We start from the raw sequence: 144,179 nt of genomic DNA, 5'->3' as shown, positions 1-144,179 counted from the left end.
TAAAACAAATTATTTCTCTTTTGAAAGCTTTTTTTGAGTGTTTTTAAAGTATGAATTGCATGTGAGTGAAGCACTCACTTATTTGTAATTTGATTAAAAGAAGATGCAAGCAAATTGCACGATGAAATGACGAGATGAGACTTCTATCACATAGAAATTGGTGCACGTATGAAGAGAATAATACATCATTTAGAGTATTTGCATTTGTCATTATACCTTTGAGTTGATCAAGAGTATGTTTGTATATTAACTTATTTAAATTTTAAGTACTTAGAAAGTCAATCCAAATATCAAATAGATATATTGTATTCATCTTTTCCTGGTTATTAAAATGAAAATGCTTGTTATTAGATGTTTGAAGAGATGCTTGTTAAGATTAAGCAATGTACCACTCATTTATGAAAAAATGGCCGAGAGATGAGGAATGTGAGAAAAAGTAGAGGCATGCTTACATTAAGAATTCTAGTTAGACTAGCCATATATTAGGTAAAGATACTTGATATTAGATTTTGGAAAATTATATCAGATAACAAAAACATTTAGAAAGAAAAATAGCTCATGACACCTCCTTGTTGTAGCAAATATGAAAAATATGACAAGTAATTAGTAATACTGTACAACTATCATACTGGTATCAGATGGTTATCAAAGAACTATCGATTTTTAAACTTTCTACTTTTGCAATTTTAAAAATACAGTGACATGGATCTTATTATCATTTTTTGTTTTTGTTAATTTTGCAAATGTCCGGTATGGATGTGAATAAGAGCATAATATCAATTTTTCCATTGTCCAATCCTACACAATAACTATTTAGTTTTGTTTTCCTCAAAATTATGTTGTTCTCTCTCAATTATCCTCGTTTTTATTTTAGTTCGTAATTCAAATTAAAAGAAAACAAAAAACAAAACTGAAATTTTGAAAATTACAAATATTTTCAAACTAACTAATTTTGATTTTGGAAACAACCACAAGAATTTGGTTTCAAAATTAAAGAAATTCTTAATTAGATCTCAGGTGGTTCACAGGCTTCCAATAAAAATTAAGATCTTGTTTCATAAAGTTTTCACTTCTTTTATGGCACTTTAACATTTTATTAGCTTTTTTATTTTGTTTCTTTTAAGTTTCTAATTGTTTTTAAGGAAGTTTTTAAATTTTTAGTCCAAATTGTATATATAAGAAGTTTATACCATTTTAAAAAGTGAAACGAAAACATTCATAAAAGCAAGAATGCTTCCACATATCGTCATTCAAAGTTGTTTAATTGACATTTATTTATATATAGTCAAGAACAAGAGGTTTTAGATTTAAAATTCTTACCTTCAATTTATACTAAAACTATGTTTAAACCAAACAATAACTAATTAAATTGTGTTAGATAGTATTCTATAACATCTAACTAATACAGAAGAAACCCATGATGTGTATGGAAAATACATAAATTTAAAATTCAATTTATTTTTTAGATGCACATAAAACATAATGAAAAAAGAAAGTGGTGGACTAAATTAGTAATTGAACTATTTATATTATTTAACAGTACATATGATATTTCTCTCAAATTAAAAGTAATGATCTCTCTCTCTCTCATCTCTTTCTCATATACTTTTATTAGATGACATAATTCCCCAAAGAGTGGAAAGTAAGTTAAACAAAAAACAACACAATTAGAAGAAAAAAGACATCAAATTTTGGTGAAGCAGTAAGAAGCTTATAAATGAAAATGGGAATATTATTTTAGGAGGTGGCAATGCACCGTGGCTCCCAAAACACCACCGTCCGCCGCACTTCCTTACAACTCCCATTTGAACACATCACTACCAATTTCTCTTCTTCATTTGCTGTTCTGTTCTTGGATATCATAACTTTTCTGCTGCTGCTTTTGAACGTTGCCTGCTGCTGCCCGACCGGTGTTCCCGCTTTCCCCGTCGGCTTTGACCTCCAGTAGTACTCATAGGCGTTCAACGATGCAGCCACTGGCGGTGCCACACAGCTTATTATCGGTTGAGCCGCTTTCGGCCGTGGTGGGAGTGATGGGTTTCTGTTGGCTAAAGCTATTGTCTTGCTGCTCATCATTGATGCTAATCTGTGTGTGGTCAGTAACCCTCGTGGAAATTCTGATAATTTTGTCGTTTTTTGTTCGTTTTCTTTTCCCTCTTCTTCCATTTTCCAGTCGTCGATTTTCTCGACCTGATTGAGAAAATGAATCAAATGGTTAAATTTAGAGTGACCCTTCAAGTTAAATTTTATATATATAGACAGAAAGTCGGATTTTATAGGCAAATTGTTAGTGTTTTTATAATTAACGTGAATAAGCAACCATCACTGTTAACTTTTGAGTTTTGTGGTCATTTTATTACCTGATTAATTAGATGACGACTGACGAGTGTGAGAACAAGGCGACCATCTTGACGTTGAGCATGAAAATTGTTTTGTGAAGGTACGGACATGGCCTCAAGGACCAACCGTCCATTGTCACGGCGAGGCTGCATCCTCAAGGTCTCGCCGTCCGGCCCAGATAGAGTAGGCAACGGTGGAGGAAGCGACCGACGGGGTGGCGATTTCTTATAGCTAATCTTCACAGGCTTCCATTGATTCTCCACCTCAAATGTTTGAGTACCTTCAATCATATTTTCCTCGTTCTCATCATCGGTATCTCCATTCTCCGACGATGGATACGACGAGAATCCATCAGAGCCCGTCTCAGAACCAAGACTCTCAGTACAAATCTCAAGGCTCTTTTCACTCAAACACTTCCCAGATCTCTTAAGAAGAGGATGAACATAAGGATCCGAAATATTTTTCGACTCTTGCCGAGATTCTTTAACGATAGAGCTCCAAACACCAACACCCTCTGTTTCATCCTCTGTTTTGGGGTTGTGAAAATCTTGGAAGGAAGAAACCTTTTTCATGTGAGAGATCCATTTATGGGAAGACATATCAGCAGATAAAGTTCTTCGAAGAGAAGAAGGTTGAATTTGAGAGTGATCAGAGTCAGATGAAAGAGCAGCAACGATGCCCTGCTTTTTGTCGTTAGAATAAGAAGCTTGAAAGATCTTCAATGGAGACATGGTTGTTGGTGATCAACAGCAACCAGCAGCGGTCTAAAGAGAAAGACCACTGAAGGTGCAGAAGAGTGAAGAAGAAGAAGAAGTAGTGATGCTAAGGAAGATGAAGAGGAAAGTTGGTATTTATAGTTGGAGCATGGGAATCCAACAAATGGGGGCCCCCCATTAACGCCACCATGAAAATGACTCTGTTTCAAATCTTTTTCTTTTGCAATGCTTTTACAATCGCAAATATTTAGGCTATGGATTTCCAACGGACAGTCACAACTCCGACTAATTATTATTATTCTCTTCCCACCACCAAAGGATTAAAATATCTTTGTCATATCCACATTGGTATCCGTATTTTAATTTTACCCATATATCTATATCTATACACCGTTCTAAATCAATCCTCATAAACTCACATCCATCTAAAAGGAGAAAAGAAAATATAACTATTTTCTTAAATGAATGAAAACCAAGTTTTGATAATTTTCAGTTGGACAACAGATATAGACAAGGGAATAAATTTTATTTTTGATCTCTTGATAGATTATACATGTCGTAACTCCCTAAGTGAGATGTGAAGTTGGGAAAGACAAATTAGAGTTGAAAAGATATGGCCGACTAATCGACGACAGCAACAAAACTCACCTCTGTCTTCATGTTGTTGGTTGTAGAGGAATTATAACCCATCAATCCAATTTGATTCAGCAGATTTTTGGAATATTTTCATGTTCTGAAAGTTTCAAAGATTTTGGTCCTCTCTGCTACTTTCTTTACTGTTCTCAACCCTTCCTACAATATTTTCCTTCAGGTACTATGATTTTTATTTACTTTCTATTATATTGAAATGATTCTTTTTGGTTTAATAACCATGTATTGTTGGTGGACGTCCATACAACAACTTGTATGTGGTTTTCAGAAAAGTACATTGTGTTTTATCCCGCTATTATAATATGCTAGTTTCAAAATTAAAATTTTCCTTTACTTTTATAATTTTATGTATTTGTGTAACGTGTTTCGAGTTTAAGAGGAGACGTGAATGAATTGATATCATATCAAAACGAGAAAACGAGAAAGGTTGTTGATGATATAAAATTATAGTTAAAAAGGACTTCAAAGATTATATATATACGTACTAACAATGGTGTACATATATTCTTTTTGTGTCTCAACTATAGAAACTTGAAAATTAAGCGTGGTTAAGTTGGAGTAAATTTATGTTGAGAATTCTAACGCAACTTATATCAATTTGTGGAGACATTTTTCACTCTTAGAAAACAGTTCAAAACAAGCAAGGTTGACATAACCAAATCTTAGGAGAATACATTAACCATCCGGGTTAGAATCTAAATTTCATTTTACTCGAATGTTTTAATTTGTTTTTACAATGTACATTCTTAACCAACAAGAAGTCTAGTTCATATCTTTATAATTAAGATGTAATCACTAGTAAAATAGGTTTAGAATTCAAAATATTAATCAGCTTTAGTTAATTCTGATCATCTCGGTATCTTAAAGCAATTTTTATCATGTTTTTACCATCTGAATTAGGGAATACCTTTAATTTATTTCTTTTTCCCTTTTATTCAATTCATATTATTCCTCTGATGATAAAAGGAAACGATTATGTAATATGTATTATTATTATTATTATTAATTTGTTTAGTGTGTGTTTTGGAAATATTCTCATGAAGAAATACACAACTTTTAAGTTACAATGAATTAAAGCACAAAAAATAAAGGTGGATTATGAGCCACTCATCCTAGTGCATGACTTGTCAATTCATTTCATTTTTAGATATCTAAAATTGAAAAGATAATGTATACTATTGGTAAAAATGCAATAACAACTATAAACATTATGTTTCTACATGTGTAACTACACATCATGTAGTTATAAGGTTCTCCTCATTTTCCTATGCTAATATGACTTAATTAGAAAAATCCAACAATAAAAATAAATAGAAAACACAAAGAATAAAAAGCAATTCATGAATTCACGTAGCTTACTAATAATATATAATGTGTTAGTAATATGATATCACATGTAGGAGGAGGAAGTAGTTTAGCTTTTGAAATTAGGAAATATCATATTAAAGACTCATAAAATGTGATCGATATGAGGTGCTAGCTTCATTGAGTACTTTGTTAGACGGACGAACCTTATCAACTTTTGTTAATTTATTAGTAGCTTCTTCGTAGAACTTTTTCAATACTAGTTTATTGCGAAATCGATAATTTCTCATGTCGTCTTCCTCTAAAAATAGTGTAGTGCTCTTGAGAATCATAAAATAAACCACCTTTTGTTTCTTTGGGATAATCTACAGATAGACATAATTTTGATCAAATTTTAATTTCTTAGGATTTTACACCAACACAAGTACATGGCATCCTCAAGTTCTAAAATGACGTAACCTAACCTAGGCTTGCGTAGGTGAGGGCAACTCAACACTTTGTTGGACTAGACGTCTCATTTAAGGGTAAAATCAAGTGGATTGTTAAGGACATAGAATGTAAAATGGAATTCACTTTTATCCATTTCTAAGGATGGTAGGAGATGTTGTTTCCTTGAGTATTAACTTCAGAACTTGAACAAGGGATCCCGCCCCTTATTAGCCAGAGAGAGATTCAGTTTAATGGCTAGACCATAAACCAAATGTTTATTAAAGGATCGATAGGATTTAAGGAACAAGATGTAATCTTGGCAAAAAAATGATATTTTGACCTATCTGAGATTGTGAACAACCTGTTAAAGGTCAACTTACTAATCATGGTGATATCAAGTTAACATAACTATAGCTATATAGTGAGGAGAGTGTAGCTACAAGTTACAGTAGATAGTCTCGTTAGTTAACGAATGTTGGTTATCTAGGTTTAAAATGTTTAGCGAATTAATCTTGAATCATTGGAGGTCATGATCTATACTTCGTTCATTAGATTCATCTACTAATTCACTATGGAATTTAACTTATAACAATGTGATCGAGAAATTTGAATCGTTCAAATTGGTTCAATATAATTGATTACTACAAATTGAGCAAGAAATGATATTTAAATTATTTAAATTTTAAAATTTTGAATCGGATTTGAATTAGGTCAACCAGATTGCTCGGGGATTTGTGATTAAAATAATTAATAAAATAGTGTAATTAACTATTATTATATGTTGTAAATATTCGTAGCATTTTTAAAAATAACAAAATAAATTAAAATATTTACAAGCTATAGCAAAATTTTGGATTCTATCAATAATAGTCTTCTATCTCTATAATATATGAATGACTATCAGTGACATAATTTGTTACAAGTTGTAAATATTTTGTAAAATTTGCTATATTTAAAATTTTCCATAATGTCAAATTTTCTAGTTTTGACAATTTCATTTGATTAAATTGATTTATCATTTTTCTATTGAAAACCAATTTGAAAAATAGAAAAATCGGTAATTATCACCACCATTTCTATTGAACAAGGGAGAGATTTATCACCACCATTTCTCCCTCACAAATGGGTAAAAATCAGTGCCAAAGAGTATGGAAAATTACACTCTAAGGCATAACATTTCTATTGTATTCCATTTATAAATTTTTATTGTGTTGTTTTGTAAGATGAACACCATGGCCGACAGGCCTAAGGTTTTTTTTTTTAATTAAAAAAATGCATTTCTTCTTCCACTCTCCCATCTTTCTAATTTTTTCCATGTCAATCTGTTTAGTTAGATAGCTAGTCATAAATTGTGTTTTTGATACTTGGAGAATCAAAATGGATGTTTTATGAGTTTTGCTAAGTTAAACATGAATATATTAATATTGCATATGCGAGAGAAGAACAATGACTTAGATCGTAATCACCCAACAAGTGAAAACTAAATTTACTGAGCGAATGGCGAGAAGATTGTAGCAATGCAATATTATCGCCAAACCCATCCTTTGCATACATTACCGAGAGGAGATCATGTGTCCGACCAACGCATTGAGAGGTTGCTCGCCTTAAATAAGGATAAGTCATTAATATTCAAAATAATCAGATATTAATCATAGACTAATTGTGTGTATTTACATCTCGAGAGGCGAGAAAGTATGGCACAAGCATCCAGAGACTGCTCACCTGAATACTTGGTTAATACATGCTTTCCATTGTCTCGAAGTATTAAAATACAAATTGTTGCAATTAGATAATTAAACTTTCCTTCATCGCCCCAGCCTATGATGATTTCACTTTCTACGCTTCCACTCGTCATGCTCACCTTGCACTGCCAAGCATTGTAGTGTAAATATCTATGTTAATTAGTACATTATTCATAAATATGTTGTATATATTATATGGCATAATTTAGTGAGTGATAAGGTTACTTAAGAGTTTACATTTCTCGTGTTCGACCTTGGATCACCCAGATAAACCTATTGTTTCGCTTATACTTGGATAAGCAATAGGAAAAATTATACTTAACAAGGACTTAGTAGTTACGCGATAAAGAGGTACATAGTGAGTACTTCAAATACAGTGATCATCACCAATGACTTATCGCATAGAATAATTATGTCTTTCAATAACTCTAAGTTCGAAGGAAAGTGAATATACACTCAAATAATTCAACAGTATGCATAATATCTTGTTAATTAATCAATTAATTACATATTATTAAGGAATTTTTTCAAAACAATATCAAACACAAAAAAATGTTCCCACTGTATAGAACAATTTCAAAAATGAAAAAAATCTACAGGTCCCGAATGAAAAATACCAAAAATGCCCTAGTCAACACGCGATTAATTGACCACTCACGCTTGTAATATGTTTGGTACACGATCTTTTATATTTGACTACAAGATTTGGCTATACGATTGTTTAGATTTGGCTATCCAAATTTAAACAATTTTTTTCAAGGTTCTTTGGTACACAATCATTTAGATTTGACTAGACAATTGTTTAGATTTGGCTATACAATTGTTTAGATTTAGCTACCCTAATCTAAACGATTTTTTTTCAAGATTCTTTATACATGATAGTTTAGATTTGGCTACCCAAATCTAAACAATCACGTATCAATATTCCAACAATTTTTTTCAAGATCTTTTATAGTACATGAGCTTGAACCAAATAACACTCTGGGAAAAAAATAATACAAGATTTATGATTGATTGAAAAGTCAGATAATGATTTTTTAAAAAAATATAAAACAAAAATTGCAAAACAAGAGAAAAAAGACAATGGAAAGGAAAAGAAAAGTTACAGAAGATGGAAAGAAAGGCAAACCTAGAATATTTTTTTTAAAATGCCGAATTTATATGCTTTTTGATTTTGTTACACGAGTCATAAATATTTTTATTTTTGTTATATTTATGAAAATTAACCTATTATTCAATATAATATTAATAACTCCACACTTCAGGTGGGGAGTTATGCAACTTCTTCTCTTGTTTTCATTAACTCTAGATTGTGAATATATAAATTTAATGACATGAATATTTTCAAGAAAGTTTCTCACACTCTCTCGGCATGCCTTTCCTTTCTCCTAAAAACTATAAATAGCCACACATTATTTTCCCATACAAGAGAATACCAAAGTTATTATGTAAGACTCATACCTAAGTTAAGAAGTAAATTGTTGACTAAGTGTTTAAGATAAGACATTTTGAACTAAGTACACGGTAAGAGGTTAGCGATTTAAAGTATTACGTGATGAAACAAGGTTATGTGATGAGACTTTTAGTGATCAAGTGTTATTATGCGATTAAGGATATTCGAAAGATGAGAAACTAGGCGAGAAGAAATAAGGAAACTTTCGAGAAATTTGCATTACTAAGAGTAGGAGCTGACAAGCTGATAAGAGTTTAAGGGTAACTAAGATTGCTTAAGAAGTAGTATAAATAGAGAATGAAGCCAAATTATTAGTTACTGTTATTCTGCAAAAATTGAAGAGAAAGCTAAAGGACTAAAGTGTTGTCAAAGTGTTTACGCGAGAAGATGAAGAAGAGAAGCATTTCGAGTTTAGTTCGTAAATATTTGTGAGTATTTACATCAAAGTATTTTCATAATTTTAAGCCTTCTTAGTAATGTGTTTACTAATTTTGAAATGATGATTTCAATATCCACGTTTCTAAAGAGATTTTCAAGTAAAGTCTATACCATGTTAAAAGCATGTTTTATTATGTTTCAAAGTATGTTCTTTATATATGTTTATGAAATGGGGTTTCAAACAGTTAGTTTACTTCCTAATATTGAGCTGATTATTATGTGTACATAAGGAGTAAAGGTAGCCATGTATAAAAAATGTGCATGGTGAGATGAGGCGGGACAATGTATAAAGGATGTGCATTGCACTTCGCCCTGAGCAAAAATGATGAATTTATATATTCTTGGATGTTGTTGTTACATTAGTCTAAACGTGAACTAATGAGACCTAGCGTAGAGAATAATTCGAGATCTTTGGCAAAATGATCGATTGTTGACTAATGTGTATATGCTAAATGATGTGTTTATGTGAAATGTTGAACTTATGTGATTATTAAGTCAAATGATGTTTACAAAAGGTATTTTGCATAAAGGTATTTCTTAAAACATCACTAAACCGATTCGGTTCGGTTCATGTTGGATTGGGCTTCAACAACAATATCACCGAACGGAACCGAATTGAATTGGGTCGGGTTGGCTCAAAAGTAAATCAGGTTAAAGTTCACCGTCCCTCTTCGTTCATCTTCCTCCGTTCGACTTTTTCGTTTTCTATTTAGTTTCCTTCTTCTGTTCACGTGGGTCTGGAAAAAGAGGAAGAAAAGTTTTCATCAAATCGTTCATCTACCAAACTGAGTCCAATTAGGGAACTGGGGTTCGTTCCTTTCAAGTCCAATCGTCGATCCTCTTTCTTCCTTCTTCCTCTCACCTTTCGTTGCAAAATTTTTAGGCCAGGCCATCTCAATTCGGTGTCGACGACTCTCTGTTCATACTTTTATGTTTCGTGGGTTTGTTTTTAATTTTTTTGTTGAATTATATAGGTAATTGACTTATTAAAATGTCCAAATTTTATTCAAACCCTAGATCTGAGAAACTTCAACGGTTGAAACCCTAGTATAATGTTATGATAAATCAATAGTTGTGGTTGAGGATATTGATTAGGCAAAGAAGAAGAAAATAGAGGACAAGGGGGAAGAAACGGGGAAAAAGATGAAAAAATGAATGAAAGAAGAAAGGAAGGAAGAAAGAAAGAAGGAAAGAAGGAAGGAAAGAAGAAAGAAGGAAGGAAAAAAGGAAGGAAGGAATGAACGAAAGATAGAAAGAAAGAAAGAAAAAAAGACCTGACCCGACCTGGTCCGTTTTTACATGACCCGAATTCAGGTTGGGTCATAACAATGTGAAAAACGTGTATTTTGGGTCGGGTCGGGTTTGAAGAAAAACCGACCCGACCCACCCCAATTACACGCCTAGAAAATACATGCAAGCTCTTAATTTTTAGTTCGAAGGTCTAGTAGTAGAAACTCTAACGTGAAAGATTAGCCAAACAAAATACTCTCTGGCTAACCGTAAAAATTCTCCAATTAAATTTATCCTAATCATAAAATGAAATTTCAGTATCTTAATTAATAAAATTAACAATTGACTATCATTAAAAAATTCTTTTAAATTAACTTACCCAAAATTGAGGTTGAAACTAATTTAACCTTGATCGGAAAAAATCAATCATTTAAATCTTCAATATATGTCAAATGGATTTTCAAAAGGCATACAACATAGGGTTATTTCAATGCAGAACATGAAGAAATTGTTCTTTTTCCTTTTATTTTCAATTTAAGTATGCTATTTACAAACACAAATAAAAATAATTTATTATTATTATTTTCTTTTCCTTTTAAGATATATATATATAATACCAATATATACATATATTTTTATTTCCATTATTTTTCTACCATAAATTTTTTTAAATGCACAAAATCTTAGTCATTCATAACCAATAATAATAATAGTAATATTGTTTTATTATTATTATCGTTCTCCTACCAGAATATATAATAAACATTTTCATCTATTTAAGAGGAATTTTTAAAAGCAGTAGAGTTTACAAGCGGTAGCAAATTCTATCACGGATAGTTATTAATATGTTATAGTGATAGAAGACTATCAGTGATAGAATCTGCTATAGGTTGTAGATATTTTATAAAATCTACTATATTTAAAAATTTCCCTATTAATTATGTATACAAAACTAAATTATTAATATTTTAGATTATATTTTTAAAAAAATCCAAATTCTTAATTATATATATACATATACTTAATTAATTCTAATTCCACTCAAACTCAATTTTCCTTTCAAAATTCCAAATTATCTCAAATCCTCCATTCCTTTAATTAACAAAATCATCTCCAATAAAGAAGTCATTCTAAAATATCATAAATTCCTACATAAATTATCTTAACCCAATAATTAAATTTTAGCTTCAATCTTTAATATAACACCTAAATAATTTAAAAATAGTTAAAAACTTGTGATGTTACATTTCTTTTCCTATTAATTATATTCTACTATATAATTGTCAAATTTTAAATAAATCTAATTTCTTCTCTTTCCTTATTTACCAAATCATATCAACTTCTCTCTACAAATATCCCTTCTCCAAATAATTATCCTTCAACAATAATTTGTTTTTTATTTTCTTTCCAAAATACAATATCTTTTGTTAAATAATTATACTTAAAAAATATAACTATCTTTTTCCTTTTCCATAATAATTATATATATCAATATAATTATCAAATCTACGACAAAATTTTCAATTAGATAACACCCAAATTATTTCATTAATTTCAATTTCCACAAAACAAAATAATCATCAAAGTAAACGTCCAATAAATAAAGAAAACTAAGATAATTAACTCAAAAAATTATCTTAATTTGTGGGGCGTTACACTCATCTTCACTGTGTTAAAAGAATTTTGAAATACATTCTTGGTACTATAGACTATGGTCTTTGGTATTCTTTTGATACAACCTCAATGCTCGTTGATTACAATTATCCCTATTGGGCATGATGCTCTAAGGACCACAAAAGCACTTTTGGTGGATGTTTTTTATTTTTTTTGGAAAATAACCTAATTGCTTGGTTCAACAAGAAACAAAATTGTGTCTCCCTCTCTACGATGGAAGCTGAATATGATAATTATATGGATATATATATATAATTATTATGAGAAAAGAAAAGATAATTAAAATTGTTGAAGTATAATTATTTAAAGAAAAGATAATTGTATTTTGGGAGGAAATATTGAAGCGATAAATGCTCATGGTAGCGGAAGATTTTACAGAACCATTCATCAAATTAATATATGAATCTCAAAATACAAATACATTAGCAAAAATAATTAAGAAATTAATTTTCTTATTAAAACTTAAAGCCTAAGTATGCTTTGTAATTATAGATTAGAGAAAGAAAACTTACTTGTTTATGTCTCTGAATCTACAGAGTAAATCTCCAAATTGAGAAACCACCCGTCGAAGATCATCCTATCTTCTAGAATGAGATTGGTTTGTGGAAACTAATTTAGATGAGAAAAATGTTTAGAGAGAAACTATTTTCTTTTTGTAGATAGCAAAAACATGAGCTTTTTTTTCTTGATTAATTTATTAAAAAAAACTGTTTTCTTCTAAATATTTATAACTCTCTTTCCTTTTTGAAGTAGGAGAGAATCATGAGATTCTATTAATTTAGAAACCATTAAGTTAATAGAAAATTCAAATCTACTAATTAATTAACCATTAATCAAGTAGGTAATAGTTAATTAAATCATATTTAATTAATATTTCATTTAAATTTCATATATGTAAAATATCGACATACTTTAAATAACTCATGAAATTCAAAAATCATCATTGATAGCATATACTATAACATTTATACTATATAAAAATGCATGAACATATTTAGAAAATCCTACAACTAGAATATAACACTTATATTTAAAAATGATGTAGGATAATTATAATCCTAAGGTGAGATTTTAAACTATATGACATACATTATGCATATAATTAAGTTATTAAAACATCACATGTGCATATAATTAAGTTATTAAAACATCACATGTAATAATTGATTAAATAACATAATAGACCGAATTTGACACTCCCAAAAAAATAGTCAAATTAACATAATCATATTATATTAATTTAATTAATTAAAACAAAAGAAAAAAAACAATATATATCCAAATATGGAATTCAAACACACAACCCCTATTTCAAAGGAGGTTGAAAAGCCACCCACTACATTAGAAACCCAAACTTCATACTTGAAACACACACAAAAAAAAAAAAAATATAGATTTGTTTTCGATTTTCCTTCTTTTTTTCTGGTTTTTTTTAACGCATCATGACTGCAACTCTTGCCATCGAACAACATGAACTTACAAACTCGATTACAAAATTAAAATACCTAAAACAACAGGCCCTCACATCAATCAAATTAATGAAAAATGGTAATCTAAGGTGTCAAAATCGAAAACATCTGTTTTGCAAACCACATTCATAATGAAAAAAAAAACTCACCTAACCAATGCAAATTTCAAAATTCTCAATTAAAATTTGAGATGATTCTGATACCCCAATTAAAGGCATAAAAGCCCATGACAGCGGATGATTTTACAAAATCATTCCTCAAATTAATTTGGAAATCCCAAAATCCCTGTGCATTGGCAAAAATATTAAGAAATTGGTTTTCTTATTAAGATTTAAAGCCTAAGCATGCTTTCTAATTATAGATTAAAGAAAGAAAAAATTACTTGTTTACGTCTTTGAATCTACAAAGTAAATATCCAAATTGAAACACCATCCGTCGGAGACCTTTCTATCCTCTGATGAGATTGGTTCGTGGGAACCAATTAGAATGTGAAAAATATTTAGAGAGAAACTATTTTCTTTTGCATAGAGCAAAAACATTTGATTTTTTTTTCTTTGATTAATTGATTAAAGAATTTTCTTTTCTTCTAAATATTTATAACTCTCTTTCCTTTTTGGCATTTTGGAGCCGGATAGGGAGTTGGAGAGAATAATGAGATTATATTAATATAAAAATATTAAATTAATAGAAATTTCAAATATACTAATTAATTAATCATTAATCAATTAGTTAATAATTAATTAAATTATATTTAATTAATGTTTCATTTAAATCTTATTCAATAAATATATTTTCAATATCGTGTAGTTTTATATTAATTAAATAAAATAAAATAAAACTAAACTATTAATTAACTCTCCCTAAATTAAATATATTATATTTAACTTAAATTAAATTTGAATCTATTCGAATATAAATTTCTCTCCTAACCAATAACATTGATATAAATCTAATTCACATTAAATTAATATTTGAACTTATTCAAATATCTTATCTCTCGTAAATTAATTTGAATCATATCCAAAATGAAACTTATATAATAAAGTTTGATAAACTTTGTATTATAAAATATCACTATACATTAAACTAAAATGCCACACTTTTCCATTGGAGTAGGTTGTGTTGAAGGACATGAGTTCTGTCCTTTGATCTTAGCATTGTTTTGATGTTTCAGAAGACAATAAAGATGATGATGTGTCTATTTCATAGTTTGAAAAAAGTCAATTAATGTTAGTAGCAGATGGTAATACTTCTCCCGAAACACCTGAGAAGATCTCCAACAGTACCAACATTGAAGTAATAGGTGTTTTTGTCTTGATTATGAAGACAAAGTTGTAGAAAATGCTCGAGTTACTTGAGCTACAATTAAAGGTAAAGGAAAATGATCGGTTAGTTCTAATGTTCCATTTGTCCCTTTGAACGGTATCTCTTTTCATACAGAGGAATCTATCAGTTTGTTGAAGTATATGGTGAAATTGAGGATTCTTGATGGAAAAGAACTATCTAATTGGACTCACAAGTACATTGAATTCACGCAACTCTCTCTTGATGTGAACAAAGAAATAACTATTTTAGCCAAAGTGGGAGCTTGTTCGAAATTTCAAAAGTTGACTTTACATATTTATTTTTCTATATCATTTAGCTCTCACAAAGTTTAAGAATCTAATTTTACACAACGAAAGATTTTCATGTATTTGTTTTATTTTAAAATTTGCGACTAAATTATTTTATCTGATATCTCCTCTATATTAAGAGAGCAACTTACCTTTTCGTATTGGGTGTTATTTCTCTTTATGGATTAGATTATATGAAGTAAATTACAAAACCCACTTAGGGTTACCAAATGTGATTATTGTAAATGTGATTATTGTGCAAGCAAACTGTATTTTTCATTCAAGTTGCATTTGTTCTTTGAGTAAGAGTTGTCCTGTTCTATGACCGTTGTGTACTTTTTTTTTTTATCTCGTTCCTCAATGTTTTTCTATGCAAGTTTCTTCATCCATTGCTTTCAACATATTAAAGTTATTTATTAATGACTAGGAGAGCCTAAACAGCTTCTGTTGAGAAGGAATTCGGGAGCCTAAGACACAACCACAAAAAGTGATTTTCTATCCTAGGAGCCTAAGATTAATGAATGATCTTTTATGATTCATAGGAAATATATATTACTGTAAGAGGGAGTTATTTTACAGTCTAGTCTCAAGTTTGCTGTCAAAAACTAAAGTGAAGACACTAATATTGTCACTCTTAGAGAGAGCCCGAACACGGGGAGAGTAGACTTAGAGGGAGCCTAAGTTTGCTTGAGAGGGAGTCTCACATCTAGGTAATTAGTCAAGGTGATCATTAAGTTGAACTCTAGATAAGATACTATAGTAGGAGTATTGCAACTAAGTACTATGATTTGTTGTTTGTGCTTTTTGTAAGACATTAGTGAGTGTGTGATAAGCCACCCATATACTTTTTCATTGCATATCCTCCTTCTAAAACCATGAAGAAAACTAAAATAAGTTAAGATCGAATATTAAGTCCATTGTTACCTAGTCGACAAGTAACTAACTATGTCCATTACCAAAATTAGTTTAACTTAACGATAATTGACATGACTTTTCTTCATACAAGTGGAAATTGGTTGGAACTCAACCCTACAATTGTTATGATTAAAAAATATAATTTGAAACGTTAATGCAATATATATTTGTAATTATTTAATGGCCCCAACCCAACAAAAGAAATCTTCCCTTTTGGGTTGATTGATTAGTGGGAGTGAGTAGAATGAGAAGGAAGTTTAAAAGTAAGAAAAGGAGAGAGGAGCCAATGGAGATGATGAAAGGGCTAAAGAAATTCAACTATATTGAGAGACCATGTCCTTATGTGAATAAAGTATGTATGTACATGTTACTTTGATCAAAGTCCTCATCTTATAGTAATAATTTTATTTCTTAATTTATTACTTACACATTGCCTTGCGTGGATGCCATTATACAAATATGTTACTTTTTCATGTTTTTGAGAGTGTGGACATAAAAGATTTGCGTCACTCTACTTTCTTTTTTTTTTTTCTTTTTCCCACTCTCCATGATAATTAACTTTAGATTTTGACGTCAAAAAGTCTTATTATTATTAAGAAAGTTTAAAAGTTTATCGTAAATAATAAAACTAACGGATTTTTAAAAAAAATATAAAAAAGTAAACATTCTATACAACAATTTTAAAAATGAAAAGACTCACAAGCCTACAATAGAAAATATCAAAAATGTTCTCGTCAACACAATTAATCGGTCACATGCGCATGTGTAATTCTTCTTTTAAACGCTCATGATACGCGATTGTGTAGAAAATGATAAACGGTTGTGTAGATAGTATCAACACGATCGTGTAGTTTTTCTAATGAAGGAAAAAATGCTTCAATTCTAAACGACCGTGTTGACATCGCTAAATGATCGTGTTGATTATGGTAAGGGATCATTTAGATTGTATCCACTCAATCGTTTAGATCATATACACATGATCACGGAGTTCTTTTTAATCGGTGAAAAATAGCTTCAAATATAAACAATCATGTTGACCATGCTAAACGATTCTCTTAACTATGGGAAATTATCGTGTTGACTAGGTAAGCGATCATTTAGATTATATTAAAGTTATATTTAAACAATCTTAATATTCTGAAAGAAGAGCTAGAAGAAAGAATGAGAAGATGAAGAAGAAAGAAAATCAAAATAGAAGAAAGAAAATATGTAAGAGAAAATGAACAAGTCACCAAGGAAAAAAAGAAAGAGAAGTGATGAATTGTCCGCAATATCAATGACAAATTTAAAATTTATGAAAAATTTTAACCGATTTCATGGATTTTTTATTTTTGTTAGATGAATCGGAAAAATTTTAAAATTTCGTTAAATTTATGAAAATTAACATAAAACTAATGTAAAAGTTGTTTTTGTTTTGTTCACTTAAAAGTGTGTTTTCCAAACTTAATGTTATTTTTTAAAAAAATTAATATCTATATCTATATCATATTTTTTTACGCCTTGTTGTTTTTTTCCCATTGCACCTAATTGCACGCATCCTTTTTCACACAATAAATTGTAGAAAATACGAATCTTTTAAAAAATATAATAAAGTGGCAAAATATTTACATGTCATATGATAATTTTGAATACAAAAAAGTTCACATGCCCACAATGAGAGGTACCAAAAATGTCTGCGATTCATTGGCATCTAGCACGTGTAATTCTTTGTACATAATCGTTTAGATTTAATCGTTTAAATTTGAATAGTCAAATCTAAACGATTTTTTTTCTAAATTTTTTGGTACACGATCGTTTAAATTTGGATAGTCAAATCTAAATGATTTTTTTAAAACAAAATTTTTGGTAGATGATCGTTTATATTTAGTACACGATCATTTAAATTTGGGTAACCAAATCTTAAACGATATTTGGTACACGATCGTTTAGATTTGGTAATATAAAAGATCGTGAAAAAAAATCATGGGGATATTGGACAATATTCATACAATTTTTTTTCACGATCTTAAACAATTAAATAACAGCTTGAAAAAAATAGATCTATTATCTTTGGTACACGATCTTAAACCAAATAACAGTTTGAAAAAAATAAAAAAAAAGTTGGAGAAGAAAAGAAAAAGACGATGAAAAAGAAAAAAACAATTGCACGAGAAAGAAGATAAAAATGAATAACAAAGAGAAATATTTTTAAAAAATTGAGAAGAAGAGCAAGACGATGAAAAGAAAAAAAAATCACTGAAGAGGAAGATAAGAAAGACGGTGTAAAGAAAGAACAAATTTGGAATATTTTAAAAAAATGGTCAATTTAATGGACTTTTAAGTTTTATTACCCGAGCAGTAAATATTTTCTCAGTTTGTTATATTTATAAAAATTAACCTAAAAATTAATAGTAAAAAAAAGGTTTCAAAATGAAAATATTTTATTGGACAGTTTTCAAGTATGGTTTTTCACATTTATTAAAAAAAAAAACACTTCCATTTTTAGTCCAATTCTTTGAAAACATAAGTTTTTTTTTTTTCAAATAGTAAACTGCTAAAATATTTATAAATATAGCAAAAATTTTCTTTTGAAGATTGACTTGTTTGGTATTTATGTTATTTTTGTTTTTGAGTTTTGAAAATTCTAACATATATAAATACTATTAGTTTTTTATTATTTTTGACAAACCCCTAAATATTATTTTTACAATAAATTTGTATGTTTTGTTATCCATTTTTCTACTAATATTTTGAAAAAAAAATCAAGGAAGTTGTAACTATTTTTAAAAAAATTAGTTATAAATATATGTAATTCAAGTGGGTAATATATTTAAAGATAATAACCATATATATATCAAATGTTTTAAAGAATTGTAAATATATAATCAAACCAATTGGTGATAGACGATCTCTATCACTGGCAACGTTCACCAATGAATCTTGTTCACCCATACATTCCTACCAATGATAAGATAAACTTTAAGAATTAGATATAAATTTTACTATACACTCCAACAAAAGTATAAATTGGTTTCAAAAATTATAAATATAAATTGGTTTTTCAAAAACTATAAATGAGAGGTTGAGAGAAAAACCAAAGTTCATTTGAAAAAGTTGAAACTAAAACAAAGTTAACCAATAGCCTAAAATATCATGGAAATATAGATTATTTATCGTCCAAGCTTTTAATTCTATACTATAATCAAGAAAGAGAAAAAAAAAAAAAAGATAGGTGTGGCGTCAAAATTGTAGAAAGGTTTCTTTGAGAAACAAAGGGTAAAAGTCCTCTTTTTAGACACTTTATCTATTGCTTTATTTACTTTTCTTCTTAACTTTTTTCCTAACTTTCAAAATGATTTTCATCACCTAAACAAACTTCTTTTCTTTTCTTTTATTTTGATATTTGGATATACCATATATTCATCAATATTCTATATTACTGCAATAAAATTCATAATCTTTACAAATTTAAATAAACCACTACTATAATTCACATTAAAATTTCTAAAATTAGGATTATTGTCACCTACTTTAGGATGCTCGAACTCCTCTTAACTTTAACGTCTTTATATAATATATAGAAAAAAAATATTAAATTTTTAATACTCGTAGATAACCTAACGGTTAGTCTATCTTACAAGTTCGAATCCTACTTATACATCATTACAACCAACTTCATTTATTATTTTATTTTTCTAAAATTTCAACTTAATTTGTTTTAGCTTTTTAAGTTTGTTCGACTTCTAGTTTTTTAATTTTTTCAACTTGCTTCTTCTTCAACATTTTCACACCATTTATTTATTATTTTATTTTTATCCATTTGATTTTCATATTTCAAATCATTCTTATTTAATTTGTTTTATGTCTATTTTATTTAATTGATGAAATAACTTAGGGATCTTAAGTAAACTTGTTGGGTTGTGTAAGTTATGATATTGTTGTTATATGTCAATATCTTCTTGATTTATTCTCGTTACAATTTTATATAATTATTATAAACTTAATTTAAAATATAAATAGAGAAATATTTTATAAAAAAATTAACAGAGTCATCACGAAAAATAATAATAATTATGAGAGGTACGTTACTAAAATAAAATTAGAAGATTTACCACAAACCATGGCCTAAAAATTAAAATTCTTGATTACAATTGTAATATTAAAGACGAAGTACATAAATTTATTAATTTTTAGAACCATTCACTTATAAATTATTTTGACTAAACTCCAAACCCTCCTATCAATAAATTTTCTCGATCAACCATTAATTATTATTCTTTTCAATGATTAATGTCTAAAAGTGAATTTGGGAGACTTCAATTGTAATTCTACGTTGTTTTTGAAGTTTTATTATCCATTAATTAATAGAGTTTAGATGAAGTTATATTTCTACGTGGATCATTTTAGAGTACATTACATATTTTAGAGTCACTAAACTATGTCCATTATTTTGTCTCCTTTTAATTGTTATGATTTCAAAAGTGAGATTATGAGTTATTTTAGTCTCGGTTTAGTAGTTTACTCATTTTAGAGTTGTTAGAGCAAGCTTATGAGAGATTGAAACAAGTTCTGATCGATCTTTGTACATTTTCACAATAAAAGATTAAGTTCTATCTTCCAACTATTATGTTTCTTTAGTTTGTACAAATTTTTTATTTACAAAACATAACAAAATTTTAGAATCTAACAATAATAGACACGGACGATACACTTTTATGAATGTACCTACACATAAATTAATTACTAAAATAATTCTAAGAAAAAGTAGAAAAAAAAAAGTGACTTTATTTATTTATTTATATTTCTTTTGGAGGGGTTGGTAAAGGAAAGGGTTAAAGAAAGTATATGTTTGCAATGAGGTGAGGTCCTCATGTAAAGTAGAATATGAGTTTTAAACATTACTAAATATTTGTATTAAGAGAGACAAGAAGTGACAAAGATTGAAACACACAATGGCTTAAGAAGGAAGCAAACCCATCATTTCACTTCTAAAATACACCAAGAGGATTCCCCCAAAATATATAATTGAATAAATTAAATATATCTAAGAGGAATATTCTAATTTATGAGAAACAATTAATCAAAGCTCTCATTTAATTTCTATATATATTTTCTTTTCTTTTTCTAGGGGATAACTTATTATTTTGTCTTCTACAATAATACAACTCTGCAGATTCAATCTTCCCTATATGTTTTTAAACTATGCTTCAATGAAATAATTAAGTTTATACTATATTCTATCATCAATTTCTTCTTCTATAAGAACCTAATTACGTACCTTCTTTTTTTTTTCCCTTAAAAAAGTGGGTATTTCATTACATGATAACCTTACAATGGCAATGCAACCTTAGACATTTTTCTTAGAAATTATATATAGTCCCATTTGATTAGGGGTTTTTGAGTTGGGAGTGTGTTTGGACATGTGAAATCCATATTTAATTTGTTCGATGGGTGTTGTTCATTTTGCTAGAAATATCATTTGTCCACACATCGTCATTACTTTCCACCGTTGAATTTGCTTTACACTCAACTTCTTCCCATCTATTCTCTCATGCAAACTTGCATCATTTCATTATTATTATTTAACTTTTTCTTACTTGTAATTTTATTATTTAACTTTTTTTAATAATATAACTTTACAAAATATATATATATATATATATATATATACTTTCTTATATCATTTAATTTAATTAAAATTAAAATTAAAATATAATTAATTTAATAGGAAGAATTTTTAAAAATAGTAAATTTTATAAAATATTTACAACATATAGTAAATTATATCGCGGATAGTAATTGATATGCTACAATGATAGGAGACTATTAGTGATAAAATCTAAAATTTTGCTATAACTTGTAAATATTTTAATTTATTTTGTTATTTTTAAAAATGAACCATAAATATATTAGATAGTTAGTTTTAATTATTAATTATAAATGAGACAATTACTTTCAAATATTTAACATTAAAATTATAAGCGATTTTACTAGTTGATAAAAAATATGATTTGATTTTTCTTCATCCTTAACTTAATTTTGTTGTGACTTGTGAACCTGAATTGAAATTAAAGATTGAAGGAGATAAAATTAACTATAAGGGAAAAAAGGTAAGGAAAAGTTAATTTTGTTTCATCTCACCAAGTGTGGAGTACAACAAGCTTTATATTCATGTGTAATGTAACGACTAAAAATAACTACATGTAACAACTCAACAAATCAACATATTTTGTGTATAAAAAGACAAAATCTTCAAATAACGTAATACTACCAGTGAAGTTGCACAATGAATATTGCGAATTCCCCAAGCTCGACAATAAAGAAAGAAAAAATTAGGAGAAGCCAAGACCTTTTAAATTTGTAAAGAAATTAGGCAACAGCAGCTAATGACCAACTGTCACCTAATTTATTTTTGTTTAGTATCCTAATCATAAAAAGTTGGACTAGGAACCGTATGCACAACTAGATTATCACGAGAAACAAGCACAAGTGAAGGAAAATATACTTGCAAATTTGTAATGATACTCTACAAAAGCTATAGGACAAGAAATATATAGTGATAATCACCAAGAAGTATGCGATAAGCGGTAGCTAAACAACCAAAGGACAACCTCAATCAACATCGGTAAGAGTATGAATTTGAAAAAAAATGGTGAATGTTAAAAAATATACTTTTCCCTAGTGTTCATTTGATACAATGTTGAAGATGGTGAATTGCTATCAAGTCATTCTTATTAGTGAGACGCGTAGAACATATTGGTATATAATGTCCATATAGTCCATGCAATGCATGCACTTCTAACAAAGAAGAAAAAACATAAAAATTTTGTTGTTTAAAATCAACCATCACAAGTGACTTTGACTAAGTAACATTTTAACTCTCAAAACAAGTTAAAATTACTACATAAATGTGACTTTGAAATAAAATTCATTTAGAAAGTGTTTTAACTCTCAAAACAACTTATAAATGTCTAAGTGTGCCATCAAAACATTAAACCTAACACAATCTCTGCAAAGTGTCAAGGTGGCACTATAACTCTTAAAACAAGTTAAAGTTATATATCTAAGTGTGACTTTCAAACTAAAAATCACCTAAAAAGTGTCTTAACTCTCAAAACAAGTTCTGAATGTCTAAGTGTGACTTTAAAACTCAAAATTAACTACAAAAACTCTTAAAAGTGTCTAAATGACAATTCAACTCTCAAAACAAGTTAAAACTACTTAAGTGTGACTTCAAAACTCAACCAACCTACAAAGTTTACTAAAAGTTTGAAAGTGTGGATCAAATCTCAAGATAACTTTAAAATGTATAAGTGAAACATTTTACTCTTAAACTAACCTAAAGAGTACCCAAGGAAGTTATTAATTTTAACTTTTAAACTCAAAACCAACTACAATTTACGAACAAAAACTCTAAAGGTGACATTTTAACTATTGAAACAACTTACAAATCGGTAATAGAAACTTTCAAATTTACAACAAACCTAAAACTGTTCTATTAATATAATAGTAAAATTTGAAATTTGAAAACCATGTATACATATCGTTCCTTTAATCCTCAAATGTAAGAATCTCATAATAAAACAAAATTTCAAAAAAGTTCTCTCATTCTTGTTGAAGCATATACCACGAAATGATTTTTTATTTTTTAAACTTCTCAACCTCACAACTCATTTTAGATTTCTCCTCCACACCCACACAAACTCTTTCCACCATCTTACACAGAATTCAAAACCATTTAATTAACACTTCCACAACCAAACTACAAAAGTACGAAAGAGAAATCTTCGCAATCATTAAAGATGATACAATTTAAACAACAAAATCAAGGCAACAATTGTAATGAAACAAATGAGTTATTAGCAAAATTTTACCTTTGAGTTTTAAGAGAAAGAGATGCTTGGTATCTGAGCCAGTGATGAGGAAGCTGGGTGGCGAAGAGAAGCTACACGGCCGACGTGGAGGAACGTAGGTTGGCGACAAAGAGAACGTTTGGGCGACGACGACGACGACGACGGTGGACTGCAAGTTGGGAGTGATGTTGGTTTTTGTGTGAGGGAGGAGAGGTAAGGAATTCTAAAAAATGGGTGAAAAATGAATGAAGTTGGTATTTTTAGAAAATGTGGGGAAAATAGTGATTAGGAATAGGGTTAGTAAAAATTGTGGGCAACAGTCAAATGTGAGTTTGAAAGCTTTATGGTAAAGTAACTTAGGTTGGCACAATCCTTGGGCAAAAAAACGATAGTCATAAACAAAACCTCTATAATAAATGTAAAAATAAATAATAAATAAGTCACTTAATTATCATAATGAATCGTCAAATGTAACGATGTTATTTTTCTCTAAAAGGCCCTAAAATAATATAACATATATATTACTATCCACTTTTCCAAACTTAGGTAGAACTAAGGATAAGTTTTGAAAACATAATCTTAAGTGCATCACCCCAAAGAACAACTATTACTTAAGAGAAAGAAGAAAAGAGATTCTTGTAGAACAGACACATGTGAGACAGAAAGGTAATGATGTTGACTATGATCTTGACACGTGTGCCAGTAATATTGTAAAAAAAAACTTTTGGGAAAAATAAAATTATAGGAGATGCTGTTTGTCAACCAACAAGGCAATGACACTTCATCCTACAAAAATGCTTATCAAGACTTTCATTAGCCTTTTTCTTCACCTAATGTCACACTAGCCTCCAACTCCCCCACTTCTCTTTGTTTTGTTCTTTTTTAGATGGTTCTCTTATTTCCACATTTAGCAAACTTCTTTGTCCACTTCCCATTTGCCCACCTATATTCATCATCCCCTTTATGCATCAACTCAATTGCATATAAATGGAGAGTATATGTGTATATGCTTCAAAATGGGAAAGTATAATGCACAAATTTTAAATGATGAATAAAAGAACTATAGGGATAGAGGAAAAGTTTAATATAATAGTATGAAACAATTGGCATAAGAGAATTTTGAAAATTCAAATTTATAGATAATGTTAGTTTAATGCTTTGATTATCAAGCAAAACTTTTAGGGTCATGGACATCTGACATGTGTTAATCGTCCAACGTGTGTGCATGGAGGAAATACATCAATATCTGACCTAATCCTATTTCTAGCCTTTTTCTTCCGCATTATTTCTCTTAATTATGGATGTTGGGCCCTAAACATAACTACTTAGTATTGTGAAGCTTGAACTTTATCTTTCATTTATTTATAAGAAGAAAGTGAAAGCAAATACCTTAATAGCTTTAATAAAGTATTTACGGTAAACATCTCAAAGATGTAAGGAGATAAAAGTACATACGTATTTGGTGTAATGCTTTGAGTTTTGAAGTGGCATGAATGAGTTCATATAATACATGAATGAGATCATGAGAATATTAAAGTATGGTTAAAAATGATTAATAGAATTGAAAGTAACTACTTATACCAATAATAAGATACACCTTTCTTTTCGGTAGCTTAATCAGAAGAGCTTCAAAGTTAAGCATGCTTAACTTGGAACAATCCTATATCGGACTAGTTTTTATGATTTTTTTCTAGAATGCATATGTGAGTGAAGACAAAGTAAGCAGAAAGGATTTGTGTTTGTATGTGAGGACAACTTTTCCTCTTAGACAACCAATGATGACGTTGTTAGACTGTAAGAAATGTATGGAAATGCAAAACCATCCGGTGTCGAATTCGGATACCGAATCCTAATATGAATCCAAGGTTTGATGCATTACGTACAAAATGATATTTTACTTATAAAAACTTTTATATGAGAAAAATAGTTTTAATTAGTATTTAGAAACTCGTTATAAAATTGATCTAAAGTTTCTAATTCAAGAATATAGGGTACGTAAAATATATCTTTTTAATAGTTAAAAGGACATCGTTCTTATTAATAGTGGATACCTATCTCTCTCTTTTCAACACATTTTTCTTGTCTAGTTTCCCTCCTCATCGTTGTCACTTAGCATTTTTTTGTATGATTTTACAACATCAAGACTTGTCAGTTTAAAAACTATACTTTCGACTTTACTGTCATTTCAAGAGAATAAAGTGTTGTCTTTTTATGTATTATTCTATGTGTGTTATAGAAGTTGTTAAAGACACACTGAATCATATTCAGTTTCCCTATCACATATGAAGTCTCTTAATTTCTTATTTAATTGATTTTCTATTTCAATTACAAACAACTTAAACATGTCAAAATCGTCAAAAAAAAAATTCAAAAGATAAACATAAGTGTAATCTTAACGATCATCAATAAAAGTAATAAAATATATATTACTGTTTTTCTAGTCAAGACACCATCAAATTCATATAAGTCTAAATGTATTAAATCTAGAAGCTCATATTTCCTAATTACAAATCTACGTGAAGTCTTAGTTATTTTAGCTTAAATATAATATTGACATTTATCAAAATGAATCAAAGATAGCTTAGGAATTACATCCAACTTACTAATATTGTTATTTATTCGTTTACTAACACGAAAAAATCTAGCATGCCAAGTATTAAAAAAACAAGACAACATCTAAACAGAAGACAAAATTTTGTTTATTTCAAGATTAAGCTTAAACATTTCATTAGTTGCATAATCTATTGGGATTTATGTCCTAAAACCCGTAGACTGTAAATATAATTCATTGCTCGTTATTAATAAAGTGTTATTATTATAATTTCAATAGATGATATTGATTATATTATTAGTTTTGTCTTAATAACCCAAATCCAATAAAATAACATCCTAAGTTGTTTGGTGAGTCTTTAAAGGTATGTAGAGACATACAGGGATCAACGCGAGATCAGCTTAAAGGGTCTATAGTATATGGATAAGGCTGGGTAGCTTATCTAGGGAACACTATGGATACGACTTACTTTGTATTTGATAAAACACAATGATCCAACACATTCGTGTAGGTGACATGCGAGTGAGAGAGTATCTTATGCAATGAGTTTGCATAAGATCGAATCACGAAATAGTAACCACTAGATGTAACTCCGTTAACTAGTTAAGTTTCTATTGAATTGGGATTACCAAGGTAACTTAGTCTTAATCCTAAGTGTATTGTGAACTCTTGTTTGGGAGGGGTTTTCGTTTGATTTATACGACCTACGGGTGAGAGTTGTCAGATTGTCGACTCAATACACTTATCATTTTGGAGACAAGACCGAGTGAGGAGCTGAGAACAAAATTACACAAGATGAAATTCACTCATTTCCTAATTTAGGGCAAGTAGATGAGTGTTTCCTTAAATGGTATCTCTAGGACTTAAACAAAGAGTCCTCTCATTCTGTGACACAAGAGGAGTTTCTATTTATTGGTTGGACCTTAAATAGGACGTTGCTCATTAGAAGACCACTGGTATTTAAGGACTAGAGGTAACATAGGGGTAAAATGGTAATTTTACTCATCTGGTGTTACGAACACTCGTAAGGACTAACTTACTATTATTGGTCTATATCCGTGGATACAAATATATCTACAGTGAGAAGAGTTCAGCTGTGAGTCTTTAATAGAGTGTACACACAGTTAACGAATATTTATTAATATGGTTAATCAGTTTAGCCAATTAATCTCATATCGTTGCAGCTTCTCATCTATAGGTCCATTAAGTTCCCTTCCTTGCTTGTAAAGGGTTATAATTTGAAATGTTCAAATTTGCTTTGGGAATTAATATAATGTATGGTGATACATTATCATATAAAATTTATATTTTAGTTAAAATGTATTATATAAATTTAATTTTGGATATGATTCAAAATTAATTTATGACAGATAAAATATTTAAATGAGTTCAAATATTAATTTAATGTGAATTGGATTCATATTAAAGTTATTGGTTAGGAGAGAAATTTATATTTAAATTATTCAAATATTAATTTAATGTAAATTTGATTCATAGTAAAATTATTGGTTACGAGAGAAATTTATATTTGAATATAATTGAAATTTAATTTATGTTAAATTTAAGATATTTAATTTAGCTATTAATTAATAGTTTAATTTTATTATTTTAATTAAATTAATTTAAAATTATAAGATATTGGAGAGATATTAATTAGATATGATGTAAATGAAATATTAATTAAAGAATATTTAATTAATTATTAATTGGTTAATTAATTAATTGAATGAAGTTTCTGTTAATTTAATATTTTTTAAATTAATAAAATTTCATGATTCTGTCCTATACCTTCATGGAAAGGGGTTATAGATATGCAGAAAAAAGAAATAGTTTTTCTTAAAAGTAGTGTCTTTCTAAACCTTTCCCCTCATATGGTTTCCACAAATCAATCTCATAGCAATGGACAAAAAGGTCTCTGATGGGTGGTGTCTCTATTTAGAGTTTTAGTAGATTCAGGGGCGTCGAACTTTTTAAGTTTTTCATTCATTGTATCTTTTAATTTAAAAGCATGATTAACCTTTTAGAATTTTGTTTCTAAATATTGTCAATGTATTAGTATTTTGGGATTCCAAAAAATTAAATTGAGAAATAGTTCTATAGCACGAGATATTCTTTGTGATTTACTTCTTTCTTCTTATCCATTTATCCTACATTTAAACATGACAATCACGTAAAACGCGCATGATACTTATGTAAGATGTATTTCTAAATATTTATGTATTAACAACGTAAGTCACACGATTTGATTATATTCTTATATGTTTTGACCTCATTATTCTAATAAAAGAGGTTATAATAACGAGTATTTATACATGTTATCAATGACAAGGTGAAAGAACTGTTAGGGAGAAGAAAAGTCTAAATATAGAGAAAGAAGGGATTGACATTGAGTGTATATATGTTGTTAGGTGTTGAGACCATGTGAAGTATTGTTCTAACAATGTATAGTCAAGCTAAAGAGGAAAGACAAAGTTTTTCTGTAGGATCTTACATGGTGCGTTAACTATGGAAGTTTTTATTACGCCTAAGAAGTCAGTTGGTAAAGGCATCACTCCACAAAGAGCATGACTCAGTTTAGAAGGGAAGTAAGTGCAAGACCCAGGCAGATAAAGCTACCCGAGAAGCCAGAGAGCAGAGTCAGGGAACAAGTAACCCCAAATGCTGGCTGCTAAGAGAGGCAGTTAGGTAATCGAGACGAGAGGCTAAGGTGCGCCTCTACACCTTTAGGTACCTACCACAACAAGTAGTGTTTAGTGGAGCAAAGAGAAGAGAGTTATGTAGAACTGCCCTCGAGTTAAGATATTCATGACTCGAGGAGAAGAGGTGGAAGAAAGGGGGTCTTAAACCCCGTAAGACCTCAATGCAAAAAGTTGCACCTCGGCAGAAAAAAAGAATCAGTCACATTGATACACGATGGCGTTGTTAGGCGTTGAGACCATGCGAAGACTAGTCTTGAGTCAACATAACCCCGTTAAGATAGGAAGATAGATCTTGCGCCTAAGGAGCCATTTTCAAGGCAGGTTGCTCCTAAATGCAGAATGCTTAGTTCTAAGGGAAGGCGAGTACCACAATTCGAATGGAAAAACCCAACCTAGGAGGTAAGAGAGCTAGAGGACTGAGTCAGAAAAAAAAAAACTTTACACGCTATCTTCAAGGTGGGTCATTTTATTTCTGAGGTAATATAAGAAGGCCTCAAAGTACCCTACCTCAAGAAGCAGTGTCTGGCAAGATGGAAATGAGTAACATGCATTGCTACACAGTGAGGTGAGTAAGCTAGATGTCAAGGTCAGAAAAAAAAAGGGGTAATTGTTGAGCGTGGATAGCCCTAATGCAATCCGCTAAAGAATGGTAGTTGGTCAACCTAGGTAGAGGAGGAGGTGCTACCCTTACACCTCTAGGTACCCCCTATAGATAACAACATTTGTGGCGAAAATCAAGAAGAAAGAGGATGATAAGAAGTCGACTCTAATCTTAGACAGCAAAAGAGTTGAAGAGTCGAGCCAAAGAAAATAAGGTCTCACGCATTGAAGTAACAATCTCAAGAAGTAGCACCAGGCGGTAGACGAGAAAGGACATACGTATTAGGCAAGTGATAGTCAAGTATCAGTGCCAAGAGATTTCACATGTCATTGTAATGTCCAAACTTGTAAAAGTGTTTAGTTAATAAAGAGAAGTTCTACTCATTCCGCTGTATTACTTTGTGTTTGTCGCATAAGTAGTTGAAAGGATTTGTTAAGCTAAGTATTAAAGGCTATGCGATAAAGTTAAGCCAATGAGAATTAAAGTTTTTGTACTTTGTTGCTTTAAGGAAGCCTGACATTAAATCTGGTGTTTAAGTAACTGTTGAGCACTTGTTCCACTTACTAACCATTCGACATTATCACGAGGTGTGATATGTGTTGAGGGCTTAGGCGGCATGCCTCCCTTTAGTCACAGAGAGTGATTTTGGAACGGGGCATGACATGGAGTTTCGACGTTGATTAGATAAGTTAAATTGGATTGTAATTGATAGTTCTAATGTTTCAGCTGAATTTGGAAATTTAATTGCAACCAAAGAATTAAGCTCTAAGTTCAAGGTAGGGGCTTACTAGCAAGCAAACCTTTGACCAAAGTTAGAATGAATAAGTATTGAGTGTAACTGAGATGGATTAAATTGCATTGACCAGAATATGTAATGAGTTGAACTAAATTGGGCTAAAGCTCAACAACATCAAATTGATTAAATTGTAATTTATTACATAATTAAAATCAGAGAGCATGATGATTATGTTTATTTTAATTTTACTTGAGATGGTTATGATTGAGTTGAACTGAGATTGACTACATTAGAATGTTTTAGAATGATGGTAATTGTTAGCTTTGGCTATTTGCCTAGTGTACCATGTATGTACAGTGTCTTACGGAATTACCACTTATAGATTGTTGATTGTATTAACTGATAAGTATACCACCAGTTACATTTTATCACTGATGTGTGCTCCTACGGAACCACAAGAGTGATATAACTTAGGGTGTATGCATGATAGGAAGTTAACACAGTTCACCTAGTGGGCCCTGTACATAGTTCCTTACAAAGTATTTTATATAATCACCATTTCCATGTTTAATTTCTTAGACAAAGACAGAGATGAATAAAAGTTGGCGAGAGACAAGAAGGATCCTTGACTGTGAAACTTGGAACTATTACGACAATGCTTCCACTGTTGCTTATTTTAATTTCCTTTTATGATTTAGAATGACCTGACTTTGATGATGATTTCTTCTTCTTTGTTTGTTTTTTTTTTTTTTTTTTGTATTTTACTTAAGGTCGAATAATTTATTTATTGGGTACTTTTATTTAATTTATTTTGCTAAATTTTTGGATTTATACATAGCTTATTTATTTAAATAAAATGAGTTAGACTGTGTATTGGTTTGATTCTTAAAATATTTGTTTGAATAATTAAGGTTGGATCATTACAGCAGCGACGTTTACTTTAGATTTTGATTGCACAAGTGTTCTGCATAGCACTGTGGCGTCATCAGAAAGTTATAAATATGTGCTTCAATCGCCTAGGTTAGAGTGACCACCTTATCCAGCCAACCAAAGCCTACTTTCTCTCTAGTTTTCCATATTTTTAGTTCTATTAATTATATGTCCATTTTCTTCTCTCCATTAATTATATGCCCATTTTCTTCTCTCCATCATCCGAAATGTTCAAGATGGGGTAAGGTATAACTTTCTACCTTGGATTCTTAGGATTATTTTCCATATTTTAATGTACTATTCGTGAATTTCGTATTAGGTTATCTTGCATGTGTACACTCAAATTTTGTTTAACGGAAGGATTATCATATTGTTGAAAACTTTTGGGCTCTATGATCTATGCTCTTGATTGATGTACACTTGTAATAGTTGTTATGTTGTATGTGGGTCAAAAGAAGCAATAAGGGTAGGATAGTTTGCATGGCACTTTTAATTTAAATGAGGGTTGTTCTATTCAACATAGAATTTTGAACCATGTGAATATTTAATTGGGTACTTGAAATTTAGATAATCACCTTGATTTGCTCAAGAATTTAATGCAATTTACACAAAAATTGAGTTTCAATGCTTTTCATTTAATTGGTTAGAAAAAATCAAATAGAAAAGGTAACTGATTTTTCTAACTAATTAATTAATTAGAAAAATCAATTAGTTTTTCTAATTGAATTAGGTATGGGTAGCAATCACTACTCTTTAAAGATAAAAGTATTGTATGATCAAATACATTATATACGTAATCCGATTAACACAAGTTAGACTCTTTAAAATAATCAAATCCAATTTCGTACAGTTTTGTTCCATTGCACCAGAACTATTACAAACCCCTTCCTCTTGCTTACCTTGAATTGTTACCTGTGAAATTACACATGCTTTCCATGTTCAACTTTGTTTGTTACTATGCTTGTGGTAGATTAGAATGAAGTATTTGGTGTGTGAATTTAGGCGACGAAATTTGTCCGACCAATTCTCCTTAATTCATTTTTAACATAATTGAAAGACAAAGAATGGATAGTTTGACTAAGTTTAATATTAACGAAATATATAATTCATATATCTTTAACATATGTTCTATTCCTATCCTTGTTAATATTTCTATTATCAACAATGTGTGGTGACAATCATTCTCGATACCAAAAAACAAAAAAAACAAAAAAATAGTACAAAAACACATACTTAAAAGTATTTTAAACTTCCAATCCTTGGGGTTTTCTTTTTAATCTTTAATTAAACGTTTGTAAGGATATTATTGTTTTATATCAAAGAAGAACAAAAAGTTGATTATTTTGATGCAAAGAACAAGGGATAAAGTGATAAAAAATATATATATATTTTATTAAATTATTCACATAATTTAGAGAAAAGTAGTTAAAGTAAGGTCAAAAGAGATTTCAAAAAGTTATAGTTCTTCTGACTAATGAATAAACTAGCAATTAAAATGAATTGGAAATTGCACCCACGTCTATTGTTTTGATTAAAGTGTGATATTAATCAATTCAAATGCTATGTACTCCAAATATAAAATGAAAGCTAGCCTTTTTTTTCTTTTCCTTTTATATTGAATTTATTACATTAATTAGAACATGCCTTTTAATTAGTTTTTAAGTTCTTATTATTTCCTCCCCTTTGTAATTTTCACATTCTTAATAAAAGAAGTCATTTGTTCGAAAATCGATAACGAAACATAAATTAGAAATTGTGCTAATAAGTTTCGTTTTCAAAAACCTAAAATCAAATATCTATTCGTGGATTTAAGTTTCTTTCCATTATATTTTTATTGGTTGATTTAAATCTCTACTAATTCAATTCAATAAAAAAGAAGGAAGAACTTTTGTTTGAAATAATAAGATGATAGTTGAAGTTTGTTTGACATACCTCTTCTCTTGACTATAAAGAAATATTTTGTTGTAATGCTAATTTAATCTAACTAATTAATAAACTCATCTACCAAGAACTTTATTAATAATTATTGATAATGAAATCATAAAAAAGTTAGAAGTATCATATAAAAGTTGATAATAAAACATGGGAATGAATCAATTCGAAATTGACTTGTCTATAAATTAAGCTAAGAAATAGAATATTTTGAAGCCGTAATTAGAAGCAATTATAATACATTTTTCTAGTTTTTTGTTCTTGTTAAGAACACGCCTCATGATCATTGGCTATAAATAAACTAAGCCTTCTTCCTTTTCAAAACTAATTGTAATAGCCCACCAGTTGTAATAAACTGTGGATCATTAATTTACAATTAAATAAGTAATTATTTCTTTAATTAATCAAATTATATATGCTATGAAACTTTATATTAATTAACATAAAGTAGGATGTAAATTGGAATAATTAAATATTTATCATTCAATGCACTAAAGATGGAAATCATTAGGCCTATATAGAAGGTCGGTGCATGATTCTTATTCTATTTGGAAATTAAATATTTCGATTGACTTTGTAAGTTATAGGGTTCTAAGAAAAAACCTATAATTATTGTTAAGAAGTTTCAGCTAGCATTTTACATTTTAAACTATACATTTATTTATAACATAAAATTATGTGGTTGAAGTGTAGACTTGTTACTCACAATTAGAAAATTTATTTATTAAATACGAGTATTTATATATAGTATTATCTAAGCTTATTTTTTATTAAACGTAACGAAACATCAAAATATATACGGTTCATCTAACAAAATCAAAAAGTCAATGAAGACCTTTATTTTTTAAAATTTTATAGATTTTTCCTTTCTTTCCATCTTCTTTCTTCTTTTCTTCTTTTACAATTTGTTTTAATATTTTTTGAAATCATAATTTTTATTTTCAATTAATCATAAATCTTGTATTGTTTTTTTAGAGTGTTATTTGGTTCGAGATCGTGTACTAAATATAAAAGATCTTGGTACACGATCTTGAACAAAAACCGTTGATATTGGTACAAAATCGTGTACCAAATATAAAATATCTTTAAAAAAACGTTAGATATTGGTACATGATCGTTTAGATTTGGTATACGATCGTGTTGCCAAATCTAAATGATCGTGTACCAAATATAAAAGAATCTACAAGATCGTGTACCAAATATTGATCTTTTATATTTCGTACATGATCTTGGAAAAAAATTGTTGATATTCGTATACGATTATTTATATTTTGGTACACAATCATTTAGATTTTGGTATAAGATCGTGTACCAAATGTATTACTCGTGCGGGTAGCTAATTAATCGCGCATGTTGATTGGAGTATTTTTTGTATTTTTCATTGAAGATCTGTGGGTTTTTTTCGTTTTTTAAATTGTTCTATACATTATAAATATTCGATTGATTTGTTATATTTTTTAAGTAATGTAAATAACTAAAAAGTGTAGTTTTTGCTAGATAATTTTGTTTATATAACCTTTTGTTTCAGTCATTCAATTAAATATCTATCTTATATAGTATTGAAGTGTTAGGGTGATCATATTCAAATTTTATATTTTAGAACCTCAATAAAAAAAATAAAAAAAATAAAATGATCACGGTACATTCCTACATGTTCCAAGGTGATTTCCAACATTTTTAACTTTTACGTGTTGTCATATCACAGGACGTGGATATCACTTTCTATCTTAATGATGAAAGAATATCATTCTTATAAAATAAATGTTTCTTCTGCAGGTTGTCGAGTAAAAAATTGGAAGTTATGATGTGAAAGTATATTCTTTGAGGCATGAAATAAAAGAGCTAAAGGAGAGGTTGGAAACCTACAAATGGAAGGGCTCAATCGTTTGAGAAATATGCAAGAATTTTGCAACAAGAAAATGTTCATATTGTAGCTTAGACATGTATATTTTGTTGATATGGTACACTTTTGGGCTGCACGTATATTTTGTTTAAATTAGACATAAATGGAAAGTTTGGGTTATTGTTAGAAATTTGGGCTATTGTAATTAAGTATGTAATGACCAACTATATGTATGGTTCATTGATATATACAATTTATTGAAATATAATTGTCCAATTAATGTGTGGTTTAGCACATTTGTGTACTCTCTTGCTTTACTTGTGTTTGTTATTGTTGGACTTCAAGACAGGTACAAGATAAATTATATTGATATTTTAAATTTTATAATTTTTCATTTGAAAAAAAAAACCTTGACATTCAAAGCGTGTCAAGAATAAACAAAATCTTGAAGCGTAAAAAATGTCAACTAATCTTATATACTTGACACTTAAAAGCGATAAAAAAAAAAACTCTTTATTCTTGACACTGGATTACTTGACGTGTAAAAAATGTCAAGTAATCTCACATACTTAACAATTATAAACTGTCAAGTATAATTTTACTTGACGCTTAAAAATTGTCAAGTAAAACTCTCTTATTCTTGACACTAGATTACTTGACACATTGAAAAACGTCAAGTAAACAAATAGTTGACAGTTTTCAAGCGTCAAAGTAAAGTCACTATTTTCCATTCTCCATTTCTTTTGTTTTCCAAATCTAAGGCAAATGAACCTCTGCCCCCCTTCCTGCTTGTCATCGCCATTTCTTCTCCTTCTCTACATATTTTCCATCATTTATGTGCTAAAACCCTTATTGGAAATGTCACCCTACCTAAAATTTCTTTCTATGGAAACCATATCCTGTCGTTGGTTGATGACAACTATTGCAATTCAATCGCCTCCAACCTCCATTTCTGACACACCCTTGTTCATTCATTCCATTCCCAAATCCTCTTAAGCAAACCCTTCTAACCATTTCAACAAAAACCAACATTATTCATCTCTCCCTCTCATTTTCTTCTTTTATCTCTCTTCCTTCCCTTTCATGGCACCCTTATTTTCACCAATCCATCATCATTATGAATGATGTCTCTATCTCTTTTTTCTCTCCTTCATTTATTGCCTGCATGCTTTTCTTTTTTTATTGTAGGATTCAACTGCTTAAATTTCTCAAATGGAGTTTGATTGATTTACATTTTTGTTCAATTGCATATTTCTTTTCGTATTTCCCCTTGACTGAAATACTTTTGCCCTTGTGTATGAAATTATATACCACTTATGCATGCAATTGTCAAAGCCAATTCTTTAAAAATTTGAGTACTGCATATGACTTGGGTTGCCTTTTCAGCTTGTTCCCTTTGTTAGTTACGTTAGTTTTGATTTGTTATAGATAATTATTATTTTGCCGTATTATTCTCACTTTTTGTATGAGAGAAAGAAACAATTAAATTAGTTGAGGATTAAGGCAGAGAAGGTTGTTGAGGAGAAGCTTGATCCCTAACTTGAAGTTATTGCTCCTATCAAATACTAATTTGTGATTTTGATCGCAAAAATAGGGATACTAGAGATTTGAGTTGCAGTTGAATTTAATTTTTTTAATTTTGATAACCTTTTATCTCTGTTCTAGTAGACCATGATACATCTATGTTTGCTTCTAGAATTCATCTGTTTAGTCAGGTTTTTTACACTTTTTTGCTATGCATATTTAGTAGATTCACAATGCCTGTTTAATCCAAGAAAAAATGGTTTTGATTACTTTGTTGTTATACATATTTCAGCTGTTTATGACATTTTTTTTAGAAATGATAAAAAGATATAACAATGTTTTTTATTTACGAAATTATTTGTTAAATATATAGAAGTGTTTGTTTTTTCTTTGGTTGTTTTCCAAATGTCTTTCCATAGATTCCTTATTTGATTAACTATATTATATTTTACCTTGCACGTCAGGTTGCCAAAATAGAAACTAAAAAAAAATGCTTACTTAAATGGTTGAAATTAAGTTAGAAAATAGAAGGCAACAAGGCGCATATAATGGTGGCCAACTCATGCGTGAACTTTAACTTTGTTGTTTAACTAAATGCTCCTGATTAATAACTTATGACCTACTTGGAAAGACATGGTGGTAGTTAGGTTTAGGGTAGGCATTACACGAATTGAAGTTGCTTTTTTATATCTCTTTGAACGTATGACAAGTCATTTAATTGTATTCTTGAAGTTGATCATATATGTGATATAGAGTCTTTAATCATTGTGAGTGAGAAGATTTTTGTTCTTTCACTATCTTCAATGTATTATTCCAACCCTTGCTAGCAAGTATCTGTCATCTGTGAAACCCCAAAATTTCTTAAACCTTTGGAACTTAATAAAATTTATAGGAAAATGGAGTAAAAGTACTTGGAAAGATTAAGATTTTTAAGGTATAGGTTTAAGAGAAAGAGAAAAGTTGGAAATTTTGGCTAATTGTCAAAGGAAGGGCATTAGGTGTTTAGCGGGTTATGTAGGCAACAAAAGAAACCAAATAACTTCTAAATGAGGTTGGTTGAGCGGTAACGTGAGGCTTGAAAACCTCTAAGCGTAAAAATAACCTCCAAACGATTGCAATTAGGTGACGAAGGTTGTCACTTGAGTGGGCAAGATAATCTCCAAAGAAGTTATCTATGTGGTTAGATAAAGGGCTTGGCGGCAAGCTTGATGGTTAGTTGTTGGGATTTATGTCCTAAAACTCGTAGATTGTAAATATAATACATTAATCGTTGTTAATAAAGTGTTATTATTATAATAATTGTTATTAATTATATTATTAGTTTTTTCTTAATAACCAAAATTCAATAAACTAATATTCTAAGCTGTTTAATGAGTCTTGAACAGTATGTAGAGACATACATTGATCAATGTTCAAGATCAGTTTAAAGGGTCTATAGTATAGGGATAAGGTTGGGTACCTTATCCTAGTCAAACTATGGATACGACACACTTTGTATTTGATACAAATACAATGATCCAACATGTTCGTGTAATTGACATGTGAGTGAGGGTATCATATGCAATGAGTTTGCATAAGACCGGACCGTGAAATAGTAATAACTAGATGTACTACGTTAACTAGTTAGGTTTCTATTTCATTAGAATAACCTAGGTAACTTAGTTTAATCCTGAGTGTATTATGACCTCCTGTATTCAAGAGATTGTCCTTTGATTTGTATGAGTGAAAGTGGTCATATCTCCGACTTAATAAGCTTATCATTTTGGGGACAAGACCGAGTGGAGAGCTGAGAATATAATTACACAAGATGGAATTTACTATTTTCCTACTTTAGCGTAAGTAAATGAGTGTTTCCTTAAATGATGTCTCCATAACTTGAATAATGAGTCTTAACCTCTTTGTGGCACGAGAGAGGTTTCTACTTATTGGTAGGAGCATAAATAAGTTGTTCATTAGAGGAGCACTAGTATTTAAGGATTAGAGATAACCTATGGGTAAAACGGTAAATTGACCCGACTGGTGCTACGAACACTTGTGAAGGACTAACTTACTATTTTTGGTCTATATCTAGACACAGAAATATATTTAAAGTGAGAAGAGTTCAGCTATGAGTTTTTACTGGAGTGTACACACAGTTAACGAATATTGATTAATGTGGTTAATGAGTTTAGCCCATTAATCTCAAATCGTTGCAGCTTATGATCTGTACGTCCATTAGGTCCCTTTCCTAGCTCGTGAAGGATAATGCAATTTATTTATATTTGCTGTAATTTGAAATGTTCAAATTTACATTGAGAATTAGTACAATGTATACTGATACATTATAATATAAAGTTTCTCAAACTTTATTATATAAATTTAATTTTGGATATGATTCAAAATTAATTTATGAGAGATAAAGTATTTGAATGAGTTCAAATATTAATTTAATATGAATTGGATTCGTATTAAAATTATTGGTTATGAGATAAACTTATATGATTCAAATTTAATTTAAGTTAAATATAAGATATTTAATTTAACTATTAATTAATTGAAGAGTTAATTATTAGTTTAGTTTTATTTTATTTAATTAAATTTGATTTAATTAAATTGATATAAAACTACAAGATATTGGAGAGATATTCATTGAAAAAGATTTAAATGAACTATAATTAAGTATGATTTAATTAATTATTAACTAATTGATTAATGGTTAATTAATTAGTAGATTTGAAATTTCTATTAATTTAATGTTTTTTTAAATTAATAGAATTCTATGATTCTCTTATTCACTTTCCTATTGGAAGAAGAAAAAAGAATTATAAATATCTAGAAGAAAATAGTTTTCTTTAAACGAATCAAGAAAAAAAAATCCTATTTGAAGAAGAAAAGAGAGTTATAAATATCTAGAAGAAAATAGTTTTCTTTAAACGAATCAAGAAAAAAATGTCAACGTTTTTGCTCTCTGCAAAAAGAAAAAAGAGTTTCTCTAAAATATCTCTAAACTTTTTCTCATCCCAATTGGTTCCACAAACCAATCTGATCTCTAAAATATCCTCTGTCATCGGCTTTTATCACTTCAAATGTGGCGAAGGAGAGTCTTAGGTATTGATGCTTGATGAGGAAGGTTGCATGCGAGGAAGCTAGGGGCCAAGGCTATGCGTTTAGAGGTTGGTTAGACAAGAGGCTTCGCCTGGCGAGAAGAAGTAGAGGATATCCTTATTATTAGGACATAACGTGACAACCCTAGGGCATTTAATTTAAGGACTAATCCAGGTGTCTTAACCACATTATCATGCATTTTGATGTGAAAGAGAAGTTTGAGGCTTAATTAATAACTTAAGAGGTGAGTCTAATCAAGGATTAGGTGTTACCTTAATTTCATGTAAAGACTTCTATAAATAGGTAACTTCAGCAAGGAGTTACTCACAACTCACTAAAGAAAATTACTCAAATTGGTTTTAAAAGTTCAGAAATTGTGTCAAGTATGTGAGTGAGGGTTGCTACATCTTCAAGGTTTTGTTTGTCGATCACAGCCTTCATAGCTTCATGGATTTTGATCAGATTATGACTTTCTCCACCGCAAGAATTTTGAACAAATGGACAGTGAAAAATTTCACGACTTCATGAATTTCAATAAGAGGATTTTGTTTTTCTCCACTGCGAGGATTTCTAATGGACAGACATTATTGTAGAGCTTCACATCTTCACAAATTTTCGACTGGAGAGCTTCATGTATGATGATTTTTTTTAGATGGAATAAGTTGAAAGTGGAGAGAAGCTAAAGTGACAAAAAAAGAAAGATATGGTTTCTTTTTAGTTCGCGCGGGAAGAAGGAGAGAGAATCTTGAGTTGTGTATTCGGATCCTAATCTATCAATTAGGATTGATTTGAGGGTTGACAGATACATTAGTTACTAATTACTTTCATATTTGTTTTATTACACTGTATTTGGGTGAGTTTTTAGTTTTCGTGAAGTTTTATTTTAACATTGGATTTTTTGTTTAAGTGGGGTTAGCTTTGTCGATTCATATTAAACGTTTTTTTAATTAATTTTTGGATTTTGCAGTTTGTATAAATATTTATTTACTTTTCTATTTATCTAGCTCTCTTGTTTTTCTGTCTTGTCAACCCTTCAAGGAATTTCGTGCAACAATTTTCAATTTTGGGCAATTTAATAGAAAATGATTTATTTAATGGCAAATTGTAAAATTGGAGAATTGTTGAAAATATAGGTAACTTTTACGGAAATTGCATTAGATGACAAAATTTTTTTTAAAAAAACAACTCATAACACCTCCTTTTTGCATATTACAAATTTGACAAATATGACAATAATCAGACGGCAATATGATGATAATTTACTTTTAAATTTGCTATTTTTATAATTTTGAAAATGTAAGTGACATAGGTTCTATTATCATTAATTTTTTTTGCTATTTTTGCAAACTCCCCTAACTTTTATAGTTTACCAGTAGAGCATAATTTACTAGTGTCTATCAACATCTATCAACAATCTTTTGGTATATTCTAAAAGTATTTTATCTCAAATTGCTATATTTGAAAACATCTCTTATTCTATACTAATACAAGGGTGTGTATAAATTGCTATTTTCAAGTGATTAAATAAAAAAAAACAATTTTTTTGGAAAAGAAAATCTGTAAGTTTGGCCAAAAACATTTTTAAAAAGTAACAAAATAAATTAAAATATTTGCAAGCTATAACAAAATTTTTAGATTATATCAATGATAGCCAGTAATAGATTTCTATCACTAGCTATCAATGTCACTTATAGAAAGATAACACTTATTATTAAATATTTGTTATTGATAGAATCTAAAATTTTGAAAGAGACCCTAAATTGTGTTGGTTGAGAACGGAGCTCGGTGTGGGGAAGAGAATATCATTTATCATTTCACGGGTACGCATGTTTTTATTATTATTTGGGATTCAGTCTCTCGCATTTCTATGTTTTTTATTTCTATTTTTTAATTATCCTTTGTTCCTTTTTTTTTCTCACATTTTTCAAAAAGGACTTTGCAATGGTTTATGTCACACTCTTTCTTCTTCTGTCCTTACGTTATGTTTTTAATTTTATAAATTATTTCAAGAACATGAATAAGCTTGAGTGAGTGATCATACCATAATTAAACTTTTGTTTTAGATTTATTTTAATTTGTGGTAGCTTTTTAAAATAATTACTTAATATTGTGTCTACATATTTTCCTTTACCAAATTAGCTGTAATATATAGTGTATTAGTGGACTGAATAAGTTGAGTATGGATGTTTGGTATAAACCTTAACTCATTATTCTGTGAGGGAAATTGCATTAGATGACAAATTTTAAAAAAAGAACTCCTCGTAATACCTCTTTTTTACATATTACAAATTTGGCAAATATGACTAGAAATTGATGGTAATAAGACGGTAATCAAATAGTAATCTGCTTTTAAATTTATTATTTTTGCAATTTAAAAAATATAGATGACATGGTCTTTATTATCATAATTTTTTTTGCTAATTTTGTAGACTCCCCTATTTCTAAATATTATTATTAAAATTGACTTAATATTATTTGGAAGAAACATCGAAAGTAGAAAATTTGATAAAATATTTATAACATACACCAAAATTTCAAATTATATTAATAATGAACATTGATGGACAGTAAGAGAAGTCTATCCGTTTCTATCATTGATAGAATTCAAAATTTTGTTATAACTCGTAGATATTTTAATTTTTTTTGCTATTTTTAAAATTTCTTATTAATAAATTTAATTTTGCAAGATAAAATTAAAACTTAAATTTGGTTAAGAATTACATATGATTTTAGGAGAATCTAGAAGTTAGTAAAATAATTGGTTTTAAAATGGTGTGTCATATATTTTTACAATAAACTTTATTTAATTTTTCTTAAAAATAATTATTTTTTAAAAGTATATTAATCCAAACTTTTAGGAATTTTATTGATCTTGTAGTCGTTTGTTTTCTCTCTCCCAAGAAGATATTTTATTTCCTTCCTAGAAAAGTTTCCTCGAGATCTTAGACCAAAAATTTAGAAGCTGAATCTTCAAATCTCCTATGGATATCTTTAACCAAAATCTTCCTAGATGTTTCTCCAATTCTCTTTTGAAGAACAAAAAACTCTACCTATAAATAGATGTTTCACTTTATTATGAATTTATCGAAGAGGACGCACTGTAGAAGAAATTGTAGCAAAACCTTGATTAGAAGGTATGTCTTTACCTTCAAACTAACCAAATACTTTCTTGAATAATATATTACCCTCTATACGATCGATCCATAAAAAATGGAAAGAAGAGATTAAAGAAGACTTTAATAATTTCAAGCCTCAATTATATAAATCAGAAGAGCCTGATATGCTCATTAGATTAAAATATAGAAGTAAAATAAGCCTGATATTAAGTAATAACAACTATTACTGGAAGTACCAGTGTCGTATGGATATCTAGATTAATATAGTGTTATATAGCATTTTTACAATATTGTACTCATTTGAATCTTAATAAATAAACCTTCTCATCTAAGCGTAAAAACTCTCCAAAAGTAGGCACTACAACAAAACTGGGCTTTAATGTCGGTTTAAAATCGACATTATAGAGGTATGATGTTGGTTGGCAACTGACATCTATGATCGTGTTATTAAAGCCCTTTAATGTTGATTGTGCTTTGATGTCGATTTCAAATCGACATTAAAGAAACCAACAATGTTGGTTTAAACCTACATTTTATATGTCAATGCAAATTTACCTTTACAGGTTTCCATTTTGAAGTAGTCTGATGTTTAGCTTTCCATGTTTTTAATCCTCTAAATTATATTTGGAAACATTAGAAGATAATAATAAAGTGAAATAAGAAGTAATAAAGTCAATACACATTTATAACTCCATAAATGTTTTCTTGCACTTTACTTAGAAGAGAGTCCAAACACAAACATAATTTTCTCGAAGATTGATTACATACAATATCCAATGAAAACTACAATAAACATCTTCAACATAGTATACATTTAACCTCAAATTAAAAATAATTAATGTGTCCCTCTTCTTTATTTACTCGGTATTATATGGAATGAGAACTAATTGTTCTAAGCTAGCTGTCTCTAACTAGTTGGCTAGATTTCTAGATCAAAGATCAAGATCTTTAACATGTGACAATATTTTTTATTGGTCAATAACAACAATATTTTTTATTGGTCAATAACAAAAAACTTTCTTGTTATCACATGGTTACATTCATTCCAAAGATATCTTAATAAAAGAAACCTTAGTTAAAACATAAACAAAATAAATATAGCAATAGTATTGGAGATAAAAATGAGTAAAAGATGTCAAAATAAATATAGTGATAGTATCAGATTCAGGCTCCCCTGAATTTCTGAATTTGACTCCTCACACACATTTTGGCAGTTTGCGAAAATATGGCGTCATCGAATTTGTTCTTCTTTTTCTTTTCATACACTGCCATAGAAGAAGACGATCACTTATATATATACTTCAAGATTTATAAAGTCTTCTAGATATTATTTTTTCTTCAAGATAGGCCTAATTTCTTAAAAGATATATCAAGATTCCTAAATTATAGGAAAAGAATCCTTTGGCAAAATATTGTAACATATATGTGAGCATACACATGTAACCAATTTCAACTATACCACAATAATGCAACAAGTCTTCACGATCTAAATAAACAATTTTGTCTCTTCCAAATATACGCTTGTTCATTTGAATGTGAATCATGTCTACATCCTTCATGTTGTTTATGATGTGTTCCATTAATGTACCTGTAATTTGAAGAAATACACAATATTCTTGATTGTTGAATGCTCCTACCACAACCAAGGTTCTAAATTCAAAGTACGAAAGCAAGACCCTAAACCCTAAACTCTAAACATAAATAGTGAAAAAAAGACTTACTTGTTTGTCATCAATTATACAAACAAGTTTACGAGGTCATGAAATGATGTTCCCATTGCTTGATTTAAAGTCTCTATTTTGCCCTTCACTGGAATTGGTATAGTCAAATCTTCTCTCATGACCATGTTTATCAAAACTTTAAAATTTGGACATTCAAATTTTTTTTTCGTCAAATATTGTGATTACTACGACGATATTATCAATTGATCCTATAGCCATGTGGCATGATGTTCCCTTCACAAGTATTAAAAGCATCGTTACGAACAACATATCGTTAAAATTTTAAAATTGACAACAAATTCAATCACCTCCAATCCTTTGCGAGGTGTATTCCTCATATCCTCATCGTTATTAAGATCTATGATAACACTTCCAATGGACGATCTCCATTGATTACTTTTTTTGTTGTAAGTTTTGCTTTTTGAGACTTTGTCACTTTGGCATACTTCAACTTTAGGAGTCATTTTCGTCTTCCATTTTACTATGTTGAAATATTGAGGTTGAGAAACAAAATCACCCACTCCTCTTACACATCCTCCATGCTCCCTACCATCCAAGGCTTTGATCAAGATATTCTCACCTTGATGTGTTGCAACTAATTCATCCTATAAAACAATACAAGTGAAATCATCATGTACCAAAATATTATATTTTGTATATAAGTAAATCATAAGTAAACATACAATTCCTTTAGCACATTCTCAAGTAACATTATCAAAATAAATCTAAAATCTTTGCATTTACGAACATTAATTTAAATAAGGACAAGTCATGACATTTGATGTCTTCGAATGTTTTAACCCGTTTTTAATAAACATTTAAACCCCGAAAGAATAATTAGTTGACGTTCTATTCTTTTTCATCCATGACTTATCCATATTATATAAGATGCAACTTAATCTACAAAAAAAAAAAAAAAAAGTAAAAAAACAACAAGAAATAATTAAGTAATATTAAACTTGTGAATCAAGGATAATACCCAAAAAGTTGAAGCCTAAATATAATCAATAAAAAAGTTCTATATACACCCAAATAATCAAACAATTAAAACAAAGCATGACTATCAAAGAAGCAATATGAAAAAAAAAAAAAAATTTACCCACGTTCCAAAAACTATCAAGTTTATAATTTTTTTTTTTTTTTAATTTTCAAAATTTGAGTTGAATTTTAAGAAGATTGATGAAATTCTAGACAACAAAGCACACTAGTTAAGGTAAAAGGGAAGCTTATATAACCATAGTTTTGAGAAACTAAAAACCAAATCTAATTAAAATGATATCAAATATCACTTGTATGGAGAATTTTTTAGAAATAAGGACACTTTTTTTCAAAGATTTCAACACTATAAACAAAACAATAAAATTACAACAAAACTTCACTGCGAGCATCAGATGGTTGCTGCCAATTCAACAATATTTTATATCTAAGGCTTCACCAAATAAATTGATTACTACCAAAATAAATAAATCAAATAAACAAGAACAAAAGAAAAACAATAACTCAAACAACAATTTGTAGACAAACCTAGTGTCACAAAATAATCAAAAGCGACCAATATTACAAACATTGTAACATATATATATATATATAAACATCATATTCTATAATAGAGAAAAAGAAGACAAATTGGTGTCTAGGCAATACATCTCTACTGAAGGAAGAGAATCCAACTAAGTAAAATATTATCAAGTGAATAATTATTAGAATTGTTGATGGAGCATAAACAAATCATACTAGAACAGAACTCAAACATGGACATATCTGGGCACGAACCAACCTACACAGATCAACAACGAAACTGGGCTACTTGCATGAACGCAACGATCTGAGTAGAGCGGATCCACCACAAATTTAGGCACAAAAACAACAAATCAAGCACAAACACAATAGATCTGGTCACGAGCACAACATATTTGGGCATGATTTGGGCACCAAACGACAAATCTAGGCACACAACGACAACACAATGAATATGTGCAAGAAACAACGACGACAATTTGGGCATAAACACAATGCGACGACAGCTATCTGAATGAAACGACGGTGTGACGAACTGCTGTCCGAACGAAACGATGGTTGCTCAATTGTTTCGACAGATATGGTTTGAGGATGGAAGAGTGAGTGATTGAAAATGGAGGATTTGGGGAGTTTAGCGTGAGAAGATATGGTTTGACGGTGGAAGAGCAAATAAGTAAATAAATGATAACGTGATGTCAGTTTAAAACCGACATTAAACATTCGCATTTTAAACATTGACATCAAATATCCATTTTTATTTTTTTCTAACCAACATCATAGGCCTTATTTTTTCTAGTGAGGTGATATTCACCAAACTGGATTATCAAAGTTAGAGTGTTCATTTTTTTTATTGTTCTCTTAGTTAAAAACCTAACCTTTAATTAAAGTATAAAATTAATTTATTTTATCAAAAACACATTAAACAGTTAGGATTCTTATATAATCCCTTCTACTTGTTCCATGATAATCACTTGAATTCCATGAAAACTTCATAGTTAAGTGTGTTTGATAAGAACAATATTAGGTTTGGATGTATTTGATAGTACAATGTTCCATCTTCAAATCAATTGACAATTGGACGAGTAGCTCATATATCTTATAAGGAGTGTAAGTCATTTTAGTTTTTTGAACGTGGGATTCTCAATATCTAAACCGGATGATCATTTGAAAAATTTTCGTGATGCAATTCATTAAATAATACGTTAGGAGGCGGAATTGAGTGTAGGGTCTATATAACGTAAACTTGTGTAGACTCACAAAATACAGCACATGAAAATTTAGAAGATAAATACACCCCATGTCCACTTGTTTAAGAATCACTTTTTTCTCCACTGATTTTAGCTAAAAGAAAATAAAGGTGGATAATGATATCATACGTAGCAGAAAAACACTTTTTTTTTTTTTTTTGAAAAGAGGAAAGGACTTCATAGAAAACAAAAGTTACAATGAAAATTATTAATTATTCCTTTTTCTTTTTATAAAAAAGGCAGTTTCACTCAATCACTTGTAGTGGTCTTTAAGATTCATTGCTTGATGACATCTGTAATTCTTTTTTTATGCCACATAAGGCATCTAATTCATAACCCTAAAACTTTCCAAAATAATTATTTATAAATCATTGGATAGTATTTTACTATTGTTTCCTCGAACAATTTTGCATTGGAATCTCTATGTGATTCATGAATCAACACAAAATTTTATATCGAGAGATAAATATATATATAGTTTCCATGTCTTCTTTTTATGTGAATAGATCTTAAGTTTAAATTTTCTCTCACAGTTGTATCTCATATTCTAGAGATAATAGTGTATAACCAAATAAACTAAAATAAAGTAAAATTTAACACTAATAGATATTGATAAACTTTTTTTAGAGTTGAGGTCAAGTTGTCCTCTCCGATCATGATGTTGAATTTCTCCTTTTTGTAGTTGAATGAACAAACGGACTAATTTTTCATGGTTGTTTAAAGTGTTTTGCACGTAGAACGACATGAGATTGATAGAAACTAATAGAAATCTATTAGTAATAGAATTTAAAATTTTGTTATATTTTGTAAATATTTTCATCAACTTAAGTCCTTACAATAAGTTTTCTAATGTGTACGGTGAAAATGGTTATTGAAAATTTTGGACGAAAAAGATGGAGTATCGACGTTTGGCAATGATCAAAAGTAATCAAGCCACAGTTTGAAACCTAGTTGGGTGGGGGAGGGGAAGATAATTTGTGCCAAAGAGTTTTCTTTTTGAGCTCTACCAAATTTTTCTTTGGTAAATTGGGAATGCCCTATATATGTCCTAACCTTCATGGATTCCATCTTCAATCTAATCCTATTTTGAAACTATAATTATTTGGTTGTTCTAAGTCAAACTTTATCTAATAAATGCATCATTATTACTTAAAAAGAGATGAGTCCAAAGAGATTTTGCGTGTGCAACCCAACGATATTATCTCTTCTCGATTTTATAAAGTTTAGGCTACACATAGATCAAAAGTTTAGGATGTTGTTAGAAAAGTTAGGCTAACTACATTTATATGTATAAATATGGTCCATTGATATGTTAAAATATTATTAGTTCTTTGATGAAAAAAGTTTAGTTCATTCAATTGTTTTAATGTGTACTTTAGCACATTTGTACATGTACTCTCTTGCTTTACTTATATACGTTCGACTTCAAAACAGGCGCACCCAAGATTATGAAGATGTTTTAAAATATATAATCTTTTAAAGAAAAACACTTGACATGCAAAACGTGTCAAGAGTAACACACATTCTTGACAGGTAAAAAATGTCAAAAAATCTCATATACTTGACGTTTATAAAAAGTCAAGTATTATTCTACTTGCCGCTTTTTACCTATCAAGTAAACTGGCCTTACTTTGATCCTTAAAAACAGTCAATATACCTTTCTTATTCTTGACACATTTAAAAGCGTCAAGTAAACCTTTTACTTGATAGTTTTAAGCGTCAAGTAAAGTTGGTTTTGTAGTAGTGTTAATATTGATTTCCATTTGTTTGGGGATTTATTCATAATTCAAACCTACAAGTTAGAGAAAGTTTTAAATATTATATCAAACTTCCCTTTATATATTTATCAATTTGAATTTTTGGATTAATCGGTAATAATTTAAAAATACACGCGTTTAAATTTATTTAACCTGTGTTGTTTTTTCTAAAACAGATTTATTGTTAGTTTGAAAGGAAGAATGTATTTTCTTCTTGATCGAATTTAAAATAGTAGCTCAAAAGTTTATCAAAAAGTAGAACCCACAATAATAATGAACACACTTTGTATAACCAGTCCATTAATATCTACATATAAAATAGCTGCTGTTTGTTGAACTAATGGATGTGATTACATGTCAGTCATCGCAAAACGTATCACTTTATTTATTATTAAAATCCATCAACATAAAAGGGAACCTTTAAAAGAGAGATACTATACGTAATTATCCTTGCTAGAAAATGTGGTGTTTGTGATCACTTTTATACTGACATATTGTTGAAATTTTGGTAAAGTACTTGAAATGCTCAGTTGTTCTAAGTTAAAAAAAAAAACAATAATCTAAGTGAAATAAAGAATCAAACACAAATTCTATTCATTAGAAACACTTTAAGTTGAAGTTCATTAATTGTAGTTAAATTCTCTTCGTTTGAGAGTGAAAAAATGGTTTTCATTGTTATAAAGGTTTGGAGATAGTACACTGCATTTGGAGTTAGGAAGAAAAATAATTTTGTAAGATTCTAATAATTTTTTACAAGGAAGCTTTTATGGTTCATGGTTTTTCTCCAGTTCGTAGTTTTTTAATATATCTGTTATTTTTTTACTTTTTCCTACTATAGAAGTTTCCTTTTTGAAAAAAATTCTAAGTGTGCTAGTTGTATTAATATTGTTTGGACTTCTATGTTATAAAATAATTCTTGAATTAAATATGTAGCACGGTATCATTAATAGGTGTGATCAATTGTTCATTATTTGTTGGCTTGATAGGAATGGAACACATGTAACAAGTTTTATGAGTTTGATTTCGGGTTATAGTGTAACGTTGATTTTATCTATGTATTCTTGATGACATTAATTTTGAGTCGGAGGTAATTGAAGTGAAAATAGATGATGAAGAGATAGGATACTCACTCATTATGTCACTTGCCCATTCTTTTGAACACATAGAAGCTAATTTTGATAAGCGAAAAAGAAACTTTAGATTTTCTTGAAACTAATGGTAAACTTATGTTAGAGGAAAGAAGTCTAGAGAGTGAATGTGGTGCACTTCACAAAAGGATCTAGTACATGTACTTAACAATTGGAAAAACAATATAAAGAGTTCGTTCATAATTAAAAAGTGTGGCTGACAGTAAGGGCAGTTGGCCTTATGTAAAATGCTTGTCATAACGGAGCAGATACTTCAAAGGGCTCTAAGTAAGATGCTAACGTCATCTCCATCATCAGGAAAATGACAATACTTTCTTACAGAGTTGGAAGACAATATTCTAACTTCATGGAATGTCCGATTTAACATGATGGAGGATATGATGTTAGTGATTTCACGAGTTTGCACATGAACATTAGCTTGACGATTATGCGAGGTGTGTGGTGGAACTTATGTAGATGGTAAAATAAATTTTTAGGACAGCTAATTTGGTAGAAGTTGCACCACAAATTTCAATAAGATTAATCTAAATATACCATGAAAGGAAAATCATGGAAGTTGATATGTACTGGAAGTAGTGAGTTCTATAAATATCTCGCATAAGTGTGAGATTTGTTGAGTTTTTGGCAAAATATTGCAAGTACAATTATACAAAGTTTAAAAAGTTCAGAGAGTGATATGCTCCCGACTTATAAAAAAGAGTCATTGTCATGAGATTTCAAATCGTCCCAATTTGAAGTACTTTTAAGTTGAGTTATATTAAAGCTAATTTAAATTATCTTTTGTATTGTGATAATATTTTAATTGATAAGAATTAATATGCCAATAATATATATATATATATATATATATATATATATATTATTCTATGGAATAAAAGAAGATTTTTAAAAATAGTTAAGAATTAATAAATGTGACAATTTTAAAAATAGCAAAATAAATTAAAATATTTATAAGCTATAGCAAAATTTTAAAATCTATCACTCTAACATATCAATGTGATAGAATTTGCTATAGGTTATATATATTTTGTAATATCTATCATTTTTAAAAATTTCCCTTAATAAATGTTATTAAGTCATTGATTGACATTTTAACAAAATTACATTATCTGGAAAAAAATACTTGAACCGGAAACTATCTTCCATTTATTTTGAGAAATTACATCAGATTACAAAAAAAAAAAAAATAGAAAAAAAATAGTTCATAATACCTCGCTCTTATATAGGGTAAATATGACAAGTAATTAGATATATCAGAGACTTATCAGATGGGTATCCATTTCTAAATTTGCTATTTTTGTAATTTAAAAAAATATAGTGACATGAGCCCTAATATCATAGTTTTTTTATATTTTTGCAAACGCCCCGTTAAACTTGGAGATAACTTATTCGATCTTTTAATTTTCTAGTTTATTATGTTTTATTAAGCTTTTAAAACATCAATCATTCTCAAAATCTTACACTTTTTTGTTTTCAAAGTTCAAAAAAATAAATTAAGAAATTTATTTCAAATAAAAAATTGATAAAAATATTTACAAATATAATAAAATATCACACTTCATCTTAGATAGACCACAAAAAATAGATATAAATAGTATATCGTGAACTATCACATCTAGATATTTTGTTATATTTGTATTTTTTTTTTTTTTCATTTTCCTATATTTAAAAACAATCAAAATATTTATTTTAGTTTTAAATTTTATTAATTTTTTTTTAAGAAACATAAAGAACCAGTTCATTCACTACAATTATTTAGGAACGTAAAATGTGGCAATCCAATAATTTGTCTCAAGATTATAAAATGCCAATTAGAACAAATATATTTATATATAAAAAGGTAGAAAAAGATTATTGTTGATATTGAAAGGGGCATTGTGAAAGCTCATAGTGCTAAAAGAATAAACTTGAATTTTATGGATTAAAATTGAGTTTTTAAAAGTTCATCTTCTAACATTTCAACATTTATTTTGCTTCTCTAATGCACCTTTTTCCTCCAATTAAATTTCAGATACTTCTAATTTAAATATTAGACGAAAGATTCAACTTCCACCTTTTAAATTAAACTAACTTTATTTGTTAGTATTCCATATTTTGATGGTCAATAATATGTCTTAAATTAATTAGAGCATTTTGTATTGATATCAACTCACAATGTCTATCTTTTATATATTTAATAAACACTTCAAAATATATAGAAACATTTCATCAACTAATTTTTTTGTATAAATATAAATTCTAATTAATCATAAAATATATATAACTTAAAATAAAAATATAATTTTACTTTCTTGAACGAACATATATCTCATTATCCTATTTTGTCAATATATTATAGTATTGAGATTTCATTTATATCAATATTTTGTTGATGTCAAAATGTATGTATGTATGTGATGTATTTTAATGGTCACAGTGTGTGTGATGTTCATTATCCAAAATTTGGTAGAATTGGGAATAGATTAAGGAAAGGTGTTGTCTTTACAAAAATGGAAATTGAACCCTTTTGAAATAAAATGCAACGTATTGATAACAGACACGTAATATTTTACAAAATTCTCTTTTTCCTAAAATCAAATCTTCTACCAATCGTTGCTTTTTGATAACCCCACTAATAAACAAATGTCATGGAAAGGGAGACCAACGAATTGTAAAAGAGAATCAATTTGGTTCCTTTCTTCTTTTGTTCCCACTTCCTCTTCTTATTCCCTCTCTTTCTCCAATCTCAACACTGTTTTTGGACTCTTAACTTGCAAGTAAACTTAACTTTCATTCACAGAGTTGCAAATCCACACAATTTAGATAAAGATTATCTTGCAAAAATAGCTATTCACCAATACAAACATGATGATTTTAACCTTGATTATTAGCCTTTTGTTAAAAAAAAAAAAAAGTTTAGGGTTTACCGTTTTTAAAAACCAACTAAACTTACCGACCAAACTCGAGAAAACTTGTGAACTGAGAGTAAATTTTGTTGAATCTCTTCAACATGTTATTGTAATGCCTATGGAAGTGAGAATACTAAATATTGTTAGCTCTCATAAAGGAGTTGTCTCTAATCTAGCTTGCTTGCTTGTTATATGTTTGTAATGTATGGATTAATTAATGTTTATAATTTGTAAAATCTTAAACAAAACATGCATTTTGTAGCATTGTAAGCCATTCAAGTTTAGAGCTATTGAGAGTCATACTAAACATCCAAGGTGACTTGATTCGAAATAGAGGTTGTTTTTAAGAAAAAAATGCAAAGAATCATGCAATTTCACCAAAGATGTTTAGAAAACAAACGATTTGCTATTTAATTGGGTGTAAATAAGCCACAATTTTGAACCTATTAAAAGAAATTATATATATTTACCGAATCTCACTACTCAAGATATTGATTAAAAAAGAATGTAGTATAAAGAGTAAGAGAGGGGTCGAACCGAAGAGACTTCGTGAAAAGAATTAACAATTCAAGAATTTGAAATTCAAAGAATCAAAGAATCATGTAACACAGGGGTAGGGGTGGAATGTTCTAGTTATTTTTCTATCATAGTTCTTAGGTTGAGTCATGTAAATTAACTTTGTACGTTGTTGGATGCTAATGATATGCATGTAGTACAAATTTTTCTATCGCTTGTCCAAGTATAAGTGAAACCATAGGTTTAATTTCATGAGTAAGTCATGGTCAAACACAAGGAATTTCTATCAAGCTTAGCTACAATGTCTACTTCTCATCCAGGCGGTATAAATATCTATACAATATGAAATGTGTATGTAATAAGTCCATTATTTACACTAGAGGTTCTGTAGAAGGTAAGATGGAATGGTGAGAATATGGAGAGTGAACTAACATGTGTTAAGAGAGATGAATGAATGTCTTCGTATTCTAGGTGATCTAACCTATGCAGCTTGTCCTTGATGCGATATAGATCTCTTGACCATCTTTTATTTAAGGCAGACTACAAGAATATGAATCTACCGCGACGCCAGAAATGATGTCGCTTTAAGCAACGTTGGCGTTAAGCACCTTTTGGCGACGTCACGCACAATGCGTCGCCGTATAGGCCTTACCGCGACGTCTTGTATCTCAACGTCGTAGAAAGGTTACAAATTAATTCGTTGTTTTACCTTTCCGCGACGAATTTCTCGTACACGTCGCGAAATGCCGAAACGTTTCGTTTCGTTCAAGGCTTTCTACGACGTCTGTTTCCAGCATGTCGCGGAAAGCTGAATATTTAATTTCTTTTCAGATGTTCCGCGACGCTCTTCGAAGTACGTCACGGAAAGTTAACACAAAAATAAAACATTTCCATCTTTCGCGACGTGTTTGTCCTTGAACGTCGCGAAACGTGAACAAAGAAACGTAACATTTCACCTTTCCGCGACGTCTGTCAGAGGCACGTCGCAGAAAGTGAAACGTAATAAATTTGTTTTTTCACTTTCCGCGACGTCAACAACTTTCGCATCACGGAAACATACTATTCACGACATTTTTGAAGATGTTTAGGGTTGTCCTGGCTATTTTTAACCCAGATTTCATTCGAAAGAGAAGGTAAGTGAGAAAGAAAGGGAGAAATCGAGAGAGTCGTTATTGTTGCCGCCCACTGTCGCTATCGTCGATGCCGCCTACTGTAGCCCACATTTGACGGTTTTGAAATGTCAAAAACAAGTTCATTCTTGACGGTTTTTCAATGTTATAAACAATCAATTTTTTACAGTTTTTAAATGTCATGAACACTCATATTCTTGACGGTTTTTAAATGTCATAAACACTCATATTCTTGATGGTTTTTAAATGTCATGAACACTCATACTCATGAATATTTAAAATTGTCATGAACACTCATACTCTTGACGGTTTTCAACGTTCACTATTCTTGACATTTTTATCAATAGTCAAGAACTTTGACTTTATTGACGCTGGCTTCAATGATGATTTTAAAACCATCAAGAATAGTGATTCTTGCCAGTTAAAAACATCAAGAGAGTTTGTTTTTGTAGTAGTGAGCATATGAAATATGCTATCTATTTTTTCTTACTTCGAGATGGTTATGTGATTTTTTGTTCATTGGATATTTTATAGGATTCGAGCAATTCAAAGATGAATGTGGTGACTATGTCATTTTCGTCAACGCCAATTTAGACCTATTTGGAGTCATACAACATCAACCTTAGCAAACCAAGGTGTTCTAAAACAAGAATTCAAAGCTTGGCATCACGAGCCTCGATGTTGTGGTGATCCATGACCTTGAAGGCTGCCCTGAAAGACAATAGCTCCAGTTTGCGAAAAAAGGTTGAAGCGTTGTGGTGGTGCCCTTAGGTGCCTTGCCGCTCCAAAATATTGCCACATGAGTTTTTCTGTCAACACCGCAACGTTGTGCCTGAGCATGTTTATTAATACAGTTGTTCCGCCTCCAACTTGAGCCCTAACTCATTCCAGCCAATTTTTGCATCTTTTCTCTCTATTTTTTTTTTTTTGTGTTCTTTCATGTATTTTAAGTCTCTTAACTATTCCTCATCATCTAGCATGTGGATGAGAGACTAAGGTACTCTTCTATGGCTTGGGTTTTTTTAGATTCTCTCTTTGTCGTTTAGAATTTCATGAGAACTTAAACTTAAGATTTATGCAATCCTTGGTTTAATTATGCTCTTTAATGAGTATTGTTATCGGTTGAACGCGTGGGGATGTATAACTCTTGCTTGCACTAAATTCTTTGATTTATTACAATTAGATAAGAATTTGTTAGAAGCGGTAGGTTCAGTTGGCATGTAAGTCTATACTATGGACATTAATTCTAACCAACCTAGAATTTAACCTATTGAATGTCAATTAGATGCTTTGAAAATTAGGCATCCCACCGAAGGAAACTTAAGGCTAATTGGGAAATTCGATATTGCAAGCAATTGGGTTAAATTAATTAGAACCTTAGGACAATTTAATTGGCATTTTCAATTAAATTAGTTAAGTGAAGATCGTATATGGCTAAGTAATGATAGTCGATGAATAAATTCTTACGATAAGGGAGAAATTGCAATAACCCAAGCTAGATTGTTTTAACATAGATTTTTCACAAGTTTTATTTTCCTGTAATTTAGTCTCTTATGCAATTTTACTCAAAACACCGTCATCGATTTCCTTGGGTTGAGAATTATTTTATTTGAGCATGAATGTGCTCCTTGTGATCGACACATACTAGCCACTATGACTAGTTTTTAGTGTGTAATTCGGTTTATTATTGGTACATATTTTGGCTACAAAATTTGTTTGGACCAAATTGTAATACCTTAATGGTCATGAGTTTAATGTGTAACGCCTCAATAAATAAAATTTTACCTCAACGTCTTAATTAAATAACTCATCAATGATCCTTTCAATGTGTGATGCCCTAACAGTCATTAGTTTATCTCAACGTCTCGATTAAGTAGCACATTAATTGTTCCACCGCAATGCCTCACTTAACTGATGCATCTACCAAAACCTAATTTGATCCCAATGCCTCACTTAAGTGACATATCAACCAAGGCATATACTCACTTAGTTTATTAGATTATAGAACAAATAGGCTTTACTATTTACTGCATATCCTATAAAGACACACTTATAGGCTTTATGGCAAGCTTCCTTACTTTTGGAAATGGAATTTTAATATAGGCTAGGCACCCCCAAGTTCTAAAATATGATAAGTTTGATTTCGTATTATTAAATACTTAATATGGTGATGTTGTATTCTTAGACTTTGGAATTCTATTAAGACTATAACACATAGTTTGAATAATTTCACCTCACCAAAATAGCTGAATTAAGTAAAATGGGAACGGCTAATTTAGATAGAGTTAAGTTTTTTCTTTCAGCTTTAACTTTTATTTCATAAGATTAAGATGTGTTGATCCCCATAAGTATATTTCTACCATTAATTTAATTATAATTTTTAAAGAGAACAAGGTCATGACAGATATGGCGCCTACCACCAGTGTCTAGCCACCAACCTTTAAAACCCCCATCACATTTGTTTTTATTATCATAGCACAAAGTTCTTCCTCTATCAGGTTCGTCTGCACGACAGGACAATCCATGTTTCTACAATTCCTAGCTAATTGATCAAGCTTATTCCAACTGTAGGAGATAAATTGTACTGTACTTCTAGATTGGGGTTTCTGAAACTTTTTCTAGTTTTTTTAGTTGTTGAGACCCCAATTATGAATCTTCATCTTATTCCCTTTTGCTTTAATCCAGGTTTCAGAACGACAAAAGAAGTTCTTCTAGGAACGACGTTCTCCTCCTCTTTTCTTGTCTTATCTTTGGGCCTCCTCCTTAATCCAAAGGCATGTTATCAGACTTTCTAAGGAGAATTCTTTTCACTTGTGTCAACGTGTTTTGAAATCCTTCTACATGGGAGCTAATTTATCAATTAAAACAGCAACTTAGAATTGTTTATCGATAACCACACCTTCGTTCATTATTTCATGAGCAATCTTCTACAAGTCATGTGATTGTACCTTTACAAATCTTTCATTCGTCGTCTAGAATTTCAAATATTGGCGGATCACGTACTTCTTCAATCAAGCTTCTTTGGGATCATACTTCTTCAATAAAGCATCACCAACTTCTTTTATTGTGGACATCTTACTAGAATAGTCCAACAAATCATTAGGCAAACCGTTTAAGATAATATGTTTGCAAATAAAATCATTCTCCTTCTATACATCAAAATTCATGATTTGCTCCTCGGTTGGATTGGCTTTTGGAAGTATCCGCATCTCAGTTGTGCGTGTTTTGGCAATTTTTTTCACGGTTAGAAAGAAAAGCATCTTTTGTTTTAATCGCTTGAATTGGACTCATTCGAATCAAAATGGACAATTCAAAGTGGTGGTCGAACAAAAGAGTCAATATACTTTGAACTGACCATCAGTAGCAAAAAAGAAAACAACTCAAAACTGTTGGAACTAGTACTGAACAATGCATTGAGGACTGGAATTAAGCGTAAAAAATAGGACTCCTAGACAGAAAATATTAATGTGTTTTAACTGAATAGCAACAATATGTTGGAACTTAATAGTAACAGTGCATTTAAATTGGAGAGCTGGACGTCTGAATTTAGAACCTAGAATGCCTAAGTTAGAACTTGAATGATTCATGATTTTAATATGAATGATTGATAAAGTGGTGGCCTAGACTTAACGCCTAGACCACGTTGTTTGGATTGCGTCGCCTGGTTCGCCGCTTAGGGTACGCGTCCAAAACCTGAAAATAGTAGAAACTAGTGAAAAGAAAGGTTGAGTCATAGATCACGCTCTTTTTAAGACGTTTCGCGACTCTGCTCAAATTGCAAACAGTTTGTATGATGCCACGACACCCCTAAGATAAAACAACTAATTAAATACTCAACTAGAACTGCACTGGAACCAATTGGAGTACCAACACTTGTGAATGAGTTTGCACATAAACAAAAGTGAAAAATATGTTTTTAGAGAATTTTTTCTTTTTTAGAAATGTGTTTTCTGATTTTTCTAAAATGAGCCGTGAAAAAAACTAGAGATATAGATATTGAGTTGTAACACCTAATCATGAGTTTAGCCCATAACACCTCCCATAAATAAAAGCTAACCTCAAAGTCTCATGTAGATAACGTATCAATAGTCCTTTCAGTGCATAACGTCTCACTAAGTGATGCATCATCCAATGACTAATTTGATCTCAATGCCTCAACCCATATACATTTAATTTAAAGAAAAATTTCTTTCATGTAGAAATGTTTCATGAGGATGATTTAATACAATGACGGCAGTAGATGACTACAAAAATAATAGCATATATAGATATATATATGCTATGTTTAACAAAACTATACGGTGTGTATTTGTAATCTATTTAAATATTTTTAACAAAACACATTGTTTACGAGTTTATGTGTATGACTTGTGAGTTTAATTCCATGATATCCTAATTTAATATCCCTATTTTTTAAGATAATTGTTTTTAGCTAATTAATGCATGTAGATGGTGTTTAATTTATTATCCAAGCAGTTTTAATTAGCAATAGATGGTTTCTTTTAATTTTAATTTCGAGGTTCCAACAACAAGTGGAGACATTTATTTTAAATATTCGAATTTTAATTTTGGAGATGTTGAAGTGTATCTTAATATTAGACCAATCTTAACTTTTTAAAATATAACAAAAGAGAAGCATATCGATAGAATTTGAAATTTTTCTATATCTTATAAATATTTTATCAAAATTGTGATTTTTGACCGTTCTTTCTAATTAATTAAATTCAAATACTCCGAACTTAAATACATTTGTTATTTTTCAAAATGGAAGTTTTGAAAAATATTATTTCTCTACTTAGGTGCAAAAGTATTGAGCCATAGGCTTGACTTTGGGACATTGGATTGGTGTTAGCAAAGCCCAAGCAATAGAGAACGTTAGGCTTGTGTTGGGGTTAGGATGGAGTTTGAATTTGTACTTTTTTAGGATAAAGCTTATTGACGCTAAGACTTAGAGTATGAAAACTTGTAAGGGTAGAATGTTCAAGTTTTTGTTATAATGATGGAGAGTGAATGATTGTCATCCACAACATTAAGTATTACTACTATTTACACCAAAATTTATTTTCAAATACTAAAATTGATTTTATGTACTCAGCTGTCATTTTAATGGATTAAATTACAACGATGGATCATCATCAAATATAGAACTAAACAATATATCAAGTGTAGTGGTACCTAATTTAATGTTATAATAACTAACATGGGTATGGGTTTTTTTATAGTGGTACCTAAGTCATAGTCGTGCAATAATTTTTTTATCATACTTCTTTTAATTAAGGATTTCTTCTTTAACCAATAGGACGTTTGACACATTATTAAATGATTTATTGATTTATTAAATATTTATATCATCTATTGTTAACTTTTTATACTATCTAATAATGAAAATTTCCTTTAGACCATGTAATTTTATTTTTAGGAGATTACAAAACCATTGAGAGCTACATAAAGGCACATAATGATAATTTCAATCATTATCATATTTAATAACTAAAACAAAGAATTCAACGATAACTACAATTGTCTAGATATAATGTCCAATCACAAAATTAATATATACATTTGAGAAGAACTCCATGACAACTACTACAAAGTTGGAAAAAGAAAAGAAATCATTTGTGATGTTCCTCATTTTCAATGTGATGTGTACAATTTTAATTAGGCTTTGAAATATTTTCCTTGGCTCCCCAAGTTTATTAAAAGTGGGGTTCTTTTTCTCTTTTTTTGAAAACCATTACTAAAAAAGATGAAGATTATCTATGGAGAAAATTATGATAGCGGCCGACTTATCCTAAACACATTTGATAAAATAAAATAAAACGATGATTAGAATACACTTATCTTATATGTTCGTTTCTCTACCACATAAAAGTAAAAAGATGGAGAGTACATAAGTTGAGTACAAACTAGATGCATATGAATCTGTTCTTTTAAAAAAATATGTTTTGAATCAATCGAATGGCCGCACTGTTGGGCTAACCATGACTCGAAGCACGGTTTCCGTATTCTAAGTGTCAAGATGCTTGTCTTGCAAGTGTCATGGCTTTAGAGGTAGTAGAGCTTCGAGGCATGATTTGGATAGGGTCTCAACACGAGTGTTAATTGATCCCCTCACACTTCTGGGTGTGAATTTCACTTTTCTCCATGTTTGATCATTTTTTGTAGCGCATATTTAATTTTTTTTCTTCATCATGTAATGATTATTCTCGAACACTTTATTAAGATCTTAATCTTCGATGTACGTAAATTAACGCAAATTGAAGTATCAAAATGATTGTTTTTTTATATTGTTTTAACTTCAAATTAGCAAAATTGCAATATTCAAGAATTTAGTCTAAAGAACAGCTCCCAATATTAGGAAAGAAGTTAATAACATACCTTTTTAAAAACGAAAATTTTTAAATAAAACAAAATAAATTAAAAATATATATATATAATTTTGAAACTTTTGGGTATTTTCGACCATTTTCTCATTTAAAACTATTAGCTTCAAATATAAATTATAAGATATGATCACCAAGTACCTTTTTCTTAAAAGGATAGAAAAATTGTTCTCTTGTTTCGCTTTGTTTCGCTTTTCCAAGAAATTATTTTAAATGAAAAAATTGATAAAAATATCAGCAAACATATAGTGAATTCTAATCATAATAGGCACAGATAACTACTAATAATCTTATATCAACGTCTATTAATATCACTGATAGATACTAATACAAAATTATCAACGTCTATTGTAAATAGAATATGAAATTTTGTTATAGTTTAGTTCATATAGATTATTACCATCTATCGTATTTGAATTTTAAATGGTGAATAAATGAGATTTTAATACTTATGCCACATTTCATAAATACTATTTAGTTTTGGGTTTTCTTTTTTTTTTTGAAAAATAGAAAAAAAAAAACTATTTATACTCCACAGAAAAAGAATCACTAAAAAAAATATTTACTACACTTGATTTTTCTACGTAGGGTAAATAGTTTGTTTTTTGGAGTCTTAAAAAGTATATCAAAACGGCAAACTATTTACACTGTATAGAATAATTTCGAAACCGAAAAAAGCCCACAAGTCCAAAATGAAAAATACCAAAAGTGTTCTGTGATTAATTGACACTCAGTGCGTTATATTTGGACGATCACAGTGCGTTATATTTGGTAAATGATCGTTTAGAATTGGTTATTCTTTCCTACGTGCACGATTGTTTAGATTTGATAGTTTAGATTTGGCTTCTTTTTTTTTTCAAGATTTTTTGTTACACGATCGTTTAGATTTGAGTATTTTGGTACATAATCATTTACATTTGATTGTTTAAATTAGAATAACCCAATTTAAATGATTTTTTCAAGAATTTTGCGTACACGATTGTTTATATTTGGTACACGATTCTTTACCTTTGGTACACTAACATTTAGATTTGATCGTTTAATTAATTTGACTACCTAAATTTAAACGACTTTTTAAAGATGTTTTGGTACACGATCTTTTAGATTTGACTATTTTTAGTACACGATCATTGAGATTAGCTATCTAATATCCCAACGATTTTTTTCACGATAATTTATATTTGACATACGATGTTAATCAGCTAGCCAAATAACAGTTTGAAAAAAATATTGAAAAAAATAGATATTTCATATTTGGTACACGATCTTAAATTAAATAACAGTTTGAAAAAAGAATAAAAAAAAATTATAGAAGAAGAGAAAAATGCGATGGAGAGAAAAAAAATGCAAAAGAGGAAGGAAAGAAAGAAAATTAATGAGTTTTTTCATTTTGTTACATGCTGTAAATATTTTGTCTGTTTGTTATATTTATGAAAATTAACCTTATTTTTTTACTACTTTTAAAATTATCCTTTAATTTTTCGTTTCACTAATCTTAAAATTAAGCATTTAAATTCTCATTCTATCTTCGATTAGCATGCTTTGTTATCTACATTTTACCAATATTTCAAAAGTTAAGCCAATTTTTGAAAACTAAAAAACAAAAAAATAATTTTTAAACATTTGTTTTTTATTTTAAAATTTGGTAAAGACGTTTTTACTTAAACAAATTTGTAAATTATTATAAAAATTTGAAAAGAGATAAAGTTAATTTTTAAAAGTTGTAATAATAGTAAATGAATAAATAAATAAAATGGAGCGTTACACGTATAACAATTAGATTCAACATAATTAAGTATGTAGGGAACATTCTTTAAAAAATTGCAAATACAACAAAATCTGTTAAAATTTATCCTCAAAAGTCTATAACTCATAAATCATGTTGCAAATATTGGTCTATAACTGATAAATCATATGAGTCTATCACGAATAGACTTTGCTATATTTATAATTTTTTAAGATCAATGGCTCTATACTTAATTATTATTTCTAATATTAATATGTATTATCACGGGGTTCTTACAAAAATAACAAAATAAAATTATGATAATAGGACTCACATCACTACATTTTCTAAATTGCAAAAGTAGTAAATTGAAAAGTCAATAACCCTATGAAAGGTTAGTTTACAATTAAATAAATGAATAATTGAAAGGGTGGATAAAGAAAGAAAAGGGTTGAAGTTGGACTTGAGCAACTTATATGATTAATTAAAGCCTAATGCATTTATCTACATTTTTTTAATGATTAATCAATCATTATAGAATTAAATATTTTAAATTCCTTAAAAGAACTTTGAATGCAAAATCTTTGATATAATCTCTTATCAATTATAAAGTCCACAAACCCTTTCATATTATAATTTAATATCCAACTAATGGATTGTCACAATCATCCTACAAAGTTGTAATTAAATAATTTTATACAACGGATGGAAACATCCGGAGTTTTTTTCTTTTTTCTTTTATTTTCTGGTCAATTGCCTCAAGTTCTCAGTTAGTATTAAATATATTGAAAGCTAAATATACTTTAGTTTCTTTTTCTTTTTTTTTTTACTTTGACTTAGTAATACAATTTTATTGATTATTTGTTTCAAATTCATACTTTTCATTATTGGTTATTACTGTAATCACTATTCTTTTACCAATTCTGACTAAATATTCCTATATTTCTATGCTAAATCAACTATTTTTACAATGGTTATGTCAAATTTTAGGCCAGTGAAAATGCACCAGAATTTACATGGCAACAGTGGTAAGTCGGATCTTCAAGGTGAAAGAGTTGCACAATAGTTGCTTAAGTTGTGTGTGTGCTTTTAAGTCGGAAACATATATGCAGCAAGAAGAGAATTTTTGAACGTTTGAATTAATTAACTTTCTTTTGAAGTGATAATGATGTATTTATAGTGGAATCTTGATGTATGGTATCCTTAATTATCTTGAGTTTCCTTGTCATAAGAGGCCATCTCTCGAGCTTAAGGAGTATGGCATAAATTGGCATGACTCGTTCTTCAAATTTAATTTGAGGCTCGATCAAAGAGGTTGGTTTGACCTTTTACACAAATCATCCTCTTCTCTCAAACCATCCTATTCATTAAGCAGAGAAGGGTCACCTCGACCTCATCTTTGGTCAAAGCCAAGCTTGACTGAACGTTTTTGGCTCAAAGCCCAATTAACCATTTTCAAACTCATTTCATATTGCTGGCTCAATTGCTTGTTCATTTATTATCGTTTTGATAGTTTTTTCTTCTTTGTTACGTTGCTTCTACTCTTTTAGTAAAAAAGAAAACCACCGGTAAGATTGCATATCAAATCATTTGATCATTTAAAATTATATATGTACATTTTTAATATTAGTTTAATAATATGCAAAAGCTACATGGATATATAGATTCAAGCATCTAACCGTTTTGTTGAAAAGTCTTTTTTAACTTAAGGATTACGAAGGAAAACTAAAGCAAATAGTACAATTTAAAAAAATAAACTCAAAGTATAGCACAATGATAAAATATTTACAAAGATTACAAATGTTGACCAATCAACTGGTAAAATTTTTTAAGATGTCATGTCTAACATTTAGTCACTATTATTAATAGAAGCTATTACTAATAGAAATGATAGCAACTGATAGCACATTTCTTAAATTAAAAGTTATCACTAATATCATCTATCTGTGATAACAACTATCAATTACTAGTTATCACTGATATCATATCTCGATGATAGAAACTATCAATTACCATCATTGCTATCAATGATAACTTTCATTTGGAAAAAACATAAAGAAGTGCTCGTAATAGTGACAAATAATTATAGTTATCACTAATAGTAGTTATCAGTGAAAACAACTAATAGCAGTTATTGATGATAGCAACGGATAGAAACTATTAGTAACAGCTGCCACTAGTAACAAATTGGATCTTAATGTCGGTTGTAAAAACAAAATGGATGTACAACGTCAATTTCTTTTTTTGTTTTAAATGAATCTTTAGTGTCAGTTTTAAATCAACATTAAACACGTACCATATAGTGTTGGTTTAGAACTGACATTATACGTAACTCTCTCTTCTAAATCTTAAAACAATTTTTTAATGGTTTCTTTTTGTTTTTTTTTTTGTTTCCCTCCCTCCCCACTTTCATTTCCCCTCTTAAATTTTACATCATTTCTCAAATTATCAATTAAAAAATAATAACTAAAAATAACTTCAAACCCTAATTGTTTTCCCATTTCTCTCGCACTTTTCTTCTCATCTCCTCTCTCCCTTGCCCTCATTTCTCCTTCTCTTTCTCCTTCTTGTGCTCCTTCTTTAAAAACACTTATTCTAATACTTTATTGAAAAGATAGAAATATGAGTGTCAAACCCCTGTTGGAGCACCTACTCTTCACCTAAGAGACGACGTGAAGTCAACCAATTTCGATCTTTGTACGTTTACTTAAAACTTATCAAAAGCATATAACTTACCTTTTGGAGAAAGATAGTTTAAGTGCATGCAATCCATCTTATTTACAAACTTTTAGAAAATATTTACAAAAACTTTGACAAGACCAATAACAGGTAGCTCACGTGCATCCTTAAAAATGTTGTTCAAACTTTTAGATATATTCATGGTTATCAAATTGTACCTTTTTTTATATACAAAATGAAATGCGCCATTTATGTTTGTCTAATTCTTCTAATTCAAGCTTTATGAAAAGAAAAATATCATCCAACTGCCTCATGTAATATTCATGCTCAATAGTTGTTTAGGCCCTAACACAACTATGAAACCGATCCTTCAATTTGAGCTGACCTGTAAGTTTTTTCAAGATTCTTAAATATATGAAACAACACAACTCATATTCAACTAAGTTGTAGACAACACTTATAGCCTTTGAATACACTTATGGCCATTAGACACAATTACAAGGTCATTACGCTCACCAAATGCAAGTTTTAGATTTTGGAAAAACAAACATCATGAATATTCTTTGAATCAACAATACCAAATCCAAGGGGAACAATTTTTTAGTTACCATCCAACGGAGATGCAACTAGTATAGTACCACGAAATTCACCATCAACTGAAATTATCGAAAAGCAATACTCCCATGCATGGACTGAAGTAGCAAGAGCCATAAAATAATATTTGAATATGTCATTGTGTTCATTTACTTTTGGTGTGTTGTACATGTACCTATCAAAAGTTAAATAAAAAAAGTAACCATAGGCCAATAAATCAAGGATAGACTATATAATTATGATTTAATGACACTGTAATTAGAATCTAAAACCTACCTGGATTATTTTCAATCAACACATTAGATAATGCATGCAACGAAGCATATGATGACTTTGAAGGTCCATGAACTAAGTTTAATGCAAACTCACAAACTCTCCTAGCTTTATTACAACTGACATCAATCTCAAGTTTTTCTTTTCACAAAGCTTATTACATCATAGGAACAATATGAAGTCGTAAATTCATGTTGAATAATGTCTTCATACACTTAGTGTTATCCACGAAGTAGCCTGACTATGAGAATTCTTTACAATATCAGTAGCCCATTTATGAACATTGTTAAACTATCGAAAAATCCATAAAGAACTCTTCTTATTTACAAAAGTATCTTTGTACAAAATTAAAGTTCAAGAGACCTTTGATTGGAGTGAATAGTCCTAAATTCAAAATTATGTTGAATAGCAAACAAATAACTAGCTTTCTTTAATGCCTCTTTGTTGTTAAAAATTGAATATTCTTTCATGTTGAAGTTTATTGCACACAAATCCAAATCTACTAAGTCAATGACATTAAATTTGTAATTCAAACTTCTTGATGAGAATCCCAAAATACAAAGGACATGGTCAACAACAACAAAAGTGTCATTAGAGGATGAATCAGAAAGAAAGAACAACAACCATAACATAACTTTGTCATCGACAATCCTAATAACATTAGCATTGTTGCAGCCATCACGATACAATGTAAGTCAAGAAATTAAATATTCAGAAGTGGAAAAAAGTTCATATTCAATTAGATAAACAAATTGTGGTTGAAAAATGTGTTCAAAGAAACATACACTTCAATGCAACGAAAGTCATGAACATGGTTATTTTCATTCCATCTACCATTGAATAACACTCTTACATGTGTTCAGTAAAAGAAAGGAAGAAAGTGTAGCTATGACTTAAAAAATCAAATTTCAAAAATAAATTAAGATCTAATACAAAAACTATTTTTAATTTTTAAATTATCAAAGGTTCCAGATTCACGAATACTAAGGGATTCCATAACAAATATACATGATAATTAATATAATATGGTTATTTTGAAATAAAGAAAACTAATAATAAACTAGATTAAATCTTGAACTAAATTGTTAAATTTCGATATATTAGAAGATGAGCCGATAAAACTTTGATACGTTATTAACACATCAAAATTAATTACAGTTACGTGAATGCATCAAACAAATTAAGAGACATTTGATTGGAGCCAAGATGTTAAAATAATTACATTGTGACACTAAAGGGATTTTGGTACTTAAGAAAATATTGTGCACGTACCATGAATTTTGCTAAAATCAAAATGACTCTGGAAAACCATACTATATACCTATTTATTCCAACTAATTACCAACAAAAATTCCATCCCAACAAATTTATAATCACAAATCAATATCACACACAAAGAAATTTGTAACAAAATTTCATATAATTGGATTAAAACTTTGGAAACTTTTTATGCCCAACTGCCAAAATTTCACAGTTGCTCATAAAAAATTGGAAAGCGTCCAAAAATATTGCAAAGATATGATACTTAAAAATAAATGATCATAATTTTGAAGCTATATCAACTATCTAGGGTCTCTAGTCATCACATAAACCCCAATGCATGGAGAATTACTCCACACATTTGAATGCATCCTCAAAATCTCTCTAGCTTTCTCCTTCAAGTATCCTTCACAATTAGATTGCATCATCATGCAAAGCTTTGACACTGCCCCAACCCTCAACATCTCCAAAAGAACATCCTTCCTAGCGGAGTGTTTTGATATCAACGATAGAATTTGAATAGCTCGATCGGTAGTTGCAATCGAAACTCTAAGAATCCTCTTCGAAACCACCGCGATGCCTCCAGCGTGGCGGATGAGCTCTGCTCTCCCATCTGCCGTGGAGCATAGGTGGGCCAAGAGGTTGAAGATGAGCTCGGTTGTCTTCTTCTCTGGCTTCTCGAGCTCGAGTGCGATTAGGTCAAAAACTGCCCCAACTTCAACAAGCTTGACTCGGTTTCGTCCACAGGGGCATATGTTTGTTAGAATAGTGAGTGTTGTTTTAAGAGATGAATTTGAGATTTTCTCTCTCAAGAGATTTGTGATATTTTTGAAGAACTCAATGTTTATTTGGGTGAGAATGGTGGAGGGAGCCACATCGGTTGCTTTCTTCAACACTTCAATGGCGTAGCTTTTGATTATTATGTGATTTTCCATCTCCAAACCCAAAACCCAAGTCAATGATTCAAAAAAATCAAGAACTCTAGTTTCAGAAATTGAATAATGTGAAAGTAGACTAAGAATCTTCAAAGCTTCCTCAAGTCCACCAACTCTTCCTTCCCTAAAACGTCTTATAACAAACAAGACCATCCCCTTCGCCACGCCGACCTCCTCCATACGCCCTCGATTTGCCGTATCACTTTCAATAGCCAAAGCATGAAGCTTCTTCACGGAATCGATCCGAAGCCGCTCATCGGAAGCAGCAACTTCCCGCAAGATTTTCCGGAGACAGGTCTTGTCTAAAAGTGGTCTAGGAGTTAGAATTTGATCATCTCCACCAGCGGAGGAAGCATTCTCAACCATCCAAGACTTAATGAGGCGACGAAGCGTGTGGTTTGGTGTCAAGTCGGAAGCTTTGGTCAAAGATTGCTTGGTGAGAGGGCAAAAGATTGCATCGTCTTTAGAGGTCAAAAACCAATTCTGAATACTTTCACGATCATAAGTAATTCCAGTGGTGGCTGTAACTGGATCTTTCATGATTTGCAGTGAAATTGGGCAAATAAAATATGGAGGAACAGCAGCTTCTTCCATTGGAAAGAGAGAGAAGAAATTAAAGAAGAAGAAGAAGTAAAAAGAGAGATGATTTTGATTTGTTGCAAAGAGAAAAGAGAATGGTCATGATTATAAATATAATGGGGAGAAAGGAATTTGAAGGAAAGTTTTTTTACGTTTCAAAGAAAATGGTTTTGCAGTCAACACAATGTGTGGAATACTATTATCATTGTTATTATTAATAATTATACAATGTGATGATTATGGTTATTATTATTCCACAGTCAAACCATAGGAAAAGAGAGGGTTGGGATTCAACTTCCTTTTTTGACTGCCACTTGGAAGGTTTTGAATGGCCGAAGAATGGTAAAAGTACACACAAATGTGGTTTTTTTTACATTACTTTTCTCAATTTTGGGAGTAATATATGGCCAAACTTAATTATATTGGGGATACCACTGTTTTTAATTTGTTTTGTTTGGGAAACTCCCAATAATCATTTTTTAACTCAATCTAAGAATCTTTAAAATTAACCCAAAATTACTTTTGTAAGTGTTTTTCTCTACATGTTTTTTTAATTAATTTGATGTAATTTCTATAAAATTTAAATCCTACAAATTAAAAAACCTTTCGATAATAATGATAATAATAATAATAATTTAAATTTCAGTATAATACAATTAACCAAATTACAAAACTTACCACCCATCAAAAATCAATTTATTATTAGAAATTTCGTTGCAATATCAAATTTTAATTTTGAGACCACTTGAAACACAAAGTCATAGGGTCTTCTCATGCAACTTGAAATCCATTGTTTTTCACAAATCCCAAAAATCACTTTTAAAATAGGGTGACTACAATTATTCCAATTTTTTAATAAGAGCCCTCCTAAACTTCTAAAACTTTCTAAAATTGTTAAAGTTAAATCTTTCATGTTTACCATAATTGTAAAAATTAGACTCCAACCAAAATTAAAATAACATTTACAAAAATAGCAAACAAATTTATGATATAGGACTTATGTCACTATTTTTCTTAAATTGTAAAAGTAGCAAATTTAAAAATGAATAGTTAGCTTTTGATAGCTCTCTAATAGCAGTTATACTTTTCATATTTAAAATATACAAAAGAAAAAATGCTATGACCTGGTTTTTTTTAAAAAAAATCTCAATCTGATGGGATCTAATATATTTGTGTAGTTATTTTTGTATACATCCCCTTTTTCTAAGAGTAAGAATTCATATTCCAACTGGTTTTGGAGGTAGATTTTCATTTGAATACATTTTGTGAAAAACCTAAAATAGAAGGCTACTTTTTACCTTATTTTGAAAGGATGTATGAATGCGACATAAAATGAATGCGAAAATGTGTAGTGAAGATATACGTGTGGCCCAGCTTCCCAAACTCTCATTTTTACGCCACTTTGAGGTTTCCAATTAATTGTCTTCTTTCTTTTTGAAATTTATAAAGAATCCAGCTTTAATTTCACAACATTTCTACATTTCAGTTTTCTATTTTTCTTTTAATACCTTCATCATAACATTCAACCTAATTTCTGCTGTGGAAAAATCAAACTTTTTATTTCAAATTTTATGTCTAACTATTTTAAATTTCTTCTGATATGAAGTATTTAGAGTACTGTATTGAGAAATTACAATATTTTTTCAAGAATTTTAAATAAAAGACAAAAGGGCCTACCTCTGTTGTTAAATAGGCAGGTAGCTAGTAAAATTAATGATGTATTTGAATAAGAATTTTCTTTTTCCACTTTGGTAACAAGAGTGGCTCAAATTTTCTAGATGTACATACTCAATATTCCATAAGTCTCCCATTCCCATTCCCATATCTTTATTTAGGAAGATCACAACCAGCTACCCATATCAAATTTATTAAAATCAAATACCATATATAGATGTGTGAACTTATTAATAACCCCATCATTTCATTTTCTTATTGTCAAATTTTAACTCAACCCTCACTCTGTTAGGTCCAAAAATATTCTACAAGTTTCATCAATACAATATCTATTTTTGTGTAGCAACTTTCTTCTCAAATATAGGAATAGGAATCGGAATCGGAATCGGAATGTAATTTACAATCGAAGAAACATTTTATAATCTATCAATAGCCATAGACTTCTGTTGGTGCAAGTACCAATTATATAAGTCATCTATCGACATCTCTAACAGATTAATAATATTTTTTAAATTTATTGTCAATTTTAAAATATTTTAAAATAAAAAATCTAAAACTATATGATAAGTCTATGAGTAAAATCAAACCATTTACCACCATTATATGACTTTTATTATTATTATTTTTGCTATGCATCAAAATAGTTTCAATTTTTAATTGATAACAATTTTTCATAATTTGAATACTACTTTTAGTCTTTTTATTTTTCATTTTTATTTAGAAAGATAACTTATTTTATATTTAGAATGAAAAACTAGTAAATGTATTGTGAATCGATAAATTAGTATTTTATTTAACACAAGAAGTTGTAGAAGTTTGAACTTCTTAAAAATCGAGTCCAAACATGAACTACATATCGAACAAAGTTATTAAATTAAAAATATTATTAAAACAGCATTTGGTAAAAAATATACAATTTCTTAGAAGAAAAATATACAACTCTATGAGTAAAAAAATCGGTTGGTAAACTACATATGAATTTAAAAATTTGTAAAAGAAAAAAAAAAGTAGAGTAATATTCAAGTTCTCTCTCTTTTGAACAGAATAATTTTGTTATGAATTTCATGTAAATAGTTTGATAAGATCATGAGATGATTCTTGGCTATTATTATAAATAAAAAATCACTATTGACCAATCCAACTTCTTCCTATTTATTACTTATTTTCTCTTCTAATAATTAGCAATCAACTGTCAGACCAACGTATTGTGTAATATATATATATACACACACACACATACATACATACTTACATAAAAAGCCAAATAGAAAAATTAGAATAATCTCTATTTGACAAAATCACTTGTGTATCATAATTTTTTAGTTTCATAATCTGGTTGTGGAGAGAGATTTAAATGTGCCGACATCCAAAATATACTTTTCAATTGTTTTGGGAATTTGTGAGTGAATTTTTTCAGAAGAATATCAAATTTATTACTCAATTTTAAAATCAACCTTTTCATAGATACTAAAATATAACAAAATTTTATATATTGATTTATAAATTTCAAATTTTGCCTATTAACAAGTGAGATCGATAGAAACCGATAAAACTTTATAAGTATCTATCATTAGTAGAATCGAAAGTTTTATTATCTTTTGTAAATAACTTTTAACTTTTTTTATTTATAAGAATGTCCTGTATTTTAAAAGTTGTGTTATTAATTAAAATTCTGACCTATTAATAAAATCAATTTAATCGAGAAGGTTTTGAAATGGGATAAGCATACAATGAATTGAAACAAATAAATGGATGAGAAAGGGAATGAAAAAATGGAAGAAAAACCCTAAATCCTAAACCCTAATGGAAAAGATAACACCAAAATTTGGGAGAAAGAAGCCAAACAAAATTTGAGGAAAGGAAAAGGAAAAAGAATTACATATGTATGTGTATATATGTATGTATATTTTACTGAGTAAATCAACCAGGCAGAAGATTGAGTCTCTAAACTGTAAAAGAAATTCAAGATTATTTGTTGATACCACTACGTTAAAGTCTGCTTTTCTTGACAAACAAAATATACATACCTAAAACCTTGGCAAAATTAGGGTAATGGTATTTTGTGAAATAATTAGTATGTATTCATTACCTTAACCACCCATTTAGATTGTGGATATACAGTGGTTGATTAGAATAGATTTTAAACATTTTATACATGCATGTTTAGTAACTATATATTGTTTGTTTTAAAAGGAGACCAAGAATCCAAAAAAGCTTTATAGAAAAAATTGAAGATGAAATCCTAATTAAAGCAAACAAAGACACAAATTTATTAAACGAATAAATAGATATTACAAGGTAGATCACTAGAGGGAAGCCCAAAGAAGAATGCAATTAATTGAGCATAGCTTTGAAATTTAATGCTATAGAGGTAGGATTATAGTCTTTGAAGATTAGGTGTCTACTACACCATAATCCTAGGTAGTTACAAGCATCCTTTCCTATAAATTTAATACACCTTTTTGTTTGTTGAGAAGATATGATTGTTTCTTTTCGACTAAATACACCAAAGAATGACCATTGCAGTGCCATTAAAGATGATTATATTCCTCCTGTTTGTGGATCTTAAATGGCAAAGGGAGAGATATAGAAATTTGGTATCTTCGACTCTCAGCTGGTGACCTGTTTGTTGTTTAAAAGTGGATAGTAAGAACTTGAATTTTTCAACCACCTTAAGTTTACATTATCTCCTTTTTTTTTTTATCGTAATTCGTATGTATCGTTTTTTTAAGTATGAGAGTTGAAATCTTAGTGTAATTTCTAAAAAAATAATTTTTTTTAAATCTACATTTGTTTTTAGTTTTCGACGTAAATAAAAAAATTTTAAAAAAAATCTAAGATACAACGTATATTTACAAACTTAATTTTTAAAAACTAAAATTAGAAACTAAATTATTATAAAACAAGCCATAAATTTCTAAAATCTAAATCTCTAACCTACCAAATGTCGACAAGCAGAAAAACAAGAGGCTAATTTCAATATTTACGATCCGTGTAATAATAATAAAGGCTCATGAAATAAACATTGTATTTTCATAAAGTATATATTTGCCCTTGTTGGTTTTGAATATTTTTCTACATATTACTACTTCTCCTTCTTCATATTCTCATGTCTTCTTGTTCACGATTTCTCTCTTCTTCTAGAATTTTTTTCTTTTTTTGTCATCTCTCATCTTCGGCTTTACCTCCATATTTTTTTCATTATTAGGTATTGTGTCATTCTCTTCTTTCTTTTTTTCTCTTTCACTACACGATCATTTACTAAGATCTAAACGATCGTGCACCAATATCTAAACAATCTTTGTACAAGATCTACGGTACGAAAATGTACAAGATCATGTACCAAGATCGTTTTATCAAGATTTGAATGATCGTGTACCAATATCTAAACGATTGTGTGCCAAATTTTTCACCGATTAAACATGAGATATTTTTGTTATTTTACGTTGTAGGTTTTTGGGTTTCTTTCATTTTTAAAATTGTTTTATACAATAATTTTTGCCTTTTATTTTATTTAAAATAAAAAACCCAAACAATATATATAAATCCCACTTTTGTTTTGCACATTTTGTTGTTAAGAACAAGATTTAAAACAACCTTACAAATTAATGGTCAAAAATATTATTTAAATAAATATTTTTTCCTAATAGAATAATATATACGTACCTTTATTATATGTGCTATACATATACAAATAGAAGTATTAAAATTTAGTATATTAAAAAGAAAGTGTCAACTATAAATTTTAAACCTAATTTTTCATTTTTTTAATAGCATTAAATCTATATCAAAATATGAAAAAAAAATAGTAGGTGGATGTAAGAGAGGTACTATGTCAAACCCAATTTCACAACAATATATTTGACAAGATGGTAGTTACGAAAATATGCAAAAAAAAAAAATATAATGACACAAGAATTAGTAATCTGGTTCGGTGCAAAATCACCTATATATATTTGAGGGGTAGTGTGTCTGATGGAATAATGTAACTTTATTATATAAAGAGTTAGCAATTACAAGAAAGTAACAATAATTTATATATATATATACAATATGCTGGCTACCGAACCAATAGTATTAGCGACAAGCACAATTTTTTGTTTTACCATCAATATATGAAGGTTGAGGCGCCTTAGACAATCCCTAAGCTCAAAACGTTCAAGCACATACTTTTCTAATGAGGTGGCTAATCCTAAAGTGAATAAGAGCACCATATAAATATGGCTTGCTTTCGAAATATATTCTGGACGATTCATCACTTCTCTTTCTTCCTCTTCGTTGCAAATTATTCATCTTCTTGTCCAGATTTCTTCAGCTCCTCTTCCAGATTTTCTTTCTTCTAATTTTATTCATCTTCTTTTTTTTTCTTTCTTCATCTTCTCTTTCTTTCTTCATCTATCTTCTCTTTCTTTCTTCCCACTCCTATTCTAGAATATCAAAATTGTTTAATATCACTTTGATATGATCTAAACGATCGCATACCTAGTCAACACGATCATTTTACATGATCGTTTAGATTTGAAGTCATTTTCTCATCGTTTAAAAAAAACTACACGATCGTGTGGATATGATCTAAATGATCGCTTACCTAGTCAACACAATCGTTTAGCATGGTCAACACAATCGTATAGATTTGTAGCCTTTTTCCTATTGTTTAAAAAGAATTACACGATCGTGTAGATATGAACTAAACAAGAGCTTACCATAGTTAACATGATCGCTTAGTGTGGTCAACACGATCATTTAGACTTGAAGCATTTTTTCCATTGTTAAAAAAACTACATGATCGTGTTGATACTACGTACACAATCGTTTATCAATATGTTGTGTGGCCGATTAATTAAACTACATGATCGCGTTTCATGATCGTTTAAAAAAAAATTACATACACGCGTGTGGCCGATTAATCATGTGTTGACTAGGCATTTTCGATAATTTTCATTGTGAGTCTATAGATTTTTTTCGTTTTTAAAATTGTTCCATAGCATGTAAATATTTTACAAATTTGTTATATTTTTTATAAACTTCCTAGATATTAATTGTAAGAGAATAAAAGAAGGAATATATGGATGAAGAAACATAATCCAAGAAATCTGTAAAATAATATGTCATATATGAAAATATTAAATAATATTTTGTTGAAGATATTGTGTGACCATTCCTAAAGATGTTAACAATGTAAAAAAAATGGATGAAAAATCTTTAATGTGAAGAAACAGTGTATTTTCAAGATCGTCCATGAACAAAAATGAATCAAAACTCAACAACACCACAACTCTTATGAGGCAAATATAACCTAAATGGTGGTCTATGTTTATTAATTAAGACACACATATAAATTAAAACAACATCACAAATTTGGAGTAATTAAATTAAGAAGGTAAAAAAAACATTAAATTAAGATTTGATAACTTATATATATATAAAACTATTTTATGAAATATGTAGTTAAACCTAAAAGCAACTATATTTCAATCATTTTTGCAAACTTAAATTCATCCAAAATATATCTAACATTAACCAGGTCTTGGTCAAGTCAACCATTAGCCTAAAAAAGTGTAATGTTTACTTTAAATCTGAAGCTTTTTTGATTGGGAAGGTTGTATTTGTTTCAAAACCTTTGAATGGAATATATTCACGATCACACTACTTTTGAGTTTTATAAGTCGATATTTTCGTCTCGATATATATACAAATCAAAAGGTGCGAGAAACTTATTTCTTATTTCTATATTACTCATCAAACATGAAAAAAAAATGGATTACTCACTTTGGAGGGGAAAAGAATATATGTTTATAGAGATGCAGGTAAAATTAAACTCTGATATGGGTAGGATTTTGAATGTAATGAAGGGTATTAGTTGATGGACCAGCTACAAATTATTTTCATAGTACAAATAATATTCTTATTTTCTATATAAGATGAAGAAAAAAATATAAATATAGGTTATGATAATCCGTAGGTAGTAGAATGGTTATAGGTGTGAAGAAAAAAATGATTTTAAAAGGAAATTGGGGTTGAGAGATGAGTTGGTAAGCATCTAGTAAGATATAAACGCGTGAAGTGAACAAGTGGGGTTACGTGTTAGGACTTAGAATGACATTTATAGGAAATGTAAAATGAAAATAGAAACCAATTACTGTAATTTCATGGTGAAAATTAATAATTTTCTAAATACATAAATAACTAAAATGAAATTTGATTCGGAATCACTAAAAAAAACTTCAATTAAATCGAACATTTAAAGTTCAAATATCTAAACTCAATCATTCTGAATGAAAACACATGCAACATCTCTTAGAAAACTAAACAATGAGCGGAAATGCGTTCACTGTTCTGATATGGCATCTTCAGCAAAGCATATATAGCAGAAGGAAGAGTGAGTATAAAAACTCAGTAAGTAAACATATAAGTAAGACGTATGTAAGTTTAGCCGATCTAATTTTATTATCTAGTAAACTGTTTAACAATTACGAATAATACATGGAATTGTAACATGGAGCTGTTAGACATATCATGTGATACAACTAAGTGGTGGTGTGCAATAGGAAGTAGCCATGGACCCAATGATACGAACGATGTCGAACAGTGTTAGACATATTTAAAAATTGCGTATAATAAAGATGTGGACTATGCATGTCAATTAATTAAGGTCCTAGAGATTCCTAATTGAGTACGAATTAAACAGGTAAAAGTTTATTCTTAGATTGATTAAGGTTTAGTGGGAGCCCTAATTGAACTAGTATATAAAGAGGCTTAGGGCTATGGTCGTCCCTAATACACCAAAACAATAAGCATTCTTTCTTGTATTCCATCAAGAGAAAGATCGTCCCACTAAGAGCACTTAGAGTTTTGATTGAGGAAGATAATAGCCATTTTGTAGCCATTGTCAATTCTTTAATGGAATCCGGTATATAACTTATTCTTTACAAGTTGACATGAATGATCCTAAGGTTAATCTATTATACAGATGTAAAGTAATTATGCCAATAAACAGATGGTTGAGCGACGATTGAATATCGAGATCTGGTAGATGGGGGAGATCATCGGCAAATTTGAGTGAGTCTCGTTGGCGATGTGACTTGTATTAGGAAATAATATCATATCTCAAATCTGCTTCTGTATTTCAGCACTTTATTGTAAATTGTCATTATTCTTTACCATATTTGCATCATTATCAACGTGGCATCATCATTTCAACCACTTGAACTTAGTCACAGCGATGTATGGGAGACCTTCTCGAATAATCTCTTCTAATAGGAATCGATATTATGTTATTTTTATTGACAATTTTACCAAATTTACTTGGCTCTTTCCTATTGCCTATAAATCAGATGTTCCTTCTATTATTAAAAAATTGTTCCCTTTATTGAAAAACAAATATCTCAGAAAATGAAAGTTTTTCGATTCGATGGTGGTGGTGAATTCTGCAACACCTCTTTAAAATCATTCTTTGAATCCAAAGGTATTTCTCATCAAAAAGCATGTCCTTATACATCTGAACAAAATGACATTGCAGAACGTCAACATCATAAAATTGTTGAAATTGCAATGTCTTTAATTTTCCATTCCTTTGTTTCCCTTGATTTTTGGCCTTATGCCTTTCCCACTACAATTTTTCTTATTAATCTTATGCCCTCCCCTCCTAATACAATTTTTAATGTTGAATTTACTTGTTTTTAATGTGTTGCTTCTTTAACATCCATGTTTGACCTATATCGAGGCTTTTGTGACTCTGATTTCTCACTTTTTTCAGCCGCTTCGAGGCTTCCTCTAGATCGGCTCAAGCAATGTCTAATTTTTGCTTTCACTTTTTGGTAATGTTGCAAGCCGGAGGACTCTTCTCATCATAAAGGGAATCAACAAGGTGCGACAGTATGGGTTGTCCATCACAAACAATCTCGAACAGGCTTCTTCTAGTTGACAAACTCATCATGGCGTTAACACAAAATTGGGTTACCCTCAACAACTGAGTCCTGTAAATACTGTATTTTGTCCTACATTTTTCATTTTTTTCATTTATTTATTTATTTGTTTTTTTATAAAAGAATTTTAATTTTAAATTTAAATTTTAAACTTTAAATCTTATATTTTAAATTTATGTTTAAAAAAAATAATAACATATTTTTAAAAAAATAAAAATGAAAAAGTTTGTTTCCTATTTTTCTAACCATGGCCACTATTTTTGTTTTACATACTCTCCCACTTTCTCCAACACTCTCACTTTCTCCCACTCTCCAACCTTCTTCAACGTTCTCCGAGTCGTTTTTCATTCAACTCCACTTACTAATCTAAAAATAAAACGATCAACCTTGCCGTACAAAAACAGAAGGAGGAAGTTTTTCTAGGGGCACGTTGAGATTTTTAGAGGAAAGGTGCACTTTTATTGTAAAAAAAAAAAAAGATTTTTTTCATTTGATTGTGATTTGGAAGAATTTGAGAGGATTGAGAAAGAAGCGTTTGCATTTATTGGATTTAAGACTGCCAGGTAAGTTTTTTTTTTTTTTAATTTAAGTCAATTTAATTACTATCACTTGAAATTTATTGTGGTTTATTTTAATTCATGTCAATGATTGTGCATTAATTATTTGGCACTCATTTGGCTACTCGTTAATTATTGATTTGAGTTACCCATTTGACTATTATGTTAATTAATTTGTACCTCCATCTTAGGTTAATTATTTGGCACTCATTTGACTCAATTACCCATTTGGGTACTGTGTTAATTATTCATTTAAATTACCTATTTGGCTGGTGTGTTAATTATTCATTTGAATAACTCATTTGGTTCATATGTTAATTATTTATTTGATTAATTAATTAGCATTATGTCATCGTGCTTTAATTATTTGGCTAGCGTGTTAATTCTTCATTTGGCATCTTGCATTAATTAATCAGCATGTTGACCTACTTTAATTACTCGCACCCATTTGGCATCGTGTATTTTGAGTTAATTATTTGCATCTGCATTAATTAATTAGCATCATGCATTAATTAATTAGCGTCATAGTATCGTGAGTTACTTATTTGACACTCATGTTGGTGTGTTAAGTATTCATCTAGCATCCTGCATTAATTATTTGCATTGCATTAATTATTTGCATTAATCAACTCTAATTACTTAACACTCATTTGACACTGCTTGAATTATTTGCATTCTTTTAATTATTTGACACCTATTTGACATCATGGGTTAATTATTCATTGAAAGTCTTGTGTTATTAATTATTGATTTGGTATCCATTTGAACTCCCCATGCTAATATCCATTTGGCATGTGTTAATTATCCATTCGAAATATTCACATTCTACATTAATTAATTAGCATCATGTCATCGTTAATTATTTGGCACTCATTTGGTATTGTGTGTTAATTATCCATTTGACATTCTGTGTTAATAATTATTCATTTGTCATCTTGATGTGTTAATTAATTAGTCTGTCATTTTGCGTTAATTAATTATTTGACCTAACATCACGCGTTAATTAATTATCGGTCTGCATTAATTAGTTATTTTGCATCTTGTTGCATGAATTAATTATTTTATATTCTGCTGTATTAATTAATTATTTTGCATCATACTACATTATTTATTTTATATACTTATTTTATGCCTCTGCATTATTTTATCTCAACATATTATCTTAAGGTATTTCTCAAATTTCACAATGTTTTGTCATTATTATTATTTATTTATTAATTTAAATATAAAAATCTAAATTGGAGAAAAAATATTGTTTTTTATAAATTTTATAATTTAAATTCTATGAATACATTAAATTTCTCTTTTTGAAATTTAATTAATAGATTGTCTTTAAAATTATAAACACATTTCATATTTTAAATGGAACTAAGTAGTGTTTTCTATGAATTCATTAGTTCTTAGATATATGAAATTTCTCAATAGACACCTTGAGATTAAAATATCAAATTTTGGTATCTTAATATTCTTAAGGTGAATATAAAAAACAAAAATAAATTTCATTTTTCTAATGACTCCTATGTCACCCATAATTATCAATTCATGCTTATGTTTTATTTTTTTCGATATGAATTGATAATCACGCGATATTAAAAAAATCTAAATAAAAACTTTGTTTTGTGAACTCCTTAAATTTAGTTTAAAAGATAAACTTGGATAAACATTTTATGGGGTTGTAGGGTGCTAACACCTTCCCTACACACAATTGACTCCCGAACTTAAATCTCATGAATTTACGTAAATCATAATTATCAATTCATGCTTAGGTTGACTATTAATGTATTATTAATCAATATAAAACTAATTTATGACAACTATAACTACATGATAGTCATAACAATTCAATACTTGATCTAATAATCCAACACTTTAATACGTGTTTTGATCATCTTCTTATGTATTTTGATTTCATTATTCTAATGAAAGGGCTATAATAACGAACATTTTTGCGCGTTATCATCTAGTGAGTTACATCACATCAAGGTTATCCCATTACTTATTCGCATGATAATACGTAGACATTTCTTCCTTCATTTCTTTGATACAAGTTAGTTCACATTACCATACGATTTTCTTGTTCCCTCTTTGCAGACTCTTGCTGCTTAGTCTAGTCATTGAGTTTAGTTTAGTATCTCTTACATTTGTTATTATTTAATTCTTTCATATTGCCTAATTGATGAGTAATTCCTAGAACTAATGTTGTGAAATAATTCCCTATGTTCGACCTTGAATTACTTAGGTAAACCTACTGTTTTGCTTGCACTTGGACAAGAAATAGAAAAAATTGTACTCAACGAGGACTTATGTATAACGAGATGAAGAGGTACATAGTGAGTATTTCACATGTTATTATTATGACCCGTGACTTATCGCCTAAAATTATGCACACAATATAGAAAGATATGGTGAGCATAATACACGCGCAATGAACCTACTTAGTGACGTATTGCAATTGCATTACACAGATCCGAAACTACTAAGACTAAGTCCACAACCACAAATACCAAGTAGTGTGGCACTCCTAAAATCATGTTAGTTGGCACTCTATTTATTCAATCATATGAATATCCAAACATAGACGTCAAACCAATATTGATAGAAAATATAAATTAGTTAATGTTATTTAGTCAAATGAACATGTTTCCTAAATACAATTAATGCAATGTTTTTTTAATTTTAGTTCCTTTCCACCATTGTATTAATTATTGGTACTGAACTAATTATATATATATATGAACAAAATGCTATATTTTTAGAATAAGTTAATTTGAATTTAATAAGAAACACTGAGAAACAAATTATCGAGTTCTCACTAGAACAAAATGGCATAAAAAAGAAGATTGATAAAGTAATCTACAATTAAACAACCATTATTACTTAAAATTACACAAAGGTAAACACATAAAAACATTATGATCAGATAATTACAGTGTAAATATAATTACAAATATATAAGAAAATAAAATTTCAAGTACTTGACACATAAAATTAATAAATCTTCTAAACGAGTAACAATAGCCAAAAGTGCAATAAATATATATATATACTCAAACTCAACGAGGTATTGGATTTGTGCATGCCCTTGAATTGTGACCAATATCCCCACAACTAGAATATCATACTGTCTTCTTATTCTTTGAGCAAGATTTGATCCTCTTTTTTCTTGGTCTCCCATATAGACGTTTGACTTAAGGAGGACGTAAAGAGTCATCATTCAAATTATATAGGCTGGAAATTTGTTACACATTACCAATAAGCCGTATCCCCTTGCTGTATAATAAAATTGAATTAGAAACGTGATAAAAGTTATGTGTATATGATTCCAATCCAAGGCTCTAAAAGATAAGACATTACAACATTAGAAAATGATATATCATCAAGATCCCAACGACGACCGGTACAACTTTGGGTGAGGATCTTGACCAAATATATTTGGTACCACTATTGTCACGCCCCATCCCGCAATCTAAAACCTAACTTAAACAACATAATCACAAAACTAAAATAACCCAAAAAAACTTCTATAATAACTTATAATCATGCGTTCTACAACAATATAAGATGCAAACATTCTTAACACCAGATCTTAACAAAGAAATTCTAAATGGCTTCATATCCTTCAACCTTTACAACCTATATCCTGGGGAAAGAAAAATTAAATCGTAAGTCAATGACTTAGTGAGTGATAGCTTTTGAAAACCTTTTTGAAAAATACAATGCAATCAAAGAAAACATTTACGTCTCACGAACACAGGCTCAATGCCTTGTTTCAACAAATTAACAAAAAGTATAAACATATACATTCGTCTTACAAAGTCCTTTCTACCAAGTACTTGATGTTGGTTTTTTATTCTGCTTTATAATAATTTTAGAGTTTTTACAAAATTCGAAGAGTGCAAAAATATTTATACCGTATAGAACAATTTTAAAAAGAAAAAAAATCCATAAGCCCACAACGTGAAATAACAACAATACCCCCACGATTAATCAGTCACACACACGTGAAAAAGCAATCTCGTACCCAGTCTAAATGATCTCTTAGCAACAATCGTGGTAATCTAGGGGTAAAACGATAATTTGACCCAGTTGGTGTTGCGAACACTCATGAATGACTAACTTATTATTATTGGTCTATATTTGTTGGGTCCACAGATACTCTCTCACCGGATACTATATGGTCAAGGAAAAACATCTGCTTTAACTAGAACTCACATTTGGAACACTTGTTAGTGAACGTATCTTTCACCGATAATTGCTATCAATGAAATATGTTATCACTGATAATTTTCAATTTGAGTAATGATTATTTCACACACTTCTTGATTTTTTCACATTGAAAGCTATCAATAATAGCTACAATTAGTGAATATCACTGATAGCTGATATTGGTTGTTATCACTAATAGTTACTGTCGGTGATAATTGTCATCATTACAAATATTTTTGACCATTTTTCTTAAATTGAGAGCTATCATTGATAGCAATTGATCACGTTATAGGTTGCTATCACTCATAGATTTTATCACCGATAGCTTTTAATTTGAAAAATATGTTATCAATTGATATAATTAATAACGACTGTCAACGATAACTTTTATCAATGATAGCCACTGAAAGGTAGAGTAATTTTCAAATTGAGAAATATGGTATTACTTGCTATAGTTAGCTGCTATCGTTGGTTATCGTTGAGGTTATTAGTGTAAATTTCAATTTAAGAAATATGATATCAGTTGCTATCACTAATATTTTCTATAAGAGATGTTGCTATCAATTGATATTCATAATAACTATTATAAGTAATTTTTCTATATTGCTATCAACGTAAAATGATACCACTAACATTATCTATCAATGATTGCATTAGAAGATATCACTAATAGCAACTATAAGTGATATCATTAGGAAGAATTTTTTTTAAGTGATATCTCTTTAGTAAACATATAAATTTTGAATGGATAAGGTTTAATTACACTATCAATTGATATTTTTGATAGCTACTATCAATTATATTCTTCTGTTGCTATCACTTATAGAGATAACATCTACTATCCCAAATAGGCTACTATATATAAATGATTTTAATGTAACATTGTAGCTGCTTGTTTTTAGCATAAATGCACAAAGAAAATAGATCAAATTGACATGCTATCGGCAATAGCTTTGAATCACTAGTAACGTACTATCTATATGATAGCTTCTAACATTGATAGTATAAATGAAATTGATATAGTTGTAATTTTTATTGAAATAAATAATTGATTTTAGGTTAGACCATCAACATTTATATCGTTTAGAAATTCAAAGTTCAAGTTATCAATGATAAATTCATGAAAAATATATTGACATAATAGACATGATGTCACTGATAAGAGTCAATCACTAATAGTATAAGAGAAAGAAACGTGAAGGGACAAAAATGAGATTTAAAAAAATTTAGCATAGGAATTAGGGGTGTTCAAAATGAAGTTGAAAACCGAACCGAATCACTAACCAAACCGAAACCGAACCATTTTTGAAAATCTTGGTATATTATCTTTATACTTCAAATCCGCATGTAATGCCCATTTGGTTGCTAGGTTTCTTTTTTTCTTTTACGCTCTCAGCCGCCCGCCACCGCCGTAGCGTGGCCATCGCTACTGCTCTATAAGTTATATTTTCCCGATAAAAGAAAAGTTTTTAGGAATCGAAGGTAGAGAAGAAGATTGAAGATGGGGAAGACAAAGTACAAGGAATTAAGGGGAAGCCAAATTCTAAGACAAAACTTGGTACTGGCAACGCTTAGTCGCACTCCAGTTCGAATCCATGATATTCGACCCAATACCATCTCTCCAGGTCTTCGTCCTTACGAGAAATCCCTTCTCGACTTGTTGGAGAAGATCTGCGATGACTGCTTCATTGATATCAATGAGACCGGTACTCAGTTTTTTTTTTTTCATTCTGTCCTTTTGAGTTTCTCTTGTTTCATTATTTTGCTTATGCGTCTTCTTCTTTTGTTCGTTCAGGTACAATCTTGAAGTATAAGCCTGGGATTGTGATGGGTGGGAAAAATTTGGAGCATGATTGTGGTCTTACTCGCTCCATTGGCTATTTCCTTGAGCCATTAATCCTTCTAGCTTTGTTTGGTAGTAAACCCCTCTCCATTAAGCTGAAAGGTTAGTCTTGTTTTTTGTTTTTTTCTGCACAATTAGTTTTGTTTTCTTCATGTCTATCGATTTGGAATTTGGGATTATAGTACAGAAGTTGAATGCTGTAGGATTTTCATGATCTTATGTCAATTATTGAAGCGTCTAATTGAACTTTGAAGTAAACGTTAGCGTTTTCAATCAAATTAAGTTTTGGAATTTCTAGTTTGTGTAGCTCTTTGAATATTAATCTTATTTTTAACCTCTTTTCTCATAGAATGATAGAATACACTAGATATAGCCAATGTATATTGTTGTTACTCTTTTTATTAAATGAACTCCTTCGTATTTGGGTGTGAGGGCTGTTTTGCTTTATGGTTTATTTTTAGGTATTGTACTTGTGTATGCTTTCATAATTCTCAATGAGAGTTTGGTTTCGAACTTAGTTTTTGGTATAATGGTATTTTTTTCTGTTTAATTGATTAACATTCTATTTCATAAGGTATTACAAATGATTCAAAGGATCCATCCGTTGATACTTTCCAATCTACTACCTTGCCCATGTTAAAGCGCTTTGGAGTTAATCCAGATGATGTAAATTTGAAAATTGAAAGTCGTGGGGTACCTCCTCTTGGCGGTGGAGAAGTGATTTTGACCATCCCAACTGTTAAAAGTTTCTCTGTGAGTTAGAACATTTTATGCATCCTTCAAATGTTCATTTTCTCTCTCCAAATTTATACAATTAATGAACTTAGATATTTAAAAATCTATTCTTCTATAGACTAATTTAGTTTTATAAATTACTGTTTTTTTATTTATTATCATTACATTTTTGTGTATCAATATAGATAGAATTCTTTATAATTTCCTAAGCAATTCTTATATTTTCTTTTAGATCTCGAGGACACAGTCATGCAGCATATAGAATAGATATTGTTCAAGTAATTAGAAATTAAAGACTAGAACAACTTAAAAGCAATAAAAACTTAAGTATCACACACAGTTGGGTCCGATTAATCTGGGTTTAAGTCTATTTAACTAGGTTAATTTAGTTGTACAAAGTTGCAAATTGAAGTTCATGTGATCTTCACAACAATCGCATTGCTTTTAAAACTTATTGGAGGAAATTATAGTTGCAGTTGCTCAAGGCTTTTCTCGTTGTACCTTGAATTGGAGTGTTGTATTTAAATTATTTTGTTATATGCCCTCTTTCAAACTGGAGGCCTTCTTTTTCATTGCCTTGTTTTTTTGTAGTCTCAGGGATCCTTCATCCTGAAGAGTTTTAAGCTTTCTCATTTTAAGGTTTTATTTTATTTTTTCTTCCATTTCTCACAGAGAAAAGCGTTGATGTGGTTGTGCAGGCAGTATCTTGGACAGATGAAGGAATGGTCAAAAGAATTCGAGGTGTTTCATTTTCAACTAGGGTCTCTTCTCAGTTTGAGCATGCTATGATAACTGCAACTCGTGGGGTGTTTAATCGCCTGCTTCCAGACGTGCATATAGGTACTGATCATAGAAAGGGACCTCGAGCTGGAAAGTACGCTTTCTTTCTGATTTGAATTCATTTCTTTGAACTCTGAAGTTCTATCCTTAAATGCCTCATGTTTATGTCTTCAATGGCAGTTCACCTGGGTTTGGCATTTCACTGGTTGCGGAAACTACGACAGATTGTTTAATGTCTGTTGATACTGCAGTTTCATATGGATATGCTGAAGAAACAACTGAGTTAGAAGAAGAGAAGCAAGAGCTTCCAAATCCTGAAGATGTTGGTGAAGGCATGGCTTATGCTCTGCTCAATGACATAGGAAAAGGTGGCGTAGTTGACTCCACACACCAGGTTAGCATTCTCCAACAATAAGCTCTTGATTGGATTCACCTCAATCGATTTTAATTCGGTTTCTTTACTTTTGTCACTAGGCGTTTGAATTTCTTTACTGGATTGAAGTCCTTGTTATTAGACAGTTTTTTAATGACTTTATTTATCAGTATGATTATCATGGAACCTCTTCACACAGTTGGTTTCAAATTAGCTATCCTGTAATATGAGTGAACGCCCATGGGGGAAGAAAGAGACTGAAACTATTATTTACTGTCACTATAATGTCATTGATGCTCAAATAGATAGGTAATGATTAATGAACGTTTTTGTATTCGTTATATTGAAATTTCTTGGTAGTCCGGGGATCAAGCTGTATCCTGTATGTATGTCTTCGACTCTTCAGCATCCTTCTACGCATGGGTTTGGACCCCAGTTTATGCGGCTTTTTTCAGTTTGATGCCACATCTTTGATAGCTCACTCTGGCAGTGACCAACGATGCTATGACTGAACCAAAAACACAAGTTTTTTCACACCTTGATAGGAATCTGTTGTCTTTTTATTATAGATTATAGATTTACAGAGCCATTTTTTGTGATTACATTTTTCTCTTTTTTTTCTAAAAACAATTAATAGGTAATGGACATAAATGTAAAGCGTGGGACTTAAAATTTGCCCCTTCACCTCCTACGTTGTTTTGGATTCTTTCCAATTCCAGATGGAGCATGGAACCAGGCCGAATAAAACATTAATCTCTTGTTGGTCGTAATATTCATAATCTTTATGAATGCGCAGCTTTATAACTGGTTTTAGTTGCATTTATGTACGTATATATATATAAACATTTTGGCCTCCAATGTTGCATTAGTTCGAAAAAGTTTGGTAGTCCTTCAGAAGAATTATAGGAGTAAGAACATGAAAGATGCTTAAAGTACTTGGCTACTAGAAGTTTTACTTTGCAATCTGCTTTGCTTTGCCAATCTTGAACTAAAATCTGCTCACTTAATTGATTCTTCACATTCATGTCTGTTTTGTGCAGGGATTATTGTTCCTTCTTTGTGCATTATGTCCAAACGACGTTTCAAAGGTTCGGGTTGGGGAGATCACTCCATATGGGATAGAAACTCTCAGAAACATATATGACTTCTTGAAAGTAATGTTTCATATTGAACCAGATCCTTCCAACCAAACCGTCTTACTGAAATGTGTTGGTTACGACTTGAAGAATTTCTCGATGAAGCACTTCTAACCTGATCACCCTAATTGTTTTGGTCCGAGTGGAGATAGTATTTCTTTTCTGCTTGTCCATAGAATTTTGAAAAATCCAAACATCTCAACGAACTTTACTCCTTTATATATGCCAGGAGGTCATTGATATGGAAGAGGTTTGTAAAAGCAGGATCTCAATTCGTCTTATGATGAATGTAGCCTAAGTTAAATTCTTGCGGGGTTGTACACTCAAATGAGTCGAGTTTAGTAGTATGTATACTGAAATGAGTTTCATACGGCAACAAATACCGCCTTGCTTACTTTTTTTTATCCTTCGTTTTTCGCTTTTTGTTTGTTTAGCTTAATTATAGTCATATTCCTCTAAATTTTTTAATCAATTTGATATTATATATTTTATATTCTTTGGAGAAACTTTGTAGCTGAAATATCTTATGTTTAGGGTTAAGATTATAACATTTATCTCAAAAAACAAAAAAGTTATGGGTTAAAATTAATTCTTTTTCCTTTTAAAAATAAAGGGTTCTTAATATGTACTTGTATTAACTTTGTATAGTGTTCAAAATATTTTATTCAAAGTCCCAAAGGCAGAAAACTGAGAATATCAATGTTAAAAACAATTCATTTACACTCTTACAAAAAGAGTGAAGCATTTGATTGATTGATTTATTTAGTAGAATGAACGTTTGAATGGAGATTATAAATTATTACCATGCCTATTTTCTCATTAGGTTAAGCATCTTTAATGGTTAAACAATAAAATAAAACATATTATCAACATTACTACAAACAAACAAGCCCTATTCCTAGTTTATCGCTTTGGATGCAACTCCTTCCATGTGAGTATCACCTCTTTGTTTAAACTCCAACTTTGTTCTAAAATGGCCAACAAATAAGAAAAAAAATCAACTTCACTTTTCCATATCAAGTTTTAAGGACTGTACAGTGTCAAGTAATCAAGTTTTACAGAGCAATGAATCCAAAGACAGAATAATGCAGCCACAAGAATGAGGTTTTTTGATGTTTCTTTAATAAAACTCACACGATGGATGGGGGTAAATACTGTAAGCCATTGGGAGCAAACAAAGAAAGAAACAAAGGTTGAGCATTTTAACAGTGGCTGTGTTTGGGGTTTGTCTTGATGGTTATCGTTCTTCAGATAAACAATATCCATCTGTTCAAGAAAAAAAGTAAAAATGACTAACTTGGATCATCATCTCCCCAAGCTTCATCTCTCAGTTTTTGCCTCGAGACAATGCGGTTCCTCCGGTCTTCTTCTTGTTTCCTGAGTTCTTTGGACCCGAAGGAAGTAGTGGAATTTGGCAACTTCAATCCCATTCCTTGAGCAATCAGGCGCTGTGCAGTTCTAGCCGATGTCTTTGGCCTTTGTTTTGGAGGCACAAGATCTGGCATTTCCATAATAAACCAACATTAAATCTTCACCAAGTAACTGTTATTGGAGATTTAACGAAAGAAATAGAACCTTTTGTAGACATAGGGATGGATGATAAGGAATTTTGGGATTTCAAAAGCTTTTTGGCTTCTTTGTTTAACAATATTTTGCAACTATTCTTCATTTAGAGAACTTGTGGGACCAATCATCCCCAGTTTTATAAAAATAGTTTCCTATAGAAAGTAATCTTCATTTTTTCTATGTTGTGCCTAAACACCAGCCATGAAAGATACTCGATGACAACACACACCTCTATAGACGTAAATGAAATGATGTCCATAAGAAGACAAGAGAATGCTTTTATTAAAATACTAATTACTAGCAAACTGAAGAAGAAGCTCATACCTCTTGGTGGAATCGAGCTCAAAAGAGTATCATTTTCATCAAGTTGACGTAAGGTGAAAGGACATCTAACATGATTGAGAACTTCAAGTGCTGCATTAGAAAATCAAGGTAGTTATTGAAATAACTTAAATTTTAATGCATGAAACTATTTCATCAATATTCTGATTTCAGCATGCAACACAAGATAATGATTTGACATAATTATGAAAATTCGGGCATTTGATGGGAGACACCACATGGAGAAAGTAAAGCGATTTCCACATAACCCAAGAAATTTCTAAGACTACGATTAAGGGGGAATTTAGGATATGTTTTGTAAGGGTAAAAAGTTTTTTCGGGCATCACAAGACCTTTTTAAAGTTCCCATAGTGTTTGATTAGTAACCAAAAGTGATCTTAAGAATTTTGAAAGCACTTCTAGTTTTTCAAGAAGAAGCACTTAATTATTTGCTCGTCCAAAAGCGTTCAAAGTGTCTCCACTTAAAAGTACTATTTTTTCAATAGTTATCCTGAACTAGGCCAAATAGAAAAATAACATACATGACACAGGATAGTAGTAAGAAGTAACCAACATAACAAAAGTAAACATGACCGAATATCTACTGACTTGGCCATTTATTGTATCGTCAATTGCAGAACATAAAACGAGATAGAAAATAACAGTTTTGAAACAACATAAGGTTTAAGAAAAAAAGATAAGAAGTCCAAGCCTAAAGATCAAAACTGTCCTACAAGATTTCCCAAAAATGAAAATCTAGTTTTACGGAAGTTACCAGTCGATGGTGTCTGAAATACTGCAAGTGCAACTGTATCATTGACCCAGCGAATGACAACTCCAGAATTCATGAAATTCCCAAGTAGCCTTTCAAGATCTATTGTTTTGGTACTTGGTGGAAAGTCCGCCAGAACAAGAACATGTTGGGTACCATATTGTGCTGGATTCACATAACGAAAATTTTCTTTAAAATAATGCTTATCTCTTGGTTGAAAATCATGATTCAATGTGCACAAACATCAATGAAGTTTACCTATTTAGAAGCCCAAAACAATTGCAGTATTATTATGTCAATGTTCTAACTTAAACAAATAATCCAAAAAACTAATGGTCAATTTGAATCTTTCATAACGGTTCTGATAACTTAAAAAAACCAGAAAATATTGGTGAAACTTCAGGGACTAAGAAAGGATTTATCCGTTTTAGGTAAATATGTTGTTCCTGTACGATTCCATAACCTGAAGGCCTAACCAGTGTTTATGCAACAACTACGTAACTTTGAATTGCACCAGTGATCTAGGAAACAATTCACATTGAATTTCCTTCCTTATCATATTTGTAAATTATGTGTCAGGCTTACCACTTTTTAGCTCCCTGCGGCCCTCAATCATATGAGAAGACTCTTCTTCATTTGTATCATCCGTAGTTGAAGAATCAGATAGCTTATCACTATATAACTCGTGTTTATTATATGAAAAAGTTCCCCTCCCACGTCGTCTAGGGGTTTGGGCTTTCATTTCTTTGACTGACTGTTCTGGTTTGTCAGGTTCACTTTCCAAGGATAGCAACTCATTTGGTGGGCGATCTGCAATAGCTTCCCAATCTGAAAAATAATCACTTGTGTTAAAATAACACTATAACTGCTGTAATTAAATTGCACTATTTTCTACCACAAGCATCATCAAATCTTTGTAGGATAAGTATCAATTGGCTATACACCAAAATATATTTGGGCCAGTGTTTTACTGACATGTATGACACGACTTCCTTTCCTAAGTAGTATATAGCTTGGCATGAGGATGATACAATTCCTTTACTTCTCCTGCTCTCATAGAACTTAAACTATTCTACCCAGCCTTTTCTTCTTTCATTATTGTTGAAACCACAGCACTATCAAAATTCAACTATTTAATCTGCCGTCCATTAAGAACATTTACTGTAATTTAGGTTTTTCCTATTTGAGTGTGCGTGTAGGTGGTGAGGTAATAAATAATAGACTTTAATTAATAAAAATAGGGAAACAACGGAGGTGTCCTCTCTTCTTTCCTTACTTGAGGGGTGCTCTTTTAGTGAAGGGAGAAGGGATGTTCGTGTTTGGAGCCCTAGTCCTTGTCGGGACTCGGGGACACACTTTTAATTCTCTGTTTGGTTTGTTGTTAGATCCCACTCCCCCTAAGAAGTCGGTCTTTTATGTGGTTAGGAGGACTAAGGTTCCTAAGAAATTAAGGAGGACTAAGGTGCCACTTTGCGAGGGTCAAGTAGAGCTCTTTCCTTCTGAAATTCAGCGTTAGCCTTGTTGGTATACGGAGGGTCAGTGTGAAAATTGAGAAATTCCTCTTCCATCCGCTCTTCAGAGATAAAGGAGGCTTTTTATGACTTTCCGAGGTATGTTTGGTTATTTGGAACGTTTGGAGCGAGAGGAATGATAGGGTATTTCAAGATAGAGAGAGGGGTATAGTGAGATTTGATCTTTGGTTAGATTTTTGTAAGGCCCCCAATCCACACCTATGTGAGGAGGGGTAGAAAGATAATTGTACTTAATGAAGAATGATTGGAAAGAGGAACGTGCAAGGTAGGACCCACTGGGCTGAAAGATAGGAGGGACATAAATAGCTATTATTAGGGTATGAGGTAGCTAGGTTATTTTGTCTTCTTTATGGTGTAAGGCTGCTGTAGCTGGAGGGATCTCTTTCTGTTGAAGGGATTGGTATGTTTTCTTGCTGGTCTTTATTTCCTTATCTTCTTATCGTAACTTGTAATCATTTTGGCATATAATAAATAAAAAGGATTAGAGTACCGCCTCCGTTTAGCCTGGTCAGGATCTTTATTGTTAAGTTAGTATTAGTAGCCTACCATTTGGTATCAGAACCCGAAAATTGGGGGTGGTTACGAGACTAATGGCACAGAGACAAATAGAGGATAGGGTTAAACGGACCGAGAAGGAAATAATGGGCATGAAGAAGCGATGGAAAGAATGGCTGAAGATTTAAGAGAGAGCCATAGCTACAAAAAAAGAGAAGAGTCTGGGACCTTAGACGGATCGGTCATGAAAATGAAAGGAAATGTAGAGGATATGGAGACTATTAATGAGGAAAACATGACCACGATAGACAGAAACAAATTTAAGAAATTGGAAATGCTGATGTTTCTGGGAGAAAATCCAGAATCATGGGTTTACAGAGCAGAACATTTTTTTGACAACCTGCTGGAAGCCGAGAAAGTCAAGGTGGATGTGGTGAGCTTTGGACAAGATGAGGTAGACTGGTACAGGTGGTCTCATAACCGAAAGAAGGTGGAATCGTGGGATGATTTGAAAGGAAGACTGTTCGATTTCTTCAAAGACATAGGGCAAAAGAGCTTAGTGGCAAGGTTGACTAGAAACCAACAGGATGGGTCGTACAATGACTACGTGAAGAAGTTTGTCAACTATTTAGCACCCCTACCCCATATGGCAGAGAGTGTGTTAAGGGATGCATTCCTCATCGGGTGAGAGTCGAACTTGCAGGCCGAAGTGGTTAGTCATCACCCACAGACACTAGAAGAGTGTATGAGAGAATTCCAGTTGGTCACAATGCTAGGAACTTGGCTCTAAAATTGTCCAAGGGAGTATAGAGGAAAACAGAGTTTCCCCTGAAACAAGTAACAATCCCCATTAGAGGAAACTACTAAAAGAGTGAACCACCGGTGAAACGTCTATTTGATGCGGAGTTCAGGGCTAGACTTGACGAGGGTTTATGCTTCAAATGCAATGAAAGATACTCACCTGGGCATAGATGCAAAATGAAGGGAAAAAAAGAATTAATGTTCATCATGAATGAAGAGGAAAGTATTGAAGATGAAGGCAACGTAGAGAAGCCTATAGATGAAATGCTAGAACTGAAACAGATCAACTTAGCAAAAGGGACAAAAATAGAGTTGAAAGCCATACATGGATTGACAACTAAAGGAACCATGAAGTTAAAGGGGGAAATAAAAGGAAGAGAAGTACTGGTACTAATTGATAGTGGGGCCACCCACAATTTCATACACAACAGGGTCGTTGAGGAAAGGGAATTACCTGGGGAGAAGGGCACTCAATTTGGGGTCACTACTGGTGATGGTACGAAATGTAAAGGAAGAGGGGTGTGCAGAAGGGTAGAACTGAGGCTTAAAGACATCACGATTGTGGCGGATTTTTTAGCCATCGAATTGGAAAACGTGGATGTCATCTTAGGTATGCAGTGGCTGGACACAACTGGAACCATGAAGATACATTAGCCATCCTTGACTATGACATTTGGGATAGGAACGAAACAAATCACCCTCAAAGGTGATCCCTCTCTCATTAGAGCCGAATGTTCTTTGAGAACTATAGAAAAGACATAGGAAGAGGAGGATCAAGGCTTCCTGATAGAGTTGCAAAATTATGAGACTGAGTTGAGTAATGAATTTGAGGAAGAACACGGAGTAAAGGGAGATGAAGAGGAGTCGCCAATGATCAAACTTCTGCTAAAACAGTACACAGATCTATTTGAAGACCCTAGAGGGTTACCTCCTAAAAGAGAGGTTGATCATCGCATTTTGATGTTGCCTGAACAGAAGCCTATCAATGTCCCCTACAAATATGGTCACACCCAAAAGGAAAAAATAGAGAAACTAGTGGCTAGGATGCTCCAAACAGGTGTAATTCGACCCAGCCACAACCCCTATTCCACCCCGGTTTTGTTAGTGAGAAAGAAGGATGGAGGATGGAGGTTATGTGTGGATTATAGGAAATTAAATCAAGTAACTATACCAGATAAGTTCCCAATACTCGTGATCGAAGAATTGTTAGATGAGCTACACGACACCACTATTTTCTCCAAGCTTGATTTGAAATCAGGGTATCATCAAATAAGGATGAAAGAGGCCGACATTGAAAAGACAACATTTAGAACGCATGAGGGACACTACGAGTTCTTAGTCATGCCTTTCGGCCTCACCAATGCACCAACTACCTTCCAATCATTAATGAATCAGGTATTTAAACCCTTTCTAAGATTTGTACTAGTTTTTTTATGATATCCTTGTGTATAGCGTGGATCATACGAGCATGAGAAGCATCCGGGAATGGGGTTTGCGGTGATGAGAGATAACCAGCTTTTTACCAATAGGAAGAAGTGTGTGATAGCCCATTCACAAATCCAATATTTGGGGCATGTGATATTGAGTAGAGTGGAAGCATATGGGGAAAAGATTAAGAACATGGTAAACTAGCCACAACCAAAAGATGTCACGGGGTTGAGAAGGTTTCTAGGCTTGACTGGTTACTATAGGAGGTTCATTAAGGGATATGGTGAAATTACGGGGCCTCTAACCAAGAGGCTATAGAAGAACTCATTCCAAAGGAACGAGGAAGCGACGAAAGCATTTGATAAACTGAAGTTGGCCATGACAACTATACCCGTGCTAGCATTACCGGATTGGAACCTCCCTTTCATCATTGAAACCGATGTTTCGGGGATCGCTTTAGGAGCCGTCTTATCCCAGAATGGCCATCCCATAGCCTTCTTTAGTCAGAAACTTTCAACTAGGGCTCAAACTAAGTCTATATATGAGAGGGAATTGATGGCAGTAGTCCTCTCGGTACAAAAGTGGAGACATTACCTTTTGGGGAGGAGGTTTACAATCATCCCAGATCAGAGAGCTTTGAAGTTTCTTTTAGAATAGAGAGAAGTGCAACCGCAGTTCCAGAAGTGGTTGACTAAACTCTTCGGTATAATTTTGAAATACTCTACCAGTCAGGGTTACAGAACAAAGCGGCTGATGCCCTCTCCCGTATAGAATAATCACCCGAGTTGAAGTATATGACCACCATGGGAATTGTTAATATGGAAGTAGTTGAGAAGGAGGTTGAGCTGGATGAAGATCTCAGGGTCATCATCGGAAACTTGAAGAAGAATCCAGATGAATCAAGTAAATTTCAATGGCTTGATGGGAACTTACTGTATAAGAAAAGAATAGTGGTATCTAAGAAATCATCCTTAACTCCCAACCTACTACATACATTCCATGATTCTATTTTGGGTGGCCACTCAGGATTCTTAAGGACTTATAAAAGAATGAGTGGGGAATTGTATTGGAAGGAGATGAAAGTTGATGTTAAAAAGTACGTAGAACATTGTGAGGTATGCCAGAGGAACAAGTTTGAGGCAACCAAACCTGCTGGAGTGTTGCAACCGATTCCAATACCAGAAAGAATTTTGGAGGAATGGTCCATGGACTTCATTGAAGGTCTACCCAAGGCAGGAGGAATGAATGTGATCATGGTAGTAGTGGACCGACTAAGCAAATATTCCTACTTCATCACCATGGCACAACACAACCTTCCACGCTTCCACGCTTCAACAAGATCATCACAACCTTAAGGAGAACTTGAACATAGCACAAAACTGGATGAAGAAGATGGCTGACACAAAAAGGAGAGAGCTCAAATTCAAGGTCGAGTATGAGGTATACCTAAAACTTAGGCCGTATAGGCAGCGTTCCTTGGCTCAAAAGAAGAGTGAAAAGTTAGCAGCCAGGTTCTATGGACCCTATAAGATTGTTGAAGAAGTCGGGGAAGTGGCCTAAAGACTGCAGTTGCCACCGGAAGCATCTATCCATGATGTGTTTCACATCTCCCAACTGAAACTTAAGTTAGGAAACTGGCAAGTGGCGTAATCACAACAACCGGTGCTGACTGAAGACTTTGAACTACAACTGAGGCCGAAAACTGTGCTAGGGATACATTGGAACACTGAACTAGAAGCTAATGAATGGTTGGTAAAATGGAAAGAACTACCTGAGACTGAGGCGACATGGGAAGCAGTTTATCAGATGAATCAACAATTTCCCACCTTTCACCTTGAGGACAAGGTGAATATGGAATCGAGGGGTATTGTAAGGCCCCCAATTATCCACACCTATGTGAGGAGGGGTAGAAAGGTAATTGTACCTAATATTAATGAAGAATGATTGGAAAGAGGAACGTGCAAGGTAGGGCCCACTGGGCTGAAAGATAGGAGGGTCTATAAAAAGCTATTATTAGGGTATGAGATAGCTAGGTTATTTTTTGTCTTCTTTATTGTGTAAGGCTGCTGTAGCCGAGGGATCTCTTTCTGTTGAAGGGATTGGTATGTTTTCTTGCTGGTCTTTATTTCCTTATCTTCTTATCGTACCTTGTAATCATTTTGGCTTATAGATAAATAAAAAGGATCATAGTACCGCCTCTGTAGCCATTGTTAGGATCTTTATTGTTAAGTTAGTATCAATAGCCAAACAATTTCATGTGTCTCTTTAGGCTTTGATTTCAAAGAACTTTTGTAACTTCTATAGACAATATTTTACTTAGTTGGTCCCCTTTTATAATGGGGTGGTTATGTTGGACTGGTTGTTTCTGTATGCCTTTGTATTCTTTCATTTTTTTCTCAATGAAAGGTGTTTTCACAAAATATATATATATTAGGAATAAGCCATTGAATCAACTTTAAATTTGGTACTATACAAGAAGCACACATGCAATGAATCCAACGAGACCATCTACTGAAAACCATCCAAAATGGTCTCTGTTGTTCTAAACCTTCCATGAAAGGTTCTGTAATTCTTTTCCATCCGAAACTTCCATAAGGTATCTTTGAGAGAATTACTCCAGAGGACTTAACTTTATCAATCAGTCACAACCTACCGAAACCTATAAAATAAGGGGATTTCATAAGGACTGTACTTAGATAGCCCAAATTTTGGAAAATGAGACTGCCAGCAACGGTGCAAATCTGCAGTTGAAAGGTGCTTGACAATGCTTGGTGCACCTGACTCATAAATTAATTTAAGTGAGGGGAGAAATTCCATGTGACTGCTTTCCTTTTGTTCTATTCCTAGTCAGAATCTTTTCTAGATTTTCAGGGGATGGTTAGTCAAAATCCAGCATGTATCGAGTTCTTTGCAAAATTTTAGCCACACCAGCATTTGGAAGTCAAAGGAAAGTGAGTGAGGCTTGAGTATTGAAGATTTTTTCCCCTTATTTTACAACTTATGGTACACCAAACAAATACAAGAAAGAAAAACTAATAAAAAGGGTAAAACTAATCTAATCTAGTAAAATCCCATAAACTTTAGGCCTCAAGTATTACAAATTAAGGAGAAAAAATAATTTCTTAATTTGCTTGTCAAGGGCAACTATTACATTCACAATGATTGAGGTAAAGGGTGATTTTATAATTTAGAAAATTTTCTTTATTCTTTACTTGGTACACCCTTTCTAAATCCTATTATTACCATTCTTCCTCTGTGATTAGCTCCAACTGTTCTGTGAACCCCTAATGTGCTGGTGGTCATGATGAGTGGGCAGGTGAGCATAGGTTTTCTGCATTTAAACTTAACTCTAGAATGGCCTCTGCTATCTTCTTTTTATAAAAAGTTACAGGTCTGATTGTTTTGACACCACCCTTTGTGGTAGATTAAAGACTAGCCAAAAAGAAGCACAAGAGGTTTGCCATAATGGCACAATCTGTTTGTCCTCCAAAAAGCCAAACCTGTTACCATCTTCCAGGATTAACGGAAACTTAGACTTCCAATTCATAGAGTCCAGCATATAGAAATCTATAGAGTCCAGCATATAGAAATCTAACACAGAGAAAAATATAGTGGACTCCCGTAGGGTGAGAGTTTTAAAGGGAGTAGAACGTTGATGACACATGAATATGCAAGTGCTACTGATATGGTTTTCATGGCAAGTTGGCGACAAAAGTTAACTCTACTTATGTTCAATTTGTCCTTGCTAATTGCTATACCTTTAGATACATTTAAATTCCGAAGATTAATGATCACAATAAAATTATCTATAAGAAAAGTCAAGATAAATTTTAAGTGAAGCCAAAGGTACTCTTTTAAAAGGAATGGATACAAATAATCTTTACCCCTTCTAAGATAGTGTAGCCTTTGGGTGTTAAAATCATTTTATAATTGACAGATCGAAACACATACGCACTTCTTCTAGTAATATCATGGATTTGGGCCACATAAGTGAGGTAATGATGCCTATTCTTAAAAAAAAAAAAAAAGGTCTTTTAGGTGATTGCATTCAGAATCCTATAAAAACTGACATTTATAATTATCATGTATATCAACCTACAATTGTGGAGCTACAGCCTATTCTATTCATAGGATCTACACAGGAAGGCAAAGACCTGGTAGTTAACCCATCCTAGTAGACATGATACTACACTTAAATTGTAGACTGATTTCCATTAATTGAAACTTCTGATTTTCTTCCATTTAGGGTTGATATAAGTTGAAGGGAATGCAAATGTACCATCATCATCCAAAGACGCAGAACAGGATACAGCATTGTCTGGACTATCCCTCGTCCGATCCAAATTACCTTCAAAAGAAATTATATATCGTTACTACTATTATATGCAAACAAACAAGTATTCTATAACAAATCACCACTGCTTGAGGTTTCTTTGTTTGATCTAACAAATCTCACTAATATTTTTAATTTATGTGACCAAAATCGTTGTTTAGAAATAACAAAGCATACTCCTAACATATCCACCAAGTTTTTTCAGTGAACTACAACTTCATCTCAAAGACAAGAAAGGCTCACCAGTTCCAACGGACGCTTCATCGACAGAAGACAGCGAAACAGTCGTGGGAGATGTTCGATCCTCATTCATAATCTTCCCGTACCTGAAAGATGAAAAGGAAATAAAGAAGCAAAAATCGAAGTTAAAAAATTAAGATATGGATAACTGTGATAATAGGGATATCCCTCTAATAAAGAAACTCAGAACAACCAAATCATGGGGAACAAAGTAAAATTAATAACTAACATTCCAATTAACAAGAATTGAAACAAGGATATCTAGAATGCTAACATTTCGAACAAAAAGTATACCCAGTAGGACAAGAGACTTGGGCTTGGTGTTTAAGAAGGAAAGCTTTAGCCGCAATGTCGTCGGCTTTGAGAGAGAGGCCTTTAGAAGAGTAGAGAGCGGACAAGTCGGTGAGAGCGGCAGCCAACTGAGGATCTGGATTAGAGTTTTGTGAAGTTTGGAGGTCGGAAACCACCGATTGAAGAAGAGAAATAGCAGCATCAGTGTCTCCGGCAGTGACGAGGTCTTCCACAGTCTCGCTCCAGTTAGATCGCGGGCTTTGATGTTCTTGTTCTTTGTCCATGGCTGTGGCTGATTGATGAACAATGGAGGAAGATGAGATTTAGAGATTGTGTTGGTGAAAATAGTGGAGAAAGTTCGTAAATATCTGTGCTGCTACGCCATGAACAAGCTCTGTTTCTCCTTTGTTTATATACATTTCCTAAATACATCCACTTTATTTAACTCAATCACAAATGTGTCTAAAACCGAAAGTTTTGACAATAATATCTCCGACTCACCAACACCCAACTATCTCATCTATACATCGTGATCGTACCATCTATTGGAATTCAAAATTCATATTGAGATTTGATTTTCCTTCATAATACTAAACTCACCTATTTTTTGTACCACCTAATATTATTAGCTTTTTTTTAGAAAAATAAATAAAACTAATGAAATCAAGCTTTTATTAATAACATTAAATGTTTGTTAGGAATTTTAAAAAATAACAATTTTTACCAAATATTTACCACCTATATAGCAAATTCTATCTTAGATAGTTATTGATATACCAATAGAAGACTATCCATCTAATCTTCTATCACTATAGCATATCAATAACCATGAGTGATAGAATTTGTTATAGGTCAGTAAATATTTTGTAAATTTTGTTATTTTTGAAAAAAAAATTATTTTTTTTTTAAAATATATTTTGAATTGTCTATTAAGTGTGACGTTGGGCATCCAAAACGAACCATAATTTTTTCTTTTAAAAGAATCTCTACATCTCCTCCCCTTGATAATAAAATCTAACCTCCCAAAAAAATGTTGGTTTTTATTTATTTCTTTTTGTCAACATCTCTTATAATCAACATTTACTTGGAGGTTGCATTTGGTAGAGATGATTTTTATTTACTTTATTTCTCATTTTTTATCTAATCACACTTAGTTGAAGGTTGTATTTTGTAGAGATTTACTCTCAACGATCCGCATCTCGTACATCGAGTGACTTTCCTTCAGAGCTAACATTTAGCTCGATTTTCGTCTCTTTTAGAAAACATAGAGAAAAAGAAAAGGGAATAAGGTAGTAAGAAAAATTGTTACTTCTTTGTATCTATTATTTTTGTTGTTATATATGTGTGTGTGTGTATGGGTAGATAGGTTTGCCGCCTGTCATGAGCATGCTTGTCCAGGGCGTTGTTTGCCTATAGTCGCATGTTCAAACATCCTAAAACCACCTTATATTTATATTTTGTAACTAGTTTTAGTATATTACTTTCCTTTTGATGTCGTTGATCTTGTAAGTGACATTTCACACTTTTCATATGCAAGCTTGTCAAACCAAAAAATGTTTAAAATGTAATATAGGAGAGACACAGTAGTTGAATCTGATGGAAAATAGTAGACATGCTCAACAAAATAAGGATCAAAATTTACTCTAAATTGAATCTAAACTATTTTAGAGATTAGCATGCATATCAACTACCTTAATTAAATGAAATTAGGGTAAATAGAAGTCGTACCTTTGTAGATTCTCAATTCCTCGATATCTCCTCACAAACACAAACCCAGGACCACCACTAGAGTTTATTAGCTATTCTCCAAATTTAGAATTGGGTTATGGAACCTGTTAAGTGTTAAGTGAAGAAAATAGGGAGACTAAGATGGAAATTGGAATGTGATACTTAGGGTTGAGATTTGTTAAAGAGAAATAATTTTGATCTTTTTTTTTTGTAAAAACAAACCTAAAATGTATTAATACCATTTTACTCAAATTGAGAAGTTGCAAACAAAATTGAGCAAAAATTACTAAAGTTTGTCTTCTTATCTATTTTTTTCTTTTTGTCTATGAATATTTTATGGTGAGAAATAATCTAAATTCCAATGGATGTTTGTCACTACAGCAAAAAAATCAATTTACATAGTTGTAAATGTTATTTCTGATGGAAACGAAATACATACACAGCAGAATAAGGATCAAACTTTACTCTAATTGCAACTAAATAAATTTAGTAATCAACTTGCATAACAACCCTAATTGAAACAACGATAGAGTGAAAAGAAAACCTTACCTTTGATGTTTTTCTCTTTTTGTAATCTCCTCACGAACTCGAAGCCAGGACTACCACTAGTGTTGACCCGCTATTCTCTGGACTTGAAATCGAGTTGTGGAACTTGAAATGGTGGAAGAAATAGAGAAAGATGGTACTATTAGGAGGAACCTAACTTTTAGATCTTTGTTGAGAATAAAAAATGTTATTGGTTTATTTTGTAATTCTTAATTACAAAATTAATTCTCACCATTTTTTTTAAAACCAAGAGAACATTCACATTTGCAAAAGATCTCTTTACAAGTAAACTACATGCAAGAGCTTTCCTATCTCACCACTTGGCATTCCACTAACTTATATTGGGTGGGTGTCTTGCATGCAATAAGCCACTTGCATATCACATGCAAGTGATAAGCTTGTCAAATCTATGTTATTATTTAAATTAGTCTAAGGGCAATATGATAATTTAACATTTAAATCAAATTCAAAGTTTGACTTTTTAAAGTCTAAAGTCAACATTTTGAATTTTTACCATTTTGTCCGTCTTGACTTATTTTGACCTTCCGAGCATGAGTCCACATTCATTTTAACAAAATTCAAATCAGACTTGAATATAAAGTTTGTCAAAGTTTTACTTTTTATAGTAAAAAATCAACATTTTGACTTTTCACAATTTTGACCATTTCCATCAATTTCTAGCTTCTGAATATGAATTCATAATCATATTTTTAATATTTAAATCATATTTAAACATGAAGCTCTATCTTAAACTTATAACTGATGACTATATCAAATATATTCGTCGGTTTCTCTCTCTTTACCTAATTCGAACAATTTGAATTGTTCCATCATAATGTTCTAAATCGATTCCTTGTGAGCTAGCGGGGGATTCTAATTGACCTATAGATCATAGACTCAAACGATCCGAGATTAACTAACTAAACTCTTTTAGATCGAGTTAATCAACATTTGTTAACTAAGGGTCATTCCACTAAAGTCTCGTAGTTGCATTTTCCTTCGCTATTCTATATATATTTGTGTTCATGTGATATAACCATGATAAGTAAGTTAATCCTTCACAAGTTCTTTGTAACATCAACTAGGTCAAAGTACCATTTTACCTCCGAGACTACATCTTGTTCCTTAGATCCCACTGATCCACTATTGAACAATTAGTTTTAAGTCCAACCTATAAATCGAATCTCTCTCAGGGCAATGAGAAGGTGACCCCCTTGTTTTAAGACTTAGATTTAGGACTTAAGGAAAAAACCTATCTACAATCCCTAAAACACGAAGGAGTGAATTCCATTTTGCACCTTATGTCCCCCCTAGCTATCCATCTAATCTTACCCTTGAAATGAGAAGCTTATTGGGGCAACGCCATTGAGATGCCCTCACCTATGAAAATCTAAGGATAATTTCGTGTGAGCAAAAGTTCATAGTTAGCTCAAGATTAAGATTAAGTTACATTGAATATCTATAAATGAAATAGTTGATTTTATCAAAATCAACGGTGTTATAACATAAAACGACTATTTTCATGGTTTCGGTCTTATGTAAACTCTTTACATAAGATGCCCATACTTCCATGACTCGAAATGAATAATTCAGGATCACATCGTTTGTACTAATTACAAGGAGGGTCACATCCATAGTGTCCTCAAAATAAGGTATCCAATCATATTCATATACTATAGATTGTTTAGGCTATATACTCGAACTTAATCTACGTTTTTACGTCTCTACATAAAGTTCAAGTTTACTCAATAATAGGCTCGAGTCCTTAGTTTATTGCCTTTCAGATTATAGTACCAATAACAACTTTATTGAATAGAATACGATTACAAACTATAAGTTTTAAGACATAAATTCCAACAATTTAGCTTACGTTATATTACTTTATTGGCATTCATGCGGACCAATGTCTATTGAATCATTGAAGAATGGGGGATCATTTTGTGTTTGTGCTATTGGCAGATCAGTTGCTCACTGAATCAAACCTTAAAGCAATTATTGAGTGAAAAACAGAATTTGTCACCCCATGGCCTCAACAAATGAAAAGTATATGATTTCTTCCTTTAATATTGATGTCGAATCCATGTTACGTTCGAGTATTATTCAATGTAAATTTTTTTATGATGAGGACGATGTTGATATAATAAAAATGAATATATGTTCAAGAGATACAAACTCCTAAAGGGAGTAAAAAAGAAGAGGAAGAAGAAAAATTATAAGTATCAAGCCCAGCTGTAAAGAGGTTCTAATTATTCAAGAAAACTTTTATTTATCCAAAATCTTCGACTGAAAACTTGGAGCGATTACAAAAAAATGAAGAACTATAGATAGGCCCCAAACACTGAAAAACCCAATAGTTGCTTCAGAACTCCCAAATAAAACCAAGTACCAAATAGCAACCAATCACAAAAACTTCTAAAACAAAAAACAGAAAGCTACACAATCACAAAAGCTTTTAAAACCAAAAAGCAATTGGATGCAACAAAAACAGAAAGCTACACAATACCAAAAAGAATGATTCTATCAAACTCTCAAACTTCAAGCCATTGTTGCGGTCATATGTTCACACGATTCTGTTCTTTGATGTAGACAAATAATCTATCCTTGTTGCGGTCATATGTTCATACGATGACTTTTGAACAGACAATTCAAGATTGAATATCTTGAAGCTTACTATCTGCCTCTATGACACGCAACTTCTGTGCTTTCAAGGAGTGGCAATGAAGGATATCACAAAGGAATTTCATCAGCAATTTCAGCTCAGAAAAGATAACAAATTGAAAAAGTAACTCGGTATGCATTATACATGATTCCACAGAGATGTGATAAATGAATCTGCCCAATCCGCTATTTCCATAAAGTGGTACCGCCGCAATGCAAGAAGATGTCCTTGCAAATCAAATCCTTCCTCTAGTAATTTTACAGTAAACTTGCTGACATAGGTATATCTGGCAGTGGTAAAGGAATAACTATTGCCCATTATGCCAGATGGATCCTTCCAGAAATCCAACTCAATGGTGAAAAGGTAGAAAGACCCAATATCGGGAACTAGTTGACCTTAAAGGTTGGAGATCTTGGACAATCACAGTTTTCTCTCAAAATAATTGCTCAAGGTGGAAAGCTTCCTTCAAGTGAAAAGATAACTCTGGCCTTAAGTTGGACTAAGAACTAGCTAGGAAGATGGTTTAATATTATTGATCTTCGAAATAAGCATATAACATAACAACATCAACAAAGGAGATGCCAGCACAAGAGAAAAGATCGTTTAAGAGACACTTTACTACTCACATAAATCTTATTTGGTAGGGAGTCTGAAAACAAAAACTTAAAAACAAGGGATTCAATAACAACAAAGTTGTATTAAATGTTTTCCAATGTGTACTTGGTACTGGGTGGTCAAATTTTGGTTTCTAATTTAAACAATGGTTTTAAATGAGTTTGGTACTGTATCTAAAACCATTAAACTATAGCTAATCCACTAAATATTAGGCTGACAATAAACTATTATCAACCGATTTATGGACACGTGTTATATTACAGTTATTATTTTGTAGTATTTGTTCAAAATTTGAACGGTATAGATCATGGAATCCAAAATTTGTTTTATGAAACAGGATCTCCCAAATACATATTTTCTGGACTCAAATAAAATCCTAATTCCCAACCAAACAAACCCTTAATTGTAAATGGAAAAGGAAACTTCCATAGAAGCAAACAACAGGATAATCAGTACCATACAGTAACTATGAACAGAAAATTACTTGTAAAGGCCAAGTCCATGTGCAATGGAACTACAGCAATATTAATGCCTGAACCTCCAGCTTACTGGAAAAAACAGGCAAAATATAATGACAAACTGCAAATGCATTCTGAAAATATATATATAACAATTTAAAGATATAGGGTAAAAGACAAAATAAACAACCAGATATAACCAGGCATACGTCCTACATATTTGCAAAAGGATACTGAAGTATTATTTCTTGCACTAAGCATTTGTGAATAACAAAATCAAGTGGCAACTCAAACAATCCTGAAGGAGATAGCCTCTGCCCTTCAACACTCTTATTAACAGTTCTTTTGGTTGCAGTACAAAGTGTAGTTTCCCAGCTCCTTCCACCAGAAACATTTGTGGAAAGATTTTCTGTGTCATTGCAAGATTTGGTATTGTCTACAAAATATCCTCTCCAGATCCTCTGCTTTTACTATTAGTAGCAAGACTTTGAGAGTTCCCTATAAAGCATTACTATATTTTATAAAGCATTACACATACATTTAATGTGAGGCAAAGAATCCATATGGAATACTTATCAGATACCTATACACCTATACTTATAGATAGTGTATTCGATAATTTGGCACATCCATTTTTAGGATGACTTATTTGATACACATTTAATGTACTTATTCTTATGCTAACCTTTATTTAAAGAAAAAGATAAGCAAACTTATGTAATATTTTTCTACTCAAAACTAGACAACCTATTTAAAACGATCATTATAATTGTTGTAATTCCGTTCAATTTGGTGTGTATCCTAATATTTTTAAAGAAAAGAAAAACATGGTTGAAACATTTCAGTATCTTAGCATTTGGAGGAAATAAAAAAGCGACCGTTAGCAAATAATTTTGTACTAAATTTATTTGAAAATAGGAGTATAGAAAGTTTCTTGAGGCTTCTGGACGACAAATTCCATTGCCTTCTTTTATTTCTCACTTTCAGGAGAGAGACCGACAAGAGAAATCACGGAGACCCGCCATAATCTTTTTGGAAAGAACAAGAGGAATTGAAACTCCAATTTTCGTTTCTGTTGTGTGTTCTGAAGTTGAAATGGATCCTGAAACTGCCCTAGAGCTTGTAAAGCATGGTGTGACAGTTCTCCTCCTCGATGTTCCTCAGTACACCCTCCTTGGAATTGATACCCAGGTTAATCACGTATATGGGATCTTTCTCCTTTTTCGTTTTTCTTTCGAGAAACTGAAGCGCAGGAATAGGTTTTTCAGTCATTCTATACTATGTTACTAGCTGCTGTTTCTGCTACTGGGTGAAATTTGTACGGCAATGTTTGATTCTATTGAATTTGAATGTTGATTTGTGATGAACAAATAGTTGATTCAATGTTACGTTTACTTCTCCATTTCCACCATTTTTGTCTGAAATTGGTTGAAATCTCCATGGTTTATGTTTCCCTCGTGAACTCCTATCATTTTAGCTGAAAACTGGCCAAAACAACTGTTCATCTTTGGACTTGTCGGTAGAAAAAGCCACATTATGAGCTGAATTCATGGTTTTTTAGCGGCTAGGACTTATGATAGTATATTTATTGATATTGTTTTCAATGAATGATATCATAAGCTGATATCGTTATATCATACTGGATTCCCATCATTTTGAGAATGAATTGCCCAAAACCACTGCATACTTTTTGTTTGGCTAGCTGAAAAGCCGCACCATGAGCTGATTTTATAATTTTAAACACCAATACTTATAATTTTCTCGACTAAATTCTGTTTCAATGTATATTTCTGCTGCTAGTCAGTGTTATTCTCACCAGTCACCATGAATGAAGTTTTGGTTATTGCCTTTTGATCATTCAATGGTAGGCTAAATTATATTCTAAAATGGAACATTGAAATTTGAAATAGCTTCAGTTTTATTTTGATAAATTTGGAGTAAATATTGCGCTCAAATAATTTGATTTAATTTATTTAGAGTGACTAATTAGTTGTTTCTCTTCTAAAGATGTTCTCTGTAGGGCCTTCTTTCAAGGGTATAAAGATGATTCCTCCAGGACCTCATTTCCTTTATTACAGCTCATCGAGCAGGTGTTGTATTATTAATCAAGTTCTGTAGATATATCTATTGCATTTTGGCAGACTAATACATAACATTCTGTATGTTCGTATTAATTCAGTTCTCATAGAGAGGTCATGTCATATGATGATGCATAATACATTTTTATTATTACCGCTCATATCTTACATTTTGGTTATTTTTGGTTCTCTCTTTCTCTTTTTTTTTTTCTTTTTAAAGTTGTCCATAATTGCTTGTCAAAGTGAGTTGGCTCAATGGTATTGGGATGATTTTTGTCTCTAGAGGTTGGAAGTTCAATCCCCCACCTCGCAGTCGTTGTACTAAAATGTTAATTAATTTATCTCTATACTTTGTTTTAAAGATTACTTAGTTTTGTGAGTTGTGTCTAAATTTATTCTATTATTTTCTTGTGTAGAGATGGCAGAGAGTTTTCACCAATTACTGGCTTTTTCGTAGACGCTGGTCCCTCTGAGGTTTGACTTCTCACATACTTTAGATATTTTACTTGGTATAAAATGATGATAGTCACATGATAATCATCTTTTAAGAATGGAGTAATTGTGTTCTTGAACATCCTTTTAAAAGTTTTGGAAAAGTAAGTTTCTAATAAAATAAATCCAGTCTATGGATGAGTATTAAGACAGCTGGCAAAGTTAAAACATTTCCTCGAATGTCTCTCACTTCTAATTGCATTCTAATGGATGTTGAGGAAGAACATTTTATGCTTTAGTGTTTTTTATAGGAGGTTTTTTTAAGATCCATAGATGATAGAAAAGTTTAGGTTCCTTTCTTGTGAAGTCTATAATCCAAAATCTTATTAACAGTTCTTGAATGCCTTCTTCAATTAGAAAATAACCTCACTGAAAATTGAGTTCCTAACCGAACTAATAACATTATTTTTTTCGGCTTCTTTGTGCCTTCTGATTTCAGAAGACAGAGCAATATCTTACTTCACTGTTCATATTTGTATCATCATTGGAGTGCCCTTTTCCGTCATCTTAATATGTTTTGGATTTTCATAGAGGTTTCTTGTTAAAATATTTAATCTCTCCTTTGTGGTCACTGGTTATCTCTTCCAACAAAAGCAAATTAGTGTTGCTTGCTGAAATTTGGTTTGTAAGGAACCAAAGGGTTTTTCAAGACAATTCTCACACATTGATAGTGCATTCTGAAGTTGCAAGGCTTTTTGTTTTCTCCTGGTGCTCTCCTGTAGCTCCTCTTTTACTTTTCTTTGATTAGCTTTATTTTTTCCCACTTTCAAATGCTTATTTTGTATTACTATTCGTATTTCAGTCTCATTGTAATCCGAGCATTATTTCATTAAATCAATGAAACATTTTTTTTTAAAGTAAAAACAAAAAAAATGAAATCAACAACTTTTGAGGATAAGTTCCTTATTTCAGTTGTTTGTTAAAATATCCATCTTGATCAAGGCTTCTTATCAGTGTTTTTTATCTAAAAGTTTTTGTTGGGTTTCTTTTTTGCATTTATTCATTCTCAGACTACTCATGGTGATTTTTGAATTTCTGTTCTGGTTTTTGTTAGTCCTCCTTACAAGAACACTTGAGAACACAACGAACAACAAGAATACTAAAAGATAGATTTAATATTGCAATATCAATAAAGAAACTACAATGTAACATAGCCTTTGGAGAGGGCTACTCTCTCCCAAATTCCCCGCTGGAAATTACTACCCAAATTCTTTATACTTTCTCCCGGTCTTTATCCCTCAATTTATAACAAAATTGATAACAAACATGCTAGCTATTAACTAATCTGCCCTTTCTAATATCCATGTTAATATTTCTATTAATAATCCTTCTATATCTCTAACTAGGTCTCTCACAGTTTCCCAAAAAAGGAACATATCTTTTCATCTGAGAAAAGGGTACGAGAGAAAAGAAAATAAAAAACCCAAATGGAGTAGACAGAAGAGAGAAAAGAGAACAAAATGTCAAAATAAGAGCAAAACAGATATTAAACAAGTAAAGTAAGAGAAAAGGGATCATATGGCTTCAAAAGAGCTTTTAAAAGTGATACCTCGAAAGCTTTTAAAATGGAACACCAAACACCAAGATGTTTTGTGCTTGACAATCTCAAAACGCTCTGACCATGAATAGCATTTTCCCACTTTTTCTTTGGTTTCTTTCCAAAAGAATTGCTTAAAAAGCACTAAACCAAACTAGCTTGCAGCTTTGTTTGAAAGAAACAGGATACAAAGAATTTTAAATACGTTTATTTCTATATCTTCACAAAAAATCCTTGAATGAAAATTTTGTTTCTTGTTAATAATAGTATTGTGCTTCATTATGGCTGAAATAGGTTATTGTTCGGAGGTGGGATCAGAGGGAGGAGCGCCTGGTAAAAGTATTAGAAGAAGAGGTTTGTGTTATGATATATATATATTTATAACATATGTCCTTTATTGTAATTGTATATAGTGTCTAGGGTTTATTTTATTCTCTATATAAATATGTAACTTTTCTCTGACTCAATATGAATAAGAAATATACTTATTGAATTCTAGATTACAGTTTGCATTTCTTTTTATGTACATCTAAGATTTATTATTATTGTGATTATGTTGTTAGAAACTAACAAAATTTTCATTAAGCAACAGTCTTTTTGGTAGAGTGCTTAAAGTTTATAAATTGATGAAGCATGTTTGATAGGTTGAAAGTCAGAAACTTCAGAAGTTACACCTGACAAGGTGTAAATAATCTAAAAGGCATTGCCAACCATTCAGAAAGTCCAAAATTAGTTTTGAAAGCGGTTTTCCACTCACCTCTAACCTCTGGTCAGAAGCCATCCTTGATGTTCTCCCTGATATCCCCTTCTCAAATCCCTTCTAAATTTTCCTCTTTGATTGAGAAATGTGGCTGGTTCTTAGCTTGATAGTATTTTGGATTAAGAATAAGATTCTCACTCTCGCTGCCTCAACTGATGATGTCTGCTTGGAAGCTTTTGTCTTTTTTTGAGTTTTGGTCTAGTATGTTGTGAGAATTGCGAAAGATATTTTGTTCACAAGTTCAAGCATTAGAGCTTTTTGAGAAAAAGGTGAAGAGGTTTCATTATGGAAGTTCTCCTACAGAAAAGGAAGGTTTTGGTGGGTCCATCCATGAATTCCAAGCCTCATTTGACTTAATCTAATGCTGTCAAAGCGTTGGTAGCAGAAATATGATTTGAGAGGAATCAACATGTCTTTCATGATAATTATACAGATGGGATGGATTGCTTTGAAATTGCTTGTCTTAATGCCTCTTCTTGGTGGTGCTGCCTTTTGAAGGCCTTTGCAGACTTCTCCATCCAAGATCTTTGCTTAAATTGGAATGCTTTTATTTTTGTTGATTAATGTTTTTCGGCTTGTATTATCAGCCTTTGTCTTCTTTTGTTTAGTTTTGCTATCGCTGCTGTAATTACACTTAGTTTCTGATTTTCTGGTTGTATTTTGTATTGTATTTCGGTTGGGATGTTGGTGCTAACTGTTAAGGGTGTGTCAACTTAGTTGTGGTATTTGGGTGCATCTCTATCCTTTGTTCAGTACTATTTTGGTTATCGGTTTGGACTCAGTCATTTATTGTAATTTGAGATTTATCTCTTTTCATTATATCAACGAAAAGTTTGGTTTCCGTTTTTGAAGAAAAATCTGAATCTCATGATATTGGCTGTACAATCTACCTTTGAAAGTACAACTACTCCACACACTTCAATAATTTAATATTCTAATACGTGCATGCTTATTCTCGTGCATCTTCATTTCATGCTTATTCTCGTGCATCTTCATTTCTCCTACATCAATCCCTTTTGATTTTTGTCGATTTTTTTTTCATCTCATAAATAGGAGGGGCAATTTAGGGAAGCAATTAGAAGATTGGAGTTTGACAGACAGCTTGGTCCGTATAATCTGGGTCAATATGGAGAATGGAAACGTATGTCTAACCACATCAACAGTACTACAATTAAACGACTAGGTATGCACCCTTTTCTATTTCAGTCCCTAGTGTGCGTGTGATTTACTTTTGGGATAGTAGCAAATTTAGCAATTAGATTCAAAATAATTAAGTATATAGCAACATTTTTAAAAAATTGCAAATATAGCAAAATTTGTCAAATTCTATCAATGATATAAGTCTATCACCAATAGACCATGTTGCAAATATTGGTCTATCACCGATAGATCATACGAAATCTATCAACGATACAAGTCTATCAGTGATAGTTTTGCTATATTTGCAATTTTTTTAAAATTTTGCTATATCCTTAATTATTATTGTTGAAATGGTTATCAATTGCAATTTCCCTTTACTTTTCCGTAGTTTTGCTTGTAACTTCCTGTAGATCTTGAACCCCAAAAACTTTGGATGTGTTTTACATTTTCTCAAGTAGCCCATTGTTGAATTGCCAGAATCTTTCTTATTTGGGCCTACTGGGATCTCATTCTTACTAATCATGAATTCAAGATTGACTAAACATACTGAATGCAAACCCTAGCAATTTGTAAACTAGGAACTCTTTGGTTGAATACCCAATAACAAATTCTAAAATCCCCAAATCAATTTAAAGGCAATCCAATCCAAAGGAAGGGTTTAGATTTGGATTAAGGACCAAGAGATAAAAGAGAACTAATTTCTCACTTCAAGTTCAAACACTCTGGTCTGCAAGCAAGTTGATTAGACTCATCTAAATGTTCTTGGCATGTTATGCCAACCCTAACGCAAGAATTGCGAAGGTGTGATGAGTCTCTATCATCCACCAGAGGATTTCATTTAGAGAAACCTCTAAACAAACTTCAAAAACTAATTGTACAATGTTCTCCTTCATACGCTTATAACCTATCCTGCTTAGCCTAAAAAACTTAATAGCCCATTCTATCCCTATCTCAAAAATACATAAAAAAGGATATATTATTTATATTTTAGACAATCCATACAATGTACAGAACCCATAGGAGGTGACATTACTGTGGTGTGCGAACCTGGAATTTCTCAGAGCACTTCCAAGTCAGCAGTAGAGAAAGTTCTGGATGATCAGTTAAAGGGTAGTAAGTTTGCAACACCTGTTGATTCATCTCAGAGTAGAGGATGCTATTATGCAAAAATTCCCCATGTTATCAAGCAGAGAGGAGTCCATGGGCAGGAGCTTACTTATTTAAATCTCGATAAGGTAAACTTAGTGCTCGTATAAATTTTGTAGCAAAAAATCTTGTTGGAAATCATTTTCAGTTGTTTACAAATTTTTTTCCTTAATTTGATTATGTTATTGTGATCTCTGTAGACTTTACTACTAGAAAACCAACTGAAAAAATATTTTGGAGGTTCAGAGGACCTACTTCTTGGGGAGCTACAGTTTGCATTCGTTGTCTTTTTGGTTAGTAACTGCCATACAAGAGTTTTCTCCTTTCGCTGCAAATATTTGTTTGTAACATCTAACATCGTGCAGATGGGACAATCACTTGAAGGATTTCTACAGTGGAAGTCATTAGTTACCTTGCTTTTTGAGTGCAGAGAAGCTGTAAGTATTTGATTCCAACCACGACATGCAACTTTTGGATGTATTAATTGATTATTTTCCTTTTCTATGAGTTCCAATGTTTCTTTTAGACTGTCTTGTTTGGGCCAAGCTTTCTTAATGTAGCCTAAAGAGATAAAAGGAGAATCTCTAAAAGAATCCGATCAAGTCTTTATTATTACTGAAATATTGTCTTTTACTAGCCTAAAAGAATCAATCAAGGTTTAAACCAAGTTATTCCTAAATTCCATTGCATCACATTCTATCCCTCCTAAAAAAAATTGTCGCCGAGTTGTTTATTATGGATGAGCCAACTTGTTGCAAGGATGCTTCTTTCAATGATTGCAGAATACTCCCACGGGAAATTTCTTTTTAAGGTGATGAACGTGCCTAAAGCTTCAAAATTAGTGTCATGTCCAAAGATACTGAAAATTGGCACAAAAGAACTTGGAAATCGATATCCTCTTCCTTGAAAATTGGCACAAGTCTTGATTTCGAAGTGGTTTCACAGACTTCAAATTTCTTCAAATTAGGTCACCATGGTGATAGACCCCATATCATACACCAGTACAGCAGAAGGAATAAAAGAAGAACATGAGAGTAGCACGTGCGTAATGAAGTCAGTTTGTTAGTGTTTGTGGTAAAGAGTGTTATTTCTGTAGTATAAATACTTCTTGTTTTTAGGAGGGAAAGTTAGTTAGAAATTTGGAAAAGAATAGAGTCCTTTGTACACCTTTGAGAGATAGGGTTACAGAGAAAGAGGAGGGTTAGGAATTGAGATTCATCTCAATTCGGATATTCTTACGTTTTAGCACATTGATTGTCAAGCAATAAAGTCTACTGATTGAATTCAAGGTTGAGTCCCAACACATGGGTATCTTTTTCTTCGGTCTCTACAACTCCTTTGTCTTTAACATCTCCATCTATGATTTCCAGTGTTCGATCGAGGTTCTGATCGTGCAACCTCCGTGTCAATTGCATCAAAAATTTTGTTCTTCCAAGGAAAGGTTTTCCACGTCTTACCTTCTTTTTTTGACTTATCTTCAACTGATTTTTCTTCTTTGCCTACCGGGTCCGTCACACTTGAGTTTCATATCTTAACCTGTTTGCTTTCAATTCCTTCATATACAAGTCTCGAATCTCTTAGTCTTTCTTTTTTGTTTGTTTCTAGTATACTTTCACACCTTCTTTGGTTGAATTCTTTATCCTTATGAGCGCTTAAGTAAATGCAATTCACAGCAACTGTCAATTTTTCTGATTCAGTGAGGTTATAAATCTTAAAAAAACGATCGGTCAACACCATTGAAAACCGGCATTTCTACCTTTTTGAATTTACTCCTGTCAGTCATTTTTTCTTCCTCATGAGCCTTGCTCGTTTTCGACTCTTTACTATATCAAGCATTGAAACGACACCTTGTTCCCCCTTACTTTCATTGGATGTTGCTCCACTGTACTGACCTGTCAGTTTCCTTCATCATCGTGGATTCCTCCCTCATTATGCCTTCAGTGTATTTCATTAAGAGTTGCTGCTTTTCGACCTGCATTCCAATCTTCTCAATATTTGTTGCAACTGAAGATAACTTTTCCTCAATAACTGGCAATTTCTGGACTTCTTCTCACATTCCAGAAATCTCATGCTCCACGGATTCAAACTGCTCGTCCACTTTCTTAGCCATTCTTCCCTGTTTTCCCGGGTTTTAGTGCTCTGATACCAATATGATAGAACACTGATATTGTGTCTATTATATTGGTATGAATTGAAAATTACAGAACTCTAATTACAGAGTTAAAAAAAAAACTAAAACAAGAAAACAGGAAGTACACAGTTTCTACGAGATTTACAGCCTATCCAATAAAATACCAAGCTACAATATCAAATGTAAACAACAAGAACTTACACAGAATCAGTAACCTCTGCCCTCCACCCTCCACCCTCGGATTTAGCAGCCCACTCCTCACTAACATTCTCCACCCTTCCTCCTTCTAACTTCCTCCCTTTTATATCATGTTTTCCTGTAACTTCTCCTTCTAACTTTCTGTAACTAACCCTAGGTCCCACCAGAAAATTATCCCTTTCTTCCTCAATTTCATTACTGTCCTCATATATATTTCTTCCCTTATTTCTCCTGCTTTCCTCACATATATTTTTACCCTTATTTCTCCTGCTATAAGTAAAGTTTTTAGGAGGCCTAACAGTTTCTTTGAAAATCTTGAAAACTATGATTCTGCCTTTCTTGAATTTTTCGCAAAAGACCTCAAGTTTCATCCATTTTCTTTCTAAAGTCCTGATTGTGAATTTTCTCTTATTAAATAAATCAGCATACATAAAAACCTTTTACATAGGTGAATAAATAGAGACAAAGAAACCAATAAAGGAAAAATACATAAAAGGAAAATAATTATTAGCAATAAGCCTAATTTAGTTATAAACCTTAATTTCCTTTTAATTACTGATATATCTTACTGTAAGATTATTAAGTGTTTCCACTGAGCTGTAAGACAATTAAGTTCCACTAAATTACTATTAGATAATTAAGTTTTTCCATTATTCTCATATCTTTTTAGATCTTTGAGCAATTTTCCTTTTTATTTTAAAGTTGTTAATTGGGCATCATTGGGGCACTCCATGGTTCAACCCACCCCGACCCAAACATCCTTGTTTGAATCAAATACATTTTTTCTCTGTAATATCATATTCCCTTCTTTCTTATTATTACCTAAATTCCCAAGAAGTACTTCAACATGCCTAAATCTTTTATGTGGAATTGACTATGGAGAAAGATTTTAGGGATTGGATTCCCAAGTCACTATACACTTCTTTCTTTTCAAAAGTTAGTCATATTACTTGCTGTTCTTCGTTCTAAACTTGATCAAGTTTCTCAAGCCAAGCTCGTGGACTCTGCTTGAAAAGACGACATAACCTTTCCATACTCCCCTTAAGCAACAAACATTTGGGGATGCTCTACATACACCTCTTCTTAAAAGTTACAACAAAAAAAACGCATTTATAATATCAAGCTGATGCAAATGTTAGTGATGGATTGATGCTAATGAAATAAATAGCTTGACAGAGGGCATTTTAGCATTTGGAGGAATATATCATCAACATAGTCAATTCCGTAAGTTTGTGCATAGCTTTTAGCATCTAGATGAGCTTCTGATTCAACTAGAAATCCATTAAGATTGACTTGTAGGTTTCTTTCCAACGAGAAGATTAACTAAATCCCAAGTGCAATGGTCATTTGAGACTTTCATCTCCGCTACCATCACTACACACCAACCAGTATGAGATAGAGCTTCATGAACAATTTTAAAATAGATACAGACATTAAGGATGCAATGAAAGAACATGTAGAAGATGAAAAATAGTTATATGAAATAAAAGAAATAAAAAATGAGTGCATGCGACCATATCATCAACTTATAACCATCAACATAAGGCTGAGAGTTTGTGATGAAACTTATCAACCCTCCAATCCAACATTAGGGATGATATGGTTATACGTTGATGATGTGTGCTACTCAACCCTCAATCATATGGTTTAAACTTGAAATTAGGCTATCAATATCAACCTAAACCTGGATGTAAAAAATTACAAATTTTACAAGGAAATAATCTAAAGTTCTCAATTTACAGCTGAACGTTTTAGCTTGATTTTCTACCACAAGCATGTCTTGTCTTTTTGTCTGATTTTCTTTTCCATTTTATTGACTAAATTTCTATTTCTGTTTTTTTTTTTATAATATATATGTACTTAACTGAAAAAAAGACTATCATAGACCTCCCATGAGTATGCTGAAAATCCTTTGCTTTACGTTCGGAGATAATAATTTTGTGGTAGTGGTTTAACTACAATTCTTTTTCTTCTTTCCAACCCAAGTTGTTTCTTTTCATTGCAGCATATTTTTTCCTTACATAGCAGATTTTACCCTTAGTTTGTGAGGTTAATATGAGCTTGGACAAAAAAGAGCAGGGGCGTAGTTTAAATTTCTTGTTCCAACTGAGTTGGTATTGTTTTGCCTATGCACTTTTTAAGAATTCATATTTTCTTGCAGCCTTTTTGCACAAGGAGCCAACTATTTACAAAGGTGTGTCCGGTGACTCTTAATTATTTTGAATTTTATTGTCTTTGTCTCCTTATTGTGTGTTGTTCTCATGTTGCCCTGCTCATGGTCGAGGTGGATGCATAGATTTTTGAATAAGTGGGATAACACTCTTCAAATAAAGTAGCAATCTTGTTATGTATTGTGACCTTATCCCACTGACATATGGTTGCTTACTGATAGACCCCCTATCATACATCAATATAGTAGAAAGAAAAAGAAAGAGTTCACGGGGGAACGCACGTGCGAAGTAGAGAAGAATTAGAAGATTGTAGGCGTCGGTTAGGATAACTCAGAGGAGATTTAGAAAGGTTGTTTGACATCGGTTAGGATAAGTAAGGGTAGAGAAGGAAGAGGAAGGGGGAGTTAAGAAGAATCGACTCATGCTCTTCCTTGAGAGAGAGTTAAATTGTTTTCGAATTGAGATCTCCTCAATTGGATTGTTTTGTTATTATTATTTCGTTTTGTAATTCATTCTTCGGATTGAATCAATAAAGGTTTCTAGTTGAATTTCCAAAAGTATTTCATCAAATTGGTATTAGAGCAAGCTTTTCTGGGCAAGAGGAACACGATGGTCCAAACACGAATAAGGAAAGAATGAAGGCGCATGATCGGGAGATGCAATCGATGAGGCACGAGATAAGTAAAATTCCGGCGATGGAAGAAAGACTAACAACGATTAGCATACAGACGGAAAAGACTCATCAGATGTTGCTAATGTTCATGGAATCGATCACGAAGGAGCGTACGACTATGAGTGAGAAGATGGCCGAGTCTAGTGTGCGAGAGACAATGTCAACGATAACAAATAAGAAGGAAGGCCCGACAAACAGGGGCCCTGAGCACGAAACGAAAAACGGAAAAATAGAAGGAGAAGATGGAAAAAAGGGGCAGAATAAGTTCAAGAAGGTCGAGATGCCGGTGTTCAACGGGGAAGATCCCGATTCTTGGCTTTTCCGAGCATATAGGTATTTTCAGATACACAAATTGACTGATGCGGAGAAGGTGTTGGTTGCATCCATTAGTTTTGAAGGCCTGATGCTGAACCGGTATAGGGCGCATGAAGAACACGATAAGTTTACTGGTTGGTCAAACCTCAAGGAGAGACTACTCATTTGTTTTCGATCAGCAAGAGGGGTCAATATGCGGACAATTCTAAGGATCAGACAACAGTCGGCGGTAGAAGAATATTGGAACCAATTCGATAGGTTGGTGGCACAGTTAACCGATCTACAGGACAGAGTGGTGGAGGAAACGTTTATGAACGGTTTATTTCCTTGGATTAAAGTGGAAGTTGATTTTTGTCGTCCGGTCGTCCTGGCTCAAATGATGCAAGCGGCTCAACTCGTGGAAAACCGAGAGATCATTCACAATGAGGCTAACCTTAAGGGGTACGCTGGAGGCAAGTATCCTCCTCAAAATTCCTTTCATAGTACGAATACGGCGACGACGAATAATAGCGACAACAAGGGAAACACATTGTTCTTGATGAGAACGGTTACTCTGAGAACGACATCTGGAGAAGTTAAGAGAGAAGGGTAGTTAAAACGGTCGTCGGACGCGGAGTTTCAGGCCAGGAAGGAAAAGGGACTTTGTTTCTGTTGTAATGAGAAATATTCTCATGATCACCGGTGTAAAAACAGGGAACAAAGAGAGTTGAGAATGTATGTGGTTCAGGCGAATGATGAAGAATTTGAAATCATAGAAGAAGGGGAAGAAAATGAAAGGGAGTTGAATTGTGTGGAAGTCACAGAAGAAGATCATACTGTCAATTAACTTGGTGGTTGGGCTAACCAATCTGCGGACGATGAATGTGAGGGGGAAGATTGTGATCGGGAAGTTGTTATTCTCATTGATTGTGGAGCGACACATACCTTCATCTCCGAAAAGATAGTGAAGGAGTTGCAACTAAACATGAAATCAACGTCGCACTATGGTGTAATTTTGGGTTCGGGTATGGCGGTGAAAGGTAAAGGAATTTGTGAAGAAGTGGAAATTAAGCTGGAGGGGTGGAAAGTGGCGGCGACTTGGGAGGGGTAGATGTCGTGCTGGGAATGTAGTGGTTATATTTGCTGGGTGTGATAGAAGTAGCCTCACAATGACATTTGTGCATCAAGGAGAGAAGGTAGTGATAAGAGGAGACCCAAGTTTGACCAAATCCAGAGTGAGTCTCAAGAACATGATCAAAACATGGAAGGATTCCGATCAAGCATTCCTAATCGAATATCGGGCAATGGAGAGAGTCTATGAACATAAGGAAGATGACGGGATTGAAGAAGTATTAACTGTGGAAGAAGCAGTATTTGTAGTGTTGAAGAAGTTTGAAGATGTTTTTATGTGGCCAGAGACACTACCCCCTCAAAGAAATATTGAGCATCATATTCACTTGCAATAGGGCACTGATCCGGTAAATGTAAGACCGTATAGATACACTTATCAACAAAAAGCTGAAATGGAAAAACTCGTGGATGAGATGTTGACATCAGGGATAATTCGTCCCAGCAGCAGTCCATATTCTAGTCTAGTCCTATTGGTAAGAAAAAAAAGCTGGAAGCTGACGTTTCTGCGTAAACAATCGAGCGCTGAACAGTGTAACCATTCCAGACAAGTTTCCTATTCATGTGATTGAGAAGCTTTTCGATGAATTAAATGGAGCGAAGTGGTTTTCGATGATCGATTTGAAGGCGGGGTACCATTAAATCATAATGTGTGGAGAAGACATAGAAAAGACAACATTTCAGATATATGATGGACATTATGAATTTATGGTTATGCCGTTCGGTTTGACTAATGCTCCCTCCACGTTTCAAGCTCTGATAAATTCAATATTTAAGCCGTTTTTGCAGAAGTTCATATTGGTGTTCTTCGACGACATACTAATCTACAGTGAGGACTTGGAAAATCACTTGAAGCACCTTGGGTTCGCAATGGAAATTTTGAGGAAGCATGAGTTATATGCAAACCTAAAGAAATGCAGCTTTGCGCGAGAATGTATCGATTATTTGGGTCATATCATTTCAGGCTAAGGAGTTGAAGTGGACCCTGAGAAAATAAGAGAAATCAAGGAATGGCCCATGCCTAGTAATGTAAGAGAGGTACGGGGATTCCTAGGCCTCATTGGTTACTACAGAAAATTCGTCCAACACTATGGTTCAATTGCCGCACCATCGACTCAATTACTTAAGAAAGGAGGATTCCAGTGGACTGAGGAGTCTAAAGAGGCTTTCCAACAATTACAGAATGCCATGATGACCCTGCCGGTTTTGGCGTTACCTGATTTCAATGTCACTTTTGAGATGGAAACAGATGCATCTGGATATGGGATAGGGGTAGTACTCATCCAATCCAAGCGTCCCATATCATATTTTAGCCACGTTGGCATCAAGGGATGGGGCCAAGCCTGTCTATGAAAGGGAATTGATGGCAGTAGTCTTAGCAGGGTAACGATGGCGACCATACCTGTTGGGGAGAAAATTTATTGTGAAAACAGATCAGAAATCCTTGAAGTACTTGTTAGAACAGAGGGTGATCCAACCCCAGTATCAGAAATGGGTAGCGAACTTAATGGGATACTCATTTGAGGTGGTCTACAAACCTGGTTTGGAGAACAAAGCTGCAGACGCATTGTCACGAATGCCTCCTACAATTCACTTCGGTAGCATAACAACCCCCACGTTGATAGATTCTGGTGATTTAGAAGGAAGTCGAAGCGGATGAGAAACTAAGCAAGATAATGAAAGCACTGCAGACAGTGGAAGGAAGTACAGAGGGTAAATTCTCCATACAACAGGGCATGTTAAGGTATAAGGATAGGTTGGTGATGTGCAAAACATCTACCTTGATACCCACAATCCTACATACTTACCATGATTCGGTACTTGGAGGCCATTCAGGATTTTTACGCACATACAAGCGATTGACTAGCGAGCTCTATTGGGAAGGAATGAAGGCGCTTGTTAAGAAGTATTGTGAGGAATGTGTAATATGTCAGAAGAACGAGTCCTTAGCGCTATCCCCCGCTGGATTGCTGCCGCCCCTGGATATTCCAAACAATATTTGGAGCGACATATCTATGGACTTTATCGAAGGCTTACCAAGGTCGAATCTTTTCGAAGTAATCTTTATAGTGGTGGAGAAATTCAGCAAATATGGGCACTTTTTGACCCTGAAGCATCCATTCACAGCTAAGATAGTGGCTGAAGTATTTGTTAAGGAGATCGTCTGGCTGCATGGTTTTCCTAAATCGATAGTTTTCGATCGAGACAAGGTGTTCTTGAGCAACTTTTGGCAAGAAATGTTCAAAATGGCGGGTACCAGATTGAATCGAAGCACAACTTACCACCCTTAGATGGATAGGCAAACGAAAGTGGTTAGTAGGGGAGTGGAGACGTATTTGAGATGTTTTTGTGGAGAACGACCAAAGGAATGGTCAAAGTGGATACATTGGGCTGAGTATTGGTACAACACCACCTTCCAAAGGTCCTTAGGGGTCACTCCATTTCAGGCTGTATACGGACGAATGCCACCTCCATTGGTGTCTTAAGGTGTTCGTGACACTTCTAACTCTACCTTAGATGAACAGCTCAAAGCACGAGATGAAATGTTGAGAATCTTAAAAGAACACTTACGGGTTGCACAAGATAAGATGAAAAAGAATGCAGACTTGAAGCGTCGGGATGTAGAGTATGCAGTTGGTGACATGGTTTTCTTAAAAATTAGATCCTATAGACAAATCTCATTGCAACGAAAGAAAAATGAGAAGTTGTCCCCTAAGTTCTTTGGACTATATAAGATTGTGGAACGAATCAGATTGGTTGCGTATAGGTTAGAGTTGCCAGAGTCCGCTTCCATTCATCCAGTATTCCATGTGTCCCAACTCAAAAAAATGGTGGGTGATCCTCGATTCGTACAATCGGACATGTTGCCTTACGTTACTGAAACTCATGAGTGGAAGTCTATACCGGAGGAAATATTTGGTTACTCGAAGAATAAAGGAGGAAGTTGAGAAGTGTTGATTAAATGACAAGGTCTCCCTCCTCATGAGGCAACGTGGGAGGATTATGAAAAGCTCCAGCAACTATTTCCAGAATTTCACCTCCAGGACAAGGTGCTTTTGGAAAGGAAATGTAATGATAGACCCCCTATCATACATCAATATAGTAGAAAGAAAAAGAAAGAGTTCACGGGGGAACGCACATGAAGTAAAGAAGAATTAAAAGATTGTAGGTGTCGGTTAGGATAACTCGGAGGAGATTTAGAAAGGTTGTTAGGTGTCGGTTAGGATAAATAAGGGTAGGGAAGGAAGAGGAAGGGGAATTAAGAAGAATCGACTCATGCTCTTCCTTGAGAGATAGGATAAGAGAGAGAGTTAAATTGATTTCAAATTGAGATCTCCTCAATTCGATTGTTCTGTTATTATTATTTTGTTTTGTAATTCATTGTTCGGATTGAATCAATAAAGGTTTCGAGTTGAATTTCCAAAAGTGTTTCATCACTTACTTGATTAGAATGACTGTGTTATCTTTTGCTTGCGCATGAAAAGGAGGTAGACTTCTGAATTCCCTAATGGAGGACTAGTCAACTGCATATATATTTTATTTTATTTATCTATTATTTTTATTGTTATTATTTTGTTAGGAAAGGTGCATTAGGAATTTAATATACTACTTTTGCTTTCTATTCCCTGCAAAGTGCAAATTATCATTTTGGAAGATTGAAGTTGGGATGGCTTTACTAACTTTCCACATTGAATGAGAACTCACAAGTTCTTGAACGATATCAGAGCTGAAAATGTGTTCGTGACATTTGGTAGCCTTCATAATTTTCGTCCATTGTTCCTTTTAGATACTTCTTCTATTGATAGACTTTTCATTTTTGTACTTTTCCCCCTTACCTTCTTAAAAAATTGAGAATTTGGAATTGTGAATTTAATATAATATCTGAATTTGCTTCATGTAGTGTTTTGTTTGTCGGTACTTAGGAATTTGGTTTTTCTTCGTCTGTTGTGTTGTTTTACTTTCTTTGAAGTTCCGTCAGTTGTTGCTTTTGTCTTTTTCTACACATCCTTTCTATTAGAGAATAGATATTGATCTTTATGCTATTTATTCCTTTGGTCTTTTCAAAATTTATTCTTGGTTTAGTCCAAGATCATTTGAAAATCATCCATCTTATCACCAATGGGAAAGACTAATTCATTTTTTCCCAAAGCATCTATCCTTCCAAGTTTTTGTCTTTAATTAAGACATGAGGAATGCATTTTTAAGAAATACATCTATTGTCTCCTTGTTAAGATTTAATCTTGATGCTACATTTATCAACTTCGTATGGACTTCAAGACTGGTTGGTAGGCTTTTTGTTGCCGCTATTGGCTTGTTTTTTGTTTCCAAGAAATGGACTTTTTATTTGATTAGTTCATGTTTCAAGTCAAGTCTGTACATTTTCTGATCATCTTTTTTATTTGGCTATAAGTGGATTCTCCTGTTAACTTCCTGTTGCTCCCTGGACAAAGTTTCTGGAAAGTCCCATGTGTATCCTTCCACTGAAGTAGTGGAGACTCAGTCTTCCGTTTTGTTGGTTTCTTCATCTTCATCCTCAGCATTTTGGCAATTCAGCAACCCCTTGTTCATTATGCTTTATGCTTTTTGATTCAATTTTTGTTCAGAGTTCGGTTCGGGTTTGGTTCGATTTTCAGCCTCTTCATGGTGTGTTATTTCTGATCTCCTTCGTGGATATTCTTTTCCAAGTTTTATGCCTCATGTCGGCTTTTGATTTTATTTTGATTTTATTCTTCCATTATTTTTGTTCCATGTGGAATTTGTATCTTTTGTGAGTCTTTTTTCATTTAATCCAAGAAAAGTTGTTTCTAGTAAAAAAAATATCTAAAGAAGATAGTTATTAAAGAGATAAATGACTAATATTGAAATCCTTCCCTTTCGTACTCCTCTTTTCTTACGACGGTTGAGTGCCTCCCCCTCTCACATCATCAAATGAAAGTCATCCAAATGGTACAAACTATACAATAAACACAAATCTACATACTTGGATTTGAATCTATTATCGAACCTCTCCTTTTATTACTAATAGTTTTGTTAGTCTTTAGGTTTGGTCCATGGCTTTGTTATTGGTGTTAGCCATTTTATGTCCTTTTTAAAATTCAATATGTAGATCGTTTTAGCGTATACATTTCTGAAGTCTTGCTTGCACAATTGTGTTGCTGTTAACTTTATTTATGTTTTGTGTATCTGGCTTAACAATTTGAAGAATTATCGCAGTTCATTAAGGTTATCTACCATCAATTGAAATTTGGATTAGAGAAAGATCGTTCTAATGATAAAGCAGGATCATCATCAATATTGTTAGATGAATCATGGTTTTCTGCTGATAGTTTCTTACATCATTTATGTAAGGTAAGGTTTTCTCGTGATCATTAAAACCCACTGGTTTAACAAAAAGTTCAAATTTATAGTTAGGGTATTTATAATGTTTCTTTTGGTTGGTTGGTTTTGCTTTTGTTTTTTTATTTTGTGTTTGTATATTCCCCACAACATTTGTGAGCTTGAAAATTAACATAAGGCTCCATATTTGATTTTATTCCGATTTACATTTTGCTAATTACCTAAAATATGATCAACATTATGCAGGATTTCTTTTCATTGGTGCTAGAGGCTCCGGTTGTTGATGGAGATCTTCTGACATGGGTATGTGGGTCAAGACTTATTTCATATACCGCTTATAAGATGCAGGTTTGACATTTAATAAAATCTCAGTAGATTTAATGGGCATACTCCAAGTAAATTCAATTGTGTTATACTGTGAATTCAAGTGTCCAAGCCTACATGGATTTGGTATAGTATTTTAAATAATAAAAACTAATTGACGATGAGAGTAGTAGTCCATGTAACATATAAACATTGTGAGGTCTCTTAATTTTAATGTGAGATTCTCAGGATGCCTTCTTAAGATGGTTCTGACTAGAACTAAATTCTTTTTTGGACCTAAGGCTTGTTTGGGCTTCACGGTCTTTGACTTTGTGTTACATCATTAGTTGACCAAAAAGCTTAAGTTATGACTTAACAAGGTTCAACTTAGGGACCTGCTGCTTTGTGTCAAATCATTTCTCTCAATTAATATTGGTTTCTACTTAAGTTTTCTACCAAAAAGCATTTAGTGTTGATATAATTAAAATTTCAAAGCCCATGAAGCCAATTAAATTGAGTCTTTTGATGATTTAACTATGTATCATAGCAAAGGTCACGAGGGATTACCATGTGCAGTCATAGTTTTAGCTTTTGGGTCAATTGACAACTTTGTAAACTCATATTTCTTGATCTAGGCAGGGGTGTGACTTACAACTCTTGTGGGGAAAAAATGTTTGTCTTTTAATTTCCTTAGAGAATTTAAAAAGTTATTTTTTCGTAAATTGTATTTATCATTTTAAGAAACTTACTGTAAACTTTTCATTTATTAAAACTATAATTTTGGAACCATTCTATCATTTTCTTTAGATCATGTTATTTAGCATTAATTTGTAGACTATGATGTGATTGTGTTAATGATAGAAGGTACCTTCCTTTTTCCCCTTGCTAAACTACAACAATATCGCTCATTTATATCAAGTTATGAAAGTTTGATGGACTCATCACTCAAAATGACAGTGAATAATCATTTATGACTTCAGTCATCTTTTTCATGAAATTATATTATTCTTCTCAAATTTCTGTGCCTGAGTTTGTCTTGTCAATTGTACTTTTGTCTCCTATGTAATTCTCATTGTGCTTTAATTTAACCATTGAAGAATATTAATGCACGAAATTCGTGTCACAGACAAGAAAACTCAAGGAACTGTTAGAGAACAGACTGGGCTGGAAATTCCAGAATATTGCAATTGATGGAATTTCCTTTGATGAAGATGATGAGGTCAGTAAATTTTTACATTGCGGTAATCTCTCTCTGCTGCTGCTACTCTCTCTCTCTCTCACGTAGATGCCTATTTACTTTTGCAGTTTGCTCCTGTAGTTGTGAGGATGGATGATTCTTCGTCGTCATGAGATTTTGTAAGTCATTATAAAATGGTTACATATATATTTCAGTCCCTAATGTTATAATTTTTTGTAAGGACCCAACACCTACCACTCAGTATAATCCCAACAAAGCAATCGAGAAACAGAGACAATACTCTACTCTGTATCTATATATTGATATAGTTATACTTATAACAGAAGACAAGGTTCATATACTATCCTCTAACAAAGAAAATACCACACTAGACAATATCAACTAGAAGAAAATAACAAAGACAAAGGATAACTCTCTAGCTATTCGAGAATGCTCAAAAGCTGTTGCTATTCTTTTCTCAATGATAATACCTTCAACAATCTCAAAACCGTTCCCTTATATACTCCCAAAACCTTCTCGTAGGTCCCACATCAGAATGTTCCTTCCATAAACCTAATAGGTTAAGCTACCCTTGGTTATTACCTTTTCCGTCCCTAATAGGTTAAGCGGCAAGTATAATTATACTTGACAGGTAAAAAGCGTCAAGTATATGAGATTACTTGACACTTATTAAGCATCAAGTAATCTAGTGTCAAGAATAAAGTGGCTTTTTGTTTGACAGTTTTTACGCGTCAAGAATTTATTTACTCTTGACATGTTTTGCATGTCAAGACTTTTTTTTTTCAAATAAAAAATTGATTTGAAATATTCATATAATTATATTTCACCTGTTTTGAAGCTCATTCACACACATAAGTAGAGCCTTTGAGATTATACAAAGTTGCTAAACTACGTATATTAATTAAACAATTGAATCAACCCAAACTTTCCATCAAATAACTAATAACTTCAACAAATTACATATATCAATGAACCATATATATAGTTGGCCATTACATAATTACAATAGTTCAAACTTCTAACAACATCCCAAACTTTCCATCTATGTCTAAATATAAATAAAATATATGTGCAGCCCAAAGGTGTACCATATCAACAAAATATACATGTCTAAGCTACCATATGAACCTTTATTGTTGCAAAATCTTTGCTTCCTTCTGAACCTCTCCTTTAGCTCTTTTATTCTATGCCTCAAATAATATACTTCCACATCATAACTCCCAATTTTTTACTTGACAATCTGTAGAAGAAACATTTATTTTATAAGATTGATATTTTTTTCGTCATTGAGATAGAAAGTGATATAAAAAAATATATAGAACCTAGCCACAAATTTGAAACGGGTGGAGGAGGCCCAAATTAAACATCAAAAGAAAAACAAGCTAAAGAAACATCCAAAGCAACAATGAATAATTCGAAACGGATTGAGCAAATGTATTAGCAAGCAATTAAGTTCTTTTCCATTTTGTTGATGGCTAAATGCAGGAAGAATGAAGCAATTCAATACAAGTGCTTATGATGAGAGAAATCATAGTTGTCCTAGTTAGATAGTAATGTAAGATAAATTTATACATAAAACAAAAGAAGTTAGAGAAAGTGGAAAAGTGATTTGAGAACCAAATGATTTTTTCTAAAAACCTTATGTATCAAAACAACAAACTGTAAACTGACTTCTCATTTGAATGCTCTCCACGCATGTCATACTTATTCCCACATGGGAGAGCAACTCACCGTTCCAGCAATAGATTTCGATGATATGAAAGTGTTTGCTTTGAATCTGGACAACCCAAAATCACAAACCTAACACAAGCATATGAAATTAGCACAGAAAGCCAACGGTGCTCTCACTCATGAAAATCTGAAGATATATAGCACATGTTTATAATACCTTCGCTGTCCAATTTTTGTCAACCAACAAGTTGGGAGACTTAAGATCCCAGTGTACTATAGGAGGATTGAGACAATGTAGGTAGCTGATTCCCTTTGCCTGCAAGAAAACTAAATCAATCGATATAATGAAGTTATGTAAGGTTCAATTACTTGGAAATATCCTTGACTATGATGGACGTTTACTCTACCTCAAAAGGGAAGTTAGAACTACAAGAAGCAACAGTGAACTATCGAACAACTAAAAAAATATTTTAAATCAAATCCATTTAGCATGTGAAATAAATATTATTTAAACCTCATTATATTCATTATTCAAAATATAAAAATAGTTTAACATTTTGTGGCATGCACATCAATTTAAAACATAATAATATTGAAATAATTGTTGTGAAATTGAGGATCATGGAGCAATGCAAAATCCAGTATGAATATAGATAAAAGACATTTAGGAGTATTTTTAAAATAACAGAATAAATTAAAATATTTACAGGCTAGTGTAAAATTATGGATTCTATTAATGATAGTCTTTTTAGTCTTTTGTCACTTTAGCATATCAATTAAAAATGTCAGCATATCAATTAAAAATGTTGTTGATGTAATTAGGTAAAGTTGAATGGGAAATGGGCCTTCATCCTACAAGTGTAGAAGAGAATTTGGATTGGGCTTAAATGGGAGACCAAAAGCCGAAGCAAAAGCTTAGAGGAAGATGAATCCTTTATAAGTAGAAAATAAATGGTTGGATAATCTGTTTCTCTGCTTTATAAATAGAACTTTTTTTTTCTTTTAGCTTTGTTTTTGTTTATTTTTTTTAGATCTTTCGTTCTAATTGTGTTTTCCATGTTTATTCTGTTTATTCTTTTTAGAGACAGTAAGGGAGAACAAATTAATTGTTAAGAGAGATAAAAGTAAGTACCATTAACATATATTTTATGCGGTCAACCTAAATGAGCTCAACTTAATTAATACTTGTGTGTATTTGATAACAAAAAGTCTTGGATTTAAATCCTCTCACCCCAAGTTGTACTAAAAAATGTTTACGTGGACTTTGTTTTTCCTTTCTTCTGCTTTTTTTTTTTCTCCTTTTGTTCTTCTCATAAATTTTCAATAATATTTATAAAACAAGAAACTAAAAAATGTATACGTATATTATTTATTTGATAATTCATTTTTTTTTAACTTTATATTATTTATGATAAGACAATAAGATGAAAACAGTAACTAAAAAAATTATATAGTTCTTATTACATGATAAAAAAAAATTCATATATTTTAAAATTTTAGTTAAAACTATAAGATTCAATCTACATTAAACATGTTCCTAAACTAGTTTTTATTAAAAGAGAACATAAACAAATAAAAAAGAAAATTTTAGAGAAAAATGGTAATAATTCACTAATGGTATATAATTACAATTGCATAAATGGGAGAATTTGAACACCTCGATCTTGTTAAAAAAAAATTGTTATCTCTCTTTATCTTTGTATTAATCTTTGATAGATCTTTATTTCTAAATCTAATCCTAACTATTCTTCATTCAACTAAAAAGAAAATTGATTGCGCCATTCAAGCTAGCATCTACTATAACCAATGGATGTTATATGTATGATACTTATAGTAGGGGTTACTAATATATGAATCATTCGATTTTTAAAGTGATTCATAAAATTGGGTAAGAAAAAGGAAAAGAAGAAGCCTTTTGGTTGCATAATTGGGAGGGGGGCATGAATGGGAATAGATGAAGTTTGATGATTGTGAATGATAGAAAATGTAGGTGAAAAGTGGGCAAGTAATAATCAATTGTCATCATCAATGTTCTTTCCTCCTTACCTTCTTATCCATCGTTTTTTTTTTCTCCTTAGGACCATCACTTCACAATCATTTACCTTTATTTCTTTCTCTCTCTCTCTCTCTCTTTTTTTTTTTTTTTACATTGAGTTAGTTAATAGTTTTAAATATGAGAGCTATAATGGGTATTAGTAATATACAACCATTATAATTCAATACAATAATAGAATAGAGTAGAAACAAATGTATTCATAGTGAGAGAGGGAGTTGGGTTTAGTATTTTAGTATAGGTTGAAATTGATAGGTGAGAAGTAGAAAGTGAATTAAAAGTGGAAGGATGATAGAAATGGAAGGTGGGATTATAATGAAGAGTTGACTATTGAAAGTGAATGCAAAAATTTAGAGCCATAAAAAGGGACAATATTCCCAGAAAAAGAAGAAAAAAAATCATGATCTGCCAATGCCACTTTGTAATGTCCAATAGCAAAATTAAAATGAAATTGGTATGGTAAAGTCAATGTGAAAAAGCTTAAAACTATTTGCCCTAAAACACAATCATTGATTTGGTATAAAAGCCCCTTCCCAAAGCCCTTCTTTTCTTCCCACCTCTCATTATGAAGGCCCTCTCTGCCAAATTCCCCTAGGCCCCTAGTCCTTAACTAAGATGGGCCTATATCTATCACTTTTTATTTTGTGTGTTTGTTTTTCTTATCTCTATAAGTTTCTATAAATGTAACCAAAAATACATCAAAATGTTAGAGTAGAAACAAATGATTATGATTATATTTTCATTTAATTGAAAAAATGATTATGATTTAGGGAGAAAAGTACATACTATGTTCATATGTAAGCATTTTTGGAATAATAGTTTTATGAATCTAGAAAATGTACGGGAAAGATCCAACCTCCAATTTAAATAAGTAGTAAGATGTATTTGATCAATTAAATTTTTATTTTATTTATTTAGTTTTCATGTTTTCTATTTATGCAATAAGATGATGTACTCTCATACTTTCTACTTGTTCTTTTAATGGAGTAATTTTTAAGTTTTAGTAACCAATTGAAAGTTTCAGATTTTTGTTAATCTCAAATCATATGGACTAATTTAAAAGTAATTAGAACCATAGGGATTAACTTAAAATTAAGAAAAAAATGGAGAGAGTAAAAGAATTAATTAACAAATTTCTAATAATTATGGAAATGAATGGCATAACATGTGGGAAAGGGTGCTCTACTACCCCTCTAACCACTTTTACAAGTTCCTTAGTATTGATCTTATGTACATACTCTACTTAATTATTTCTTAATTTTTCAAAATTGGCAAGTGAAAAGTCACAGCTCCATGTCTTTGTGGGCATTAGCACACATGAGTTATTCACAGCAATAAATACTAATAAAAAAAAATAGGTTTTTTTCAAATATAACAAAATAAATCAAAATATTTACAAATATAGCAAAATATCAAAGTTTATGAGTGACAGACTTATATAATAGTTTATAGCGGTCTATCATAGATAAAATGTATGATATTTTGGGAACAACTTTTGAGAGAAATGAGAAAGAAGAAAGTTTGAGGAAAAAAAAGAAGAACAAAGAATGGACACCTTTAATGGTAGTTTAAAACCAACACGCTCATCTTTGATGTCAGTTTAAAACCGACATTAAAGATTATGTTTTTTAAAACAATCATTGTACATACGGGTTTAGTTTTCTCTAACCAACATTTCATAAGCCAAAATTTCTTGTGATCAACTAGGACTATGAACCTTGGGTTGGTGACAAGCGATTGGGCTAGACCGAGTCTACTAAAACTAACCATACTAAAGTAGTCGTCAATCGATATTTGGTCTCTTAGTTCAAATCGCTTATTGTCAATCCTCAAACCCTCAAATCCAATTGTTAGTCACATCGTCCTCTATCATCAAATGTCAATTGTTAGTCTTAATTTTCAGGTCAAGGTCTCCAATCACAGCTAGCAGCCATTATTGGTCAACTTCAAAGATCTAGACTCCCCAAATGAGAGAGAAACTTAGAAGAAAAAACACGTTCTCTCTTTACGAAGTTCGAAAGTGGAGAACGCATAACATTCTCTGAGCACATAGGATGAAAGGTAAAGCTACCATTTCTTGAAGGAGTTTTAGGTGGCAAGAGACTTTAGGGCCTGTTGGAGGTGTTGATCATAAGGAACTGAAAGCAAAGAGGGATGAAGGTAGTTTACTTGCCAAGCTGATAGGCGAAGGATGGAATGTATAAAGTCAATCATGCATATGCCTTGTGACATGTTGGTCCTAAGCAATGTCTTGCGTGAAGGGACCCACCTAGAAAAGCTTGCCTCTAAGTTAGGAGAGCACTAAAATGGGACTCTGATGTGAATATCTAATTAATCACGCCACTAAGATGTCAAAAGGATTTCTAGGCATTGATGAATGGTCGACCACCTTTGACGTGAGAAGAGTAACATGCCTGAAGCATAACTGGTTGAACCAATATGAATGAGTGTTATCTTCGTGACCCAAACACGATTGGTGTTGACCACACTAGGTGCTATCGTGGTAGCAAGAGAGGCTAGATGATGACAATTGAGAGGTTCTCACTGAGCATTCCTAGTTGCACGGGAAGAGAGGTCAAATGGCAAGGTGATACACTTGTTTGGCTCATCATAGAATATAGCACACATCAAAACTAAGATTTGATTTGGAAACAAGGGCACAAAAAGCTTCGACAGAAAGGAAAGGCCTACCAGGTCGTATGCCCATGGGTGCAAAATTCTTCCTAAAAGTGCGAGCTGACTCAAAGACCTGGGACTTTGACCTTAGAAAGGAATGAAGGGGGGCACTTATTGCTTTCTATGGCAATGACTTATGTAGTGGGAAGGTCGACGACTACATAGATCTATACCTAATCATGGAGTGAATAGCGAAGGAGCATAAGACTACAGGGAAGAAGAAAGAGGCAAAAAGGAAACAAGAAACAAGAAAAGTCACACACCTACTTTAAGTAGAGGAGAGTTGGTCTCTCTTTCATTCCTCTAGAGTCTCACAACTGAATGCTTCTTTCAAACAAGTTGAGCAATTGCTTTCTCACCCGTATAGTGGGGTCGAGCTATTTCTTGTTCAAGGAAAACTTCTTCTTTAGAATGAAAATCGAAATATTTGCTTAAACTGAATCAAGAACTGCCATCGTAACCTCTTCAACAGTGTGGCTTAAGAAATAGCTGCAATTGCTCCATATTTTCTTACCTAACAGCTGAATAGGAAAAATTATATTAATTTTACAAGAACAGTACCGCTACGTGAGGGAGAGATATGTCACATCTAAGAGATAGAGGCCACAGATCGAGGATCAGTGCCCGATGACTACTAATCATCCTCGAAGTGGTTGTTGGTCATCAATGTGTGACTACCACTGACAATCTAAATCTTTGATGATTAGTTGGCAAGAATGAGTTGTGTGCCACGAATTGCTAATGTAATCCAAATATCCAGCCATCAATTGTTTGTGATTGAATTGTTGTCAATCACTAGTTCTAGTCCCATGGCAAGACATAGAACTAGAGACCAAAGACAAGTGACCTAGTGACTAGAGATAGGAGTGACAAGCTACAAGTACCAATTGTTATTTAAGTGGTTGCTAGTCAACGACAGTTAGTAGTGTGAAGTGGTATCAGATTGACACTTTCCAATTGCAAGACGACATTAACCCCAATCTTGGTAAATAATTACCAATCTACGAAATGGTCATTGGTCATCAACTCCATTGACCATCAATTGTTAGATACCTATGGCCAATTTCAACTTACTAATTCTAGTCACCGATAGTTGGAGTAGTGATTTTAGAAGAAAATATTTATGTACAATTGATCTTGTAAAAGTCATTATTTAACAATCAAATTTATGTTTTGTTCCAAACTTTTAAAAGTTATTTTGAATTATTATGTTTGGTTCCAAAAGTAATTTTAAAATTACCAAAAATGAGGTGATAAAAGGTTGTCAATGTTAGTCGTTGGAAGTTGGTCAATGGCAGTAACCGAAAAATGGTCGTCAATAATAAACCAATGATGTGGTTGTAAAAAGTTGTCCAACAATAATGTCGAATAACAGTGATCGGAAGTCGGAACCATCTAAGAATTATAATAAATCAATATCTAATTTTATGAACTATTTTTAATAATTTTGGATCCAAATTTGTTTTTAAGTATGTGACAATACCAATGTTTCAAAATTATAATAATACGATAAAAATCAATTTAAAGTGATTTTTTATTTTTTAAAAATCAAATTTATTTTCTTGTGAAACATCATTATTTAAGAGGAAAATGATTTTGAAAGAAACAAAAATAGTTTTAGCCAAAATGACTCCAAAAACATACCTTACTTACTTTTTTAACTCTCCAATGATTTGAACACAAAAGTGACTTTTCTTTCTTTGGAAGGTGAGACAAAAAACATTATGAACCTAAACTTATTCCTACAAATTAACCTACCGACCAAATTCAAAAGAGTTATATTTCCAATTTCAAAACGGCATCATCTAATAATTCAAATGTGAAACTTATGCTTTGTTTGATTAAATTATTTAAGGACTACTTAAGATTCATTCAATTTGAAACTTCATTATATATATACATAAAGAGTAAAGATGGATCCTTATCCAACTCGATTTGAATAAATGGTTTCCAAAAGTTAATATTCTTTTATTTTCCCATCCATTTTAGACCAAGTCAAAACAAAAGAAAACAAAAATTACTTTCCTTATAATGGAATTTTGTCCATACAAACACTAAAAGAAAAGTAGAAGAAAAAAATGACCCATTTGTTTTGGTCGGCTTGACTGCTGTTATTTTGGAGCCCAGTTTTCATATTGTAGAAGAAAAAAAAAACTATGTGTATCCAAACATTATTATTAATAATACTTTTAGAGAAAATAATAATATTGTATTGTATGATTTTAGGCAGTACTAAAACGACTTCTTTTTCATTACTAAACGACAAAGGATAGTGTTTCTAAGTGTAACATCATGAAGATTGGATAGCTACACTCCAACCCAAATCTATTTTTGAGGGAGAAGAACCATAGATGAAATGAAAAAAAGAAAATCAAGTTGCAATATCAGTATCAATTTTCATTTATTTTGCATCACACTCACTTCACTTCACAAATATTCCATCAACTCGATCTAAATCTTGTGTTTATTATGAATCAAGCTAAGTTCAATTTCAGAATTTAGAATTTATATGGATTAGGTTACTTATATTATTCCAACCAGAATTTATATTTTCTATATGCTCCATGATAAAGTTATGGATATTTTCTATCAAAATTAAATTGATTTTACTTATTTATAACTTATTTAGTTGATATAATTAAGTAGTATCTAATCATTCTCAAGTTATTAGCTCAAATGATGTCTGAAAAAAAACAAAATATTTCAATGTCAAATAAAGTCGAATCTATCATATCAGCATAGTAATATGAGTGGAACAAAATGAAAACTCAACCTAATCCAAAAACACAAATATAAATATGGATTACACTTAAAATGTTTATTTTGAAAATCATATATAGATGTTGGTCTTCTTCTTGGGCTTATCCAAATCAACAGTTGAGGATTCACAAACAGTGTATTGGCCATTTTCATCCAATGGTTGATTGGTTACTGTGAATAGATAAAAGACAAAATGATGGGATTGGTTTTGTATATCCCTTTTGTTTGGAGCAAAGCAAATATTTGAATACAAACCCCTCCAATCTTCCTTTATTCACAACTTTATACCTCAAACGGCTAAACCCAACATTATTCAAGTCATGTATTGATGTATTATAAACCCTAAAAGATTTGAGGTTTGAGTGTTACTACTGAATCAGAAAAGTACAACTAAAACCATATTTCTCTTTTACTCTTTCCTTTCCTTTGTGGGTACTATTTAATCAAAAAAGTATATAGCTTTTTACCATAAGTTTTGAGTTTAGTTTCTATTTGGTCATAGGTTTCAAGATGTCACACTTCTACTCTTTTTATTCTTTTTATGTTTTGAGATCAATTACATTTCAATTCATAGGTTTCAAAATGTTACACATTTAATTCTATTTAAGTTTTACGCTTTTGTTTCAATTTTTTTTTTATCATAATTGAGAAATAAGTTAGACCATAGGTTTTGATATATATGCATGATTAATAGAAATTTCCTTTTGCCTTTTGAGGCCATCCAAGCTTCTCAAAGTTTCTATTGTAATCACATGTTGGATATATATCACATATTTGCTACCCATAGAGTTGGATGTCATATATCCACAAGTCAAATCAAATCCAACTTGCTCACATGGATTATATAACAAAAACAGTCCCTAATTCATTACGATCAACGTTTTGTTTAAATGATTCCGAGTCCAATATGGCAGGAAGAAGAGGAAACCTATCATAAAATTCCTTGAATAATTACTATAATTTAATTCTCAATAATGACAATTAAAAGTCACTAGTTACGTTCTTGAACTAAACATAGAATAAAGAAACCATCTTTTTAATAATAATTAATTATGTTTGAGTCCTACTTCCATCCCTAAAAATTTCCAAACAGTACATAATTGTGATCCATTAAAAGCTTCACATATCCATATTAATCTATAAAGTTCCAAACTTATTCTATTATAGTACATTAGTTTCTAAGGTATACATAGCTCTTGAACTATATACATATAAACTTTCTTAGTTGTTAGGTTAACTTTAGCATATAGCCATATATTTGAACGAAACACAGAAAATTTTTAAGTTTTATATACTTTGGTTTTAATTAATCATTGTATCAAATTTTAATATAATGTTTTTTTTAATAAATTTTAATTTTAGTCCGTTTGAGGTGAAGTTTATTGTAATGGTAGCTTTTCAAGGTTTCACAATTACATCAAATTTTGCAAAGAGTTGGGAGTTTCGTTTTCTTTTTCTTCACTCTCTCTCTGGGTGGCTCTCAAAGCTTCAACCGACCAAATAGAAAAAAAAAAAGAGAAGAAACTTTAGGCGCGTGCAGAATCACATACATAAAATTGATATATACAATAAAGACAGAGAGAGAAAGCAGCCTTCCATTGCCCTTCTTCCTATTCTTTATTTCTCTCTTCCTAATTATACTTTTCTTCTATTCTCTATTCTTATCATTTTCTGGAATCCAATGTTATTTTTGATCAAATATATAATCATATCAAATCCTCTCCTTTCACTAATACTCTCCTGTTACATGCTCAATCATTATACGTCCAACCTCAATCGTCTTCTAGATATATATCCAACAACTTAGTCTAGACTGAATATATATATAGCTTAATTACCTGAGATGCAATTAATTTATATGTTCACATCTGTAAGTTTTAACTGATAAATAATCCCGTGAAAATTAAGCTAATTAAACCTAACCCTAAAAATAGCGAATATCATAAATTTTGGAGCTGAGAGGGGGTCCGGGGGGACACTTAGAAAAATTTAAGAGATTATGATTTGTGAACAAGACTTTGTAATATATTGTCCAAAGATATGAGTTCTAAATTATCCTCTTACTTATTTCTTTCTCTCCTAAAAGACACATTCACTAATTATTTCCAATCTCTATTATACACTTGAAAACTTCCCCTAGCCCCCTCCCCCCTTGGCCCTACTTTTTTATTCCATTTTCTCTTCCTTGAATGTGATTGGTTTTACGTCAAAGTTTAGACTTTATTATGACTTCTTTGAAAAACGTTGGAGTTGCCGTCTTTAGAATGTTTCTTACTAGATCATCTAACATAGAATTACAAAAATTGTCTACAAAATATTTAATCGAACCAACTTTTAGAAAAGTGAAGGTTACAAGATTTCTCTTCAAATTAATGCATCACTTGAACTAAGAACAAATTTAGAGGAGTATGGAATAATTTAAATAAGGAAAGTTATTTAGATGCCAAAAGAAAAATTAATTAACGCCTTTTATATCAAACTATATAGATATGTCGGTATACACTGAAAAACAAAATTCAACTGTAAAATAACTTCAAATAATTTTCAGATTGAAATATGTCCATTTAAGCAACGTTGTTTGTGTTTATATTTACGTTAGGAACACCTATGAATATGTTGAACATGTTGAATCAATCAAAAGTCATGTCACGCAATTAATGGAAAACATTTTGCTTATAATAATTTCATCTTTTTTTTTCCTTTGTTCCCATTTCTTTATCTCAATTTTTGGGACTGAATGATCATGGGAAAACATAATAAGAATAAACTTTGGAGAATGTTGAATTATGTATGTAAGAGTCAAGACACAACATTGCAACAAAAGTAATTTTAGGCATAGCTTGTAATTTAGGGTTTGTGTAGTCTCAACCTTTGGTTATAGCAATAGATTAGGATGTTGGTGATCATAATTAATCAAATCCACCTCTTTTCCAATGTTTTTTAGCTTTTGGTTTGTATAATTACATAGAAAGACACTAAAGTGAGGGAAAGAAGTGCATGGTTGGTCACCATGTCTAAGATATTGAAAAAAAAAAAAAAAAAAAAAAAACTACTCTCCCAAAAAATAGTAAGGTCAAAGTTATCTTTCGGAAAGATACAAAATATTTTATTTTTAATTAGCTTTGCACTCAAATCTTGACAAGTCTGCTCTGTTAAAGTTATAAAGCTTTGACTAGTTGAGTAATAATGTTTAGGTAGTTAGGTTTAGCTACAAAAGGTCATTTCTAAACCATCTACGACCATCATCTAAGCCATTATTAGATGAGTAATATTGCTAAAACTCTGATAATATGGTTTAGAATTCGATCAAGTTAATTTAATAATTAAAAATGAGGTCGTCACTTTTAGAAATTAGCTTGACTTTCAATTTAGGATAAAAAAATGTGAACAAAAAAATATGCAAAGTTAGATGTATTGTGGAAGAATGCAAATGGAAAATAGGACTTAGTTAAATTTAAGATTTACATGTATGCTAATACCATACATGTAAGAGTCCATCACAAGTAAATTTTTAGTTTTGTTCTCAATCATATAATAAAGTTGATTTATGAAGATAGTTGTTCTTAAAAGCCAAAAGGCAAAGTAAAAGGTAAAAGATAGAATATTGGTGTTAGCTTAATTAAGCCAAGTCCGGGCATAGAGGGAAAAAGATGAAGCATTTGTTTGAGTTAGAGACGTTGGTAGAAGAATTATTTTACAAGTCGTTACTATGTTTGGTGAAGCCCTACAAATTTAAAATCCTAATTCAACCTTTTCAATTGAACTACGAGAATATAAGTATTTTAAGCACATATATTCATACCTTGGGTAGTACAATGGTAAATTTTTGTTTGCGAATATGACTACAACCAATTAATATATTTGGTTCGATTTTGGGACATCGCTAGTGGAGAAACAAAAGCATCTTAGTTGTGATTTTTTCTAACTTAAAAGTATAATCGACCAAGTTTGTGATGTGGTTCTCTTGTTTGATAGACATGCTTTTAAAAAAAAGACAATTAGAATGGTGTTGTCTCGTAAGCATTTCATTATATCTATATCCACAAATGTCTAAAAACTTTAAAGGCCACTTTTAAAAACATAGATTTTTTACCTTGCACCTGCTGGCTCAAATTGTACATTATCAAGGTTCGCAAAACTAAAGTACTTAAAATATAGGGCTCACTCCATTGAATTGAAACATAACCCTTCCAAGAGAGTTTCAAGAGTAGGTCATCCTAAATAGGTTATAAAAATCAGGCTATATTTGAGATAAATCTTTTCCTTGTTTTTCTCACACTATTATTAATGGCAGCCCTTCCCAATATATACATGAATTCCCTTAATTTAGGGAATATAAAAAATAAAGAATCAATAAAATATTTGCACCCATTAATTGTGCATTGACACGTGGCATGACTTAATTGGAGGATACGTAATTCCTCAAAACAAATTTGTAACTTCTAGAATTTTAAGGCAAGCCACAATTGCTTTGATGAGTCACTTCCAAGTTGGCATAATTTGTTGATATGTCTGCCTTGTCATCACTATAATATTCTCTAACATCTTTCCTCAAACGAGAGGGACAGCGAATGACCCCGAGTTTGGACCATAAGTTATGAAATTGAGAGTGGGTGAGGGACTTTGTTAACCAGTCGACCAATTGATCCATAGAAGGGACGTAACGAACATCCAAATTTTCTCATAGAACATGATCCCGAACAAACTGAACGTCGATTTCTATATGTCTTGTTCGGGCATGAAAAATTGGATTTGTGGAAGAGCTCTTGCACTCAAATTATCATACCATATTATCGTTTTAAGAGGCAAATAAATATTTAGCTCTGAAAGCAACTGTTTTAACCATATATCTCAGATGCAGCAAGGGCAAGGGCACAATACTCAGACTCGGTGCTAGAACGAGCAACTGCGTTCTGTTTCTTTGTAAGATCCAAACTTTAGGTAGTGTAGATTTTTCAAAGATTTTAAGAGGTTAGAAAGAAGGAAAATATTTGGTTAAGTATCAAGGAATAGTACTTTAGGCGTTCTGAGTGTTTAAGGTTGGCGAGAAAGAAGGATCATAGAGGTTAGGCGTTTTAGCTAACTTCGGAAATGAGTTTCTCACAACTCACTTCGATGTTTACACTTAAATTGATCTTCAAAGTTCAGAATTTGAGCCTAGTTTATTGAAGAAGGCTTATTGACATTTTGGATATAAGAAAGTTGGCGTTTTGGATAAGAGAAAGCGAGAGGGTTAGTTCACGAGTGAATCCTAGTAAAACGCACTCCCAAAAGGCTATAGAACGCATAGTTTGGTGTTTTGATATGAAATTTTGTGGCAAGAAATTTAACTCATTTTAGAGAAATTTTGTAGAAGGAATTTTTATCAAAAGAGTTACGGATTTTAAGTTATAACTTTTCTAAGTCGGGTTATATAGTCTGAGCGAGAAAGTAGGTGAGATGACCTTGGAAGTTAGCTATGCGTTTTGGACAACTATGTGGCATATTTAAGGCAATCGGTTTAAAGATTTAATAAAGTTTCAAAACTTTGTTAGCATGCGTTTTGAAGTTTAAAAGTAAGCAGAAGGTGTCTTAAGAAAGTTTAAGATGGATTTAAGCAAGGATGAGGTGTCAACTTGTATTCATGCAAGAAACTCTATAAATAGGCCAGCTTCAGAGTTGAATTTCTCACAAACCATTAGAGCATTTTGAGTGAAATTAGTCTCAAAAGTTTCCATTTTGAGTATAATTTCTAATTTGGGTTTCTGGTTTAATTTGAGTAAGAAAGGATTAAGTTTTGACTGTAGAAAGCTAGGAAGATTAGAATACAGTTGGTTATGAACAATATGGACTTCTAGAGGGTTGTAGAGTTCATCTGTTAGAATCTGAAGTTGAAATTTTGAACTAGTAATATTAAGAAGTTTTGAAACAACTTTATAGAAGGAAATATGTTTATTTGAATTCTGGATTTTAAGTTATAAAGCTCTAAAGAAGAAGCAGAGTTTTGGCCGAGAATGAGATTTTGGACAGTGGCCGAGTTTAAGAAATTTCCATGGCATTTTGGGCATGCGTTTTGGTTTTAAAGAAGTTTTTCTAAGCGTTTTGGGGCTATGTTTAATATTTTAGAATGAATAGAATTAATTGGAGTTGTTTCCCATCATTTCAGGACAAGAGAAAATCGGACATAAGCTTATCGACCAAGGGTTTGATCTACGATCTGTTAGTAGTATTCTTAAATGTTTTATGTGATTTCAATTTATTATTTTGAAGAATGATTTCAAAGATAGAATAGTTTCAAAAATGATTTATATGAAAAGTTTATGTGTTTCAAGTGTGATTTAAAATGATGAAAGCTTGATTTGATAAAATATGATTTAATGCTAACTTTTATGTGCACATAAAGAGTCAAGGTCATCATGGAGTGTACAGACCATGTGATGAAAAAGAGGGCTTATGCATTGAAAGAAGTTTATAAAGCTTAGTGGCCTAAGCAACAAGGACGAATTTGTTGTTCTCAGGTGCTGTTGATACAGTAGTCAAATGCAAGGTAATGAGACAAAGCGTAGAGAACGATTCGAGATCCTTGGCGAAAAGACTATTTGACTAATGTTTGTTTATGCAATTTGATTGTGAAGCATAAAGAAAGGTTTATGCAACATGAAATGATTTGATGTTGTGTATGCAAAATGATGTTTATGAAAATGTATTACGAAAAGGATTTCATAAAACCACACTAAGTCTTTCAGACTTATTCTTTCAAAAATTTATCTCCCAGGACTTAGGCGTTGAGGTCAAGAGGAGAAGAAGTTTGGGCTTGGTAGGTGAGAAGTTGTCAGGCGTTTTATGTTTAAGTATTGTTTTATTTTTAGTTAAGTATTGTTCTGTATATTGTTGTATTAAACGCTTTATTGGAAATAAAGTTAAAATTTCTTTTACCATTTCCGCGGTAAGTTCTAATCGCCTCAAGTTTATTTGTTAAGTATTTTGGTGGTTAAGTTAAGTTAAGAAAGTTAAAAGGAGTTTCTTTGGCATTTAATAACGTCAAGGATGCTCGAGTCGCATCACGTCTTCGAGACAAGCAAGTAGATCTGCGGGGCGAGGTGTGACATTCTTAGAGGACCAAGACACCAAGTTGCCCCCAATGAAAACACAATAAGCAGCAATAGATTTTCTATCATCAACATTTGGTGCCTAATCGACATTGAAATAGGTAGAGATGAATAAATCAGAACTTTGTTGGAACATGAGGCCAAAAGACTTAGTACCACTCAAGTATCAGAGCACTCTTTTTACAACTTGCCAGTGAATATCAGTAGGTCTTTGGAGAAATTGGCTCAAATGATTCACAATGTAAGCAATATTCGATCGAGTATGTGTGAGATACTGTAAAGGGCCGATGGTGCTTCGATATAAAAATGGATTATCAAGCGGATTTCCTTCATAGGCAGACAAGTGTTTTCTAACCACACTGTGGTGATGGAGTAGGTTTTAAATCTTGAAGTTGCAGCTTGTGAAGTAAATCATCAACATATTTCTCTTGATTAAGAATAAAACCAAAGTTGAAATAATGAACTTGACAACCCATAAAGTAATTTAACTTCCCCAAGTATCAGTCAAGAGATTTAACCAGGTTACACATTAATTCAAGATTATTACCAGTGACAATAACACATCATCAACATACACCAGTAGCAAAATCTTAGAGTTCTGATGGTGAAATATAAATAGAGAGGAATCAGATTGTGAATTCACAAAACCCCAACTAAGTAATTTTCTTGACAAAGTTGTAAATATTCCACACATGTGGAGATTGTTTCAAGCCATAAATAGCTTTGTCAAGCTTACAAACATGGTTGGGAAAAGAGGGATTAACATACTTGGGAGGTTGTGTCATGTACACGGTTTCTTCAACACGTCCATTAAGGAAAGCATTATTGAAATCGAGTTGACGAAGTTGCCACCCTTTGGACACGACAATACTAAGCACTACCCAAATAAAGAATCAATAAAATATTTACACTCATTAATTGTGCATTGACACCTGGCAGGGCTTAATTGGAGGATAAGTAATTCCTTAAAACAAATTTGTAATCGAAAGAAAACTTCTGAAATTTTAATGCAAGCCACGATTGCTTTGATGAGTCACTTTCAAGTTGGCATAATTTGTTGATATGTCTGTCTTGTCATCACTATAATATTCTCTAAAAATCCTCTATCAACACAAATTTTGTCTGTCAGTAAAGTCTACAAATCTCACATATTA

The 144,179-nt window shown here is 31.5% G+C and overlaps 6 protein-coding genes, 2 long non-coding RNA genes and 1 other non-coding gene across 14 annotated transcripts; 4 read left to right on the top strand and 5 right to left on the bottom strand.

The window, feature by feature from the left end:
- Positions 1–1,485: 1,485 nt before the first annotated feature.
- LOC101203872 (protein FAF-like, chloroplastic) lies at positions 1,486–3,171 on the bottom strand. Its single transcript, XM_004139030.3, has 2 exons — positions 2,361–3,171; positions 1,486–2,190 (listed from the first exon to the last, which is right to left on the bottom strand). The coding sequence occupies exons 1-2, from the start codon at positions 3,069–3,071 to the stop codon at positions 1,738–1,740; spliced, it is 1,164 nt and encodes a 387-aa protein (XP_004139078.1). The 5' UTR covers positions 3,072–3,171; the 3' UTR covers positions 1,486–1,737.
- Positions 3,172–67,702: 64,531 nt separating this feature from the next.
- LOC101220900 (E3 ubiquitin-protein ligase PUB23) lies at positions 67,703–69,339 on the bottom strand. The gene has a single exon (XM_004139095.3). The coding sequence runs from the start codon at positions 69,190–69,192 to the stop codon at positions 67,966–67,968; it is 1,227 nt and encodes a 408-aa protein (XP_004139143.1). The 5' UTR covers positions 69,193–69,339; the 3' UTR covers positions 67,703–67,965.
- Positions 69,340–84,870: 15,531 nt separating this feature from the next.
- LOC101203634 (probable RNA 3'-terminal phosphate cyclase-like protein) lies at positions 84,871–88,810 on the top strand. The gene is made up of 6 exons (XM_004139029.3): positions 84,871–85,245; positions 85,335–85,484; positions 85,957–86,135; positions 86,816–86,991; positions 87,078–87,291; positions 88,311–88,810. The coding sequence occupies exons 1-6, from the start codon at positions 85,041–85,043 to the stop codon at positions 88,518–88,520; spliced, it is 1,134 nt and encodes a 377-aa protein (XP_004139077.1). The 5' UTR covers positions 84,871–85,040; the 3' UTR covers positions 88,521–88,810.
- LOC116401871 lies at positions 87,724–87,877 on the top strand. The gene has a single exon (XR_004214274.1). It is a non-coding gene; the product is annotated as a small nucleolar RNA snoR2/U65 (small nucleolar RNA).
- A 581-nt stretch (positions 88,811–89,391) lies between the features above and the next one.
- On the bottom strand, positions 89,392–100,658 carry LOC101203386 (coiled-coil domain-containing protein R3HCC1L). Of its 2 annotated transcripts, XM_004139028.3 has the most exons (7): positions 100,189–100,654; positions 99,898–99,980; positions 99,601–99,669; positions 91,651–91,893; positions 91,069–91,230; positions 90,297–90,386; positions 89,392–89,904 (listed from the first exon to the last, which is right to left on the bottom strand). In XM_004139028.3, exons 1-7 carry the CDS (start codon positions 100,467–100,469, stop codon positions 89,699–89,701), a joined length of 1,134 nt encoding a protein of 377 aa, XP_004139076.1. In that variant the 5' UTR covers positions 100,470–100,654; the 3' UTR covers positions 89,392–89,698. The 2 variants fall into 2 exon arrangements, with proteins under 2 accessions (XP_004139076.1, XP_031743492.1); XM_031887632.1 differs by lacking the exon at positions 91,069–91,230 and having other exon boundaries at positions 100,189–100,658.
- Positions 100,659–104,705: 4,047 nt separating this feature from the next.
- On the bottom strand, positions 104,706–106,630 carry LOC116401749. Its single transcript, XR_004214095.1, has 2 exons — positions 106,426–106,630; positions 104,706–105,404 (listed from the first exon to the last, which is right to left on the bottom strand). It is a non-coding gene; the product is annotated as an uncharacterized LOC116401749 (long non-coding RNA).
- Positions 106,631–107,039: 409 nt separating this feature from the next.
- Positions 107,040–129,670, top strand: LOC101220665 (protein AAR2 homolog). Of its 5 annotated transcripts, XR_004218379.1 has the most exons (15): positions 107,042–107,382; positions 108,199–108,281; positions 108,686–108,743; positions 110,593–110,652; positions 112,112–112,241; positions 113,210–113,433; positions 113,545–113,637; positions 113,710–113,781; positions 117,835–117,867; positions 125,154–125,288; positions 125,523–125,624; positions 126,706–126,798; positions 126,885–126,935; positions 129,271–129,402; positions 129,531–129,670. XR_004218379.1 is itself a non-coding variant. In XM_031889154.1 (14 exons), exons 1-13 carry the CDS (start codon positions 107,287–107,289, stop codon positions 126,927–126,929), a joined length of 1,224 nt encoding a protein of 407 aa, XP_031745014.1. In that variant the 5' UTR covers positions 107,040–107,286; the 3' UTR covers positions 126,930–126,935; positions 129,531–129,670. The 5 variants fall into 5 exon arrangements, 4 of the variants coding, with proteins under 4 accessions (XP_031745014.1, XP_031745010.1, XP_031745004.1 ...); XM_031889154.1 differs by lacking the exon at positions 129,271–129,402 and having other exon boundaries at positions 107,040–107,382; XM_031889150.1 differs by lacking the exons at positions 129,271–129,402; positions 129,531–129,670 and adding an exon at positions 128,263–128,555 and having other exon boundaries at positions 107,040–107,382.
- On the bottom strand, positions 127,687–128,772 carry LOC105436348. Its single transcript, XR_970224.2, has 3 exons — positions 128,666–128,772; positions 128,509–128,577; positions 127,687–128,017 (listed from the first exon to the last, which is right to left on the bottom strand). It is a non-coding gene; the product is annotated as an uncharacterized LOC105436348 (long non-coding RNA).
- A 2,707-nt stretch (positions 129,671–132,377) lies between the features above and the next one.
- LOC116404423 (60S ribosomal protein L2, mitochondrial) lies at positions 132,378–133,278 on the top strand. The gene is given in 4 exon segments (XM_031886793.1): positions 132,378–132,410; positions 132,460–132,685; positions 133,060–133,159; positions 133,161–133,278. Coding segments are annotated over 4 exon segments (477 nt in total).
- Positions 133,279–144,179: the final 10,901 nt, after the last annotated feature.

Source organism: Cucumis sativus, chromosome 1 (genome assembly GCF_000004075.3).
Source record: "Cucumis sativus cultivar 9930 chromosome 1, Cucumber_9930_V3, whole genome shotgun sequence".
Classification (NCBI taxonomy): Eukaryota; Viridiplantae; Streptophyta; class Magnoliopsida; order Cucurbitales; family Cucurbitaceae; genus Cucumis; species Cucumis sativus.
This window is presented reverse-complemented; position numbering and strand designations above follow the sequence as displayed.

Excerpts from the sequence above, each read along its gene's own strand:
- LOC101203872 (XM_004139030.3), bottom strand. The coding sequence starts at position 3,071 with ATGTCTCCATTGAAGATCTTTCAAGCTTCTTATTCTAACGACAAAAAG. Across the intron at positions 2,191-2,360 it reads GTCGTCATCTAATTAATCAG|GTCGAGAAAATCGACGACTG; the intron begins GTAATAAAATGA and ends TTTCTCAATCAG.
- LOC101220900 (XM_004139095.3), bottom strand. The coding sequence starts at position 69,192 with ATGGAAGAAGCTGCTGTTCCTCCATATTTTATTTGCCCAATTTCACTG.
- LOC101203634 (XM_004139029.3), top strand. The coding sequence starts at position 85,041 with ATGGGGAAGACAAAGTACAAGGAATTAAGGGGAAGCCAAATTCTAAGA. Across the intron at positions 85,485-85,956 it reads CCTCTCCATTAAGCTGAAAG|GTATTACAAATGATTCAAAG; the intron begins GTTAGTCTTGTT and ends CTATTTCATAAG. Across the intron at positions 86,136-86,815 it reads CAACTGTTAAAAGTTTCTCT|GCAGTATCTTGGACAGATGA; the intron begins GTGAGTTAGAAC and ends GTGGTTGTGCAG.
- LOC101203386 (XM_004139028.3), bottom strand. The coding sequence starts at position 100,469 with ATGGACAAAGAACAAGAACATCAAAGCCCGCGATCTAACTGGAGCGAG. Across the intron at positions 99,670-99,897 it reads TGAAGCGTCCGTTGGAACTG|GTAATTTGGATCGGACGAGG; the intron begins GTGAGCCTTTCT and ends TTTCTTTTGAAG. Across the intron at positions 90,387-91,068 it reads ATTTCAGACACCATCGACTG|CACTTGAAGTTCTCAATCAT; the intron begins GTAACTTCCGTA and ends TTTCTAATGCAG.
- LOC101220665 (XM_031889154.1), top strand. The coding sequence starts at position 107,287 with ATGGATCCTGAAACTGCCCTAGAGCTTGTAAAGCATGGTGTGACAGTT. Across the intron at positions 113,434-113,544 it reads CTTATTTAAATCTCGATAAG|ACTTTACTACTAGAAAACCA; the intron begins GTAAACTTAGTG and ends TGATCTCTGTAG. Across the intron at positions 126,799-126,884 it reads CCTTTGATGAAGATGATGAG|TTTGCTCCTGTAGTTGTGAG; the intron begins GTCAGTAAATTT and ends TTACTTTTGCAG.